Source organism: Salvia splendens, chromosome 2 (assembly GCF_004379255.2).
Source record: "Salvia splendens isolate huo1 chromosome 2, SspV2, whole genome shotgun sequence".
In the NCBI taxonomy this organism is placed as follows: domain Eukaryota; kingdom Viridiplantae; phylum Streptophyta; class Magnoliopsida; order Lamiales; family Lamiaceae; genus Salvia; species Salvia splendens.
Genome location: NC_056033.1, coordinates 38,115,567 through 38,225,255, shown reverse-complemented (window position 1 = coordinate 38,225,255; position 109,689 = coordinate 38,115,567). Strand labels below are relative to the sequence as shown.

Genomic DNA, 109,689 nt, shown 5'->3' with positions numbered 1-109,689 from the left:
GGAGTCATAAATTTTGCTAATTTATTTGTGTTGTACGTATATTTTATGTAATTATATATATTTAATTGATGTTTGATTGTTATCATGGAATGTTTGATGTTTGATTTATTTTAATAAGCAAAAAGTATGGAATCATTTAATTATGGAATATTTGAGTATATTTTAATAAGTTAATAATATTAAATCAGATAATAATATTTCACAAACTATTGTTAAAGTGATATGGGGCTAATGTGCAATTTAAATAAATATGTAGGTAAGATTAAAAAGGTATAGAAAGTATAAGAATATGGAATATTCTTTTGGGTTTGGATATGACGTAAATGGTTGGAGTAAAATTACTGTTTTATGTGACAGAACCTAGAAAATGAGGTTGAGTTTGGTGTAAATGATTGTAGATGACCTTATGATGGCAATAAAGGAATATTTAATTATATGAGAGAGATGGAGACATTTCATCCTCTTTCTGACAATAATTGTTGAGTTTTTTTTCATTTTACATAACATTTGTAAAACAATATTCTTGTTTAAATATAGTTAATATTTGCCCACTATAAGTATTCGATTAAACTTGACATAGATATGATAGTATATTTGCGCTAAATGAATGTACTCCCCAAATTTGCAAAATCTAACCAGAATTTGATAGGTCTTTGTATACACTTGAGTGTAGAGAGTAGAAATATACTATCATTGTAAAAATTCTTACATAATTTGTACTAACATGCATATTTTCATAACAATATATTTCTAAACTGACTTATTATAATATGTTAGTATTAAATTAATGGGTCGATATATTTGAAATATATTATTAATACATATCCATTTGGAATATAAATATTAAAAGATGGTGATTTATTTCATAGTATATCAACGGATGTTGTAGATTGTCGTGTCTTTATTTTTTGTGTAGAATAAAATGGATAAGAAAATGAGAAGAAAGAAAAAAAAGTAAAATAGTACTCCCTCCGTCCCAATGTAATGAAAAGTGTGTTGAAAAAATTTGTATTACGTGGATTCTACTTTTAAAGTTTTAGTTTTGTAATAAAATATAAGTAAGAATAAGCTAGTGGAATATGAGGTCCACTCCTAAAATGATAAAAAGTAAAATGTGATAAATTTTATGGAATGAACTGAAATGAAAAAATGTGACAAAATTTCAGGGACAGGGGAGTACTAGCATATTGATATCGACATGAAAAAAAATTGATTTTCGGTGATATATAGGACAAATTAGGCATTGTAGGTTAAAAGATTGGATAAAAATGTTTTTTTTAAGTGGTTGGCCATAAGGCCATCCACAATAGGAATAGCCCAACAATAGCCCAGCCATAGCCTAGCCATTGCCACATCATCAGCACTAAAAATCCTCCTGCCACATCATAAATAGCCCAGCCATAGCCTAGCCACATCATAAATAGCCCAGCCACATCAATAGCCACATCACTAATAACAATTATATAAAAATGAAATAATTAACAATCACACAATATACGGAATTTAATTTACGAGACATATACGAGAAACATTAATAATACTATCCACATCACTATTAACAAATATATACAAAATGAAATAATTAACAATCACACAATATGCGAAATTTAATTTACGAGACATATACGGGAAAATGACGAACAAAGCGCGTATATATAGTGTTTCGAAAAAAATTTTTATTTTTTCGCGCTAGGCGGTACGCTGGGCGATCCGGGCGCTGCAATAGCGCCGAACGGACCGCCCAGCGCACCGCCCAGCGCCACGCGACCGCCCAGCGCTGCGCGGTTTCTCTCTCCAATCGCCCGCTGGGCGGCTGCAATAGATCGCCCAGCGAACCGCCCAGTGCCGGCACTCGGCTGGGCGGTCGCTGGGCGCCTATTGTGGATGGCCTAATGTGGCCGCATAGCATTATTCTTTTAAAAAAGAATAATGCTATGCGGCCACATTATGGCCAGCCATAAATAAATAAAATAACAAAAAAATTGATTTTTTTTCAAATTTTTGGTTTAGTACTACTTGATTTTACTTTTATATCATCTTCATTATATGTTGCTCAATATGTTAGTGTTGCTCTTTCGTAGTTTTTGCTCAACTTATTACTACTGTCATTTCTTGATTGTTGCTCAACGTATACAGTAATTCGTGATATTAATGTGTTTTACGTAATGGAATTCAAAGATAAGTATCAACTCACAAGTCCATTCACACACATATAAGTTTATATCGATAATTCTAATTTTTTTATACATGTATATGGACTAAATTAATTCTTTATGGCCGGCCACATTATGGCCATTTAGCATCACTCTTTTTAAAATGCCGGCAAAACGAAAACTGTTGGAGTATAATCTCACAATCACCGTTGGATGCAGCAAGCTAAAATCAATGTCATTCTCAACAGCTGCAGATTTGTTAGAGGTTGAGCTCGTTCAAGATTTTATTGAGCTCGGCATTTTATTGAGCTCGGCATTTTATTGAGCTCGGCATTTTATTGAGCTCGGCATTTTATTGAGCTCGGCATCATGCAGCACTTCGGCATGTTGATGCAAACCAAGAAACGGGAAGTAGCCGTTGGAACAGTTATAACTGGTTTGTTAACTAACATCTCAAGAGAGCCGTTGGAGGATGAAGGGACTGATATAAAGCAGACGAAGGCTGCATCTGAAATCAGCTACTTCGATATTCAAGAAAAGAGTCTCCAAACTATCACTTGATTAGTTCTTGGTTTAGAATTAGATTAGAGGTGTTGAGTTCTTGGAGAGAGTTCTTGAGTAATTGTAAATCTCTGCATATTTCTCAATATACTGAATCATATTGCCTTTGGCCGTGGACGTAGATCTTACGATCGAACCACGTAAAACTCTAGTGTTCTTTCTTTCGCCGCATGGTTGTTGTTATCATCGATCTTTTGCATACTTTCATAACAAGTGGCGCCGTCTGTGGGAAACGCAATCGGAGTTGATATCGATGGCGACGACGAGGTTCGAAGCGGAGAAATTCTCGGGGAAGAATGACTTTGGTCTGTGGCAGATCAAGATGAAGGCTCTGTTGATCCAGCAAGGGCTCGATGAAGCGATCGAGCCAATTGATCCGAAGGGGAAAGAAAAAGAAGATCTCGATGAGAAGAGCGTGAGGAAGAAGGCTGAGATTGCCAAGAAAGCCCATAGCGCCATTATTCTCAATCTCACGGACAAGGTGTTGCGCGAGGTTGCGAAGGAAACCACGGCGCATGGGGTATGGACGAAGCTCGAAGCGCTGTACATGACCAAGTCGCTTGCTAATCGCCTATACATGAAGCAGCGCCTCTTTTCATACAAGATTCTTGAAGACCGACCCTTCGCAGAGCAGATTGATGATTTCAGCAAGAATCTGGATGATTTGGAGAATGTAGATGGCCCCATGAAGAATGAAGACAAGGCCATCTTGCTCTTGAATGCTCTTCCCAAAACATTCCAGCATCTTAAAGATGCAATGCTGTTTGGCCGGAATGCAGAATCTGGCATCACATATGAAGAAGTTCAGTGTGCTCTTCGATCAAAGGAGCTGGAAAAGAACTCTTCGACGACAAATGAAGGAAGTGGCAGTCAAGCCTTGAATGTAAAGGCTTTCAAAGGCAAGAAAAAGAAATTCAATCAGAATCAAAAGCCTAAGTATCAGAAGCAAAATGAGGAGAAGCGAAGCTGTCATTACTGCAAGAAACCTGGGCATCTCAAAAGGGATTGCTACTCGTGGATAAGGAAGCAAAACGAAGAGAAGGCTACCCAAAATCAGGCTGATCTTGCAGAAGACACAGATCCACCCCAGATCATGAATGTGGTGAGTGGTGGGATAGAGAGTTCTTGGATAATGGACTCCGGGTGCAGCTTCCATATTTGTTCCAACAAAGCTTGGTTTGAAAAACTTTTCTGAGGCAACCGGGTCAGTAATGTTGGGGAATGATCAGATGTGCTACATCAAAGGCATTGGAGATATCAGATTGAGAGCTCATGATGGATCAACAAAACTGCTTACTCAAGTCAGGTACATTCCTGAGATTAAGAGGAATTTGATTTCACTTGGCATGCTTGAATCTAGAGGTTTCAGGTTTTCTTCTGAGAAAGGCTATATGAATGTCTCACTTAATGGAAAAATCTTGCTGATTGCTGAGAGAAGAAACAGTTTATACTATCTAGTAGCAGAAACTGTTGTTGCTTCAGTGAATCTTGCAGAGGACTCTGATATGAGTCTGTGGCACAAGAGGCTCGGCCATCTTGGAGAAAGTGGGATGAGAGAACTGATCCAGAAAGGGGTCATTCCGGCTGGAAGTGATCAGAGGTTCAAGGAATGTGAACACTGTGCTCTGGGAAAGAGCAAGAAGCTACCATACAAGGCTGGTAAACACACCTCCAAATTACCTCTTGACTATGCGCATTGTGATTTATGGGGTCCAGCTCAGCCTGCTTCTATGGGAGGAGGCAGGTATTTCATGTCGATAATAGATGATTATAGCAGAAAAGTCTGGATATACATCCTAAAGCAGAAGTCACAAGCATTTGAAAAATTCAGAGAATGGTGCACAGAGATGAAGCTGAAGAAATCCACCACTCTCAAGTGCTTGAGGACTGATAACGGGCTGGAGTTCTTATCTGAAGATTTTGAGTCTTTCTGCAAATCAAATGGGATACAAAGGCATAGGACAGTCCCGGCTAATCCGCAACAAAACGGAGTTGCTGAAAGAATGAACCGAACACTCCTCGATAGAGTCAGATGCATGCTTTTATCATCAGGCTTGCCAAAGATGTTCTGGGGGGGAGGCAGTGTGTACTGCTGCGGTGCTAATTAACAGTTCTCCATCATCAGCTATAGGAAATGAAATCCCAGATGTCAGATGGTATGGTGGAGATAGAGAGTACAATCAGTTCAAGGTGTTCGGTTGTAGAGCATATGCCCACTGCAAGCAGGGAAAGCTTGATGCAAGGGCTCAGAAATGTGTGATGGTTGGGTACCAACATGGAGTAAAAGGGTACAGGTTGTGGTGCACTGAAGAGGGGAACAAGAAGATAATTGTGAGCCGAGATGTGGTCTTCCATGAGCATCATATGCCATTCTTGAAGACTGAGGATCAGATGGGTGAAAGAGTATCTATTGATCAAGAAGTTCAGCATGGCCAGCCACCACCTAGTGATCCAGATGATCAGAATGGAGGTGGAGCTTCAAGTTCCCATAAAGCTTCAAGTCCACAGCAACCCCAGCAACGAGATCAGATTGATGATGATCAGAGATCACATATTATAGCCAGGGACAGAAACAGAAGAGAGATCAGAAAGCCAGCCAGGTTCAGTGATTATGAGATGAGTTTTTTTGCTCTCTGTGTTGCTGAGGTATTGGAGTGCTTAGAGCCATCCACCTATGCTGAAGCTATGTCGAGTAAGGAAAAGGAGAAATGGCTTGCAGCTATGAGAGAAGAGATCCAGTCACTACTCAAAAACCATACTTGGATTTTGGTGAAGAATCCAGGGACCCAAAAGCTTATTAGCTGCAAATGGATCTTCAAGATGAAGATTGAAGTTGGTGAAGTTGAGAGTGTCAGATTTAAGGCACGGCTTGTTGCTAGAGGATTCACTCAAGAAGAGGGGATTGATTATAATGATGTGTTCTCTCCGGTTGTAAAACACAGTTCCATCAGGATATTGCTTGCTCTTGTTGCAAAGTATGATTGGGAGTTACACCAACTCGATGTCAAGACAGCCTTCTTGCATGGTGAACTTGAAGAAACAATATATATGCATCAACCCGAGGGGTTCATGGAGGCTGGGAATGAAGACAAAGTGTGTTTGCTCAAGAGAAGTTTGTATGGATTGAAGCAAAGTAGTAGGCAGTGGTATCTCAAGTTTGATGAGCATATGATGAGTATTGGTTTCAGAAAATCGCAGTATGATAGCTGTGTTTACATCAGAGAAAGGAATGGTGTACCAATTGCTTTTCTACTTTTGTATGTTGATGATATGCTTGTGGCAGGAGCAGATCTGGGAGTGATTGAGAGAATCAAGGCTGAACTGGAATCCAAGTTTGAAATGAAGGATCTTGGAAATGCAAGGAGAATCCTTGGCATGGATATACTGAGGGATAGGCCAAAGAGAGAGCTCAGGTTGTTGCAGAGGAATTACATCCAGAGAGTTTTGAAGAAATTTCAGGCTGATGACTTCAAACCTGTCTCTACACCATTGGCTGCTCACTTTAAGTTGAGCATGGATCAGAAACCAAAGAATGACTCAGAGAGGAAAGAGCTGAGCAAGATACCTTATGCAAACATCATAGGAAGCATAATGTACACAATGCTATGCACAAGACCAGATTTGGCTCAGGCTATAAGTGTTACTAGCCGATTTATGTCAGACCATGGGAGAGAGCATTGGATAGCATTGAAGTGGTTGCTCAGATACTTGAAGGGTGCTTCAGATTATGGTCTGTTGTACAAGGCAGATTGTAAGGATCAAGGTGGAGCACTGGTGGGGTTTTGCGATTCTGATTATGCATCAAATAGAGATAATAGGAGATCTCAAACTGGATATGTGTTCACCCTAAATGGCACTGCTATAAGCTGGAAATCTGGATTACAACATGTGGTTGCTTTATCTACTACGGAAGCTGAGTACATGGCAATGACAGAGGCTGTGAAAGAAGCAATATGGCTGAAGGGAATCCTAGAAGATTTTGGGGAGAAGCAAGACACAGTGGAGATAAACTGTGACAGCAGCAGCGCCTTATGCCTTGCCAAACACCAAGTGTTTCACGAAAGAAGTAAGCACATAGATGTGCGGATGCACTTCATAAGGGATGAAATACAGAGAGGTGAAGTCAAGATGGTGAAAATATCTACTGAGCATAATGCGGCTGATATGTTGACAAAGCCGTTGCCAGCCATGAAGTTTAAATACTGCTTGGGGCTGGTGGGACTTGTGGAGTGATGAGTTTGAGGTTTTGTCAGAGGATTATGATTCATTGTTGATTCTGAGATTAAGGTGGAGTTTGTTGGAGTATAATCTCACAATCACCGTTGGATGCAGCAAGCTAAAATCAATGTCATTCTCAACAGCTGCAGATTTGTTAGAGGTTGAGCTCGTTCAAGATTTTATTGAGCTCGGCATTTTATTGAGCTCGGCATTTTATTGAGCTCGGCATTTTATTGAGCTCGGCATTTTATTGAGCTCGGCATCATGCAGCACTTCGGCATGTTGATGCAAACCAAGAAACGGGAGGTAGCCGTTGGAACAGTTATAACTGGTTTGTTAACTAACATCTCAAGAGAGCCGTTGGAGGATGAAGGGACTGATATAAAGCAGACGAAGGCTGCATCTGAAAAAGTTAATCAGCTACTTCGATATTCAAGAAAAGAGTCTCCAAACTATCACTTGATTAGTTCTTGGTTTAGAATTAGATTAGAGGTGTTGAGTTCTTGGAGAGAGTTCTTGAGTAATTGTAAATCTCTGCATATTTCTCAATATACTGAATCATATTGCCTTTGGCCGTGGACGTAGATCTTACGATCGAACCACGTAAAACTCTAGTGTTCTTTCTTTCGCCGCATGGTTGTTGTTATCATCGATCTTTTGCATACTTTCATAACAAAAACCAAAGAGCAGCAGCGAATCCCGACATCAACACGGCGGCGGCCGCCCAGCTGTCCCCTCTCATCGACTGAGAAAGCGACGTCTAACGGCAAAGGTATCGCGTTACACGTGGAGCCCTACTACTGGCTGATTGTGGAGTACGGAGGATCCCAAAGAGCATGCGAATTCTATTTCCGGGTCTTTTATATTCCTTACAGTCATATATTGACTCAGACTGCCCAGTAGTTTCGTGGTTTTACCCTTTTACCCTCCTTTATTTTTCACCTCCTTTGTCTTGCTTTTTTGGTATTCGAATTTTTTATTTATAATATTATTAATTCTGAAATAGAAAGTGTGGTGGCAGAGGGGAATTTTTTTTAACCGGGTGAGTTTTATGGAAATTATCCCTCATTTATTTTTCACCAAATTTTTTATTTATAATATTATTAATTCTGAAATAGAAAGTGTGGTGGCAGAGGGGAATTTTTTTTAACCGGGTGAGTTTTATGGAAATTATCCCTCATTTATTTTTCTCGTTATACATATCAGTATCATACTTCATACCCATTTTTAAAAGATTAATAGCCATTTAAATAATAAAATTTGGTCAAATTCTAGTCCGGCCTACAAAATTTTAAATTGGCTATTAATCATTTTTGAAAGTGTAACACGACGTCAACTAATATCAATATATTAATATTGCTACATAGTATCTAATGTTGATAAAACTGTTCTGAAGACATCAGGGAAGTTATAAAATTCTCTAAAAACATTCCTTTTATGTACGTATAAATGAATATGTAGACATGCTAGTATTATACGTCCAATAGGTGTCTTTCGGTTGCTATGACTAATTATTATATGATAATTAATCTATGATTACATTATGAGATTATTTTGGTTTAAATGGGTGAGTATGACGGATTAACACCTGATTATCTCTCTATGATTGAGTTATGATATATGAGTATAATCTTGCAAACCAAACAGCCCTATATAGTACTACCTCCGTCCCCGAATAAGAGTCGCTAATTTCCTTTTTGGGTCGTCCCCCATTAAGAGTCACTCTTCATTTTACCATAAATGGTAGTAGGTCCCACATTCCACTAACTCGCTCCACTCACATTTTATTATAAAATCAATATAAAAAGTGGGTCCCATATTCCACTAACTTTTTCAACCAACTTTTCTTTACATTTCTTAAAACTCGTGCCCGGTCAAACAACGACTCCTATTAGGGGACGCAGGGAGTACTAATTTAGTATATACCCTAACAATCCAAAAACAATATGAACTTCGAATTTATTTTCATTAGCATCAACATATATTTCTTCTTAAAATTACATTTAGCTGGGTATTTCAGGATCTGAATGGAGAAACAAAAGTCTCGGGCTCTTTGTTAAAACCGTAAGATTTCGTTACAACATATCATTATTTTCATAGTACTTGAAAATGGTACAGTATATCTTTCATTTGATTAAAAAAGACTTCAATCATTCTATCGACATTAATATTTGCGTATTTCAAATTAGACCAAAATATATTTGAATTATTCTAATTTTTATCAACTACGTGGTATATGTTAAATAATAAATTTTTTATTGAAAAAATAAAGTTCTTATAAAGACAACTTTATTATTTGTCAACTGATTATAAATTTTTTTAGCAAAATGAGTTCCCCTTAAAATAATATTATTAATTCATTTTCAAGCTAAAACGATCTTTTATGTCAATCTAGGGGCCGTGTATATATATTTTTTGAAGGGATATTTTATCTATATTAGTGTAGAGTGCTATTTTGAATACAGCAATGAAATTAAACTAGTTATTGTGTTGTACTCCCCTATTTTTATTTTATTTTTATAAATGTTGTGTATTTTTGTTTTGTATTGTGTTGTACTCCCCTATTTTTATTTTATTTTTATAAATGTTGTGTGTTTTTGTTTTGTGTTTAAACTAATTATGAGGTATGCATTTTGTGTATATTTTTGGTTCGTATTTAAAATAAATATTGTGGGTTGTAGCAATTTTAATTTTATATATTATTCTTGTTTTTTAACTTTTTCCTAGTATATAAATTTTTATGATTAGATTTTTTTTAATTATTAGTTTTATTCGTTGGATTGAAGTGTCATGTCAATTTGTCTTATGGAATTAATTACTACGTATGTGCACAGGCAACATAAAATAAGAATAGAATTAAATGATTTGAAAGCGGATCACATAAAATATTAACCTTGGATTCGAGATTTACGAATAGAGTTGTGTTCAATTTTTTAAAGAGAAAGAGAGAGAGACATAATATAACCTTTCATGAGTTTAGTGGTAGTGTAATTGTATTTGTATTGTTGGTTTTTTAAAGGTTTTTGTATTGCTATGTGCAAGAACCATTTATGCAAAATCTGTTATTATTCAATTTTGCAAGTTTGTGCGCATTTATAGTTTCACAAGTATGTGCAATTTTCTATTTATTTTTTAAATAAAATCTTCACTTTTGCAATGAATTTATAAATTTATATTGATTCTCTATCGATTATTACAAGATACAGATTATATTCATATTATATAATAGGAGATTTATGGATCAACAAACACTGAATGAAATATTTGTCTTGTAGAATTGAGCACAATAAAAAAAAGTTTGAATTAATTTCTTAAGAAAAAGTTGAGATTGTTAGGATCGTCGACTGCAACATTAGTTTGATATTGTCCGCTTTGGGTCAAGCCTGCACGGATTTGTTTTTGGGTCACTCCCAAAAGGCCTCAAACTAATTAGGGTTGGACAGGAATTATATACACCTTCCAACTTCTCTCACTCATCCGATGTGGGATAGGTTTGTAACCCAACAGAGATATTATGATGCAATTCCAGCAGTAAACGCCGACAACACAAAAAACGAGCCAGAAAATGTTATGTGCCACAATGAGTTGCAATTCGCACGATGTTGAAATTCACACGGCGACTTGAAATTCGCACGTTCATTTTTCAAAGGACAATCACTGGAATCTATATCAATTATCAAATGATATTGTCACAACCAACATTACCGTACATATGGCAAGCCAAACATAAAATATCAACCTCGGCATATTCAAGCATTTAGTCTTGTACACAATTTGAATATTTAATAATATAAACATTCAAGACTAACAGTTAAATACCAAAAACATTAGGCAGAGAACCTGGGTATGGTTTTAGTTTTACAAGAAAGTAGCAGCAGAAACAATGAGATAGAAAGCTATTTAGAAGCCTTTATGCTGCTAATAGTATGATCAGCAACCGCCAATCATACTTGCTCAGATTTAGGATTTTAGGTATAAACTCAATTCTGTTAGAGCATGCGCAACGCAAGGGGCCGGGCCGCATCTCGCGAGTCCCGGCCCGTCCCGAGCGTTGCACGGAGGAGAGTCACTGCCCAAGCCGCTCCCGGGGCCGCGTTCCCGGCCTGGCTAGCGTCCCGCGTCCCGGCCCGGGACGGCGTTGCACGGTGACGGGCCGCAAGGCGAGAGTCCCGGCCCAGCGTTGCACGGTGACGGGCCGGGCCGCAAATCCATTTTTTTTAATTCGATGTCTATAAATACGAGCCTTTGTTGTGCATAAATCTTACGTGCATTCAATTTCAATCCTACGTTACATTTCAATCCTCTATTGACAGCGAGGGATACATCGAAGATGTCGGACGAGGAGCTCGAGTTGCACCGTGAGATGATCGCCTACCTTCGCGCCCAAATGAAGAAGTAGTAGTCGTGGCCCGGGTTTCTTGTATTTTAAATTTGCTTCGTCTAGTAATGTAATGTTAATTTCGAATTAACAATGCATTTTCCCGGTTTCAATTGTTCAACGAATTGCGTTTTCGAGTTAAATAGGTTGGAGTTGTGAATAGTGTCATTTATTAGTTGCGGCCCGAGTTGCGGCCTGCAGGGTTACAGCAGTTGGGGCCTGGGCCGCAACTGTAGAGGAATGATGACGTGGAGGGGACTTGGGGCCGAAAATGGGGACGGGGTTACTGATGCCCTTAGTGCACCAACTCCACTTTAACCAAATCTATATCTATACTAATATAATGAGAGAACTGCAACTAGGACTGTATTCTTATGTTAAAATATTAAGATACAATATGAAATCCTATGTGGCACAAAATGTGTTGGTAAGAACTGTTGAACCAATTCTGATACACCTTAGGTGAAGCTGAACACAGACCGTGTCTTCTCTACATCGACACTGGCGGTGGGGGAGGGAGGATTGGTTCGTGGTTCTGATGGTGGCCTTCTGCGGGCTTTTTGTGCTCCGGTAGCTGCATCATCGAGCTTTGAAGCGGAGCTTTTGGCTCTGATTCGGGGTTTGGAGATGGCTATGGAGCTTTCTACTCACATCTGGATAGAGCTACACACAGCGGCTCTGGTTAGTTTGTTGTCATCTGGACACCTTGGCTCCGCGGATTTTAGACATCATACGGCTTTGATCCGGAGCATGACAGCTCAACGGCAGGTTCGATTCTCACACATCTACAGAGAAGGAAATCGAGCTTCTGATTTTCTGGCAGGTAGGGGGTCCAGACCCCTGCCCTTATATATTTTGATCCAATCTCTGCGCCTCGGTACATGAAGGCGCTAGTTACGATGGATCAGCTGGGATATCCTAACTTCCGTTTCCGACGTAGAGATGTGGGTAGATCTAGCTGGTGGTTGGTTTTGGTCTTTTTTCGTTTCTCTCTTTAGTGTATTTAGTCATCTTTTTTCCACTCGATAGAATGGAGGATCCCGTCTTGTGGGACCTCTACTTTGCATTTTCATGTTCTTGTTTAGATCTTAGTCACTTTTGGGCTAAAATCATGTTGTTGGAACATTACATTTTGATCTTATTTACGGGTTGAGGGTCTGCCTAAACCCTCGCCCACAAAGGGTGTTAAAAAAAATTGTTGAACCAATTAGAGTTGTCTTCGCCTTTTACCAATTAAAGGGGGTGATAGATGATTCTCAATTTTGGGCTATGCCATTGACTTAGAATATGATTGTACTTAGATGTTGGGCCAGGGTGTATGTGAAGGTTGGGCCTGGACAATTGTTATACACATTATATTCCGTGCCTCAAATAGTGTACTAAATTAAATAGTGTGTTGAATACTTGAATGAAAAATGAGTACAAGGATCATCCTATTTATACAGTGTAGGAATGAATTAGTTGGATGAATCTATACAAATACATGTATCAATATTAAAGTAATACATATAAATAATACTCCCCATTTTATGAAAATTTGTCATATTTTATTTCATACACTAATTTTTTGCATTTATTCTCTCTCTTACCTTACTCTCTCTTCACTTTAACTATTTATTACTCCTTTCGTCCCTAAAAGTTTGACCCATTTTTTCATTTCCGTTCGTCCCACAAAATTTATCTCATTTCACTTTTTACCATTTTTTGTAGTGGACCCTATATTCCACTAACTCATTCCTACTCACATTTTATTATAAAATTAATATATAAAAGTATGATCCACATTTCGCTAACTTTTTCAACTCACTTTTCATTATACTCCTTCCGTCCCAAGTTACTTGAGTCTTATTCATTTTTGGGTTGTCCTAAGTTATTTGAGCCATTTCTCTTTTTTGATAAAAACAAAACATCTAATCACACCTACATTTTTCTTTCTTTTACTTAACTCTCTCTTCTTTCTCTTACTTTATTCCCTCTACTTTATTTAAGTTTCTAAGAGCATCTCCAGTAAGACTGGACGTCAAATAGCCCTCACACAGCCTTCACACTACCACATCATCAACACTACAATTCTCCTGCCACATCAGCTTGCCACATCAACTGGACATCAAATAGCCCTCACATAGCCTTCACACTACCTATCCACATCACTAATAACAATTATATAATTTAATTTACACTCGTATCAACATACGAAATTTAATTTACGAGACAACTACGGAAAATTCGAATAATAATATTAAAATTTCAAAAAGTACAATAATTTAAAAAAATTACATTTAAAAAAATTACATAAATTTACATAAAACTAACGCCTTGCAATCCTCCGCGCCCACAACTCTTCAACTAAATCCTTTTGGAGTCGAATATGAGCCTCCGTCTGACGCATGTCGGCATGTGCTTGGAGGAGGGCTTCTTCATCGTGAGGTACCCCACCTCGTACGTTGGCGGTGGCGACGCCGTGGCTTGGACCGGCCTCATTATCGTCGTTGGCCCAATCAGTCAGTTGTACACCTTCATCTTCGACAATCATGTTGTGCATAATAATATAGGCGTACATTATATCAGCAATGCAGTCGACATTCCACAAACGCGTTGGTCCCTTAACTGCATCCCATCGAGCCTGAAGCACACCAAATGCGCGCTCCACGTCCTTTCGCGCCGACTCCTGCCGCGTCGCAAAGTAGGCCTTCTTCGCATCTGATGCGCACCGGATCGTCTTCACAAAGACGGGCCACCTAGGGTATATCCCATCCGCCAAGTAGTAGCCCATATCATATTGGTTGCCGTTGGCGACAAAACTGATGGCCGGACCGACGCCCTGGCACTGCTAGTTGAAAAGGGGCGACGAGTTGAGGACGTTTAGGTCGTTGTTCGAACCGGCTATCCCAAAATACGCATGCCAAATCCACAACCGGTAATAAGCTACGGCCTCGAGGATCATCGTGGGTTTTTTCCCCTAGTAGTCGGTCGTGTACCCCTTCCAGGCAGCGGGACAGTTCTTCCACTCCCGATGCATACAATCTATGCTGCATAACATTCCCGGGAACCCATGCTGATCCCCGTGCATCCGCAGCAGATTCCGGCAATCTTCGGGGGTAGGCTTTCGGAGATACTGATCACCGAATACTTCGATCACGCCATGACAGAAATACTTCATACATTCGATGGCAGTCGTCTCACCGATGTGGAGGTATTCGTCCCACCTGTCTGCCGCGGTGCCGTAGGCCAACTGCCTGATTGCCGCAGTGCACTTTTGAATAGGGGTGTGGCCGGGTCTGCCAGCCGCATCGTGCCTGAAGCGGAAATACAGATATCGCTGCTCCAAAGCGTTAACAATACGCATAAACAAGTCCCGCCTCATCCTAAAACGACGCCTGAAATGGTTGGCGTTAAAACGCGGCTCCTATGCGAAGTAATCTGTGAACAGGCGCTGATGTGCAGCTTCATGATCACGATCAACCACTTGTCGACGGTGGACAACTGGTCGTGGGCGAGGTGCCGCCGGCTGCATAAAACTCTGCATCCATCGATCAACCTCACGGCTCGTATAGGCATCTAGCTCTTCGTTCATCATACGCTCGTACTCATCCGCATCCCCACCACTACCACTACCACCGGCATTACTCATTTCTTAAATTGATCTTGTACAGAAAGTAAGGTAGAGAGAGAGAGTACTCGTTAAAACAAGTGGTGCGAATGAAAATGACGTTCAAAGCGCGTATATATAGTGTTTTCAAAAGAAAAAAAAATAAAATAAAATCTGACGCCGGTTTGACGCCGATCCGGGACCCACAATGGCGCCGTGAGGATCGGCGTCGGAACCGGCGTCATCGCGCGAATCGGCATGGCCACGCCGATTTCGCCGACGCCGGTTCCAATGGTTCGACGTCAGAACCGGCGTCGGCGAAAAATCGGCGTCGCGATTTTGACGCCGGCATTGGAGATGCTCTAAACACAACTTTCTTAAATTCTGTGCCGAAAAGAAACGCCTCAAGTAACGTGGGATGGACTGAGTATTTCTTAAAACCCGTGCCGAGTAAGTGGGACAATATTTGGGGGACAAAGGATTTTGTCAAAACAAGTGCAGAAAATGAAATGTGACAAATTTTCAAGAAAGGAGGAAGTATTAAGAGTTGGACCAATGTTAATAGACTAAAGTCCAATTTTGGTCCCTTATATTTGCCCTAAAATTATTTTTGGTCCCATACATTAAGTTTGTAACCTTTTGGTCCCTAACATATTGCGTTGGTACCTTTTGGTCCCAAACATATTGTTTTGGTTCAAAATAACCACTTTCTGTTAAAATTAACAGTCAAAATGTTTGATCAATTTAAATACTTAATATAATCTAGAACTAAAATCCATTTTTGATCCCGTACATTTTTCAAATTTTTTTTTTTGGTCCCATACATTAACTTTATGACCTTGTTTGGGATTAAAATATACCAAAAGAATATGTTATGGATCAAAAGGGCACAAACTTAATGTATAAGACCAAATTTTTTTTTAAGACAAATGGAAGGGAATAAAATTGGATTTTAGTCAATGTTAATATGTACTCCCTTGCACGCACAGGGTGGTACACTAGATTATATAATGACCATAATTCCTTGCTTAGAATATGGAACTAATACATGAACTGACGTTATTATCTAAAGAAAATGAATAAGATACCACGCCAAAACCTAGACGACGAATTATCGATTACAAGTGATTGACATCAAACTCTAATGTAATCATCACTCTTCATCATCAATGGAAGAAGATCTGAAGAGCAATTCAATTATGCAACCATAATAGTACTTGTATTCGGCATGAAAATTAATATTCGAAGTTCCTCTTCTACGAAACTAGAAGCAGGAGCTCAACCACACAATTGCATCTCCATTTCATCAAGGCTCCAACCTTTTCCTTCTCTTACCGGATTGTCTGCTGATTGTAATGGTCCTTCTCCTTCTCACTGGCGGTCGCCGCTTCAGCGCTCCTTGCTGCAGCCGCGTTCGATTTCTTCTTCTTAGCAGAAACCACCTACTTGAGCTAATAAGTTTCAGAATATATTGAGGTAATGAGACTCGAACTTCGTAGCCCGTTTATTGGGGTTCCACTTAATTGCACTACGTTTGAAGCAAAAACCAATCGATATAATGGTTATCTCAGGGGAGCTACGCGAAAACCCTTTAGAAGAGGTCTATCATGTAAATGTAACAAAAAAGTTGATTTTGTATTCTATGGTAACAAAATTAAGCACTTTTGTGGGAGAAATGCCGAGCTACTTTGGAAGAAGTTAGAATTGCAGAGTGGTCGAGTGATCAATTCTGTGAGCGAGCCAATCGTGCGGAATGAGAGACTTGTCAAATTTGTGACTCCGGTGTGGGAAGAGGGTTTATTTCTGTTCAGGTGTTCCGTCTTCTTTTCGGTGATATCTGGGGTGTGCTTATTGGTGTGGTATGGGCAGTCGAAAGCAAAATTATATGTGGAAACCAATTTGCTGCCATCGGTTTGTACCCTATTGAGCGATCATCTCCAGAGGGAGCTTGATTTTGGTAAGGTTCGCAGCATCTCGCCTTTAGGAATTACTTTGGAGTCGTGCTCAATTGGCCCTCACAGTGAAGAGTTCTCTTGTGGTGAGGTTCCCACTGTCAAGCTGCGTATTCGTCCGTTTGCTAGCCTCAGAAGGGGGAAAATAGTTGTTGATGCTGTTTTGTCAAGTCCAAGTTTGTTGGTAGCACAAAAAAAGAACTATACTTGGTTGGGAATACCCTATTTGGAAGGTGTTCCCCAGAGGCACTTGTCCGCTGAAGAGGGAATCGATCATCGTACAAGAACAAGGAGGCTTGCTAGGGAAGAAGCCACGGTTCGTTGGGAAAGAGAAAGAGATGACGCAGCTAAAGTATCTGCTGAGAATGGCTATACCATTTCAGAGTGTGAATCTGTCCTGCCTGAGGATGATACTTATAAGGAGCACATGGCTGGACCGACAAGGACAAGACTAGGGACTCCCGATACTTTCCATTATACAGATGAGAAATTGCAGTGGAGAGACCATCACTGTATGGATGCTGGTGCCGAGTATGATTTGAAGCATGCTGATTTAGAGAGATCATTTGGTGCAAAAGTTTCAAGCCTTGAAAACAGCATCTGGTCTAGGATAATGCCTGGATCTGTGAGGCATAAGTTTAAGAGGAAGGTCAGTGGTAGGGATTTATCTATGAGTAATATCGCTTCTAAAAGGCGACTTCTTGAGTGCAGTGCATCCGCAGCACTTTCATTTTTCGAAGGATCTGTATGCTTTGATTATCGAAAAATGGATTCTTCCATGACAAGCAGCGAGGATGCTGGTGCTTTTTGTTCTGAGGGGGCCCAGTTCAAAGGAGATCAGAGAGCTGCGTATCAGGATGTAAAGGTTGACAATAGTGTTGGTGGTAGAGATGATGAACTTGCTGGAGATTTACCGACAAATAATGATGTCTTCGAGGCAGACAACAAACTGAAGAGTGATTTTGTTTCTCGAGTAATTTTAGAAATTCCATCTAGAAATCGGATGGATAAGGCTCAAGATCCGTTTCTCTTTACTTCGGTGAAACTTAGTAAAGTTAAAAATTACAGTGACAAATTTTCATCAGTAAAAACTGTTAGAGGAACAAGAAACACCAATAATAGTGACATAAACAATGAATATCTTGAAGGAGATAATGCAGTAAAAACAGATGTCAGGTTGGTCAAGGAGGTGGATAATGTTGAAGATGACATCTCGGGCACTCACGGCTCTGGTGCCTCTAGTAGTTCCAGTCGTACTGAGGTTGGGTCTTCAAGCTCATTTAGTTTTTTGGGAAAATTTCCACCATTGAGTTCACAATTGGGCCTGTCCACTGCCTATGAAAACTTCACAGAAGTGTGGTCTCATTTACTTGACAATCCTTGGGAAAGGCTGAAGTCTGAGATCAGGGAGGGATTTGAACAAATATCGACAGAAATAGTCGACGAGATTGGTGGAGAAAATACTTCAGGCATAGAGAAAATTATTCCTGTAGTTCTTGACTCGGTACATTTTCGAGGCGGCACTCTTATGCTGCTTGCATATGGTGATACAGAACCAAGGTAGTAATATGCTGCTTGAAAGATCAATTTAAATCCTTTGGTGTCTTGGCTGTTCCCTAAGGAATTCACCAAGAATACATTAGCATAATGTTTGTTGGAAACTATGATGCTTGGTTTACTTGTCTGAAACAATACTTTTTTTTGTCAAATCTTTCAAAATCCGAAATATGTTTAAGGATAGTGGTTGTGTTTAACTTCTTCAATCGAAAAGACCTTCTTGAGAAAAAAAGTGAAACACTAATTATCTGGTTGTTTATCCTTTATTTGAGTATGGATTTTACACTCTTATGCTGCTTGCATATGGTGATACAGAACCAAGGTAGTAATATGCTGCTTGAAAGATCAATTTAAATCCTTTGGTGTCTTGGCTATTTCCTAAGGAATTCACCAAGAATACATTAGCATAATGTTTGTTGGAAACTATGATGCTTGGTTTACTTGTCTGAAACAATACTTTTTTTGTCAAATCTTTCAAAATTCGAAATATGTTTGAGGATAGTGGTTGTGTTTAACTTCTTCAATCGAAAAGACCTTCTTGAGAAAAAAAGTGAAACGCTAATTATATGGTTGTTTATCCTTTATTTGAGCATGGATTTTACATTTATAGCCATATCTTGTGCCAATTTTCTTACAGATGTGGGATTCCTTACTCCAAGTATGGTTTTAATTGTTGTTCCTTTTATAGAGAAATGGAAGTTGCCAGCGGACATGTGAAGTTTCAGAATCACTACGGGCGTGTGCATGTGCAGCTTAGTGGAAATTGTAAAATGTGGAGATCAGATTTGATATCTGAAGATGGTGGATGGTTGTCCACTGATGTTTATGTCGATATCATTGAGCAGAAATGGCATGCCAACTTGAAAATTGCAAATCTCTTTGTTCCGGTGAGCTCGTTGAGAATGTGAACTCTTACCTTGACTTACTTTTGAGCCGTATATGCTTTCCTCATCTACATCAGATTTTGATCCTAATATTTATGTCTTTGTTTCGTAGCTCTTCGAGCGGATATTAGAGCTTCCAATTTCATGGTCTAAAGGAAGAGCTAGCGGCGAGGTGCTTCTCTGACTTCATATTTTAATTGTCTCTGAGAAATGGAAGTGCGCCCCCCAGAGGTGATAGAATCTGGTTAATGATATCTTAGCTTGTATATCTATTGTTAACAGGTTCACATATGCATGTCACGGGGAGAAAGCTTTCCTAATCTTCATGGACAACTTGATGTAACAGGGTTGACCTTTCACATATATGATGCTCCATCAGCATTTTCTGTATGTTGCTACTATTGATCTGAATGATCTCTATCTTTTTTTATTATTTGATGGATTATTTTTAGATTTTATATTTGTTCAACATATTAGTAAAATCATTATTGACTCATAAAACATTGTTGCATTAGCAGTCAGTTGTATGATCAGCCTTCTATCCCTCGATCTTACTATGTATACCTGTGATAAGTAGTTAGTACTATTAAACCAATTTCTTTAACTTCCAAGAGGATTTTATAGTTTAGATGAGTTGAAGCTTTTCATAGGATTGATTATTTTAAATGTTCCCATCAAGCCTTGTTTGTTTTGTTATGGTATAGACATTCCTACCATTTCCGAAAACAAAACCTCCTATGGAACCTTGCCTTTTACATCTCTGTGATTAGTGGTGAGGCCAGTTTGTTTCTGTAAATAGAAATGGAGAATAGCACAAGATCAACATGCTACTACTTAATCTTCTTTAGTTTTCAATACTTGCATTTTTCGTAGATCTCTCGTATTAAATCTCAAGTTGTAGCTTAAAAGAATAGTTACTATCTCGTCCATCTTCCTAGCATTCTGCTTCACATGAAAGATCATGTGTCAGATGAATGATTCGTGTATTGATATTGAATACTCAATAATACATCATGACAATTTCTTTAAGTACATCAATTGACCTGGTATTTCTTTAGATTGCCTATTCTATGATATGAAGAACAAGAAGATAAATTCCAGTTAATTCATTGCTTTAGTTTTAATTGTTTTCCTCTAGAAGTATCTTTTTCCTGTTTGCAGTATGGATTTTTAAAAGGTTATAGGCCACCTCTGTGTACAGGATGTTTATGCAAGTTTGTTTTTCCGAGACCAGCGAATATTTTTGCATAATGCAAGGGGATGGTTTGGTGATATTCCATTAGAAGCATCTGGGGATTTCGGCATTGATCCAGAGCAAGGAGAATATCACGTAATGTGTCAGGTATATCAATTTCTTTCATCAATCAGATACAATGTTAATAATCTGTTTGTTTCACTTTGTAACACAGTTATAGGATTTGCATGCTCTAGAATGTTTTTTATGTGCTTCCCTCCAGAAAGCAGAAATTATTGACATTCTGATCCTAGCACAGGTTCCTTCAGTAGAAGTGAATGCCTTGATGAAAACATTCAAGATGAAGCCTCTGTTGTTTCCGGTATGGGACTGGATTTTAATATTCCTCTAGATGACTAAAATATCACAGTCTTCTGAACATTAATGCTTTTCTTCTTTTTGTCTGTCTTGATATATATCTCTTTGTTTGCACAACCACTAATTACCATGAAAAGCTCGTTCTAAGTTCTGAATTTCTAGAATAGAGCAAGTGGTGATTTTTAGGATGTTCCCAACCTGTAAGTTAGCCAAAATTCCAGCCATTTATGGAGTGTAGTCATGTTTCTGTCATGTCTATATGGCTGATGAATGCAAAACATTTACTCTTTAATGCTTGTGTTTGGTTTTAGATCTTTCTGTTTCAAAATAGTACTATTTGTTATGAAGAGTGTGCAACAAATCAACACAGGCTACTTTTACAATTTTTTGGATTATCTACACGACATGTTAGGTTGTGCTTAACTCCACTTATGGTGTCATATGACTCATATATTGGAGATGTAGTTTGTGTACGTGATCTGGATCCTTGAAAGTGTTGCGTAAATTGTGAACAATCACATTTTGATACTCCTGGATTGATTTTCTGATTTTTTGCTGGGCATTGTTCTTGCTCGGTTTCCATTTCCCCGTGCCACTCTGTTGAGGGCCACTGTTTTCCAAAACCAACCTAATGAGTTTCCACTATTCACTTCAGCTAGCAGGGTCAGTAACATCTGTGTTCAACTGTCAAGGCCTGTTGGATGCTCCTGTTTTTGTTGGGAGTGCATTGGTCTCGAGGAAAATTATTCATATATCTGCTGATACACCAAAATCAGCTGCAGACGAGGCAATGTTGAATAATAAAGAGGCTGGTGCAGTGGCAGCCATCGATCATGTTCCCCTCTCCTATGTTTCTGCCAATTTTACCTTTAACACTGATAATTGTGTGAGTAATTATTAAATAGTAATCCATGGTTCACAGTTGGACAGTTTTTTTTTAAAAATCTTTTTTCTAACAACACATGCTTATTTTTCAATTTACATATTTCTGCTTACATATGTCAGGTCGCTGATCTGTATGGAATCAGAGCTACACTTGTTGATGGTGGTGAGATTCGCGGAGCCGGAAATGCATGGATCTGTCCTGAGGTGTTTATTTACATAGATGGATAATTGGTTCTATACATAAATAAGCTGCATTAGTGAATTCGGTTAATTTGGTGCATGAAGATTAGAATTATTGTTTGAGAAAGTGATATCTCGAACTTGGTTAGTTCTGCACTTCATCCAATATTCTAGTTTCTGGAGTTCTTATAATCAGTAGTTTGTCAATAAGCCCAATATCTTAATCTTGCTACACAGTTTATCTTGTGTAAATAAACTTTTCTCAAAACATCTAGGAGAAGTTATAATGCTCTAAAAAGCATTCCTATTATGCATGTAGAAATGAATCTGTAGACATGCTAGCATTTTATGCCCTATAAACATACTAATTAAGTATACCCTAAAAATCCACAAACAATATGAACTTCAAATTTATTTTCTTTGGTATCAGTTTCTTTTTCTTCCAATTACATTTAGGTATTTCAGGTTTGATCTGATGTTAAAAGTGTATTATTGTAGGGTGAGGTTGATGACACAGCAATGGACGTTAACTTTTCTGGCATCTTGTGCTTTGACAAAATTATGCATCGCTATATACCTGGTTACCTCCAAACTATGCCGTTTAAGCTAGGGGATCTGAATGGAGAAACAAAAGTCTCAGGCTCATTGTTAAAACCGTAAGATTTCATGTTGTGTCTCTATAGGTTGATGGAATCAGCTGTCTTGCCAGATGGAATGATAGTTCCCAGAGATGTTTGCTCATAGATTTTGTTAACGGGAAATGTCTTTATGGGTGTAGGAGATTTGATATCAAATGGACTGCTCTGAAAGCTGAGGGGTCACTTTCTGATGCTCGTGGAGATGTGATTATCTCACACGATTACATTTGTGTTAATTCTTCATCTGCTGCTTTTGAATTATACACAAGAGTATCAACATCATATCCTGATGAAAATTTGTTATGCTGGAGAGAGTGTAAGAAAGTAGTTAGGATGCCTTTCTCTGTGGAAGGAATTGAATTGGATCTACGGATGCGCAATTTTGAATTTTTCAACTTGGTTTCTTCCTATACCTTTGATTCTCTGAGACCCATTCATTTGAAAGCAACTGGAAAAATTAAGTTTCAAGGAAAGGTCAACAAGTATTACGGCGACCAAGTTTACCAATCTAGTACAAACTCGGAAATGATACCAAAGGAAGATGACGAAGATGAAAAAAGTATTTCTGGTGATATTTCAATCTCAGGTCTAAAACTCAATCAATTGATGTTGGCTCCTCAACTAGCTGGGGTGCTCCACATATCATCTAAGGGTATGAAGGTTTGTCTCACATCCATTTTCTTGGGGAATAGTTATTTAAGGTTAATCATGTTTTATGTCCCCAACTTTCAGGACTTCCTGAAAAATGTCATCAACTTATGTTCTCTTTAAAAACCTAAACTTTGTGAAAAGTTTGATTTGTGTTTTGCTTGAGATAATCCGGGGATGGAATGCTGAGTCAGATTCTCCAGTGAAACAACGTTGTTTAGCGGGTGAGGGGGGAAATCCACATCAATTAAAGTAGAGTCCACCTAAGAATCAGGAGAGCCGACTGCCGAGTCATCGTTTTGTTGCTGGATTATGTCTAGCTGGACATAAATCAAACCTTTTCACAAAGTTGACGGTTTTAGAAGAGAAAAAAAACCTGCGAACATTTTCAAGAAACAGCTGAAAGTTGAGGACACAAAACATGATTAAACCTACTTCTTATTAGTCGTCCTTGAAGACTTCATATTTAAGCCCTAGTTGCTCATGCCTAAAATGGGTGTATCCCAGACATTTCTCTTCTAGCTCACATAACTGGAGGATGTTTGTAGCTAATATCTGCTGGGGAGCCTTGATCTGGAATATGATTTCATCTGTTAGGAATTAGGATAGTCACTTTTACTATCTCAATCTTCAACTTTCTTAAGGAAGCTAAAGTTTCATTCATTCTTTGTGGTTTCTTGTACTACAAAGGTTGTATGATGGTGATAAAAATGCTAGAATGCTATAAGAAATGCCCCTCTACTGAGAGACAGTTAGACCCCACAATAACTTTTAACTATTTTTGGGAATACATTCCTTATTAATTGCACCAATAATGTGTTTTGTCGTTGTATACAAAATTACCGATAGATCTTCCAGTATCTCCTTTTTCTTTCTTTTTCTGGTCATGCAGTTGGATGCTACTGGCCGACCAGATGAAAGTCTTGCAGTTGAAGTTGTAGGACCTTTGCAATCTACTTCTGAAGAAAATCTTGTGGAAAAAGTGCTATCTTTTTCTTTGCAGAAAGGTCACCTGAAAGCTAATGCCTGTTATCGCCCACTACATTCAACTACCTTAGAGGTCCATTCCACTCTTTCCTAGTATTTTCCTTTGTTTTAACTTTTATTTCTTCTTGACTTTTTACTATGCACTGCTTTCTTTGATACTCGTACAATATGTGTTTTTCCTTGTGCAATCAGGTTCGCCATTTGCCATTGGATGAGCTGGAGCTAGCATCACTTCGTGGAGCAATTTCAAGAGTAAATTTCTTGTTAGAGTGCTAAACAGTACTTTTGGTGCCCCTGGTTATAGAATGCTTTTAATTATTATTATTATTATTATTATTATTATTATTATTATTATTATTATTATTATTATTATTATTATTATTATTATTATTATTATTATTATTAAATTCATTACTTTGTTTAGTTATCTTTTTATGTTTGCATGTTAGGCTTTCAGGGACTTGGTTAGGTTATTCGTTTTTTCTTTTATTTGCTTACCTGTGTTACTGAAAAATGTTTGTTAGATATGGCTAGAAAAGTAACTGTCTCAAAGCACTGAGTGGCGAGCTGCTTTATGCCCTGAATAACTTTAACTAGTTTTATATGTTTCCATTCATTTACAATGTGGCTTTTAAGTTTTAACAATAGTTGAATTTTGCTCTTGTAGCTGTTAAAGTCATACCTCCTTTATGGAGGAGAACCCAATGACTGCTGAAATAAGTTTGACGTCATTTACGAAGTATTTCTTGTATATTGTTGCAGAACCTCTTATTTTTACCTTTTATGTTCCTTTTCTCATTTTTAGGCCGAGCTGCAGTTGAATTTTCAAAAACGAAGGGGTCATGGTGCATTATCTGTTCTTCGACCAAAATTCAGTGGTGTGTTGGGTGAAGCTTTAGATTTAGCTGCCAGATGGAGTGGGGATGTGGTCAGTACTTTTGTCATATGTATTTCAGATTCTCTGGTTTTTTGTTTAAGATCTTCAATTAGGACTAGCAACAGATCTATGGTTTCACTGCAACTTTTGGTTAAGGATAATACTGTAGGCAATAGCTCCACTTAAGACATCGGGCTGTTATAGACTTGTAGTATTTTATTATATGTCAATGTTAAGATATCAGAATTTCATCTTAAACGAGGTGGAACTTTTAATAGTTTGCTATTATATACTTAATGTAGAACATAGTTACCTTTCCCATGATTATATTGATAAGACAAGGTATAGGCTTGGCTCGATTATTGTGATATTTTGAGTAAATGAAGTGATGATTGCTTCTCTAAAGTTTTTCTTATTTCTCCGAGAGGGTATAAGTCTCTCTTTGGAAATCATGAGAATAGTGCAAACCTCAGTCTGTTTTACAAGGTTAATAAAGTTTTGATTGATTGCCTAATAGTTTGCATTTTGAATATTTCCTTGAGGAAGATTTGTTTCTCAATAACTGGACCATATTAAATAAGTCATGAATTCCTCATTTGTGGCAAAACAATAAACTTGGATATAAGACACAGGTTTTGCTTTGCAAATTTTGCGTGTCCTTGGGCTAATTGATGTAGTTGAATTGTTTGGCTTTGAACTTTACATCTTACTTGTTTTATTGGTTGGTCGATAGACAAAACTTATTTGACATAGCTGAAGAAATCATTCTGCTATTGTTTTTGTCTGCACGGATAGTATAATATGGTTGATCATGTTTGTTACTGGTCTATTCATACTTTTGATAGATCACAGTTGAACAAGCAATCTTGGAGCAAAGCAATAGCAAATATGAACTGCAAGGGGAGTATGTATTGCCTGGTTCCCGGGACCGAAGCCCGGCTGGAAAGGAAAAAGGCAGCCTGTTTCAGAAAGTGATGACTGGTCATCTTGGGAGCATGATCTCTTCCATGGGTAGATGGAGAATGAGATTAGAGGTCCCTAATGCTGAGATTGCTGAGATGCTTCCTCTTGCTAGGCTTCTTTCTCGTAGTTCAGACCCCGCTGTTCAATCTAGATCAAAGGTTGTGGTTACGTTTATGATATCTCGAATGATTAATTGGTGTTTCCAGTTTCAATCTTAATTGTGAGAGCAGCCCTGTCTTCTCTGCCAGAAACTTCACTTACTTATGTTGTGACATATTCATGGTAAATGTATGTGGATAGGTGAACTTTCATATTGCTTTCACTGGTTGGTTTTGGAATTGGCTCTGGATTTAGGGGTTTCAGATAATTTATCCATCTTAGTTTTGTTTATGGTTTCTGTAGAAATTACTGCCTCATGCCCTAATCTAAAGGCTTAACAGTGCTATTAGTTTTTGTTATCTTCAAAACACCCTGTATACAAGCATTTTACTTTGTATTTGTCTTTGCACGTGAAAATCATTTGTAAATTGGTAGCAGTTATACTTTGAGACGAGGACTTTTGCTTGGCATTTGAACGATCACCTCATCTAGAATTCTCTTAAGTTGTTAGGGAGCTGCAACATTTTATATATCTTCTCTTCAACCATTTAAATGGATATTAAATGAAAAAATTCAGTCTCCTGGGATACAGTATTAAACATGACATTTTAAGCTCATTCACTGAGATGATAACTGTAAACTGAAAATACATTCTCTTGACATTGGCTCCTTTCTGTTATTTTAATCTTTTGGAAGAGTTTCTTGGTCTCATGATACTTTTGTAAGCCTTGAGTATGAAATAACAGGTCTAGTTTTTTTCATTAGTAAAATTATCCTTTTCCCCCTATTGATTCTATTTCCTATTTTGATTCCATTCCTTTTATCAGTCTAACGATACAGACTTGATGAGTTGCAAACTTTTTAATGTGTGCTTCCTTTTCTTATACAGGATCTTTTCATACAAAGTTTGCAGTCAGTTGGAATATGTGCAGAAAATCTTAAAAAACTGCTCGAGGTATGTTTAATTTCCAAAGATTTTGAATTTCTGTCAACTGGAATTTGTAAGGACCTGAAATTGGAATTACTTAAATGGTATTACCTTGCTCCTGTTCCTTTTTTTTTTTCCTGAAATTTATCTGATTTTGTGAAACCTTAAAAGGAATTTCATGGTCATTGTGCCACGTCTTATGAAGTTGTTCTGGACGACTTTGATCTTCCCGGTTTAGCTGAACTTAAAGGTCGTTGGCGTGGCTCTTTAGATGCAAGTGGGGGAGGCAATGGGGATACAATGGTAATAACTCTGATACCCACCTTGTTCTGTGGATAATTCCTATTCCAAGAGATAAAGAGATGATTATTCTGAAAACCTATTTATCTGTTTAATGCTTATATGTTTGATTATCTTCATCAATTTATTGGTGAATCTTAACTTTCATGGGTGTGATAACTGTGTCAAGTTCCTTCTTTATTTAGGCTTCCCATCCAAGTTTGTAACTAAGAGCTTGTTCTTGTCACTCTTAATCTTAGAAGCATATGTTATTCGTCGATCTCTACTCTCCTAATACTTTGCAACCCAATCTGATGATTAAGTTAACCTCATGTTCCATTATCAAAATCTTGTAACTCTGTGTCTGTGCATCCTCATCAGTCATGGGTCTCTTGCTTTTCATATAAAAAATTTCTAGTGACTGCAATAAGATTTCTTTCTCCCAGTTTGAGCGATGCCAATTTTTGACCTCTTTACTAATTTCTGCTTCCTGTCCACTTCAGGCAGATTTTGACTTCCACGGAGAGGAATGGGAGTGGGGAACGTATAAAACTCAGCGTATTCTGGCAGCTGGTATGTACAGCAACACTGATGGTTTGCGTCTTGAGAAAATCTTCATCCAGAGGGACAATGCCACAGTTCATGCAGATGGGACGCTATTGGGCCCAAAGACAAATTTGCATTTTGCTGTGCTAAATTTCCCTGTTAGCTTGGTTCCAACTTTTCTTCAGGTTATCGAGAATTCAGCTACCGAAGCTGTTCATTCTCTTAGGCAGTTATTAGCACCAATCAGAGGCATCCTTCATATGGAAGGTGATCTTAAAGGCAATCTTGCAAAACCAGAATGTGACGTCCAAGTAAGGCTCCTGGATGGGGCAGTTGGGGGAATCGAACTTGGGAGGGCTGAAGTTGTTGCATCTCTAACCCCAACCACCCGCTTCCTGTTTAATGCAAGATTCGAACCCATTGTTCAAAATGGCCACGTACATATTCAAGGAAGCATACCTCTATCTCTTGTACAGAGTAATATGCTTGAGGAAGAAAGTGCAGAAAGGGATAGAAATGAAGCCTCATGGATGCGAGATTGGGAGGAGAGAAGTAAAGCATCCGGTGACGAGCTGAATGATCGAAAGGGATCCCGAGATAAAAGTCAAGAAGTTTGGGATACACAATTGGCAGAAAGCCTCAGAGGTCTAAACTGGAACTTGCTGGATGCAGGAGAAGTTAGGGTCGATGCTGATGTCAAAGATGGTGGCATGATGTTGCTAACAGCTTTATCTCCTTATGCTAATTGGCTCCATGGCAATGCTGAAGTTATGCTTCAGGTTGATACAGTTGTTCATAAATTTTATTTATTTAACAGAATATAAGCAGTATTTAACATCTTTGTATTGTTGAAATTTCCCCTTATTTAGTTGAGAGGTACTGTAGAACAACCATTACTGGATGGCTCTGCCTATTTTCACAGGGCAACTGTGTCTTCACCTGTGCTCCGGAAACCAGTAACCAATTTTGGAGGAACAGTTCTTGTAAATTCAAATAGACTGCGAATTCACTCATTGGAGGGTAAAGTTAGCAGAAAAGGAAAATTATCATTAAAAGGGAATCTTCCTCTACGTACAAGTGAAGCATTTATCGGTGATAAACTTGACCTAAAATGTGAGGTTCTGGAAGTGCGTGCTAGAAATATTTTGAGGTACTTTTTGTTCCGAAAGACGGGACTGTTTCTTACTCCTGTTTTTTAGTAGGAAATCTCTCTCTCTGTGTGTATTGTGTTTCTCTTTCCCTTTATCTGAACTTGATAAACCTTGTATTTCAAAGTGGTCAGGTTGATTCTCAGTTGCAAATATCTGGGTCCATTATGCAACCAAACATGTCTGGAAAGATAAAGATAAGCCAAGGAGAAGTTTATCTGTCACATGACAAGGGGAGTGGAACTGCACCCTTCATTAATGATACAACAAATGAACCGAGGCCTCCAGCTGGTGCTTATGGTCGCATGGTTGCTACAAAATATGTTTCACGTTTTCTCAACCTAAAACCAGCATCAATTAATAGTCCTTTTCGGCTTTCACCTGGTAAGTTTGAGTAATTAGATTTTAGTAGCTGGGGTTTAGAAATTTTGATGCAGGGTAATTTCCAGTTTATAGTTCCTGCTAAAATAAAATTCAAAGAACCATGAATTTGGCACATATGTCTTTCTGTATCAAAGTTATTAAAGTGAATAAATTACTCTCTTCCAAGCTGTTACAGTCCTAATGATTTCACAAACTATGACTATTTGCAGGTGCACATGATGAAGCTGATAAGGAGATGGTGCAGGTAAATGGGAAGCCGAAGCTAGATATTCGCCTTTCGGACTTGAGGATCGTTCTTGGGCCTGAACTGAGGATAGTTTATCCTTTGATACTCAATTTTGCTATTAGCGGAGAGCTTGAATTAAATGGTCCTGCTCATCCCAAATCGATAAAACCAAAAGGGGTTTTAACATTTGAGAATGGTGATGTGAATCTTGTCGCAACTCAGGTAATCTTCAGATACTAGTGAAACACTGAAGTTGATGGTACAATTCGGTGACCTTTTTTGCTCCATAAATTATATTACTGAAATGTTTTTATGTGTGTTGATTATTTAATTTTTTTTCTGCCCTAAATCTAGGTGAGGCTCAAGCGAGAGCATCTTAATGTAGCAAAATTTGAACCTGACAATGGACTTGATCCTACATTGGACCTAGCCCTGGTAGGATCAGAGTGGCAATTTAGAATTCAAAGTCGAGCTAGCAAATGGCAGGAAAAACTGGTGGTGACTTCAACACGTTCAGTGGAGCGAGATCTCCTTTCAACAACTGAGGTAAATTGGATGCTGAAATATCAAGTTTTAATGAAACCTTATAACCAGCACATAATCCAAAATTGTGTTGCACTTTCGTATGAAAGGATTAGATGTTCTTTAACATGTGCATTAGATGTGAGTTGATAACTAGATACTATCTGCCGTCACTTTTTTAATTTCATTGGCGCACAGCTATACCTGCCATACACTAATACGGTATACTGTTGGTTCTAAGTGCATTTTCATACCCGTTGTGCTCGGCATCATCAGCCAATTTTTCTTGATATCATACTCTGTTGCTATACACTTTTCATCAACCATATTGATCCTTTGCTGAATTGGATAATTTAATGCTTAATTATGCCCAACTGTGACTGAGCTTGGAGACATATTTTGTTGGCATCCGAGAAACTTAAATGTTGTGTCTAATTGAACAGGCTGCAAGAGTCTTTGAGAGTCAATTAGCTGAATCAATATTGGAAGGTGATGGCCAGCTTGCATTTAAGAAGCTTGCTACTGCAACGCTCGAGACATTGATGCCAAGGATAGAGGGCAAGGGAGAATTTGGACATGCACGGTGGAGACTGGTGTATTCTCCTCAGATCCCCAGCCTGCTCTCCGTTGATCCCACAGTTGATCCTCTTAGGTCTCTAGCTAGCAACATCTCATTTGGAACGGAAGTTGAAATTCAGCTGGGAAAGCGTCTTCAGGTTGGTTTCACATTCTCAAATTAAAAATAACATCAAGGATTTACTAATCTGTTTGAATGCAGGCCTCTGTAGTTAGGCAGATGAAAGATTCGGAGATGGCCATGCAATGGACGTTGATCTACCAGCTGACGAGTCGTCTACGGGTACTCCTACAGTCAGCTCCATCCAAACGTCTTTTGTTTGAATATTCCACAACTTCACAGGACTAGGATAGTACATTACCATGAAAATCCAGTAGAATTCTGCTAGGCAGGGAACGTAGGCCCATTAGCTCCAAAGCTGAAGATTTGTGTATTTTTAGTCTTATTCTTTGACAGTATATATCAATTTCTTGTAAATATTGGTTCTTTGTTCAAATGAAATGAAACTATTTGTTTATAAGTTCCAAATATAAGCATTTTACCTTTGTCTTTGTGCTCTGATATTTTCTAATTATCTGGTGTATTACAAGATCTGGAATGGAATGATGGCAGGTTATGCGTGTAACACACACACACACACAGAGGTCAACAGCAAAACTGAGATGTAAATTTATAAAGCTGAAGTCAGATAAAAATCTGGATTGTCTTAAGCTATTTAATTTAGTTCTAAAATACTGTAATACTCAAATATAAATCCACGTACACCCAAGCCAAGGTTACGTAAGCACAAGGTAGTACTAAAATTATAGCCGCAGGAAGATAATTTTCCTCACTCATCATTCATCTAAGAAGCCCTGAGATTATCCAAGCCAACGCTAGCCTGTCGAAAGGAAGAACAAAAATAGGTTTAATATTCTTCTAATATTGAATATCATTCCACAACAATATCAAAATGAGAAAATGAACCTAATCGAACCCTAAAACACGAAAGATAGATAACCGGAGTTTATTTGAACGTTAATAGTATATACTTATCACATTCAAAGATCATACCAAGAATTTGTGGTTCTCCTCAAGAAATGGTGAGAAAGTGGTGCAGAATTTCTCAATATCACTATTAACATCACCATTTCCAGCAACAACATCTAAGAACTTTTTCCTATCAGGCGCGAGCTTCATAGCAACCTGAAATTTTGATCCAGAATAAGCATTTGTTAGGGTACAATGAGCTTAGAAGATTTAGGATGCAATAGAGCCTAACAACTGTTTCTACAGATCACAAATTCCGAATGCGAACATTGAGTAAAAAATATCTGGAACTGAAAATAACAGCTTTCAGTCCCTCTGCATTGACATTCTCAGGTTCTATGGACTTTATATGATCTTAATTTATAACAAAGTGTAGAGAACAGAACATGACCCAAAGCTTCGGATTAAAATCACATGCTTGGTGGCAGTTGATTTTCTGACTTCATGATGTGAAAAAAAAAAAATGTTCGGACGCGGTAAGTGGTAAAATAGATAAGCAAGCAAGGACATTCCACCTTGGCCATCAAATTTTAATACCCGATTTCAATATTGTTCTCTAGCAACTCAAACTCAACTGATGCTTGGAACACTCTAACTGAATAAAGTATTGAGAGTTCTTACAGAAAAGCTTGAACTAGCCAGCCAACCATGCCATTTTTTCAGAGTCTTCGCATAGGCCTCACTACAGGCTTGAGACATAGACCAGTCTTGATGATGAATTAAATTACGGAACAATTCTACCAAGAAATCCATTGCCCTACAAATTACAAAATTCTAATTTAAGTCTGTCTCCAAGCCAAATAAGTAACAATAGATTACACGTGCGTACTCTGACATGTACACTCAAGAAAATGAAGTTACAGAAGAAGCAATATAGGATGCCAATTAGGAATTAATGAGAAGAGTGAGTGATTGATTCTGTATCATTTCTACCTTGTCAACCACAGGAGACCATTGGTGCAACTAGATGAGCCTTTAGCGGTCTTAGCATCAACTTCTTCTTGTACCATAGTGTATAGATGGGTATACTTCGTTGGGCTGGACAGATATTTGTTCTCTAGCCTCTACAACACAAAGATGAAGATGTGATTTGATAAAAGAATATATCCATAGACCTCTGTAGATGACAGTTTCGTATGTAAACTAAAGAGGAAAATCATCTTACAGTTATGTTGCCTCCAATGTCAGATTTGACAAGTGCCATAGCAGCTCCAAATTTTTCTGCAGACATTCACGGCTAGTTAAATCTTATTCATCAATTCAATTCCTTCACATCACAGGAAAGCAAAAATTAACAAATGAATATCTCCTAATACATTGAAGCAGTGCAAAGCTCAAAATGCACACGAGGAATTACCGATCACAGGTAAGATAAGCTTGCATACATCCAAGAATGGCTTAGTTAGCATTACTCCATCTTCCGACTTAACATGCTGCATCCCTTCCCATGCAGGGGTGAACACCGTGCCTTCCATTTCGTCTTTTACTGTACATGGTAGACAGCATTGCCTTAAAAAAATACAGGGTGGTAAAAGAAAAACAGGCTGCGTCCTCCGCAACTCTGGATCTCTAATAAGAAACTGTTCTGCCTAATTTCAGATTCATCTTGAACTCCATATTAAATAACAAGCTCCTAGATCTCCCAACTCCAAATCACTTACGGAGAAATAACTAGATCAAACATACACAAACACGAATCCAAATTCGACGGACTTGAAATGCAATTGATGCTTATAGTTCAGAAGAACTGATCGATCATATTGAACCTAAACATGATATGGTTAGCAAGAGATCGTGATCATTCATAACAAGCAATTTAGCATATAATCACAGAAAAGAAACAAGCAAGCAATATCAGATTAACAAAGTGAAAACATAAATTGGTGAATAAATGCAGGGGACTACAGATCCGAGCGTACCTCGGAGATTGAATTACGAGCAGTGTCGTTTGCGACTAGCTTTGAAAAGCGCTCTTCCACTCCCTTTTATACTATTACTAGTATTTGATTTGATTGGATTGCGACGACAAAATATCTGCAAAATAAATCAAACTTCCGAAACAAATGGCGACGGCAAATTGAGTCAGGAGTGGTCGCAAAAAAGTTGATTTGGCAGGGGTTATAAATTTTTTATTCCGTTTTTTTGGAACTTGACATTGTAATAATTTTCATTTTAATAATATGAATTTTTTATAACGGTTCATATTAAAATTCAACGAATGTTATAGGAAAAAAATTTATTCTCTATTTCCAATGATTTTGGTGCGTATGTATCACGGCAAAAATAAGTGCGGTCAGTTGTTCATCGATAAATAATAACCCCTCGGCAATTAACGATAAATTCTTATCAATAGGCAAATTTGTCCATGCTTCACTTTTTGTAAAACCATCCACAATAGGCGCCCAGCGACCGCCCAGCCGAGCGCCGGCGCTGGGCGGTTCGCTGGGCGGTCTATTGCAGCCGCCCAGCGGCTGAGTGGAGAGAGAAACCGCGCAGCGCTGGGCGGTTATGTGGCGCTGGGCGGTCGGCTGGGCGGTCCGTTCGGCGCTATTGCAGCGCCCGGATCGCCCAGCGCACCGCCTAGCGCGAAAAAATAAATTTTTTTTTCGAAACACTATATATACGCGCTTTGTTCGTCATTTTCATTCGCACGACTTGTTTTAACGAGTACTCTCTCTATCTTAATTTCTGTTCAAGATCAACAACGCAAAATGAGTAATGCTGGTGGTAGTAGTGGTGGTAGCGGAGGGGATGCTGAGGAGTACGAACGTCGAATGGCCGAGGCGTTGGACGCCTATACGACCAACGCGATAAACCAATAGATGGAAATAGCCTTGCAGCCGGCGATACCTCGACCTCCCCCAGTGGTCCACCGCCGCAGTGTGATTGATCGGGATCACGTAGCTGCACATCAGCGCCTATACGAAGACTACTTCGCACAGGAGCCTCGGTTCAACGCCAACCTTTTCAGGCGTCGTTTTAGGATGACCAAGAACCTGTTTATGCGTATTGTCAACGCTTTGGAGTCTCGATATCTGTATTTCCGCTTCAGACACGATGCGTCTGGCAGACCCGGCCACACACCTATTCAAAAGTGCACTGCGGCAATCCGGCAGTTGGCCTACGGAGGCGCGTCTGGCAGACCCGGCCACACACCTATTCAAAGGTGGCGAACTGACCAATTGGGTCAACGACGATAATGAAGCCGGTCCAAGCCACGGCGTGGCCGCCCCCAACGTACGGAGTGGGGTACCTCACGATGAAGCCGGCCTCTTACAAGCACACGCCGACATGCGCCAAACGGCGGCTCATATTTGACTCCAAAAGGATTTAATTGAAGAGTTATGGGCACGGAGGATTGACCGCCATTAGTTTTTTTTAATTATGTAATTTTTTTTAATTAATGTACTTTTTATATTTTATTAATATTAGTGAATTTTCTCGTTTTTGTGTCGTAAATTTAATTCCGTATATTGTGTGATTTTTAATTATTTCATTTTGTATATATTTGTTAATAATGATGTGGATAGTATGTGGCTGGGCTATGGCTGGGCTATTGCTGGGCTATTTGCTTGTTTTGATGATGTGGTAGGAGGATTTTTAGTGCTGATGATGTGGCAGTGGCTGGGCTATGGCTGGGCTATTGCTGGGCTATTCCTACTGTGGATGGCCTAAAGGCAATAATGCAATGTGTCATAGTTGGAAATAGAGAATAACTTTAGCACGTCTACTAAGTCGTGGTAGTCATCTACTATGAAACGAGAAGACCATGATGAAACTTTTCAATGAGAATCCAATTATTCATAACTTTTATGAAACTATATTATCAATTTATCATAGTTGGGATTTATAGAATTTAATATTTGATGCTGCTACGGAGTATTTTTCGACAACCTCCAATACGAGCACTGTATCAGAATTTGAATACTGACAACGTTTTTGAATAGAGGGATGATAAACAACCAATTTTTATACAATCAAAATAAGGTTATATTAGAGTATCCATAATTGTGCTCTTGCCAACGAGCACGGTCGTGGGCCCGGCGCCACTATTCCTGCATGCTCTTAGGCAAGAGCACAATACCCACAGCTGTGCTCTTCCGCAAGAACGAGCACAATTCATTTTAAATAAAAACATTTATATAACATTAAAATTTATTTAAAAAAAGAAATAATATTACAAATTACAAATAAAATAAAAAAGATATAATTAAAACCCTAAAAAATAAAAATTACATAATTAAAATCCTAAAAATTAAAAATTACATAATTAAAATACTAAAAATTAAAAATGACATAATTAAAGCTAAAAATATCCCCGTGGAAGACTACTCATCCGGTGGCACTACCCCCAATTGTTTTTGGAGGCCCAATATCATGGCCTCGTGCGATCGAAGTTGCTAGGGGGTCATAGTTGACCCATCGGCCATATTGAGTTGGGCCAAAAGGGTCCACAACGAGTTGGTGGGGGTGGAGGTGGCGCATAGGGAACGGAAAAGGGAGCGGGGTCGGGAGCATCGCCGGATGGAGGCGCGGCGCGACGACGGTTGGCCGTCGCCTTCTTCCTTCCTTGCGGTCGACGTTGGGAACTGCTCGGGCAGGCGTCGGGGCTACCCAAGTTAGCTCCGGCGAGTTGGCTAACCACGTCTTCGGAGCCGGAGTCGGATAGGGTTACCGACCTTGACCGTTTGGATGAGCCGCTAGAGGAGGACGTGATGTGTAATTTTAGGTCTATCACAACAATATAAGTTTGCACTCAAGTTCAATTAATTAACCCAAAAATTACAACTTCACTGCTTGATTACAGCTTCGTGTGTAGTTATTTTAGGTGTCGATCCACAGGGAAGGTAAAGATTAATTAACTTCAACATAAAGAAAACACATAAAAGAAGGTATTTTGATTTGAAGATTTTGATTTCAAAAATTATGCTAAAACAATTATAAGGAATAAAACGAGCAAGACGAACGAAGAGAAGAAATTGTTACTCCAAACAATTGTAGACAACAAGAGGATTTATCTTATAATTCGATTCTACCTCAAGATAAACGGGACAAACAAGAGCAAACAAAGGCGAAGGCACTAAACATGCTAAACACCAATGGTTAAAGAATAGCTAAACACATATTCATAAAACCAAGTTTCACAATTCTAAAATCCTACGGAAGCGCTAGATTTATAGAACCGTTTCAATTATGCTCAACATCCATTATCAATTTGTCATCTAAACGAATTCAAATGATAATTCAATACTACTTTTATCTATCTTATTTCAAGCTAAAGAGGCGTCAAAACAAGATTGTAAAACTATCACTAAAGATGCACCTAAAGAGATAGATTAATTCATAAGGCAAGTAGCAAAGACAATTATGAAATAGAAACGAACATAGGATAAATCACGAAATGTATTTGTCTAACAACATGTTTGGAGCAACAATGAAGTTCTTAGCCTAACATGATCAAACTAGGAACAAAGCTAATGGAGATAAAATTCCTTGAAACCATGGAGCTTGAAGATGATGCAAATTTGACTTTGGAGAATTCTTATTTTTCCAACTTCTTCACCAACAAGACACGTAGCACTCCACACACAAAATTCTCACAAATATGTCTTCTGTCCAAATTCGTACACCACCCAACTATATAAACTTAATCTCCCAATTTGATGTTTTTCCTTTTCTCCCCAGATTCCTCTCGATTTCTACTCTTGATTTCTCTCTCAATTCGTCCCAACAAAACCGTCCCCCTCTCCTCTAAACCGCCGGCCCCCTTTTCTTCTTTCAAGCCCAACTGCTACAGTAACTATCAATTTGCAGTTAAATTTGAAACACCCGACCGGGTGTATTTTGAAACTGAAAAATCACCCGGCCGGGTGACAGAAATTCGACCCTTGCTGGACTTTGCAATGCCTTCTCGACCTTACCCTGCCGGGTGGAATATTAACTCAACAAATTCACCCGGCCGGGTGATATCAATTCCTCATCTTCTGGACTCCGTCTTCCTTACGAAATGCACCCGGCCGGGTGTGTTTGTTGGTGCAAAACTCACCCTGGCGGGTTTCTGTCCACGCATAATATGGAGCAGAAATCAAGTCACTCTCTTGCTGCTGCACCTGTTGTGTGCTGCCAAGCACAGAAGCAGTTGCGCCTCTTCTTCTACACTTCACACACTTCATCTCAGGAGCTGCGCAGTCTGTCATGCACGAGTACGGCCTCTTCCCGTACACTACACTTTCTCCCAAAGCCATTTCCATTTTCAATGTGTTTCGTCTCCTGCAAATGTTCAAGAGTAATGCTGAAAACATGAATCTAATTATTGATATGATCATACAGGTCAATTAGTGATGAGTAAGCATCAGGAATAAATTGAGGTAAGCCAGATGGTGTAAATTACTTAAATATATCCACAGCCGAGGAAGCAACTTAAGTAATTTACATCCTAAATAATGATGAAAACACGATTTGATGAGTCGTAATTTACATATAAATGCCTAGTCTAAGGGGACAAAATGTAGGAAATATGCTTCGCATCAGGATGTTACGCCTCTCCTATACTTCGGATGTGACCGCGTCTCCTGCCAAATGTTGAGGTACTTGAACGCCTTGTAGTTCATGGATTAGTAGGTCGACATGGCGGAACTGATGATATCGACCTCGCTCAGGCCGCTCCCCGCCGACCGCTCTTCCTGGAGGTAATACCCCTGGAAATTGTTAATTTCTTCGTTGGCTCGGTAGATGGCGTTGCGCACCATACTCTCGTTGCGCTTGATTGTTCCCTCCGGTCGGTTTTCATTGTACCGACGACAGATGCGCCACCAAAAGTGATCGCCTGATTGGTTCGTGCCAACCTCCGGATCATCGGAGATTGACAAATACGCCTTGAACAATTGCTCCATCTTCGCCGGCGAGTACGGTGTGCGGACACCGCGAGTAGGAGGAGTCGGAGTTTGGGAGGGGGTGGTCAACCTCGCTCTAGGCTCGGGTCTCCACCCGTATCGCTCTTCGGGGGCATCTTGGTCGTCGATTGGGTATGGCCGGTAGCCATCCGGAACGCCCGAACTTTGGGTTTGAGGAGGGGCCGAATATTCCGTTTCCGGATTAGGAAACAGTTGTGAACCGAACCAATCGGGGTTCCAACCGTGGGAGCCCGGAGGGTGATCGCCTTGGCCGGATATTGTTATGTTGTATGTGTGGAAGAAATGGAGATGAGAGAATGTAAATGAGAATGAAAATGAGAGAATGTGGTGTGAATTTTTTGGTGTGAAAGTGAGGGTATTTATAGATGAAAATGTGTATTTTTTTGGGGGGGAAGTGTTAGAAAACGGTAAAAACGGATATATTTTTTTGGGAAGTGGAAAAATATATTTTTTTTATTTTTAATTGATGTTTTAATTAAAAACCGATTTTAAAAAAAAATCAAAGGCAACGGCTATGCCGTTGCCCAATCGCAGCACGCCACGTCACCTGCTCGATGCATCGAGCAGCGCCGTGCCAGCGGCGCGAGCGCAGCGGCGGACAAGCTCTTCCGTGCCGCTGGCACGGACGGACGGACGCCGTCCGTCCACCGTTGCAGATGCTCTTAGTAAATTTGATGTATTAATTATATATAAAAATAATAAATGTAGTTAGTAGACAAGTTAAAAAGACTTGATTAGTTTTGGTCTCGTTTTCAATTTTTTATTTTATATTTGAATTACCTTTTTATTGAATTAAAATATGCATTAATTACATTTTATTGTTTCAAAAAAGTAAAAAAATATACACAAATTATTAATATATGACCATAATATTGTGCACATTTCATATATTATATATGTGTCCATGTATTTTAATTAAATGCATAAATACACCAGTTTTTTTTTCAAATAAATCAGTTTTGGTTTTTGGTTGCACAAAATTTGGTTGAATAGATTTATTGTTTTGAAAAATTCCTGTCCTATAAATTTGTGCAAAATTAACCTGTTGCTGAATGCTGATGCATTCTACTGTTTCATAATCTGAAAAGAAAATGAATGTAAACATAAATTATTATGATGAAATAGTTTGACATGGCTGGATTCCTCAGTTTCATCACTATCACCCTCACAAATTCGACAACAACGACATTTATACTTCAATAGACAATTAGGATCAGGTAGTTTCTTCCGAAATCAACAAGATTTTCTCTTAGAACATATGTCGAACAGTTGGCGTAAACATGAAAATGAAAATGAAAATGAAAATCAAAATCCAATATCTCCAGCAGCATCAGACGACTTAGGATAACCCTTGTACTCCAATTTCAGATTCAAGCTAGCACAGATAATCTTGAATTTGAGTCGCAGGGCATCCATGGCGTCGGAAACGGCCTCGTTTTCCGGCTCCAGTATCGCGTAATTCTGCAGCAGTTCATCCATCTGCTTGATCGCCTTCTGGATCCGGGCCGACATGAAATTCGGGTCGGCGCGAATGGCGGAGCTCCACACTCCGACACAGCCGCGGTAAAACCCCAATTCCTCGCCCGTTTCGAACCCGGTTTTCAGCCCGACTTGCTCCCCCTCTTCCTTCCCCGAGATTAACCCGTCGGCGTAGCCCTCGTCGTAGCCTTCTTTCAAGTGCGATTCCTCGAGGTTCAACGAAGATTCGAAGATATCTTCAATGGAGTCCATCTCCATCCAAAACGATTTCGCACTTCGATTCTTCTCTATGGAATCAAGTTTAGCATCACTACCACTGTTATCAATAAATAAAAGTATTTATGTTAAATTACCAGCTATGTAACTAACTGGGCCGAGCTTTGAAATTTTAGGCCCAAATTCTGAAACCCACCATATACTCTTCCTAGCCCTAATTCGCTTCACAAAACCTCGCTTCCACCCTCTGCTCTCACTCCAAACCCTGCATCTCCTCCTCCCCAGCTGATTGCTGCTCATCATGGTTAGTCTCCTTCTCTATCTCTAAAATAATGGTATTGAAATGGTTGGCGTTATGAGTGTTGATTTGATTATCTTTCCGTGTAGACGTTTAAGAGGTTCGCGGAGATCGGAAGGGTAGCCCTTGTCAATTACGGCGAGGACTACGGCAAGCTTGTCGTCATTGTCGATATCGTCGATCAGAACCGGGTATGAATTAGTTAATTTTTTTTTGCTAAGTTGATTTTTCCAGTTGAATTTCGTCATTAAGAAATAGGACAGTTTTAGCTTTCATACTATTTTTTACTAATTCACCACGTTCTATTGATTAACTGTTTTCGTTTCATCGCGATAATTTACTGGTTGCTATGTAGTACATTATATTTTAGTTTCTTCAGTAAGATTGTGTTTGTAAACTGTGATTTATCTCAGCGTGGTTTATCCGTTTGATGTTCATTCTGGGTTGGCATCTACTTTAGGATTAGGATTTTCTTATCAAATGATATGCCAAAAATACTTAAATCTTTGCATTAATGCACGTGGATTTAGTTCTGTCGAAATGTGATTCTGCTTGTCCATATCATTCGTTTTTTATATATGTTGTCCAGTCTCGTATTGCTGATAATCCTTCTGGAATGATTACACTATTCTTATAACTCGGTTCAAGAAATTTGAAGTTATACAAAAAGTTTCATTCTCGTTTCATGTACAAAAGTTTAATCATAATTTCATGTTATTATGAAAAATTTCTATCATTGTTTCATGTTTTGCGCCCTTACATAGCCAAAGATTTACCCGCCTAACAGAATGTATTAATATGTGGAATTACTTTTTGTATCATGTGTGCAAATTTCAAACTTTTTGTACTAGCATAAAACAAAGATGAAACTTTTTTATGAAGTGTAATTACCCTACCTGTTGAGTTGTTGATGCTTGACATCCTGTGCACCTTTTGAAGGATGCGCTTGAATATCAACAATTGTTGTTAGTACTTATTGTCTGCACTGTTTTATCATATCAGTGCTGTAATGGTTGTTTTTTCATCATCTGTTTGCCTAATTGACAGGCCCTTGTTGATTCCCCGGACATGGTACGTAGCCAGATTAACTTCAAGAGGCTTTCTCTTACAGACATCAAGATTGACATCAAAAGAGTTCCAAAGAAGAAAGCTCTTGTTGCTGCTATGGAAGCCGCGGGTGTGTATTTTAAGAAAACCTTACCTCACTAAGATGTGCATTGATTGGAGTTGATAATTTTCTGATGGCTCTTGCAGATGTCAAAGGAAAATGGGAAAAGAGCTCATGGGGAAGGAAGCTCATTGTTCAGAAGAGAAGAGCCTCACTTAATGACTTTGACCGCTTCAAGCTGATGCTTGCCAAGATCAAGGTTCGAATCACACTATGTCATTACTTATATGTATTGTTCAATATGAATGCCTGTTAGGGAGTGGAATGCTTTCGTTTCTTGAACATCTACTAGAAGTCTGAAATATAGTTTTTTCACTTTTGCAGAAGGCCGGTGTTGTCAGGCAGGAGCTTGCAAAACTTAAGAAAGAGACTGCATCTTAGAAAGCATAAGTTGTGTGGTTTATGAGAGCTTTGCGGTTGTAAGGATACTCCAATTTTACTTATTTATGTTTGAACATGAAGGTTTTATATTTTTGTTTGTTTAATTTGGTGTATCATCTCTCCTTAATGTCATTGGAACTTTTACCAATCTTTTCCACTTGACTAAATCCCACATACTCGTATAGTAGTACTCCGTTTATACTCAATCAACAGCAGGATGGCGTTTGAGTTATATGATTATTTTCGTTAATCTGTAAATGCATATGCTAATTATGATTAATAATTTTTCTGTGTATTTTCAATATCAAATTTGTAAATATTACACGATTATAATTGGCAAATGAAACAAAAATAAATACAATAATAGGTCATGTGGTGTAAAAAGGATATTATCTCACGTGATTTAGAATTGGACACAGCGAAATAGACTTTAAATTGGTTCTAGTTTGGTAGAGGATTTTTTTCAACTTTGGTTAGAAATTGTCTAAAATGAAACAAAATAATATAATAATATTCCATATAAATAACTATACAAATTTCATGAACCACTCTTTTTATTACTAAATAATTTTGCGGTGGAATCGTATAGTATTTCTTATTACAATTATTTCATCGTAGAAAATCTTTGTCTAGATTAAACCATGCTAGTATTCTATACAAGTTTAGAATTTGAGTGGAAAGTGGAGTAATTATTTTATTTTGCAATATTGGTCTAAAGTATACCTCTTTCATCCCAAGTTATTGCTTGAGTCATTATTTCATTTCAGATTTGTGTTACTTGATTCATTTTTATTTATATAAAAATAATACATCTTATTTTTATTATTTTCTTTTCTTTTCTACTCCATATTCGATTTCATCTTTATTTAATCACTAAACACAATATTTTTTTCAATTTTTTGTCTAAACCTTTAAATATGTGGAAATAGGAATTGAAGCAATACTGAATTTAGAAAAGTAAGAAATTCAGCATATTTTGACCATATCAAGGTGAAAAATGGTTTGCTCCCTAGGCAAAACATGGATAAAGTTGAGCCAAAAATATTTTTTTTATTGAACGTGTACATTCATTTTGACTACTTTGAGCACATTCTCATAGTCATTTTGACTCCAACTCCACCATCCCGGAGTGCAATCTCCGAGGAAAAAAGAGGAATTCTAGTTGTAAGATATCTAATGAAAATGCATTATCGGAACTGGGTTGGAACGACAAGCAGCTCTAGATTCGGGGGCTCTTGCTATAGCTGAACGATATCGATATTGATGCTAGTAACGATATTGATCGTGACTTTGATACGGAGCTGGGCCGTATACTTCTATTCGAACTCCCTGAATGGGAAAAGGATTTCCAGGAATGGAATAGAGAGATACATCTTCTTTCATTTGAAATTACAAAAAAAATGGCATTAGTATATTCTAAAATATTTAGTCTCACATTTACTTTTAATAAGATTAATATTTCGTTGGCGAGTTGTTAAGATTAAATTTCATCACCGATCTAATCTGATTAAATCAAACTAATTATAAATATAAGTTAATATAAAAATTATTCCACATGATATGATCATAATATAAATTAATTATAATCACGATTTAAATATATTTTTTATAAAAACTATCATGAAATTAAAAAAAGTTCACATAAAGTGAAGACGAGGAGAGACAGAGAGAAGCGAGATTAAAATTCGTCGCATCCTTTCTGCCGCGAGAGAGAGAAGATAACAGTTTTGATCAACATGAACATCTTCTCCAAAAAACCTACGCCCCGAGGTTTGTTTGCCCTACATCATCAATTCACTTCAATACTTCTTCAAATTAGATTCTCAATCTTATCTTTTGATAAAATTCTCTCAATTTTTGTGCTGCTCGATTGCAGAGGCGGTGTGGGAGAGTAAACGTGAAATGACCAACGCTACCTGAGGTTTTTTTTTTGTTAAATCCTGAGATTAATTGATCTTACAGTTACAGTTACTTGATTGATATCATATGCACACTTGTTTGATCTGTGATTTTGATTTAGGCATAGAGAAGGAGATCAACACATTGCAACTAGAGGTATGTTGTGCTTCTTAATGCAATATCACTAATTTTTTTAATTTTATTTAGAGCATGGGATGATTGTTGATGATACAGGAAAAGAAGCTTGTTGCTGAGATTAAAAGAACTGCAAAAACAGGGAATGATGTATGTTTTAACATGGCTTATAAGCACTACACACGCTAAAGACTCTGATAACACTTAGAAAAACCGCACAGAATAATTATATCTTTTGTTCTTCATGTATATTTAGGCTGCAACCTAAATTCTTGCACGCTAGTTAATCCGCGGCTTCGGCAACAAATAGCCAACTTACAGAGTAGTCGAGCTCAGATGAGAGGTATAGCTACTCATACTCAGGTATGCAATCTGATTATATGTTTCTTGTTAAGTTCCTCTTGTACATCCAGCTGAGAGATGTACTTAACTAATTAAGAGTATTTTTTCAATCGCAGGTGATGTCCGCACTAACATCTGTAGCTGTTGGAATGAAGGGTGCCAGTAAAGCTATGTCAGCAATGAATAAGGTAGAACATTAGTTGATGTACCATTGCTGCATATCATACCTTGCTTGAACACACCAGATAAGATCAATTTTGAAATAGGTCAAATAATCATATTCAATGTCTATGCGAAAGCTAGCCACGCCACCAGTTCGAATGGAATTACTTGGTGATGTGACTGATTGACTTAGTTTTAATTCATATTATGATGGTGCATGTGATTGCAGCAAATGGCTCCGGCAAAACAGGCAAAGGTGATTCAGGAATTCCAAAGGCAATCAGCACAAATGGATATGACTGTGAGTCCCTATATGTCTTCTGTAAGATACGATATCCTCCGGCATGGGAGTTAACATTGTTCTCTCTGTGGCCATTTTGCCATGTGTATTTGTACCTGTAGACTGAAATGATGTCAGATGCCATTGATGATGCTTTGGATAATGATGAGGCTGGGGATGAGACAGAAGAGTTGACAAACCAGGTAACTCTTTTTTTGTGTAGATTGAAAATATCAAATGAGTACTGCTTTAGTTACAGCATATTAGTTAATGGTGATATTTTCAACTTAATAACCCATATAGATTAGTCAAAATGTTGATTCATAGCTATCTTCCATTTTCGTATATAGTAGTGGACACCAATTAATTCTTCCAGTTAGGATTTTGAATCAGAAAGATCTTAACAAACTAATATGTAAGTTGAACACTGTAAAAAGTTTAACTCCCCACTAGAAAAGAAATAAGAAAGTATAATTCCATCTTATTCTTGTGTGGTGATGTGGGGCTGCAGTATTCTACCTATCACATCTTAACTAAAGGCTCCTAATCTTTCAGCTTTCCGTTGCAGTAAATGTCTATAATATGATATATTTAAGAGACATTTAAGTCCCTTTATATTGTTGATGCCTATAGCAATTTTTATGGAATAACTATTTTTTCTAGTTTCCCGCCACTCTTCACTAATTAGAGTGAGCATTCAAGTTTAATAAATTGTGATTACTCGTGAGGAGTCTGCAGATAATATAGTGAAATGCATCAGATGTTCAAAAAGCGTTGGTTTAGCTACCGCTACACATAATACATCTCTTACGTACCACATATGCTAATACTTGTCTATGATGAAATATACCAGGTGCTAGATGAAATTGGTGTTGATGTTGCTTCACAGGTTTGTTTCTTTTTCAGCACCCTATGTCTCAATCAATGTGTTTCTTTTCTTTCTTTTTTTCTGGGCATTTATCATGCAAGTTCCATTTATTTCAGTTATCATCTGCTCCCAAAGGAAAAATTGCTGGGAAGAACACTGAAGGTGCCAGCAGGTATAAAAAATTGTTGTTGCACTTGAACTCACATTCCATTTCCTAGATATCACCTCAACTGTCGTCCTTGTCTTGTAGTTCAAACGTCGATGAACTCGAGAAGAGGCTGGCTGCCCTCAGGAATCCTTGAATTGCAAATTGGATTGGGTGCTGCAATTTCCATTTAACATCACAATTGTGCACATAGTTATTTATTGACTAGCAGTTTGTCCTTCCTTTGGCGTCTATCAAATTTTTTCCTAGTGATTAACATGGAATAGTTTTAATCTAATGTTACCAAATGTTTGTGTAACAATTGTTAAGGCTTCGTAAACGCAGTAAAATTGTTTAAAATTTCCCAAAATTAGGTATGAGGAGGTATTGTGCCTCGTTTAAGTTGATGTAACATCTCTGATATTGTTTTATGATGATATTGTTTAAGTTGGCGTATATTGTTTTATGATGATAATAACAATTGTTACATTTTTGGTTATAACCTTTTTGTGAATTTTCCTCAAATTAGAAAGTCGCCGATTTGCATACAATCTATATTCCGTTGAGTTAGACATTTTTATACTCCAAAATGGATGGCACCGTTTGGTTTCAGCCATCGTCGTCTGGTTTCTGCAAGCCTGAAACAGTGAGGCTTATAGCAAGAAAAGAAAAGCCATAGTTCATTTTTGTACAACTATTATGAAAAGTTCAAAATAGTTAATACGCATAAGAATATGGAAACGTGTATGGGGGTACGCAAATGTTTATTATAGCTACAATTTTGTCTTGTAAAGATAGAAAAGTTGAACTCATCAATTCCTTGGATGAGCATACACATTGTGTAGTAACATAAAATAACTCTTCACAAAAAAACATGCTCAAACGGAAGGATGGATGAGCATCAACAATTGTCTACGACACATTTCACATTTACAAGGATTATAGATAACGTGAAGATCCCATAAATAGGTGGCCATTGTCAACTTCACATTACCTTTCAAAAGAGCCACTGGTATTACTTCCTGATAGAGAGGAACTCAAAGCTCCGTAAGGGATCATCACGAGTGCCTTTGGTTGCGCGAGTAAAGGCCGATGGTTTCTGCTCAGCACCAGATTGAGCTCTTTGTGTGGTGGATATGCGACCACCACTCGGGACCAATTTGCCCGTGCGGCCATCAATGGCTTCACTGGATGAGCTTGGTCTGGTACTTGAAACAGCTGCTCTCTTTGAAGAGCTGCCATTTCGCGATGTGCGGCCCTTCTCTGAATCTGGTTGCTGCATTTGAGAAAACATAAAATTAACTCACAAATTAAAGTCCAAAATTAACAGTTTACTCAAGTATGGCACGTAGATGTGCAGCTGCAGCGCATGTTTGACCATTAAAACATAGGCTACTCTTTCCTATTAGACCCTTTCTTTGAGTTTCAATTTTAGATACAGGGTAACTGCCGAATGGGGGCAGGGAGCGACACAAAACAGCTTCTAGGAGACACGAGTGCAGTAAATTTAACAAGCACGTTACATCATAGCTGATTTTTTTCAGAATGGGAAAGAAAAGGTACCACATTCATCGATGAAGGTACATCTTCAGATGTCCTGTGTCTAGACTGTTCACCATACCGACCAGTAATCATAGCATTTCTTCTAGAGAAAGCTTCTACTGCACCTGAGAACTTTTCTCGAAGATCTTGCCCTATGTAAAAATGAGGAAAATTCATGAGAAGCTGACAAGACTTAATCCAGCATCCATTTCAGTTGACTTAGTCTGCAAATGTTTACGGGTTAGGGTAAGGGGGTATACCTGATGTTCTACCTGGTCTTTCACCAGAGGGTCCAGTAACAGGATTACCAGGAAGATTCTGTATGCAAGCCAATAAGTTGTTCGGTTCACACCATAAAGTACACAAAGCAAGGATGTGAAAAGCCAAAAACTCACCCTAGTTCTGGAACTAGAACCAATTTGTGGATACTTCAACATAGTCCAGTCAAACACATAGTCAAACTGGTAACCTGCACAAATGTTTCAGCAAGTGCATGCTGAATTAATACTCAAGGAGAAAGTGAACAGCTAAATACCAGAAAAAACTTCTTAACAAGAAATATTTTTGGGAGCACACAAGATCGAGACACAATTAGACTATTTGCTACCTTCACGAATAAATAGGTCTCGGAATAGCCTCTTCAAATAAGAATAATCTGGCTTGTCCTCAAATCTTAATGACCGACAATAGTGAAAGTAAGATATGAATTCTGATGGATATGATTTGCACAGCACCTGTGGTAAATATGATCAAGTTAAACTTTCTGTGACTGATTAAGTGCTTGTAGCAAGATAAACCCCAAAAAAAGATAGAAATTTAGTCCTTAGAATATTTTGGATCAGACAATAATAGAAAACTCATCCACGCTCTGCTTCTCCCATGCATGATATGCACAGCCCTGGTACATTTTATGTAGTTTTCAAAAATTGAGATACTATTGTTAACTAAAACCTACTGACGCAGCCGCGCAAAAAGAAACAGGGTGGTGAAGAAAACCAAGAGCATTTGAAAACATGGGAGTAAGGTTTCACAACAGAAAGACTATTATACAGTTCAGAGCATGTTTAGGAATATCCAACATACTGACATGTTTATTAACATGATGAGGACCCATGACAAGAAGCAAGGCAGGTTGGTTGCAAACACTTGGTGAAATAAAAAATAAAGAGAAAAAGTAAATTAAGAAATATATAATATACTAGGACCTTTTTGACAGCACAATTAAATTAAAATAGTTTCATGAGAAATGGAGAAAGCATTCATTAGATAAATTAGAAACACATCCCTCCATCAATTCTCCATCGCCATTACAAAGAGAAATCATGTAGTAAAAAATAGAACAGGTGCTTAAATTTCTTTTCACGCTATCACCCAATTTAGAATACTAGCGTATGCAGCAAAACATGCATAACCAACAACAATAAAAAATGTAAATAGTGCAGTGAATATAAACCTCTATAGGAGTTAACATTTTCTTCTCACTGATCCTGTCATATTTCTGCTTTTTGGTGCCAGCTTTTAATCCCTGCCAAGGGAGACTGCCAAGAACATATACAGAATAAGGAAAAGAAGTAAAACTTGAAACACTTGTTAGATAATAATTCAAAACAAGGAAGGCAAGATGACAAAAACATTTGATAATATTAATTACAGTATCCTTTTATTTATTATAATTATTTATCATTCTTTCAAAAGTTACACGAGCTGTGTTAACACATATCACCAACCTCCCTCTCAGGAAGTACATTAGGACATAACCCAGAGATTCCAAATCGTCCCTTCGGCTTTGTTCTGAAAACATGAATAATTTACAAAATAAAATTGTGGAAATTTGATCAAATCTCGAAGAAGGAATAACCATACTAATACAATACATTACTCACCAACCCCAAGATGCGTATTGACACTGGCATAGCGAGCTGTACCAGTGAGATTCTTATTTTCCCTGGAATCAAATGTTAAAGGAGGAATAGTAAGAACATCGAGTCAAATATTAAATTGCAGAAATGATCAATTGCCAAAAAAGGAAAAACTAACTTGTGATCAAATCAAGATTCTTAGTAAGTTGCCATGGTCATTTAAGGGACAGGAAGGCATAAAACCCATAAAAAAGAGAATTTTATTAGACATCAAAGATGTTTATCATGCTTCAATGCAAGTATCTATCTGTCATCAGGAGAGGAAGAGTGAAATTTGAAATGAATAATTCATATTTCTCAACCTTTCAGGTCTTAAAATTTGCCAAACTACATAATCTTATTTATTATTACCAAGGTTGCTGGAATCCTTTGAAATCCAGTATTTCTTGGCTAAACCAACTGAGCCATGTAGGAAAAACTAATGTGCAGATGCTATATGCCAATAAAAACAAAAGAACTTCAGTACTGTTCAACTGGTCTTCTAATTCCTCTACATGCTTCCACTTTGAAAAAAAGTACTTTAGGGCTCACAAAAAGCCATTGCACGTTAGCGCAGCCATTTCTTGCAATTAAAATAAAAAATTCTGGCAAAGTAAGTGGTGCCAATTAATAAATAAGAGTGTATAGAACATATGCACGCTATAATGCTGCACAAACTGAAACCATGGAAAGATATGTTAAGGTACCTATAAGGTATGTGCTTATGAGTCTGAAGATCCCTATACTTTTTGGCAAGACCAAAGTCAATGACATAAACCTGCAAAATAAATACCAATATTGTGACAAGTAGAAACCACCAGCACCGAGATAACAATTATGCAGAAGCCACTTTGTGTGATAAATATAAGTTAGAGATTTCAGCCCACAATTGAAATGAAAATAGAAACTCTGCTTTTAATCATAGGAAAATTCCTTAGTATAAAACGACACTGTTTGCCTACAATATCACATTGTTTTGGTTGACGTCCGATAGTGCCACGTAAGGAAGTCAATCGCTTTCCAAAAGTCAAAAGTAAATGCTCGTGAAAACACTTGTATAAATAAAAGTATGATGTCTATATAATAGAAAGGCATACCTGATTTGCTTTGCGACCTAAGCCCATCAAAAAATTATCAGGCTTTATATCCCGGTGAAGGAATCCTCTTGAGTGCATGTACTCAACTCTATTAATCTACAAATTAAAAACAAATTTAGTTTTTTTTACAGTAAACTGAATTCCCCAAATATTAGAGCTGACGAATGGGCTTTGAAAGTCCCAACCACTTACAAGCTGATCTGCGAGCATTAACACTGTTTTCAAGGAAAACTTCCGGTTACAATAGTTGAAGAGATCTTCCAGACTTGGCCCTAGAAGGTCTATCACCATAATACTATATTCGCCCTCAACTCCAAACCATTTCAAGTTGGGAATGCCAGCTATACATATGAGACAAAACACTTTAGATTTATGTTCAAATTAACTTCACTGTGTTGACACACAAAAGAAGAGCAATCCAAGAACCTGATTTTTCACTTGCATACACTTAATCAGGGTGCACATGTCCCTATGAAGTAGCCTGTGTTTAAATTATGAGTGTGTTTAAGGAGTTAGGATTAGAGAACAACTTACTTCCTCCTTGGAGAATCATATAAATTTTTGATTCGTAGTGAAGCTGAGGATGCTTGGTCTTCACTGACTCCTGTCAACAGCAGCAACAATAAAACCATATTACTAACAATGAAAAAAATCAATGGTAACTGTACAAATAAGATGCAACTTCCTAGCATTAATATATAAACATATAAAAACTTAAATGCACAAGGATACAACTGCACTTCACAGTATCAGAGATAAGTAAACATAATGGTAAGACAATTCATGCATAGAAATGATATTAAAGTTTAAACTTGCCACGATTAGGTAGATTGTCAAAATTACAAGGATATATCAGTAATTTCTTCATGTAGACCTTCATAAATCTAGTATCTATTTCTGATGAGGCCCGTGTGAGATATATATACTATTAACTTCATTCTAGCACTTGACAAGCAAGCATACACTTGGTTATTTAAGTTCATGTGCTATGCATATTCTCATTAAGACAAGGGCAAAAACTTACAGTGCACCTTCTAACCTGTATTTCAAAGTCTCAGTTTTATTAAGTAAGTACTCCATTAATTAAGGTGAGAAATAAAATAGCATGAGAGCGGACTAAGTTACCCTATAAGTCAGTCCCAAGCTCGAGATTGATAATTGCAAATTTCAATAGATGACATGGTAAGCCAAAATATATTGCGCGGACAAATAAATGGAACTCACTACTTTCACCACTTAAACACAAACTTCAACAAGATGATGGAAAAATCTAAAGAAAAATACCAGCTTGATGGCTACTTCTTCTCCACTTTGTATGTTCACGCCTACATATAGAAAGATATATTAGTATATCTTTGTTTATCAGAAGAAACATTCAAGCCCGTTATAGCAATCCAACTAGATCAAACGACAGAGTGAACTAAACGAGGAATGGTGGTATACCTAAAAAGAGTTCACCAAATGAGCCGCACCCAATTTTCCTCCCAAGCTTAAATTTTCCGCCCACAACATTATCCATGACAACTGGCCGGATTAAGAACAAATTCCAAATTCCAAAATAAAATCAACAGAACTCCAACCGACTACGACTTGGTCAGAAATTTTGTAAGAAAAACGAATCGAAGCAAAAAAATAGTCCAAAAATAACGCAAAAAAATCCCAAAAGTCGGACTCCCCACAATTGAATCAATAAATAAGCAAAAAGTTATCGATCGAGGCCTTATTTCCTCGAACTACATCGTCGGCGAGACGAAACCCTAAATCACGAACTCAAAATCACTCATCATTGATCAAAACCCAGAATACAACCGATCAAAATAAACACGGAGTAAGCTTTTGATTAGGATGAGTATTTTAGCAAATCAACGAATCTAAAGAGTGGTAGTAATGATGATAACGAACAATACAAAGGGGAGACAGATGAGCGAGAATTGAGGAAAGAGGTGAGGGAAAAGGAGGGGGGGCAGGGCAAATAGTTTTGGGAGAGCAAAACAATGGATTTCGTGAGTGTGTGCGGTGTGTGTGTGTGTGTGTGTGTGTGTGAGAGAGAGAGAGAGAGAGAGAGAGAGAGAGAGAGAGAGATTGATGATTGATTATCGATGTGTGTTGGAAAATAAAGAGAGCAAATTGAAGTGATTTTATTTTCTTCATTCTTTTCATTGAAGAGAGTAATTGTGACATTTTTATATAGTAGGATCTATACGTTGGAGTATATGGAAAGAGAATAATACCAAAGATAAATTAATATAGAATAAATTAAGAAAAAGAAAACAAATATGGAAACTAAATATGCAAAATTTCCTCATATTTACAAAATTAATATCTTCAACTTATTCAATATCCATGATAATTGATAGGATAACCTAATCGTTGAATAGTTAACAGATAAAAAGGGTCAACGTTTTGATGTATACAAATCATATGAATGTTTTTATATTAGGTGGCGTGCTTGTAAGTGTAAATATTTATAATTATCTAACATATAAATTATAATAATTCAACATTCCCATAGTTATCTTGTTATCTCACTTCACTTGGTAAGGCTATCCACAACGCTGTTCCTATAACGTTTCTTAAACCACTATTTGAGGGCCCCACTGTACTTTTTTACTCCGTTCCTTAACTAAGGAACGGAACTTGCAACCCTCCGTTCATTAACCGTTCCTTAACTGTTCCTTAAATTACTATTCATTCAATTTCATTTTTTTTATTTCCAACTAAATTCAATTAAAAAACACACTTTATTAAAAAACAAACACACTTTATTAAAAAACACACAACATTAAAAAAATTACAACTTAAACTTAAAAAAATAAAAAGCACACAATTAAAATCCTAAAAAAATAAAAAGCACACAATTAAAATCCTAAAAAATAAAAGTACACAATTTTAATAATTTCATCCGCCAAAATTTGCCCAAATGTGCTCAATTAGATCCTGTTGGAGTTGGGTGTGGGCACTAGAGTCGCGTGTCCTTGCACGAATAGATAACCGTTCTTGTATAGACGGATGCGCTCCACTTCGAGGCGGACTACTTGCGGTTGAGCTTCCGGGGGATTCGTCGTCGAACCAATTTCCCGCCTCGGGTCCTTCGTCTTGGACAATCATGTTGTGCAAGATTATGCACGTATACATGATGTCGACCATGTTTTCCATGAACCACGTACGAGCCGGGGCTTTGATGATGTTGAAGCGCGCTTGGAGAACCCCGGACGCCCTCTCCATATCCTTGCGAGCAGCCTCCTGCTTCTGCGCAAAAAGAGCCTGCTTTGGGTTCGCAGACCCACTGCACGTCTTCACGAAGGTAGGCCACTTCGGGTAGATGCCATCGGCGAGATAGTACCCCATTTTATAAAGCCTGTTGTTGGCGACGAAGTTGATGGCCGGTGCTTTACCATCCAAAACTTCGGTCAAGAGGTCGGACTGGTGGAGCACGTTTACGTCGTTGTTCGACCCGGGGACCCCGAAGTACGCGTGCCAGATCCAAAGGCGGTAGTCGGCAACGACCTCAAGTATAACGGTTGGGTGGGTGCCTTTGTGGCCGCTCGTGTAGGACCCCTTCCACGCCACCGGGCAATTCTTCCATTGCCAGTGCATGCAATCGACGCTGCCGAGCATCCCGGGGAATCCGTGCACTGTTTCGTGAAGGTCGAGCAGGAACTGACAATCGGTCGTGCTTGGCCTCCGGAGAAATTCGTCGGTGAAGGCTTCCCGGACGCCTTTGCAGAATTTGAGCAAGCACATTCGCTCAGTGTTGTCTCCGATGTGGAGGTATTCGTCGAACATGTCGGCCGTTTGTCCAGTCGCAAGCTGGCGGATTGCTGCAGTACATTTCTGCAGCGTCGTGTGGCTGGGACGGCCGACCGCGTCGTACCCTTCCTGGAAGAACTCTTCCCGGGCTGCCAAAGTATTCACGATGTGGAGAAATAAAGGTTTCCCCATGCGGAAACGGCGACGGAAGTACGTATCTCCCCAAACCGGGTTATCGCAGAAGTAGTCGCGTACTAACCTTGCAGCGGCTTCCTCCCGGTTACGATGGATGTACGTACGGGAGCGTCGTTGGGGCGGCGCGGCTTCTTCGGCCTCCCGTCGTCGATCTTCTTCAAGTGATTGTTGCAATATTTGACGCATTTGTTCAAAATGATCCATTAGTTTGATTAAATTTGGGAGAAGGAAAGCAGAGTTGATTTGAGATGAAAATTGGGGTGGAAATAGAAAGGAATAGATGTGTGTTTGTTATTGAAATGAGTATGAAATAGGAGTATTTATAGAGTAAATAAATAAAAAAAATAAAAAAAAATACAAAACGGATATAAAAAAACGGTCACATTACCGTTGCAATTTTTTTTATTATTAAATTCAAATTTTTTTAAAAAAATTGAATTATTGCGTCACCGGGACAAAGCCCACTCGCGGGGCAGCGAGTGGGCTTCACGCGTCGAATGGGAGGCCGCCACGTCGCCTCGGCGCGTGGCGGAACGTTTCGTTCCGCGTTCCCCCGGAACAGAACGCGACACGGCATAGGAACGGCATGGGCACGGAATGGCGACGGAACGGAGCCTGCAACGCGTGCCGCCGCGGAACCGTTCCGCCGGAACGGCATAGGAACCGCAACGGCACAACGTTGCGGGTGCCTTAAGCGCAGCGCATACACCTAAATCTAGTAGAGTATATTTTACATAATTATGGATTTGATTACCTTATCAACTGAATGTAAATTATGTAAATGATTTTCCAACAATGAATTTTTGATATGGCGAAAAATATGTACTTGAATAATTAAAGTAATGAATGATTCTTGAAAACGTGTGATGGTATGTTGTTTCCACCCACAAACGTGCATGCCCCTACTAATCAAAAGGTGAATTACCATCTAATTATTTTTTAATCCTATATATGTGAATGTGGATTAGTTTCATGAGTTAGCAATCATAATAATTTTGTCCCCCAATGCTTTTAATTAATCATAACAAATCTTAATATTTTATTAGAGTGGGTAGGGTAGATATCAAGCTGATGCTATTCTAGTCTTGTTAGATTGAGATTTTTGGGTCTAATTGAAAACTAAGATGTATTTTTAGCCACTCATTTATAATTTTCGCGCGATGTCAACTACGGAGATATTATGTCAATTAGGGGGCATAATTGTTATTTTCGCACGATGTCAACTACAAAGACATTATGTCAACTATGATGTCAACAGCAAACATTATTTATGTCAACTATTATGTCAATAACAACATTTTACAAATACTTAATGTAAAAAATAAATATTTTCATGTCAACGACCTATATTATTTATGTCAACAACAACATTTTACGCATAATATATGTAGATATATGTAGTTGACATTATATGTATGTAGTTGACATGGATTATTTATGTAATTGACATGGATTGTACACATAGTTGACTTTTTTTTAAAAAAAAAAATTAACTTCATATATTTATATGAAGGAGGAAATTACAAATCAACTCCTATAACAAGGAGGAAAGACAAATTACGCCACCTAGGGTTCGAACTCGAGACCTCCAGGATGGACGCGGTATCCAGCACCCTTTACCGCTAGGCCAAGGGGCTTGGATTTGTACACATAGTTGACATTATATGTGTATAGTTGACATGAATTGCATGTGTAGTTGACATTATATGTGTGTAGTTGACATGAATTATATATGTAGTTGACATTATATGTGCGTAGTTGACATTAATAAAGGGAGATAGCTAAATCTTGAATCTAACTCTTAGCAACTAATTCCCAACTGGGGAATATCACCAAACACCTAGAGCGCATTATGATTAAGTCTGATTCCCTAATCCAGCTCACATCCAACACAATTGATAATCCAAACCCTAAAACTTTCAATTCCATAAACAAATCAATAATTAAGCTTGCAAAAAGTTCAAATCCTATAACAAAAGTAAATTTTGGAAAATCAATCTCTCAAATCAGTTCACATCCACCACAAATCCTATAACTTCGATCAATAGCCTCACCACCAATATTCCGGCTACCAGAAAGCGACATAGAGATGAATTCTACATCTTGCCTCAATTCCAGCGGGAGATCAACTCCTCAATTCATCAACATGTAATTATTCCAATCAAAATTCTTCGATTTTATTAAAATCAAGTAGCAATTGTTTCAATTGATGATGATTTTTTGTAGACGATGAAAATCCGATCGGAATTGAAGCAGCAGGCGAAGATGGCGGCGGCGAGGATGGGAGAATCGGTGGCGAAGACGCTGTGAGAGAAAGACGATCAAATCGAGAAAATGGCGAGATTGAATCTGATGCTCGAGGAGAAGGCGAAAGGCATCTACCTTGAGAACCAGCTGTGGCAGAAGACGGCGCGGGCGAACGAAGCGGCGGCAAATTCCCTATGGCACGCGCTAGCTCAATTCGGAGGCGCAGCCATGGCGGCGGCGGTGGAGGAGGATGTGTAGTCGTGCGGCAGCTGCTGCGATGAGACGATGGAGAGTAGTGAGAGGAGGATGTGCCGGATTGTCAACTCTTCACATGGCAATAAAGCAGCTATTAAAACATGAAATTACCATTCTGCCATTTCATAATTAATTAAACTAAAAATATTTTTCATGTGGCAAATTCTGGACCACTCATTTAATAAAAATGAGTGGCTGATAATGTATCTCAATTCTCAATTAGGCTAAAAATCTCAATTGATCACAACCCTTCTCTTTTTACTTATCCATTATTTTCGTTTTCTTGATTTCTATTCATTATTTTTAAATTAAAGCTACCCATTATCTTTGATAAAAATAATCTAACTTTATGTTTTGTACTATAAACAAGCATCTTTGGAGATGTCAATTTGGCCATGATGAATTGGGCTAATTAAGAACAATTCTAGGACAGTGAAGCTCATATAACTAATTATTTCATTAGTTGGTCTTCATATGTTATCGAGCTCCAAATCTACTGTTCGGATTGTCCATTCATATGTGCGATTGATAAATTAATCCAACCCGAGCTAAATATGAGAAATTGAGGGGGACTGATTGAGAAGCTCATTTAGAGAATTATATTTTCTCAGCGTTTGATAGAAAGAGAGACGTTTTAAAAACTACATTTGTACTTCATCACCAAGTTATGTTTTCTTAGGGTTCGTTTGATTGGTATGATAGGCAAAGATAATGCCTTTTATCTAGGTCCTATATTGTTTTTATTTGGTATGATACACAACCTCGACGACCCGGGATATAATGGACGACCCGGTAGCATTTAAGATAGCTACCTGCCAATTGGATATATGCCTAACCAGGCAAGAGTCCCTGATAGCCCACTATGTCATCGTCTCAGATTGTGAAGTTCTGACCTCAGTGACCATAACACCCATCGCCTTCCTCCTCAATTCATCGATTTTGAACTACAATTTGTCAATTACCCAGCCGCCCAGACGATTGTACGGTTCCCTTCGTCGCCGACGACCGTAGGTAACCCAATCGGACATATCACTGCCACCCACTGTCATTATTCCCGCTGCACAACAATAATTGAATTTCTATAATCTAATTCAGGTCGAACAATCTGTGTCGTTGTTGTCAGGAAAGCTCGATTCTCACACAGTTCTTCATGGCTAGGGAAGAGGACGGCCCTCTGGATCAGGTACACATATTTCACCATTCACCATCGTTCATATCTTTGTTATTGTTCTGGATGTGTAGCCATTTTGGAGAATTGAAATCGATTAGTGTGATTACAAGCGGAGATGCGATGTGGATTTAAATTGGGTATTCATAACGGGATCTGAAAATAAACATCCTGTGTTTGTCCTGAGATTGAGTTTGAATCGCATTATACGTGTTGAGCACCAAATGAATGCTGCTGTTAGGACCCCGTTCCTAAATTGAACTGAACCAATTAGTGTTACAATGGTTCCAGATCATTGATTACATTGTTGTTTACTAGCTGTGGTTGTTGTTTTTTGTTGAGTTTCGAAGAGTATAGAGTTGGGTTTGCACAGCATGTTATCAATTTTCTTCTGGTAAAATGTGTTAGTAAAAACACGTTATGATGCATCTATGCTTCAACGACGGGCAACTGTATGTGTATTGGTTCATCAGGGTGACCGTAGGCGTGATGATATAACAACCTTGTTGATTTTGCTAGAGGAAATAATACGCAATCATCAGATAAACTTGTTGCTTATATCCCTCATAATCACGCTTATTGGGCCCCAAACCCACAAGCGCAAACGATGGGACAGACTTGGCCCAACACAGATGCTCGATTCAATTCCTGCTCGTGTGAAGTAGTTGGATAGGCATGTGCGTGTCACGGATAGGTCATCTGTGGATAATTTAAGGATGGACAGAAACACATTCGGGCGTCTATGTCGTCTACTCCGTGATCCTGTAGGATTAATTAACAAAAAATTTGTGATAGTAGAAGAACAAGTTGCCATGTTCTTATGTGTTTTATCATACCATAAGAAAGCTCGTATTGTTGGGTATGATTTCATGCCATCCTCCCAAACTGTATCAAGATACATACACACTGTGCTCCGTGGTGTGCTCACGCTTCACAGTCTGTTTTGGTGAAGCCCAAACCTATAGACGATCTGTGTTCGAACCGGCGTTGGAATTGATTTAAGGTATATTCATTTGCATAACGTTTCTGTTTGAGGTATATGCAAGAGTGGTTCTGATAATGTTAAATACCAATGCAGAGCTGTCTAGGAGCCTTAGATAGAACGTATATCAATGTACGAGTGCCTATTACGGACGCCCCACGATATCGGAATCGGAAAGGTCACATCACCATAAACACATTAGCTGTTTGTGACCCACAACTTCGATTCATTTACGTCCTTCCTGGTTGGGAAGGTTCTGGGGAGATTCAAGGATTTTACGCGATGCAATAAGTAGCCCGCTCGGTCTCAAAGTGCCTAAAGGTTAGTGTGTTGTTCAGTAACATAGTAGTTACTAGTCTAATGAATCAGAAACCATGTAAATGTTCAATTGGTATATCCTTTAGTCAGGTTGCTACTACCTTTATGATAATGCATATGCAAATGCTAAAGGCTTTGTGACTCCATATAAAGGAGTTCGTTATCATCTGAAGGAATGATGCCCTGGTAGGCAAGCCCCTCAGTCACCGAAAGAGTTGTTCAACTTAAGATACACTAAGGCGCGAAATGTCATTGAACGATCGTTTGCCATTTTGAAGATGCGGTGGGGTATTCTTAGATCTGCAAGTTTATACCCGATTGATGTGCAAACCGACCTTATAATCGCCTGTTTCATGTTACACAATTTCATACGAGCTCAAATGGTGGTTGATCCGGTTGAGGCGGAATTGGATAATCAAGTAGACGATGACGATGACAGTGAGAACGAACATGAGGACGATGATCATATCAGTATTTTCGAACCTTCAGCATCATGGAACAATAAAATAGATGATCTTGCAAGAGCTATGTGGGCCGAGAGAAACAATCGATAAACGGGGACGATCATGAGGTAATTGTATGAGTTCTATTTGGTCTATGTTAAGACATATTGGTTTTTTCCTTTTTATGTTTCAAATTATGCATTATGGAGCATGTAGCAACTTAGTTATTCTTTGATTTTTTATGTTGAGTGATCTATTTGAACCTCATCTCAAAATTTGAATTATATGGTTTGTGTTGTTCAAATAAAATTTTTAAAAATAGTATCGCAGATTGAGGAGTGCACAGAAGAAATACACCAAAATGTTTACTACCTTTTTAATTGGATGTAAACAATGACATGAATATGATTTCATCTAAATAGCTATCGAAATCATACCTTAGGGAAAATGATGGAATAATTAATATAGGATACATATACATAATAGAAAATTTAGTATGAACCATCACTAAAATTCAACTTGATAATCTACATGCCTATATATACAGACAACTCAAAATCTTTTTTCAAGAAATAGGATTACAAGAAAACAAGATCCCTTTTCCACACTTTATCAACTATAACAAAGATAGGGGAAACATCAATTGAATCATGAACATCAATTGAATTCTTCAGATTTCCAATATATACAGAAACTGCTGCAATAATAATGAAGTGGAAACACCGGGATTGAGAAGTTTAATTTACTATCTAGCCATTGATTATAACAAGTTATATATTATCAAAACCGAATCAACACAAATAACTAAATCATGTCGCATAAAACAATGAAACAAGGCAAATACATAGTAAAACATGGGTCTATTATATGGCATCACACCGCAACCAATCATGGAACACAATACAATACAACCTACTACATAAACTACTGCCCTCGTCGCAAACATCTCAACGAGGCTCCATGCTAGTTAACCAAACACCTAGAAAATTTGGTGAGCGCCATACACCCAAACACACAAACAACAAGCTACATAACAACAAAGAAAATTAGAACTAGATCGGTACTACACGATGTCGGCTACCAACAGCTATGCTTGCGGATGATTGAACCAAACATAAAACTGGACGTCATTAGCGTCTATGAGCTTGAAATGGCAGTGAGTACCGACGACCAAATTGTTGCCACATTTGAACCGACGCCTGCCACGTTTCACCCAAATTTTGGTGTCGCTATGACCCATCGTCACTAACCAAGAGTCTCCGTCCACATTGAAGAACACTGGATCCTGAAGGGCTGTCATTCGAATGTACCATTGCCAAAAAAGGAAACGGGATCTCAAGCGTGCGTTTGATGTTAGCCGGCGTCAGTGTCACGATGAAAGTCGGGCAACCGTCTTCATCTAGTGCGCCTGCGTCGGAAACATAGCCATCGTAATCCGATGTATCAATCTCAGCGTCGGATGGCTCGTAGTCGTCCGAGGTATCAACATTCAGAGAGTAGCTTTGATCTGAGTCTTCATCCTCCACCGCTTGATATTGTTCAAGATAGATACGAAGTGTTAGTTTGATGTACCATTGCCAAAAAGGAAACGAGATCTCAAGCGTGCGTTTGATGTTAGCTGGCGTCAGTGTCACGACGAAAGTCGGGCAACCGTCTTCATCTAGTGCGCCAGCGTCGGAAACATAGCCATCGTCATCCGATGTATCAATCTCTGTGTCGGATGGCTCGTAGTCGTCCGAGGTATCAACATCCAGAGAGTAGCTTGGATCTGAGTCTTCATCCTCCACCACTTGATATTGTTCAAGATAGATACGAAGCGTTAGTTAGTCTCCAAAAAATAAATGACAAGTGCACACAACATCATTGCGTTTGATGATATACTTACCTTGTAAATCACTCAGAGGGGGGAAACCACTGTTCGGCTTGTACCTCTTCACATGGAACACACCCACGTCTACCAAAGTGAAGGTGAGAACGTCGCTGTGGACAATGCGGTTATAGAGACGAAACTCCGCCCATCCATTGTGGAAGTGACACCTACTTGCGATCCGAAGGAGGCGTACTCTCTATTGCCTGCACTGGTCGTCACCAGTCTGGAGTCGAAAGGGAGATTTGCTCCATGAGTCTCAACAAATTTGGGAGGAATGCGCTGCAAAAGTGGGAACGACGAGAAGTGAATTCTGAGAATCGGTTATGGTTGAAAGGGTATTCACATGAAACGAAATATGAAAAAACTTACCAACTCGTCCATGCTATGGTCCTCAGAGAATTTTTTGAAGAATGAAGGAAGCCTAAAGTAGTCCAAACCACCATTGTCGGCCATGCTAGAATTTCCTCTTTGGATTAGTTGGAAGTGTGCGAGTATTGCAATCAACTTGAATTGGGTATTTAAAAGTGAATACAAAAAGCTTTAACTGTGTCTAAGAAAGGATGTGATGTTTCCTAGACACTGCATCGACATCCAGATCTGAGAGGGGATGATCTTTGACTTATAAATGCATCCATCGATATTCAACCCCATACGCAACCCTTCTGATGAGTCTCTTCCGGATCAGTTGCGAATTAAAAGCTGAAATTAGGATTGAGATGAGGAGAATGATATTTGGCATTTACTAAACCAATCAATGAAAAAGATATTTTCCAATTAGATGCGGTTTTTTTCCAGTTTTCTCCCTTGAATATAAGCTGATTTCCCAACATTTTAATCATCCACTAAGCATAAAATTTACAATTAGCGACATGGTTTAATATCCTCACTAACCGTTATATTAGGGTTTAGTGTTTAACTCTTCTGTAAATAAGCCAAAAATACAACGTCACTACTTATTTTTTAGGAAAAGTTTATAAAACGTTGATGCACTGTCGAGCATTTTATTTATATAAAGCAAAATGAACAAACTCTCTTTTTGTTCATTCGTAATTTGTCGTAGCAATTGAACGATAATGAAGGTGATGACTGAAAAATATTACTCCTAATCATACATCTAATAAAAATGTGTAGTGGCCCACTTCTTATTATTTTCCACATTTTTTTCGTAATGTTGGATGAGTATGGAGTACATGCAAACAAGCATAGCTAATGAAACTACACGTGTCAGTCATTAATATTGGTAAGCCTAAACAAAACCATTAAATGATTTATTAGAATATACTGCGATTGTTTATATATACACAGGTATTTATATACCGTACAAATGCTGAGTACTCGTGAAATGTATTATGACTAAGCACTATTGTTGCGACTGCATTATACAGTTGTCAAAAAATTACCTCTTATCCACCATAATGCTATTTCACAGTACGAGTTGAGGTCGACTGCTCTCAAACTATAGACTAGACATATATCTACCAGGTGTAATTGCTCAACCAAAATCCATTGAGGTACTGGTGTGGCTCTTGTATATAAGGTGGTTGAACCCTAGCAAAAAATATTGTCTACGTCCACACACTTCTCTGCAAAATGAACCTCTAAGTTCCCCAGCAATCAACCTTCTTCTACCGAGGCAAATGGAGTCGAGAGATGGATACCCTTCTTCTTTCGACATTGATCAATTTGAGGAACGGGCGGGAATGGGAGGATGCACATGTACCAGAAAAAGGGCTTTGCAATGTTTGTGGAGTTATAAACCATCCATTTGGAGCTGATCTTTCTTCCGAAGAAATATCAGTGCGAGTCAAAGTGTTGAAGGCGCGATACATCATGTTTAAGAAAGTTGTCGCCACCAACGGAGTACCATGGAATATGGAAGATAAGGTGGTGGTTGCCGATGACACAACTTGGAAGGCTATTTTCCAGGTATGTACGCGTATAAAGTTCAATGTCTCACAAATTTTTTGTTAAAGTGGTAATTTATGTCCGCACTGAAGTAAGTTTGCAATTTTATTTGTTAGAGGGATGCCTCCGTCGGCACATATTACTATCGTGACGAGCCAGAGTTCACTCTTCTTGCCATCTTATTTGGCTTATCTGACGTCAAACTAGAGTTCCCGAATGAGGTCATTACCTTATCGGACACCACCGAGGTCATCTTGCTCAGTGATTCACTGGTACTCGATGCACCCATAAGGGGAAAGCCATATGATTCGCCCGCCGATTCTGATGAAGTAACCTCACCGATGCCGGCCCCATCCGCGCGTGTTCGTCGCAAGCTATTTGATGTTGGTGTTCCATGCTTCGACGAAATGTCTTCTAACAAGTCTCCTACCCGCTTTAAACCCATGAAGGAGGGTATTTTCTCGTCCCCTAAAGGGTCATTGTGTGCATCATGGAGTCCGTGCCGATTTCCCGTAAAACATCCCCGTAGATGGACGGTGTATAGGCATGCCGACAGTCGTTGTGTTATGGGTTCGGGCATGTCGATGTTTTTTGTGTTGTCGAGGCTTTAGGTACATTGTGGAATGACGATGTTGTATGCATTATTCTCGTATGTATGATGTTTGGATGCATCTTCTCGTTTATTTGGGATGTAGGGTTAATTACAAATATTAGTATGTGTAATGTGTAAGATCTGACTTTAATATTGAATAGATAAACTCTTGCACAATTATCCAACCTGTTCAAGATTTGATCTTTCTAATGCAACGTGAAATAGCTAAGTAGTTAGCGCATGTACAAAATTATTTCATAGTTTGTGAAATGTATGATCATGAGAGACATTAATATGGTGGAATGTCAAACCTTTTATTAATGCCTACAAAAATTATTGTGATCTAAAGTCATATAATGTAGTAAATGGCACTACACAAACAAACAACAAACAAACATCTTAGGGAGCATATCAACAATTAGTACACAAACCCATATTATATAAACCTCATATGGTTCGGCAAATATGATAAATACCTACAAAAGATTGCAGTTGTGGCTACACATTTACTATCACCAGATGTAAATGCATTCACAACTCATTAAGTCCTACCACAACATCTTACTTCCCTCACTTGATATAGAATGAGGAATAACATACCAAAAACAAACAAATCAGTTTAGTGAGACTAAAATCTCTCCCAAAGAAACATAAGTCTAATGCAACTTTGGCTTAAAGCATTCCATCAATTTCCAAAAGGTCTATCACAAAGGCGACACGAGCACCTTCGGACAATCCCTGAAAGAGGTCCATAATCTCGGGCTCCTTCACTAGCTTCTTCGAAATGTAGAACTGTTGTTTCAGAGTTAGTCCCGGAATACCTTTTAATTGATCAAACACCTCGGACCTTTTGGTACTCAGATCGAACTCGTACCCAATCCTAGCAGAAATCTCTTTCAATCGCTCGTTTGTGTGTATTTGTCCCATGAGAGTAAGGACTCCGTCCATCTTATCCTCTATTTTCCTTTTCTTGAGAACTTTCTTCGACATCTTCACCCTAGCACCAGACCCAGAACCGGACGCAGCCCCTGCCACAGCCCCTGCTCCAGCCCCAACCACACCGCCCTTTGTAACATATTGGCTCTTCATCTGGGAAGACCTCGTCTGGGAATAGCTCTTCAAATGTCATTGGGTGGGATGTATCAGCTTCGTCGATCGAGGCATCTTTATTACCGTAGATTCGTCCAACTGCATCCCCTATGTCTACTCTCCGTGCTACATCAGTATGGTCCTTTCCGAATACCTCTTTCCAATCTTCAATTTGAGGCCAAGACTTTTCCTCATATACTTTGCATTGCTGTCTTTCTAGCCAAATTCAAACACAACAACAAATGTAGAATTAGTAAATGCAATGACATAAATAAGTGGGTTTCCAATAATTTGTAGAAAATAAGTTCATTAATTTGGGCCACTCATAATGCCAGATTACAAATTCAAATTAGGTAGTCAATCGAAAAACAGCTGGGCCTATAAAAAGATTAGGTGTTCTATTTTTGACCCATTTTATTCATCACTTTTATTTTTTTTGTTGTATTTTTTTATTTTTTCTTTAATTTAAAATTTATATGTTTAACTTGCAGTTACTGTCAAGGATTTAATACACCAAATTAAGATATTAAATAAAAATGAGTATTAAGGTATAATAATAGGTATCTGTAGATACTCAACAAGATTTTTTCAGTAAGGAGGTTCATGTGTAAGCCTTATATATATAGCATAAATCTCTAAGCCAATATTCAAAGCCCCAATGTTGGAGCTAGTATCACGGTCGCTAATAAAAAATGTCGTGACCAAGACGCAGCAACTTGAAAGGCCGAATTTAATTTCATCATCTAACCATTGAACAACTGACATAACCATCCAAATTTCAATTTTTGAATGTTTGAGGATTAAGTTTTGATGTTTTCTTGCAATACTTTTCAGAAAAAACCCCACAATTTTGATCTTACAGTTGACAGACAATGTAGAGTGTAAAGATCCAATGTTAAAATTAGAATAACCAAAGGGTACATGAAAAATACACATTTATATTTGAAGATGGTCGTATAATAACTCAACAAATATTTAGGATCTCTCTCCCCACATTTTTCCATATTTTCTCATTTTGTTACAAAAAGCTCCAACCTTTAAGATCTTCAAAATGCTGCCCAGCCGGCTGCAGAGGTTTGAGGAGTCCCTGATCCGCCACTCGACGGAAGGCTCTTCTGCAAATTCAAACAATTCACATGTGAAATCAAATGCAGTGCACCTCACAATCTTGACAATAAATCAAGGAAAATGGAGAACGATAAACTTCATGCTTCCATGCACAGCAGAATTGTTTCATTTCACAACGGTGAGAGCTCGACCAATCCAAGGTTCGATCAACATAGTGGCGAGCCTATGTGATACTTTCAAAACAACCAAAGAGAATCTACGGGCAAGGAATCACTCGCTGAGAGGATATTTAAAAGAACAGAAATGTATCATTTGCCACTCTAAGTCGTAGACCTCTCTAACAGAAACTCATCTGTTACCATCTAAATCCTAAATCATGCTGCTGAATTACGATAAGCACAAAATCAACTAGCTATAGATTCCCAATGCTGAGCTTTCTTTTACTGATTACGAATTCTACCTTCAGTTTTCAGAGGATTCTCAAGCATTTATCTTAGTCTACTAAGGAAATGATATCAGTATAGCTTGCTATATAACCTATCAAGAATGTGTAGTAGTATAAAAGAAATACTAATAGAAAATGTAGAAATAATGCTATAAGTTGTCTTGGAAACGAAATCAAGCCAGCAAACAAGTGAAGGATGGGAATTGATTACTTGAACCATGAAATCACATATAGAGAGAAAAAAAAAACTATGAAGCTCATACTAGCTTAGACCAGTTGCAAAAGACAGTGCATACCTCAAGTTGAGAAAGATCGGAAAGAGCATCACTAGAGCGCCTTGAATTATCTTGGGATACATTCAGAGCACTACCATGACCGCCACCCAACCTAGCAGCAACGGGATCATTTGGTGGAGGAGGCAGAGGAGACCTAATTTTGACTGCTCCAGCAGGCGGGGGAGCAAGACCTAGAGCTTTAGGTTTTGCAACTGCAGTCGAAAGCATGCCTGCTCCGCTTGCAGGCTTATTTTTCACATTTATACGAATCGTCTCTCCTTCCTATCCCAGTAAGATGTGAATAAGACGAATTACTTAAGAATTGCAGAACAAGAAGAAAAGACAGTGTTTACTATAAAAATAGTACATCAATTGAAGACATAAGCAAATACTAGTAGTTTTTTCACTAGAAACCAAATATAGGACTGCAATTTGAAGTCCAAACGTCCAAAAACAAATCGAAGCAAAAATAAATTCTTTGATTTGTTAATAGCCAAAAGAAGCATAGCAAAAAGTCAAGTAACTCCAGAAACAAGTTAAAGAACTCATTAAGTTCCTAAATATCAGGGGAAACCAATCCAAAAACTATCAAAAAGTTCGATTCTTTGTGCGAAAGCAATATGCATTAATCAATAATCATCACGAGGAATGACCTTAAATGGCAACAATCAATAATTTGAGAAATTACACAGCGGATTTCCCAGATCAATCCAAACCACATTGTTAAGATTAAACCCCAAAACCTAAAGAATCAACTTCAAAATAAAAAATTTGGAAGCAGAAAGCTAAGGAAACAACCTTAAGCCTATGATTGACAGCAGGATGGATATCAATTTGCCCCTCATCCCCAACCTCATCGCCGCCGGCGCTGGTCCCGGCCTCCTTGTCTCCATCCCTCTTGACGTACTTCTCGTGATCCGACAGCGCCACATTGAAATCAAACGCCTCATTCCTCTCACTGAACCCGAGCCCTATGAAGGCGTGCTTCCCGCGCCCATCCTCGATCCTTAGCACGAAGTAGCGCGAGGAGTCGAGGACGGGCTCGACGGCGGCGTCGCGCTGGCCGGGATTGACGAAGCAGGCGGCGAAGAGGTCGCCGGAATTGGGGTCCTCGAGGCGGATCTCGCAGCGGGCGTGACAGGAGACGACGCGGAGGCGGCCGGACCAGATCTTGTCGGACTGGAGCCACTCGCCGCACTTGTAGCCGCCGCTGGTGGGGCGGGGAGGGATCTTGTAGACGGCGACTTCGCGGACAACGAGGAGGGTGTGCTCGAAGGTCTCCTGGTCGTCGTCGTACAACATCGTTTCGGAGGTCGCTCAGAATTTGGGTTGGATCGTCGGTTTCAGATGCAGGATTGATTCGTGTTTCGTTGAAGATGAAGGTGGGTTTAAAGCCAAGCCACTGGAATTTTCAACTGTAATTAATTGAATAAGGTCTAGGCTTTTTCGGGCCGGCCGGGCCGGGCTAAGAAGAGGGGGTAGATATGGAATTTCAGCATGCGTCACCGTTGGTAGACTAAAGTCTAGACCTCACCAAACCAAAGCTCTGTTTCGTACAGTCACTGAAGCGAAGACTCTCAACCGCGGTGAGCAATCTCCTCCGCATTTCATCCTCAGCCTCTCAATTTTTACGATTCTCCATTGTTCTGGTTCACTGATCGTGGCCTCGTCGGCCGATATTTTCATCAGGAAATGGCGCGATATTTAGGATTACTGCTATTAGCGGTTTTGGTGCTCGCCGCGAGCTGTGAATCGGCCGTCTTCAGCCCGGTTTCGGAATCTCATCGATCTGCGGCATTGGAGCTCTTTTCTCCTGCTGATGGATCTTATGGAAGGTCGGTCCTAAACCCTCTCTAAACCCACGCCCTTAGCGATGTCTTTGACTCGCATATTCTAGGTTCTGAGATTTTTTTGTCTGGTTGAATTTTCTCTTGTGATTTCATGCTCATTGATGAATTGGAAGATCTGTTATTATAATAGAAGATTAGTTTAGCAATCAGTCTTGTCTAGTAAGTTTGAGCTTCCAATTTTGAGTTTTTAGCAGAATTAGCAGAATTCGTGATTTGCCTTGATCGCCTTTCTTAAGACACAGTTTCCTTCTCGATTGGGTCTCTATTCACAATTTGCAAGTTTGTTTATTGTTTGCGGTGGGGGGCTCTTCTGACTCTAATATGCAAGCTGCATATCCATTTCAATTGCCCACTGTCCTCCATAGTATCTTTCAGTCTTCCTTTCTTTCTTGTGTGTTCTTTCCCATCTTTTTTTAAAAATAATATAGGAAAAAAAGTTGGTTATTAGTAATATTTGTGTTTGAATTGGGATTTGCATAAACTTTGACTCACTGTTTCGCTCCAAATGACTGCTTTTGTGCAATATTCTATTGCTTGTCTCCTCTGTACATTCCTGATGCTGATCATTACTCTACCTTGCTTGCTAACACTATACCACTTAACATATGCGGTTTAACATTGTTGGCCATCTCACTCTGTTGCACTATTTCCAGTTTGGAGGAGACATATGAGGCTTTAAAGACGTTTAAGGTTCTTGGGATTGAAAAGAAGCATGATATAACAACTTCATCTTGTGCTTCTGTGGCGCACACCTTAAAGTCTACTTCTTTAGCCTCAAAGGATTATTTCCAAGCATTAAGAGTTAACAGCATACTGAAGTGTGACCTCAATAGTGAGGCTTTTCGGGTATTAAAGATTTTTCTTCCTTCAGCTACAATTGTTTGATGTGAAGATTATTGTTCTCACCCATATGTTCTTGGTCCACAGGGAACTGAGTCTAAACTTAAGGGCTCTCTAAATGGTGCCAATTCGCTTATTGATTTTTACTATTCCATTGGAGGATTAATGCTTTTGAAGGTAAAAGAGTTCATCTTTCTGTTAAGATTTCTTTCATTCGATTCATACTTGGCTACAAAAGTATACCCATGTTGATAATAAAACTATAGATGATTTAATATAAACTCCTTATACCGCTCATTTGCTGCCATGTGTAAATTTTTGTAAGATTTCCGCTGTTCCACACTTCCACTAGCTTCTGGACAAGCAATTAGCTTTTCATTTCTTATTCTCCTTTTCTGTTGCATTGAATTCTTTTCACATGTTCTATTCATTTGGTATCAGGAACAGATGCCTGAAGTGGATGTTCATCTCGGAGATGCTGATAGAATTTTTCGCTCAATAAAGGTAGAATCGGGACATGATATATTGATCTGCAAGCGTCCTAAGAGATAGCACTTGACATGCTCCCCATTTACTTGAAATTCCTTAAAAGCCTAAATTTATGTCCTTTCCTATCAGGCTCTTGGTCAGAGTGATGGAAGGTGGCGTCTTAATTCCAACAATCCAGAGTCTAGTAACAATGCTGCTGGTATTTAACTCGTCCTCTTGATATAAAGTACATATGCTAGCTAAACGCCAACCCTTTTGATTCAATCGATAGATGATGTTTATGTACTGGAGTATGTTTCTGTTGCCATTGTTGCTTAGCTACTATGATGTACTACTCTTACTCTCTTAGTACTCTATCAGAATTGTTTATCTACGTAGTTTTTATTCCACAGGGATAGCACTTGAAGCCCTGGCTGGCGTTATTTCTTTAGCAACTCCTCAGATTGACAATTCCCTGGTTAGTGTTGATATTTTGAGTTTCTTACTAACCAATTCTATGAAGGTAGACCATTACTATAAAAGGCTGTAAAATAACGTGTCATAGCGTTTGAGTACCTTGACAGTAAATTAGAGTTCGACGATTACATATACAAAATGTATTAAGAATATGTTTGTGGAATTTAGGCCACACTAGCTCTACGAAAATAGTTATTCAATTTCCATGCCCAATAATCTTATCTAAGTCTCCTTTCAATGCCAGATTACAACTCTGAAAAATGACGTCCTGAAGCTCTTTGACGGTATTGAAAGATACGGTAGGGGCCTTTCCTTTTTCCTACTCATTTTAATAGTATTTGTTTTTCTTTTATCCATGCTCAATAGCTTATACCAAGCACAATCGTTATTGGTACAAGGTCACTATAATGTTAGTCTATTTTAATGAATTAGGATTTAGGGCATTCTTCTATTGTTTCAAGATGTTGCTCAAATATGTGACAAGGATTGAGGATACAGTGTAAACAAATTATAGTAGATGCTTGTTAATTGGCTAACAAATTCTTACCTTTCTCTGATTAAATAAAGTTTATTCTGTTTCTCACCTGATTATGTCACATGCGCATACCACTTATGGTTTATATATAGGAAAATGTGCTATAGAAATAGTGCCCCATTTACCCACCCTAAAAGAGGCTGAACATGATAAATTAGTGGATGTAACTGAAAGTGTTAACCGTTGTGAAGAAGGTCTCTTAACATGTTATCCACTACATGATTATATATGCTTGCCTTGAAGCCTCTGTCTTCCATCTTATGGGAAAGGTCTTTTCCTTCCCTCACCAACTTCTCTTGAAATTATACTGTCCTAAAAAAGGCTGATCATGTAGATGCCCTGATGCTTGCTGCTGGGGTGATGGAAACTGAACTTGTATTCTGATGCTGCCACAGGGCCCTACTAAGGCGACTTTTCTCTTTATGTTAAACCTTCTATTATCTATGCTGAAACCAGTGATACTAGCAAATAGTTTTAAGTCAAACATTACAGTTTGCTATTCTTTACTAATTTTTCTGTTTGACGTACTTCTCTCAGATGACGGGGCTTATTACTTTGATGAGAAACATGTTGGTGCACTGGGACATCAGAGTCCTCTTTCAGCCTCTGCATCAGTAGTCCGTGGAATCACAGCTGTTGCAGCAGCCACATCTGAAAATTTGAATGTGTGTTTGATTATCTCTACTTTCCACACACTTGGAATTCCTTGTGTAACTTGGTTTTCTTTTAAAATTGTATCCTCTTTTAGACATAAACTTAGATTTCAACTTGCAGCTTCCTGGAGATAAAATTTTGGGCTTGGCAAAATTCTTCCTTGGCGTTGGAATTCCGGGAAGTGCCCAAGATTTGTTTCACCAAATTGATGCTTTGAGTTGCTTGGAAAACATTAGGCAAGTGGTTTGGAAATTAACCCTCTTTATTCCATCGTTCATACAACAAAGCACATCCTGAATTGAAAATTTATAACTCAGATATTTATTTTCTACTTTCTCTTGTTTGACTTTGTACTTACCTCCTAGTATCTCTAATATATCTTCTCATTTTTTCTCCAGGGGATCCACTCCTCTGATTTTATCTCTGCCAGCTACTGTCATTTCAGTCACCAAGAAAGATCAACTTAAGGTCTACAATCCTATAGTTTTTTATTCTAATTTTAACTTTTTTATTGCATAGCAGTCAGTTGCCTTCTTTCAGTTTTCTTTTACTATGCAATTGTGGAACTGGAAATCAGGAACTTTTCCTAGAGTTCTTTCTCAAATTTGCAGATTTGGGGGCATGTACTTATTCTCAATGTTTTCTTAGGTTCGGGTCAGCACTGTACTGGGTTCTCCAGCTCCTACTCTGTCAGTCAGGCTCATGCAGATTTTTGTCTCTGGTTCAAAAGATGCTTCTGTCACTGACCAGGTACTTCTATTTAGCAGTGGAATTTATATGAAGCTGGAAATTTCTTAATAATTAACTTACAAAAGAGTCACTTTCATAGTTTCATGTTTCAGACACCTTTAACTAAGGGCTTTTTTACTTTCCATGATACAGAAGCTTAAATTCGATGCAGTCAGTGGAATACATGTCTTGGAAACTATGCCAAAAAATATTGATGTCGGTAGCTATGTTTTTTCTTTTGAGGTATAACATTTCTTCTGTTCATCTCCTATATTGCATCATCTCTCACTCTTTCAATTAGCGAACACAATCTTCCTCTTCTCTCCATGTTTTACTTTTTCAAGCTGCATTTGTTATTTGTAGATTATATTTGACAACCCAGAACATAAGAAAACCTATGTGACTGGTGGACGAACTAGAGTGCTTGTTCATATAACTGGAGTTATCAAGATTGACAATGCAGATATTGTAATACTTGACGGTGACCATGGAAGTATAGAGACTCAGAAAAAGTAAACCCTTAAATTCTCTTGTTATGACTGTGATCTTTTCATAGCCTTGTGTTCGTTGATTTGTTTACTAATAATTACTATGCTGGGATATATTTATTTCCATGCTTTTGACCCTTTTTACGTTTATGCTCGGAACTCTTTCTGCACCAATCATGCACTTTGTGGACTCTCATATGTTGGCTCCATTTTTATGTCTCAAGTTATGCAAAGATTACTTAAATTGTGAACTCACGACCTCTGTTTGATACTTTTTTCTTTTGTTTCATTGTTCCCCATCAGCATTTTTAGCGTGATTAGGATGTAGCTGACTTGGGTTTGTTTATCTTATTGTATCACTGGTCATCTTCTTACTGCTTTGCTCTGCTCCCCATTTAGTAACACTATAAGGTCCTTAAAGTTGCACATGGTTTTAAAACATCAACTGTAGTATTTCTTGGGAATCTTATGGTGCCTATAATGGAAGGACATAAATATAAGCTGCTCTTATACTCTGTCGTGTAATTCAGGCTAAAACTACCAGGCGGCAATGATGTTGCTTTATCAGCTAATCATCTCCAGAAGTTGAGGCTATCCTTTGACCTGACCACTCCGTCTGGAAATGCTTTTAAGCCCCACCAGGTTGCCATTCTGGTCTTTATAAATCGGACAGTATTATTTATTTCTTATTGGAGTTTGTCTGAGTCCGTGTTCTGTTCAGGCATTCCTCAAGTTGCGTCATGAAAGTGGAGTTGATCACATCTTCTTGGTGGGAAATTCAGGGAAGAAGCTTGAGATAATACTAGTTAAGTGCTTTATTACCACTTGAACGCAAATAAACTGAGTTAACTTTTTGCTATTTACTCAATACGATAGGTCACAATTTTTATGTTTTAGAATTATAACTGCTCCCACTTTATGTGTTTCCATTTTGAGATTACTGTAAGTTTACGCAATAGGTCATTGATGTACCTGTATCATTTTGCGTTATTGTGTCTTACCCTCATTTATCTTGTAGGATTTCCTGGGGCTAGTTGAAAAGTTTTTCTACCTATCTGGTAGATACGATATCCAACTTACAGTTGGAGACTCTGACATGGTAAATTTCTCCAACTGAAAAAGCATTTCATTTGATATTTTGTGTTTAGCTCCCAATTAACTTTTATAGGATCGACTGCTTAAACACTATCATAAATACCTTGGTTTGATCTATTTCAGGAGAATTCTTTCTTGCAACTACTGGGCTCTGTAGAATTAGATCTCCCTGATGCACCTGAAAAGGCCGCTCGTCCTCCCCCACAACCTGTTGACCCATACTCCAGATATGGGCCTAAGCCGGAGATTGCTCACATATTCAGAGCTCCAGAAAAACGTCCCGCTAAGGAGCTTTCTCTTGTTTTCCTGGTCCTTGTACTCATACCATTTTTCGGTTTCTTGGCTGGGGTACTCGTTGCTTAACTTTTTTCCCTTGCACACGTGAATATATAATATTTTTTCCAATGTCCCCATCTTCTTTTCATATAGCCACTGCTAAAACTATCTACTTTTTCTTGTGGTCATGCAGCTCGTTCAGCTTCGTGCCAACCTCAAGAATTTCCCCAAAGCAACTGCCCCTTCAACTTTTGCCATTCTCTTCCACCTGGGAATTGCAGCAGTTCTGGCACTGTATGCATTGTTTTGGTTAAAGGTCTGTCTCTTAATATTCCTCTGATTGTAGTTTAGCATTTTCTGTTTGCATACCATTGAGCTGATGTATTATATTAAAAATGAATTTCATTTGAAATGATTCTTCTTGTGCTGATGGGTTTGCATTTGTAAAATGCATTCAATGGGGTCTTCTTTTGTACGGAGCTCAAGATCTTGTTGTATTTCTGGTCTTGTGATTTGTGCAGGATCAATCTCAGCTCTGTCTTACTCATTTTCCATGCACTTGCATATTGCTGCTGACGTTTTTATGTCCAATATTCTGATCACTGAACATGCAATATCACTGACCTTTTTATGTGGAACTTTATGCATGAAGAAAAATTTATGAATCTTGAAAATTCCATATTCTACTTTGTAGTTACCTGCTCATAAATCATGTTCTGGTTCCATTTTCTGCCATTCAATTGCGAACGTGAAAAAGAGTAACTCATAATATTGCTGTTATATCCTCTTGCAGTTGGACCTATTTACCACACTGAAGGCACTCGGCTTATTGGGAATGTTCTTGATGTTTGTTGGGCACAAGACACTGTCTCATCTTGCATCCACTTCGTCCAAGTTAAAATCTACGTGAAAGGGCCAATTCTTATTCCAGGAAGCTGATTGCTCAGTTTGCGTTGCGATCTGGTTCTATCGTGTTCGAGTCTGATTACTATATCACGCACCTGTATTCCCTGATACAATTTTGATATTTGCATGGGATTAGCTAGTTGCATTACCTGTTGAGAGAGCCTTAGGCATAAATGAAGGAAGATGTAGCTGGAGGGAGTTGGTTTTTCTTGACTGGTAATTGAGTGGTTAATATGACTATTATATAGCAGATGATTGCTTACTAATGTATTGGAAGCAGATTTTTTAGATATTACATGAATTGAAGCATGTCAGAGATTAGAATCACCATTAGTTGTAGTATTAATTAATGTGGACTTCTTTGCCCCAACTCTGAAGGTTGTTGCACTCAGCTCAAAGTTTGCCATTTTTTGCATTGGTTTCATTTTTGCATTGGTTTTAACAAATGCAGAAGACTTCTTCTTGTCACAAGAGAAAAGTTTAAGTGAAAGCATAACCGAATGAACAAATTTCGTTGATTTTGAGAATGTCAAAATAAAATTTAATTATAGTTTGTAGTATGCTGTGGAAAAAATACTAATTTATAGCTTAATTTTGATTTTTTATAAGTACTACTACTAATATATTTTATTGTCTGAAGTTCGAGAAGAATTTCAAATGTAGTCTGAACTTTATATAATCTTTTTATTGCCGGAAGTTTAATTATGTTTGAATTTTGAGAAAATGTTTGATTATAGCATGCAACAATTACAAAATATTGTTCAAGTGCAGGTAATAATGCATTTTGTATTTTGTTAGCTCTGAAATACAGTAAATTTTAATTACTAGTATATAAAATACGGTAAAATACGGGAGAGGATCCCCTGCTATGTTAAAAAACCGTAAACACTCCCAAATGAAACGCAACATGGGTTTAAAGAGATAAATGGGCCAATGAAATAATATAAAACACATACGTCTATTTCTTTTGTACATTCTTTTCCCCATTTCTTTATTTGATTAAATATCCGGTCGGCCATTGTAACTTTTTTCATAGGGTATCTATTAAAAATATTATCAAAGACATTTTATTTTGTTTTATAATCACGATATATATTTGTTATTACCTATTAAAAAATATCACTATAACACACTCAAAAACTAATTAATATTCATATAAAAATATATTATAAAATTCAATTAAATTTATTAATTAAAACACTTATAAATTTTGATCATGCTATATACTTAAATGTACTAGTTTATATTTTAAGGGAAAAGGGGGGAATTATATCTAAACTTTTTATTGCGTGTTTATATATTCAAATCTCATCATGTATATTTTAGAAAATATACAAATAATTTATTATGTATATCTGGTAAATAGCTAGATCCTACAAGTAATGAATTAAGCTGTCGTTACATCAATTAATTAATATTAGTAATTGAACTAAATTAACCTCTGTGTTTGTGTGTTTATTGTTGATACATCAAGAACAAAAACTGCAAACTTGTGTTTCTGTGTTGGATCCTTAAAAAATACTCATGGAGTAATTTATCGTAAACATAATTAAAAAGTCTTCCATAATATTTTTAATAGATACGATAGCCTATGGAAAAAGTTACCATGGGCGACCGGACATTTAATGATTTAATCAAATAAAGAAATGGGGAAAAGAATGTACTCCCTCCGTCCCATGTTACTTGCACTGTTACTTTTTAATTCGTCACAAACTCCTTGCACTATTTATAATTTAAGTTAGAATTAATTCATTTAATTAATATGTTAGTTTAAGTTAATATCTCATTTATTAAGTGATGTCTCATTACACTTAAAATTTTAATTTAATTACATTAAAAAATCAATCTCAAATTTACGGCCTAAAATGAAAAGTGCGAGCAACATGGACGGAGGGAGTACAAAGAAATAGAAGCATGTGTTTTATAGTATTATTTCATTCGCCCATTTCTCTCTCTAAACCCATGTTGCGTTTCATTTGGGAGTGTTTGCGTTTAGCCACACAGCAGGGGATCCTCTCCCATAAAATACTCCACTTATAAGGGCTTGTTTGGTAGAAAAAAATATAAGTCCACTTTTGAATAGGAAAAAATACAGTACGAAGAGAAGAAACAAAATCAAAAAGAAACGAGTTGGTTAGGAAGATTCCGTGGAGAAATATGAGCAACAAAATCCCGGAATCGGAGCCATCACCAAGCAGGAAGCGTGCGCGGAATGAAGAACCAGAGCCCCAATCCGAAAACGATGTTGTAAATTCACATTCTCTTTCGTTAGGTAGAGGAAAACCCCTTTTTATTCCACCCTTTGCTGTTGTGGCTTGATTTTTCGTTAATGGGGCCTGTAATTCTCACGTTGTCTGGTTGTGATTGTTTTTGGGGCGGTGTAAAGAGGAGAATTTCGCATTCAGTGATACACTGATGGCGCTTCGGATGATGCGAGCTCAGTTTCCTCACATTCAGAAGGTAAAGTTTTCAACTTTATTTTGTTAGTTACATGTTTTATTCAACTAATTTGATTGACCATAACACATTATTTACTTCATGTAATGGTAGATGATTCAAGAAATTTTGTGAAGATTGTGTGTGATGCTGAATTTTTAGTTGACTATTTACTTATTTTGGGTTTATAACTTTATATTCAACTTGTTGTAAAACTCATTATGTTAGTATGAGTACCAATTAAAATTTATCAGTCGCGATCTCAACTAAACAAGACATACAATTAGTACTAGAATACTGTATCTGTGCATTTTTCTAGCTTAATTTGGTTCAGTACTCTTGCTACTGAAACATGCTAATATGCTGCTGTTGGTCGAATTAAGTTCAGTGCTGACTCCTACCAAATATTACTTCCACTGCATTCAGCCAATAACTTATGTTTGGAGAACTGTGTGTCTTCTTCAGGTTTCAGTTCCGCCTTTTGTCTTGCAGTCGCAGTTGTACAGCAGCATAAAAAATAGGACTGAAGTGGATAGGGAAATAGAGGTGAGGTGTATTATTAACGGTTTCTTTAGTTTTTTCTTTACTAAAACTGGAAGGAACTTCTTTTAACATGCATTATAGTCGATGCACAAATCCTTCAGTGGTGTATTATTAATTGCTTTTGCTCCTTGCCCCTGTTTGGAAGTAGTTCTTATTGAATTTATATAAATACTAAGAAATCATAATTTATGATATGATCCTCCCTTCCGTCTCCCTACCTCTGAATATCAATGTATACACGAAAAATGTTTATCTGTTGATTTGCATTATTGTCTTTCATGCTCACCATAGTTTTCCTGTTAATGATGTGAAAAAATGATGTCTGTGATCAAACTCTACCACTCTCCTGTCTTTCACTCTTTATACTTTATAGGACTTGGGGTTTTTTCTATTCTTCTGCTTCATTGGAATCGTAGAAGTGCTAGATTTTACAATGGTCACTCATTCTCCCTCTTTCCCAGTTGAACTAATTGTTTTATCTCTCATATTGTGCAGTCTCTTAAGAGGGAAAAAGTGGTGCGGATATTTAAGTTAAACACTGGACAGGATGATCATGCCATAATGTTTACAGACGACTACATCAGTCAGGTTGGTTCCATATATATAAGGAAGCCATCCGAGTCATGATTTTGTTCAGCTGTCCTTTATTCATCAGTCCTTCATATGCAACTAATCATACTTGTCTTAGTCTTTTGTATTCATTCTCTGTTCTTCCTAAAGTTAGTTTCTTGAGTTGCATATTAGTGGCATGGATTAGCGTTATGTAGTTCCTAAAAAATCATGAAGCTGAGTTAGTTTTGCATTGGCTTTCCAAACCCGGGGTTACGGTTGATAGGAGCTCTCAGAACTTAATATTGAGATGCTAAAATGCTTAGCCACGTCACTTGTCTTTAGTATCTTGTTTATAAATGTTAGAAAAGTGATGGGAGAGTATAAAGTAGCTGAAGTAGCTTAAAACATTTGGACTCCTCTCAGTTTTCTAGTTCTTGCATTAGTTGCTTGTTCTGAAAGGTCCCATTGTTGGGCGTTTAAATCTGGTTTATCCTAATAATTAGTGTTTTATTTGTTGGAAAATAATGTATTATATTTCGTCATAGCAGGCGGACATTGACATGAGGACACTTTTTGCTTTTATTTTTTGTTGAAGTCCTTGCTCCTCTATGTGCATCAGCTGCATCCTAGTTCCCCTATCACCCTTATCCTTGAAATGAATATGCCACTATCTGTCCTCATCCTCAGAGATGATTAATTTAGGGTGTTCTTTGACAATGCACAGATTGAACGTGTTGTGAAAAGGATGGAAGAAAACAGCAAAAATGACCTTGAAGTTTTTGAGTGGTTCAAGACTCATGTCGTACAGTCCAAGCTTGACCCCAGCATTGGTCATCAAGAGCTGGTCTGTAACCTATTCCTCGGTCTGTGTGTATAACTTCTTGACCAATCAGTTTATGCTAGTTACTTGTGAGTTTTCCTTGGATAATATGAGGACCTTGACTATGTTTTATTGAGTTCAATTCAGTTCCAGATGAATGATAACCGTGAGAATGCGACTTTACATGTAAATCACTATTAATTGCACTCTTTCGAGTGGACCAATTTTATCTTGGCCTGTTTGATAATCAATGCACAGTCTCTATCTATTGTAGCTGATCCGGCATTAGTTTGGGTCAGTACACACTATATCTTGAACTGATAAATAGTTTTAGTTTTTGACTCGTTGTGCTAACACTCTAGGACTGCTGATTATTGGCTCCCAGGTTGCCCTTTTCGTCCCAACTCCTCAGTAGTTCACCAACACCAGAACTCCAACCCTTCTTTCAAACTTATGTGATTCAAAAGAAATTGACTATCCGTGCTTAGAATCTTTTCCATATTTGTTCAACAATAATAAGTTATCTACTAAAACAAAAGTTATCAACTAAGGTGATATGGCTGACACGGATGTTGGTTGCTTTGCAGTGGTCTATTCTGTCGTTAGGTGGAAGGGTGAAAGAGGAACATATCTCTCAATTAATTAGTGCTGGGCTTCTTGTAAGTATAACTCTATTTATTTTAATCTAACACTTGAATTTTACTTAATTGATTTCAAATCATTAAACCAAGGTATTTATGACATTTTGCTCTTGGTTTCCGATTTGTTTTGTTGCTTTTTAACCATTGCAGTTTCCTTCTAGATTCGCCAACTTATTGATCAGAACATGTATTGGTTTTCAATTCCAAACATTGGCTCAGTGCTCAAAGGTCTATCACAGGTAACAATGAGATGTTTCAATCTGTAAACAATTGATTCTCCATTTTTTTCTTTTTTCGGGAAAGCTTCATTGATTAAGACAATACTGCAAGTGAGATTTTACAGCTCATACTCCAAGACATGCTTTGCAAAAAAAATTTCTTGGAAAGCATTGACTTGTTGAATGAGGAAAGCAGCTCCTAGTGTTGATAATTCTATCCTGAATGTCTAATAAAAGTCGTTGCTCTAATTGTTAGACATTGGTGTTTGATATTGCATTGTTGTAAATTTGATTTTAGTGTAATCACAACCTCATTCTTAGTACTGCATCCGCTTCACCGATATCAATTGGCTCTCAATTTATTTTGTGAATATTGAAGAAGTAATACAATACACATAAGTATGAAACAAAATATGGGTCTCATGTTTTTACTTTATTCAACACTTTTTCAGGGAAGGAAGGAGCTTATGTCTCTTCTAAGCCGAAGAAAATACAAGGAGATGATGATGGCTGCTTTGGAGATTAAACGCCTGAGATTTTCTCCTCTGGATATGAGATTTCACCTACGAGATCTAATAGGTTCGGGTCAGCTCAAAACCATTCAGACACCAAGCGGCCTGATTGTACGAGTTGCTAAAGATTGAACTATTGTAAGTAAAGAGCTGTTAGCTGCACTTCGTGTAATGTTTAGTCAAACGATGTGCACGTTTCCCATTTCAGGTGAGATGATACTCATTAATCCTTAGCAGGTCACCGCAATTTTCTTGACGCCAAAGTTTGTTTCCTTGGCAGGTCACTGCGATTTTCGTAGCAGGTCACTGCAAGGTTGAAGCCTCTGGAAGATTGCTTCTTCTTCTGAATCGCTGGCAGATTTTATTAATTGGAAAACATGACCTTTCTTGATTTCTTGAAATACTTCTTTCAGTTGTAGGTATGAAATTTAGCTTGTGTTGTAAGACTACATGCTTAATACATCTATCCAATAAAAATATTTTATTATTGCCTCAATTTTCGCACGGATGTAAACACAGTTTTTACAAATAATTTACATAAATCATCATGCTCTAATTGCTTCCACTGTCGCAACTTAAAATCTAGAAAAATAAACTTTTTCTGCAAAATGATGAGTCAACTCACAAAAGTAGCCAACAAATGCAGGCTAGTATGCTAGGAGTAGAAACAAGAGAAAAGAGTAAAGAGAGAAGAAATCAAGAGATGAATTGTTATTTTTAAGACACTAATTTAGTGGGCACACCATCTTTCATCCTCGTACACCATAACATCAAACAACCCATCAATGTCAGGTTTCATCTCAGCCATTAGAACATCCATCTTCTCATATATCTCATCAAGCCGCGGATGAGCTTTATCCCCCACTACAAACATATGCACCTCGGCTTCGATCTCGATCCAGCTACACCCCGGCTCCTTCTTCAGCCCACTATGTCTCATGATCCTCCTCATCTTCGCAACCTCGCTCCACATCCCTGCATCAGCATAGATATTTGATAGAAGAACATAAGCAGATGAGTCCTGAGGGTCAATCTCCAGAAGGGCGTTCGCTGCTATCTCTGCCACCTCGACATTCCCTTGCATCTTACAGTTACTAAGAAGAGCCCTCCAAATCACATCATCCGCCTCCAGGGGCATATCTTCGACAAGCTTTAAAGCATCAATGATCCGTCCAGACCTTCCAAGCGCATCAACCATAGACGAGTAATGTTCCAACTGCGGTTCCAGTCCATACTCATTTTTCATAGCGTGGAAGTAGTGAAGCGCTTCGTCTACAAGACCAATATGCCCACAAGCACGAAGAACTGCCACGAATGTTGCATGGTTTGGCATCACTCTCTCGAGCAGCATTTCTTCAAACACCTGCAGAGCCTCGTTCCCATATCCGTGGTGAGCATAAGCACAAACCATCGCGTTCCAAGTCACAAAATCGCGGCTGGGTGCTTTCCGGAACATCAAAACAGAGTCCACCATGTTCCCACATTTTGAATACATATCAACTAATGTGCTAACAATGTACACATCCGACTGCAGCTCCTGCTTGATCACTTGAGCATGGATCTGCTTCCCAAGCCCGACATTCGCCACATTCGAACAAGTGTCAAGAACCGTAGCATAGGTGAAGTTATCAGGTTTAATTCCCATCTCCAACATCCTAGAGAAGTACTTCTGTGCCCCTTCGCTCTGCTCACTCGACGAATACCCAGAAATGATAGCATTCCAAGAAACAAGCGTTCGTTCTTCCATCCTGTCATGGAGCTTCTCTGCCTCCTCCACCTCCCCACACTTGCAATACATATCAACAATCACACTGCTCACAAACGAGTCCAACCCCAAGCCGCACATAATGACTCTACCATGGATCTCCCTCCCCTGCTGCAGAGCCTGCCCACCCGCACACGCTTTCAGAACACTTCCATATGTAAATTCATCTGGTTCCATTCTTGAACGAAGCATACCAACGAATAGTGGCAACGTGTCCCCATTGTTGTTCTGCTCACAAGCAGCAATGACTGCATTCCACGACACAGCATCTCTACTCTCCATTTCATCAAACACACGACAAGCTTCACGTAGTGCTCCACATTTACCATACATATCTAAAACGGCATTGGCCACACATATATCATAACAGAAGGGAGTCTTAAGTGCTAAACCATGTATTTGAGTTCCTAACAAAAGACCTTTCCCTACTGCACAAGCACTAAACGCAGCAGATAGGCTTATTTCATCAAAACCAAGATTAGACCTCAATAGCAGCAGAAACAGCTGCATACCTTCCAATCCACAATCGCCTCTAGCATATCCAACAATCAAAGCATTGTAAGATTGCAAGTTATGGTTTGGAAACAAGTCGAAAACCTTCGTAGCATTAAGCAAGTTGCCACATTTCGCATACATATCCAACATTGCAGTACCAACTATGGTATCAGCTCCAAAATCGCTCTTCAGCGCGTGGCCATGCAACTGAGAACCCAACCTTGAATCAGATAAACCAGCACAAGACCTGAAAACACTAGCATAAACAGATTGGCTAACCCCAACTCCCTCTCTCTGCATTTCTTTAAACAGCTCCACCCCATCCACAAGCTCGCCATTTTGAACGCTGCCACCAATGATTGCGCTCCATGATACCCAATTTTTCACCGGCATCCTGCCAAAAAACCGCATTGATTCATCCAACTTCTTGCACTTTGCATACATATCCAACATAGCACTTCCAGTCACCACGTCACATTCAAATCCCGACTTCACCACAACTCCATGCACTTGTAGCCCTAACAGATAGTCTTCCAAACTCGCGCATGACTTCAACACAACAGCAAACGTGGTCTCATCGTATCCCACATCATCACTCCCCATCATCACGAACACCTCAACCGACTTCAAACAATTCCCATTCTGCAAATATCCTGACACCAAAGAATTCCAAGAGATCACATCTCGCTCAGGCATCAAGTCAAAGAGCGATTGCGCCAACCCCATCTTCCCATTGATCGAATACCCGAAGATTATAGCGTTCCAAGAGACGCGGTCCCGTTCAGGCATTCTGTCGAACACTTTACCCGCACACTGCATACGGGAGCATTTTATATACATTTGGATCAAACAATTGGAAACATAAACTGTGGGTTTGAAGCCAGATAAGATCATCCGTGCGTGGGCTTGCATCCCGCGATCGCGCGCTCTCGCCTTGGAGCATTCTTGAAATATATAGGAAAATGTCTTTCGGTAAAATGGGGCCATCGAATTTTGAATTCATGCTTGGCGGAATTTTTTGCTGTTAGAAGAAAGTGACAAATTAACACTCATCTTTCTACATTCAGTCCTTCTTTCATTGAATTCAAATTATTACACAAAGATAAATATTTTGTTTTCTGCTCAAGAATTTGGAATTCATCATGTTTAATTGGTTTTGGGCTTTTAATTATTGGGCCACTTATAAATTGATTTGGTTCATATTTAGGAGTGATAATCAGACTATATCAAAAATTTTGATTTCATATTTTCAGAAATGTATCTAATTCAATTATCAAAAAATGTTTGACATTAAAATGTTTTCTTTAGGTGGAAGTCAATTCTTTGGTTAAACATACTGGTATTATATTAACGATTATTCTTAATCTGGAATAGTTCTTTTTTAAAAAGCAATAGTTTAAGTTGTTGGAAACATTGCCTTTTATTTTCTTTGGGGTTAAAAATTCTAAAAAAGGTTTTTTGCAAATACTCAAATAGCTAGGATTTTTTACTTCACTTAACAATTTATTGTTTTTAAGAAATGCTAAATATAACTACCAAGGAGTAACTTATAATGCTCTTTTTATAATTAAAAATAATACTGACTAAATTTAAAACAAATTAAATATACTACTCGACGAACATAATGAATATATATATCATAAATGCAACAAGTGGATGTAATGTTTCACGTAGAATAAATATATATGCTTGCAAAAGAGTTGTTTATAATTATATTTATGTGTGGCAAAAGAATTCGGTTACAATAATTTGCATATATTTCTTAGAAGCTATGGAGTGTTAAAAAAAGCTGCACTATATTAAAAAGGAATGCGTGTGCAAATTATTTGAACAAGAACAAAGATGATGAGAACGTGAATTCCAAGTTAGAGAGACTGCTTCTTATGTTGTCGATTCTTGCGTACATTAATTATTGTAAAGATGTTCATTAATTAATTCGAATACTTTATTAGATCGCTCGAATCTTTATAAAATTGACATTGGTTTAACATTATAGTAAAATATTTGAGAGATGATTGAATCTGATAATCAGCTGCAAGTAATGATATTTATCAATTATCATCACTAGATTTCTTTAATTTATAATATTTGTCCATAGTTTAGGGGTGTCCCATATGACCTATTTAGAATTAACGGAATGAATTAATAAATATGTATTCATTTTGGCCATATTTAGACAAACGTTAAAAGAGAACATATATACTGCATACAAAATCTTGATATTTAAAAGTTGCACGTTATTTAAGGTGTGTGAGGAGTGGGGGCATGCATGTTCGTGCATGGGTTTTTTGTCACGTCAATTTTATTAATCATTTTCGTATTTATAAATGTTGAACAAAAATATTTTTGATGAGTGTTGTGAGCAAGTCACTCTAAATGCAAGTGATTGTCAAATAATAAAAGTTAAAGTACTTTAACTTTATATTTGATTAAAATTGACGCAAGAGATCTATATGATTTAGTGACGTGCATATCTATATTCAAATAAAAACCTACTTATTATAGGATTTATTTGCATATTATGTTTAGTAGCTAGTATATTGTCCTCTTAGTTTACAAGATACACCTAAGTCCTGAGTAGTTTTAAAAAGAAGAAGAGAAAAAGCTTATACTATCTCACTATTTTCCCATGTGCAATAATAGAATCTAATTCATAACCAACATGAATTCAGAAAAGAAGCACCTCAACATGAGCTGTACATGCACATATTGTACACTAGATAGTACAACGAATAATATATTGATAATACAACGAATAATATAAATATATACATATATACTCTAGGATTTGATTCTATGTAAATTTATTTTTCGTGAGTGTAATTATACAATATATTCAACAATTATGTAAGAGAACTAACGAACTAACAATAAGATATTATAATCCTTTCGTATATATATTTTTTGTTATTAATTAGACCAAGGGTCGCACTAGCTAATTTGTAGGCACCTCGATGGCCAATATAGTTGGCCCAAGGATTTAAGCTTGGTTCGTAGTTCATTCCCGAAGGTAGCAATCAAGCCTGACTATTTAGTTAAGGATGGATGAGTCTCATGTCATTCGATCACACACCTTGGATCAATCATCTCCTATATATATATATATATATATTGTATTATAGATAGGGGTTTGTATTTGATCACACCTCTATATATATATATATATATGGGTTTTGTGTTATGATTCCAAATCCAAAAAAAAATGAAATTGGGGATGGATTGAAGATCACGGTTCTTATTCGGTATCAGGTGTCCGTAGTGTCCCCATGACAACAACTTCACATCTCTCTCAACTTAAACACACCACACACATTTTGTGTCACGAGATCATGATACCAACATGCAATATGTATAGTTTTTTTTATATAGTAACACAAAATAGATTTTTTTTATTTAAAGATATTTAATAGTAATAGTGAATAATAATTCATCACTGGAGTTTATGGAGTCATGTCCCTAGAACATGAATTTAGATTTGGACTTGGATCTTGACAATTGATTTTTAAGGCTACGAAACATGTACACGTGCATTTCGGTGTTCAAGTATGAATTGATACCGCTAGTAGCATTGATGATCCGCTAGTCTTGTCTTGTCTGATTTGATTGTAATTTCTACAAATGCAAGATGAGTTGTCTATTGTTCTGGTAATAGCCTAAGACGAACATTGATTTCAACTAAACTCACACATATTGTGGGATGTGCTTATAAATAGGATTATTTTATTGCATCATACGCTCTTGAGAACGAGCGTTTTTATGCTTGAAAACAATCTTGCAAACTTTAGAAAGACAAAGATCTTGCACTCAATTCGAAGCTCAAACTTGCCATAACTTTCTACATTCATATGTTGTTGAAACTTTATCCTCACCTTGCCCACTTCGTCGGAGCTCACTTGGCTTGCAGGGTTGCTAGCTTTGAGATGAAAGCGGTTTATTTTTTGGGACGACACGCCTAAACTAAGAGCACTGCCAAGTGATATGTCGATCGTCTTTAGGGATGTCAATCGGGTCGGCCCATTGGGTTTCGGGCCAACCCTACTCGGGTTGTGGGTCAATCTGGTGCGGGCTAATCGGGTTTGTGATTTCTTTCGGGTTATAAAAGTTCAAACCTGACCCTAAAAGCTCGGGTTTCGGGCTAGCCCAACGGGTTAATCGGGTTGCTACCGATAAGATTAAGGTGCGATCAATCCAATAAATCATGATGAAAATTAGTTATGTTTATAAAATATAAAATAGTTAATTATGATAAATTTGAGATATATGTTTGTGTTAAAATGACAACACCATTTAAGATGACACTGTACCACTAAGGACAACCGTTAGACTTAGGAGCAGATTCAACCTTAGCCTGTCACATGGCAGACTTGCTTGCCTATGTATCATAGATTGCTTGATTATCTTTGATTTCATATCGCAGATTGCTTGAAACCATATGACGAGTTGCTTACCTATATATCTTAGAATGTTTGCCTATGTATCATAGATTACTTGCCCAAATTGTCATTTTAACTATGGTGTCACCATAGTGCTTTAGTTTCGTATTTCATATTGCTTGGAATCATATACCGAATTGCTTGCATATGTATCACATATTGCTTGCATATGTATTGTAGATTGCTTGTTACTTGTTGTCACGTTGTCACTTTAAGAGTGGTGTCATCCTAACGCACTCCTTTGAGATATATGCTTAAACTCAATCATAAACATGATCAAATACTAATATTTGAGATATTTCGTGAAATTTTAATGCATGTTTTAGAAATTTAAATATTCTTTTAGTGAGTTTAATTTATTTATCAATTATTATATTAATAAAAACTCAATATATAATTTGTATATTTAATATAAAATTGAAAGTTATTTTTTTAGTTATCTATATCATAAAATTAGTCAGTGAAGTGTCGAATTATGAGTAAAAAAAATAGAATAATAGAAATTTTATCGGGTTTTTGGGACAGTCCATCGGGCTTCTGGATCTGGCCCTAACGGATTGCGGGTTAATCGAGTACGGATTTATCGGGTTTTAATTTTATCAGGCTATAAATTTCCTGCCCTAAACCTATAAATTTGGCCGGCTATTCGAGCCAACTCACGAGTTGCAGGCTATACTAACATCCCTAATCGTCTTGCATAATACAGCTACTAGTCAAACAATTTTATCCTTGTAATGCCTTGTTTAATTAGTACTTTATTATATTCAACTTTAGTTATACATTATATTTGTTTCTGCATGTTAAATATTCCACACCATATATTTTTCCCATTTTATCGAACTTATATGTCGGTGTCCCCACATTTTCAACTCTAATAGTGAGGACCATTTCGATTAAAATCTTGCACTCGAATAGTCTATAAATAATCATACATGCACGACGAATAAAATTATTGTTAATATATTTCATCTCTTAATTTATTTTATACTACAAAAATAATTATAATATTCCCACGATTGCGATTGCGCTGGAGCTGGGCCTAATCACTTTGGACACACGCTTTACAAATGTGACGATAAATTTAAATTTAGAAGCAAATTATTGAAAACTTGTCATTGCAGGAAGCTTTCCACAACATGTCGACGTGTGATATACCCCAGAAAATGCGAAAATCAATTTTATTCAATCAAAACTTTTGCGTCATAAATTGAAGCACGCCAAATAATGGTATTTAAATAGTTAGATAGGATCTAAGTTCATATTAATTTACAATCTATTACAATGACCTTTTTGTTTATATCTACATGCTTGTTATTTTCACGTGCCCATTGGATGTAATATATGCCACAATTATTTGAAAAACAGCTAGCAGCTAATCATTAGTAGGAGTAGTATTTTTGTTATTTCTATTATTTCCAACAACTAGATAATTCAGCTTGGTGAGCTTCAGACAGCTACTAATTATGATGAAAAAACGTATGACTAGAGAAATCCTAATTTCTTGAAAATGTAAATAATTTTAATAATACAAAAATTACATTTAGGAAAAAAGATACAAGTAATTTATAAGCGGTTAGAAAATTAAATCTTGTCAATCCAAAAAAATAAAAATGAAAACTAAGAAATTAAAAATAAGGACGACAAAACAATAAATTATGTTTTCGCTCTATGTACAATGCTGAATGACTGAAATCCATCGTAAGTACAATATATCATATTGATGACTTTGATTCTCTAGCTCGATTCGCAAGTCGCAACATGTGAATTTCAAGTTATACTGGCACAGAAAACATTTTCGGTGTCGACTGCTGAAACTGCATCAAAATAGATATACCCAATGAGCCTCATAAAACACAAAAGGCAAACTATAGAAGAAAAGCGACATGAATTTCTCGTTTAATTTCAATAAAAGAATCTTGAATTATTATCACACACTTTTCTTTTTTGCATAAAGATGTATGTTTGTAATACATACATGAAAATAATGGTCTCATTTGTCAAAAAGTGTGCAGTACCATAAGATTTTATCTCTAAACTTAAGCTTTTCTGAATCTTGTGATACATGTTTTGTATACTACTATGATTATTATCCCTAAAGTAAGATGAGAGCATTAATTATCTTGAAAACATGGATAACAAAGATTAGTTATTCTGTTGTAAAGGAAGTGGATTAAGAATATTCAATAAATAAAATAAAATAAAAATTGAAAGTGACAGTGAAAGGAAGCTTGCTTGTCAACCTAGGACAGTAATGAAGTATTACAAAATTAATTAAATTATAATTAACTGCTAACTATAAACTTTGCTTATGGGACCGTTACGTAGGGCCCTGTAAATTCTTTTTGCTGACAAATGAACATTTTTATATTCTTCTATATATATATTATTTTAGTGACTCCCTTTTGCTCTAAGAAGAGAAAAGTAACATATATAACAATTGAGCATGAAGTTCATAACAATAGTATTTTTTATTCATATATAGTAAATCGAAACCGAACCTAAGCTATTTGGTAGTCGCCTCGGCCAATTTAATTTTCAAGGAGCATATAATGTGACAAGGAAAAAAAGTGTAAATTGTAATATACGGAAAATTGATTTGAGATAGGTTATAGAAAGAATATATGTTTCTTCTTTAAGGTAAATTTATTAGACATTTGATTTAGATAAATTATGCAGAAAGGGAAGAGGTTGATGATGACTTTCTATAAAATTGGCGACCATAGATTTGCAATTAAGACATTTGTTGATTAAAGTAGAAGTGGTTGGATATATGCTTGAAATATAATTAAGGAACATCAAATGCTATATTTGGAAGAATTTGGCCTGGCTAGTTTTGTTAATTTAAGCTTTCTATTTCTTAATCAGAACAGAATTAATATAATAAAATCAAAATTAGTTGTTGACAAATAAATAGCTTGCCTAGACCGTTTGCTTTTGTTTTTCATTCTATGGAATTTTTACATTCTAGATTATTGAAGTTGAATCGAGCATACCACAAATAGTATTACAAATTGATTATACGCATTAAATTCATTGTATATAATCATTAATTAATTGGTTGGGCATGGCCTTTAAATTAATATCATTAATGAACAGGTCATTAGTTCGATTTTTATCGAAGTGTGGGACATAGTTAAATTTTGTGTGAATATAAATTTGGTCCTACTATGTTTTTACTAGTTTAATTAGGATATTTGATTAAGTGAACTATTTGAATTATAATCTTTGTGCTATATTAATTTAAAGTTATATAGATAAGTTAAATAGAAAGTTTTCAAAAGATAGCAGTTGAATGCTTTATACATACTTAAGGAAACTTAGTTAATAGTATATTAATTAATTATTTAGTTAAGAAAAAATTACTAAGTTATTTGATCAGATTAGTACTTATAAGTATTTGTGCTAAACACCCATGAGACAATTGATTAATTCGAATAATAACATATTTAGTCTTGCTAAACGAAAGAAATAATTACCTATATGTCTTAATCCTGCGCAAGTCACTTATATAGGGGGAAATCTATAACGTTTGGTTAGGATGGACCAGCTGGGATATCCTAACTTCCGTTTCCGACGTAGAGATGTGGGTTGATCCAGCTTCTTTGGTGGCTGGTTTTGATAATTTTTCGTTTCTCCCTCGTATATATATAGTCAGTTTTTTTCCACTTGATAGTACGAAGGATCTTGACCTGTGGGACCTCTATTTGGCTTATTCATGTTCTTGTTTAGACCCTAGTCACTTTTTGGCTAAGATCATGTTGTTAGAACATTTTATTTTGATATTATTTACGGGTTGGAGGTCTGCCTAAACCTCCCGCCCACCAAGGGCGTTTTTTATTAAAAAAAGTATATACGTTATTAATTGTTTTAATTTGGTAATAGCATGTATATATTCCCGAATTTCTACGACTTTGAACTTTCATCTTTTTGGATCATCAATTTTTGTTTGGTCCGATAGAATTCTTGAAGTTCAAATTTTTTATATTTATGGGATTCAATTACAAAAGCGTTTGTAATTTTCCGAAATATTTATAACCCAATAAAACTCATCCCAAATTCGGAGAAACTTGGAGAACTTAATTATAGTATAAAATAATTAAAACTTGAAAAAAATAGTCAAATAATTGTCTAAGAACAAAGATTTATGTATTATAGAATTAGAGAAACACGTGTGATGGTCATTATTTACCTAGCTAATTGAGTTACAAGCTTTGATCAAAAGTAGTACTACTACTACTACTACTTCCAAACTTTTATTATAGACGTATTGCATGGTGAAAATAGAGTATCAATTATTTCTCTAGTATATAAAAGTAGTATTGATATAAAACTACCTCACTAAATTAAATTTGCTAACATAATTAATTTGCAAAATATCAGAATAATTCTAGTAATTGGGATAACGAGTAAAGGTAGCTAGGTATTAAGAAGGATATTAGGTATAGGTGGAAAGAAATAATGATTTCAAGGAGAGAATGACATGTAAAGGGACCCATTCTTTCCCATCTTACGTCCCTATTTAGAGGCCATGACTTATGGAAGTGAATAATCTGAATTGACGCTTTGAAAATGAGAACAAAATTATTACGAACCAATAACAAGTTATATGCATACATAGAGGTGAGTTTATAATAATTATACTTATTTTTACTACAAATTAAAAATCATATTCTTTATATACGAGTTAGTGCCTTTTTCTATAAATACAACACTATTTTTGTATGTAGACGAATCCTTAAATATGGAGTACATAATAAATAACGTTTGTATAGAATTGTCCCTAATAATGTATCGTGGGCGACTGGGCGGAGTCAGGATTTTGCAAATGGAAGGGCGAAATTATATTTTTACACATAAAAAAAGGATGGATGAAATTATATTTTTACACATAAATATAGAAAAGATTATTATATATAACGACAAAAGAAAACAAATTTGGCGGGCAATTTCGCGAGTCATGCCGGGCCGCCAACACTTCAAGAAATTATATGTGTAGAGAAGGGGAGGGGAAAAGTTACAATATTACATAATTTTATCACTTTAAGGAATATTAATGATAGTTTTCACATATATGTGTAGAGAATTCGGGATGGGGAAAAATCCTGATATACTGATATACCGACTAACGAAAAAATATAAAAAATAATGATAGTTTTATACATAGGTATACGCCGAAAATATGGTATATACAACATACTCGATATATACCAAAAAAAACCTACTCGATATATACTAAATTTATATTGCTAACTCAATACTTAATTGCTAACTATAATTAAATAATAGCCATTAGATATTCAAATCAAGAGCCTAAATCATTAGCCCCAGAATGTCAATACGATCAACAAAAAACGTCAATAAGGGTATTAAGGTCAATTTACAACAAATTAGTTGTAACTAACTTTTGAAAAATATCACAGAACTTTAAAACACATATAACTTTTTTTGATTTAAATTATTTTTTCTCACAACATATATCAAATTAAAGATAACGAGATCTCACTTGCATATGTTCTGATGTCAAAGTTTGAAAAAAAATTAAAAAATTTTCATAAATTTCGTTATCAGCTTTATATCCATACACGACACATAATATGTCAATACAATGCTTGTACAATGTCAATATGAAATTGTATTGACATTGTCATGTCTTTGTGTTGATGTATTTCATACACTGTATTGATATTGTGTTTCTAAACCCTAAATTTGATAGTTGCTATTATCTTTTTAATATTAAAAAATGAAAAACGAAATTACACATGGCAAATTGTAGACCACAAGATTTCTAAAATCCTATGATCTAAAATTAGTTGTAGTTAGCAATTAAATGATAAGTTAGCAATTGATCACTTCCCTTGTTGTATATACCGTAAAATATAAATATAATTATATAGTGATATTTTTTAAAATTTTAAAATCTAAATTATATTCTGAAAACTCAGATATTCTATTTTCATTGATGTTGTAAGTCTGATATACCGCAAAAGTGCGGTATACTGAATTTATGTATAACATAGCGAAAATGAGGTACGATACCAATATTGAACTTCATCATACCAAAAACTAGGTATACCGAAGTACAGTATACCGAAAATTATCATAAGATAAATGTATAGTTTTTTCTCATACCGAATTTTCGATAAGGTATACGGTAAGGTGGTTTTAGTAAAATTATCGTACCTACCCACCCCTGAGAGAATGTGAAGCCGTCGCTCTTTCACGCCCCTAATATCCAAGATATTACTAAAACCCTAACCCTAACAACTCAAAATCACGATATTTTTAGATAGCACAAGAAAAAATTCACATGACAGATCTATGCAGATAAAAAATAAACACAAAAATATGTGGATATCACTCGTGAGACTATATATATGGGGACATCGGGTTTCCTTTTGTGAAAATGACTGTCAAGAAAGATATGAAACTCATCGTCGGAGTATGATTTTATTTAAATAATTCATGTCATTGTATATATTTATGATGATCATCAACACACGTGGCGTGAGCTGATACGGAAATTGAAAAACTCAATTTGAAGTGGGGCGATTAAAAATTTGAAATATAATCCAGAGGGCAGAGTAGACAAATTAGGAAATTCTATTGATTCCAGAGAACAATATTAATTGATATTTTAGTACTATATCATTGCTTGTATGGAGAATTTTTAATCTTTAATAATTGTTCGAATATACCACGACAAAAGGGATGATGCTCTTGTGAACTCACTTCATTAATTATTTTATGGCATGTCAAATTAGTTTGAAGTTTAATATTTGTAAATAATTAATCATCAACTGTAAATTACCAGATTCAATTTTTTTTGAATGTATAGTAATATACTTAGTATAGAATAATAATAAAGTTTAAAAAATTAGAAATATATATGCATGTTAATAAACCAAATAATGTTTATATTAGGAGAAAAGAAATACTACAATATGTTAAGCTCACTACGTCATTAATGAAACGTGGCCGTAATAAGGTTTAATACAACCTACAAATTATAGTACTTAATTAATCTGATTTTAGTCAGTTTCAGTTTTGATGCCTTCTGCTTACGATAAAATGATGTACTCCTATATGTTAGTCGAAAACGTAATTATACTCTTTATATTGTCTTTATTAAATAATTTTCAAGGTTTTTCTTCATAGGACCAAGTATATATGATCCTTATCTTTCCAACCAATTAAGATTAGTTCATCATCAAATTATTTTTGATGGGAAAATTGCGTATTGGTAGATCAATTTTATTTTGTTTTGAATAATTGATTAAAGTTTGGTTTCTTGGATTTGAGGGCTCTTTAAAATGTGAACTATGGCCTAATAGTTCCCAAAAACTAACATAAGCAAAATTTAACCCTCTCAAAAAATTCGAAAATAAATAACAAAAAAAAGCTGGTCCCACTTTTTTTTGTCATGATATAAACCATATGCTCCACACCTAATTATTGTTAATTAAATGATACATAGTATGACACCTATAATTTTGTCTGGGATATTCTCATTTTCAATACAGTCTTCTCAAAGTTAATTATTATAGGATCTATCTAAACCGATGCACTCTCATAATTTTTATATATACGAATTTAATAATGTATCCTCATATAGTGTACATATCACTAATTAATAATTCTTGAAATGAAAAAAATATGTTTATTTTTTACTAGGATTTTCACTCATTTCGTCACCGCAAAGAAAGAAATAATATTGGGCCCACAGGTTTTCTTGTGGATTTAAATTATTCTGGTTTCAGATCAAGAAAGGACAGGAAGGATTTTCCTATTGCATGATTAGCATTCTACATCAGTAAGCTTGTCTTTATTTGCTCATCGATCACCCTCAATTTTTAAATCCCTAGTTAGATCTAGCTATATCTACTATGTTTGTCTCCCCTTTTATTTCAATTTCACCCTAGTTATCACTTTCATCAATTTAATCAAATTGATTAATCGGAGCTCGAGTTGCAACATCATTAATCATAGAGAGTATATATCATATGGAAAGTTATTTTGTTGATGTTTCTCACCAGGTTTTTGTAATTAAAAATAAAGAGAAATAATTCCCCTACTAAATTACGCGTTTAATTACCCGAATCAGTTCACACATAGAGTAGATAACTAGCTATTATATGACTGTTGATTTGCCATTCGATATTGACAAAAATAAGCAATATTTCATTCACAAGTTATGTTCACCTAGCTACAAATATATATCCAAATAAACAAGACCCTATTTTAATTAATGCCAATATTTCGACATAATGTTGCTTTTATTACTAAATAATTTTAAAATTCATCCTTAATTTGCTGCGAGAAGCTGACGACAATCGGCAGTAAAAGACCAAGTACATTGAATTAGAAGATTTTATTTGAGCAATGTATCTATATTTGTCACGTAGCATTTGTATTTACTCGCAACAACCCCTCAAAAAGGTCACAAAAAATGAACATAGCTAATTAAAAGTAGTATTTTGGAGGTTCTTTCTTGTTTCTGGGGTTTGGATTTTACTCTTTTATTTCAGCCTAATTCCCTCCTTAACCTTTCTTCTCACATTGGTTTTTCTTCCTATTTCCCACAGTTTCACACACATTTATACGTGCATATATATATATATATATATAGGATTGTGATCAAGATAGAACCATTCTTAAACGTAGAACCATTCTTAAACGTAGAACAAATGCCAAACGGAGGTCGTTAGATCTTTTAATCCAATGGTGTTGATTTGTACAACAACTTCCCATTACAACCAAAACTATTATTAATGGGTGAATGCAGATAAGTGAAAAAATAAAGCATGCATGGACTCTTCTTCGTTTCATTCATTCTTCCATCAACATGTGAGTTTTTTCACATATTGAGTCCGGAATGTCGTGAAAACATAGTCTAATATGTATGATTTTTAATCTTGACCGTCATTTTTTCCTCATCCAATGAATAAAATATGTAGAGTTCTAGGTTCTACACTTAAGAATGGTTCTACCTTTAACGCAACCCTATATATATATATATATATATATATATATATATATATATATATATAATATAACCATAACTAAGCGCACAAGCATGAATAAGCTGAAAGAATAATGTTACTATAAGAAAGTGCCTAAGCTATATCGTCTCTCTCATCTCTCTCTCTCTCTCTCTCTCATATACATATACACACACACACACAAACACGCATCCAAACCATTCAGAAAAGAGAGAATAGAAATTTATCCCAGCATCCTTGAAAAGAAAAATCGAATTATTTTTACAGATCATCAATATTCGACCAAAGTATTCCATCATCTTTATAGAAATGGGGTTACGAGACATCGGAGAGACGCTGCCACCGGGTTTCAGGTTTTACCCGAGCGACGAAGAGCTCGTTTGCCATTATCTCTACAAAAAGATCACCAATGAAGAAGTTCTCCGAGGCACTTTGGTTGAGATCGATCTCCATGTTTGCGAGCCATGGCAGCTTCCCGGTAGGTTTTTCTCCTCTCGTCGAGTTTTTTTTTAATCATCAGTGCACGGCACGTGTATGTTTATCATCGGTATAATACCATAAAGGAAACAATATTTCTCAACCACCACCCTCCCTCCCTCCCTCCGCCGGTTGGGGGGTTGGATGTTGCTCTCTCTCCTTCACTATTTTCAATGTAAACAGAATTTATGAGTGACAAATGGCATGTGAATGTTTGTCCAAAATTAAATAATTAATTTTATGAAAAACAATATTCCTGAATTAAATGTTCAGATGGTTTTTGAGGGCCATTATGGGCATGAGTAGTCTGTATCTTAATCAAGACCAGACAGTTTTTCTCAGTGAAAGAATTTTAAAGAAATGAGTTTAATTCAAACATTATTTTAGATGCATGCATCTGTGTGTTTATTTTGTGTTGGAGTTAAAAAAAAATAAAACAGTTAATTATCCTCATTAAAAAATCAGTCACGTGTGTTCTTTTTTTACATTAAAAAACCTTAAAGCAAAAAAAGTTATCTCAAGAAAAGTTTGTTGTCTTGTTTCATCTAAGAGGTAGAACTGAATTTTAGAATGACTAACTTACTTTGTTGCATGTGTCTTTAATTCACCCATGCATATTTTTATCATCAATTAAATTCTTTTCATCTTAAAGTGACGATTTTCAGAAAGGGTTTTATCTTTTTCAAGAAAAAAATAGTTTGGGGCGTTTTTCTTGCCTTTCTGTTACATTGTTCAATGAATCTTGCAATTACTTTATATTATTATGATGAAATTGGATAAGATTTAAGAAGTACTACAAAACTCATGACCTTAAAAAGGAGATTTCTCAGGTTCATTCTTTTAGGAAAAGGGAATTGAAAAAAAAGTTAGATAATTATCTTTTCAATAATGCATACATTGTTAAAAAAATTGAAGATGAAGACAAATGCGTGACATATACTTCTCACCACAGAAGTAACTCTCTCATCTATGTAGAAAAGGGTGACACACATTTTCCCATTGCTACCTATTAATTTTTCTACATCCATTTTGAATGAACAAAACAAACATGCCTTGCGAATCTTTGGTGACTTGTAACCAACTTTTCTGTCACTTTAGTAGAATTTGTCACATAAGCAACATAATGTAACATGATGGGATCCTAATAATTCATTTCAATTTAAGTACAATCCCATTAATTTCATTTCTTAACACATACGGCGTCTATTCATTTTTTCCTTTTCATTTCGTGGCATATGTCAAGAACGTTAAGAAATTAAGACGTGTAATATTATTTGTGCAGAGGTGGCTAAATTGAACTCGAACGAGTGGTACTTCTTTAGCTTCCGGGATAGGAAGTACACAACCGGGTTTAGGACCAACCGGGCCACCACATCCGGCTACTGGAAGGCCACGGGGAAGGATCGGACGGTGCTTGATCCTCAGACGAAGGCCGTCGTTGGGATGAGGAAGACTTTGGTTTTTTACAAGAATAGGGCTCCTAATGGGACCAAAACCGGTTGGATCATGCACGAATTTCGCCTTGAAAACCCACATGTCCCACCTAAGGTTGGTTAATTCCTTAATTTGTGTTTACATGTGTTGATTGAGTAACTGAAAGAGAATAAAAGATTATGTGTGACTTAGGTAGCAATCATGTTGTAAGAAACTTGAACGAAACTCCTTTGAAATTATTACATGAAAGATTCTCTCCACATTTTCACCTCTCACTTACATGAATAATTCTTTTATCCTAATCTTCTTTCTCTCTCTCACACACACAAACACAAACACACACTCTTTATCAAAAAATGATGTATCTTTGATACTGGATTTTTCTAAAGTAGCATTATTTATTGGGTGTAGCATCTAGCTACAAGATGTTAAAACCTAATTTCAACATGGACATACATGCACTTAGAAAAAATAGGTGGTGTGATGATTGAAATTTGAAGCATATATGGTGTTAATTATCTAATTAATTCATCTATGATCACCTTTTACAGGAGGATTGGGTACTATGCAGAGTGTTCCACAAATCAAGAAGTGAAAATAGCAACAATTTCATGAGCCTACATAATTTCGACGATCCCATAATTTCCTCAACAAATAATGAACGTGTCAACATTACACCTTGTGGCCATCAAAATATCACTTCGTTGTTCAACCACAACCAATCCCACCAACACCATGTAGGCGGCCCGAACCCTAACCCTAACCCTAGCACCTCTCTCGGGCTTGATTTCAACCTATCTCGTGACCATCACATGAATCACCAGCCATATTGCTCGAGCTCTCATGGCTATGTCCACAACAAATTGGGTGAGGCTACAAAGTGTGAGGATGACTATGGATTCTTGTTCGATTTCGATGGCTCCAACGTTGCTCCATCGAGCCTTGAAGATATGCGGTTTGTTGATGATAGTAGCTCGGTTTTCATCTAAATTTGTGGGGTTTGATGATCGCTTTGTTATTGGTATATACTTATATATAAATTTATATGCTTGTGTGATGTAGCATGTTTAGGAGGGAGATTAGTGAGTATGAGTTTGTAGTTAGTGATGTGTGATGAAGATTGTATTTGATTTGTATATTTCAAAAAGGAATTTATGTGGTAGTTTTATATTCAAGGATTTAATTACTTGTCTGGCCATTTATCAATTACTACTTTTTAAAAAAAAATTAACCCATTTTAAGCAAAGTAAAGGACTGTTAAGGGTTTTTGTAATGTGAAAACATAAAACCACAAAAACGTGACACTTGATCTGTCAAATTTACCAAAAATATTCTTGGTTCTTTAATTACAATTAAATTAATTTAGTTCCGCAGTTCCTATGTTTAAAAATGTGATCTACTTTGGCCTAGTAGTAATGTAACTTTCCCATTCACAAAAAATAATTTGATTTAAAAATAATACAAGTTTTAATGCGTAATTGAAAAAATAAGAGAGACGAAAAGTGGTGAAAATAGTGTTGATAGATTATTGAGTCCATATTATTAGCTGTTTAAAATTTCCTTATTTATAATTAATCTAATTTCAATGAAATAACTCATAATGATAAAAGCAGCCTAATTTTGATGGCCAGATCAAATCTAATATCTTTTCTTCTAAAACACTCTCTTATTCTACGGCCCAATCCATGGCAAGTCTTTCTGGCCCAATTTCCAAAATATTTTAATCCACGGCCCACGCCACGTATCACTGATTTCTATTTATGGAAAAACAATAAATTGTTAACAAAATTCAATTCAAGAATCTTCTTGCTCCCAATTTTTGAATCCGGGTTTATCAGTATAAGCTGGAAAACTGAAGAGCGAAAATATTCCAAATCACCTCCTCTTTCCGCTGCTTCCTTTTCTTTAATGGCGTTCCTGTAGTGCTAATTTATTCGGTCGGTATGTATTTCATTCTAATTTTATTCTGTTCTCGGCCTTCTATGTTTTTTTTTGTTTAAAATTGGTGACATGAATTACAATTAAGTGCAGTAGTTGTTATTGCTTCTGTATCTGTAGCAATGTGGTTATTTACTCGATAATTCTGCTTAAAAGATTTTTTCTTGGTTAATTGAGTTTATTTGAAGTTGTTCTCGTATTTCCTAATGTGATACCCAGAGTTGTGCGTATTGCTTTCGAATTTCACAGTTTCGAATTTTACATGAATCTTGTGAATTAAAAAGTTTGTGAATTTCACAGCAGGGCTTCCATGATTGTAGTATGTTTTGTTCCAGTCTTGTTTAGGAGAGATATGTAAAGCACTAAAAAGTGTTTTTTTTAATTCAGCAGAGACATGTGAAGCACAAAGAGATGAATTACATTTCAGTGTTTATCTTGTCTAGTTGTGCGTCACTGATGAAATTGAGATCATAGTTTAACAACAACAGGGTTTTGCTTCTTCATTGTTAGAGACTGATGGTCGGGGCGAAGAGATCTATAAAGAATGTCACAGACAACGAAGAAGAGAATCTATCAGTTCCACCCGGATTTGTGTCGTTGACATCTCTGACATTGAAGAAGATAGTAACTGATCCAAATTCTGCTACAGAAAGGGATCGTGGACCTGGGTTAGTTGGGGTTCCTCTTAGAAATTCTGACCTTGAATCGTTTAAGATGTCACTTTTACAGAGACCATGGATATCTCATGGCCAGTTTGAGCGTGTTCGGCATCAAGACGACTCTGCACAGATTGGAAATAATTTGGTAATTCTCTATTCTCTCCTATGCAATTATAGATGAACATATTACCAAATACCTAAATATGCAGTTAATCATATTTTGAAATTCCTCTTATTCTTGGATTTGTAGATGTAAGTTCATAATATACCTTGTTTTTATGCAGTGGGTCCATAAATAGAACATATGAATTAGATCATGGTAGCAATATTTGTACTATTATAAGCTAATCTTTGAGATCCCTGTCAGCTGGTGTTACGTTTAAGGTGGTTTACTCTTAAATCAACAAATGTGCACTTTGTGTTGCGTGGTTTGTGAATTTTGATGCATTCCTAAGTGCTGACGTACTCGTTAAGGTATTTGTATAGCCACCGGATATAAATTTGAGACAATTTTAAAACGAGGCTTGCATGTTAGCGCTTGATCAGAACATGAGTATGGCGCTTTGAAACTTCTTTTATCTATTGCATATTGAAATTCTGAATTGTGACCAGAAATTAAGAGATAATGCGAATGATAAATCCATCATACCTGCTTCCTAAATGAAGATTTTAACTGAAATATTATCTTAAGTATATGCAATACACTGTTCGATGTGCTTCATGGTTTGGCATTTTTGCATATATTTTTCACTTGTTATTCTTAGACTAGAATTTTATAGTTAGCATAGCATACAGTTTTATAGTCAGGTCAAGACCTGACAGTGTGTCTTTATTTTTCTCTTGATGAATTGCTCTCTGTTAGATTGCCCCTAATGACTGATAATCAAGTTATCTTCCCCAGAAAGTTCCTGTTGGTGCTCCCCTCCCCAAAGGAGTGATACGGGGATGTGAAAACTGCCATGATTGTGTGAAGGTTCTTTATTTATTCCTTTTATTATAGCTGTATTACCTTGAAACTTATTCTGTATAGCAGTAAAACCATTATAACCATCTAAGGAATATCTTGTAGGTTACTGCTAGATGGCATCCCGAAGATTCATATTTGCCTCCGCTTGATGATGCTCCGGTGTTCAGACCAACTGAAGAGGTATATTGTTGCATCCGGTTTCTCCCCCCCATTTTAACTCTACCGTTGTGGCTCAATGGAAAAGAATTTGGTTCTGTAGATGGTAATCTAAATAAACTTGAATCTTGCCGCAGGAATTCAGGGACACTCTGAAATACATAGCCAATATACGACCAAGAGCAGAGAATTATGGAATTTGCCGCATTGTCCCCCCTCCTTCCTGGAGACCACCCTGCCTTCTGAAAAATAAAGAGATATGGGAAGCTTCAAAATTTAGCTCGCATGTACAAAAGATTGATGAGCTCCAGAAATTGTTTTCAAAGAGAAAAGGATCTAGGTTGCATGAAAAGATCGAAACTGAAATGCCAAAAGCTGCAAAAATCGGGAAGCTTGATTCTTCCAATGAATGCGTTGGAGATTCTGAGGAAGATAGTGGACCTGAATTCACTCTGAAAAGCTTTAAAAAGTATGCTGATGATTTCAAGGTACAATATTTTCGTGAGAATGACACAGTAGCTGCAACAGGCCCAAAACGCAGTGAACCACTAATTGCGAGAGTTGAGAGCGAATATTGGCGAATTGTTGAGAAACCAAGTGAAGAAATAGAGGTAAAAGAGAAAAGATCAAATTGTAATAATTTGCTGCTATCTTTTTACCTCATGGAATGAATTTCTCTTGTTAGGTGCTTTTTGGTACTGAGGTGGCTAATCAGACCATAGCAAGCGGATTTCCTGTTGCTGCCACTCCAGCAAAAGGTACAGGGAAATATAGTGAATATGTGAAATCCGGATGGAACTTGAATAATACCGCAGAGCTCTATGGTTCCCTTCTTCCATTTGGATGCTACAGTTCATCCACTGTTTCGGTTCCTCAGATTTTCATTGGGATGTGCTTTGCATCACAGTGCTGGGTAATATTTTGAATATCTTAAATTTTTTGCTTTATTTGGTTCTCAACATCTGCTTGATAGTTTCCTTCAGGAATGCATTTATCTCATTGTACATAAATTTTTCCATTACAGATCTTCACATTTATTGCTTCCCCTTAGTGAAGTTCTCACTACATTGTTTTCCTGTTTGATTTGTTGGAGAAACAGAGAAATGAAGATCACCATTTGTATTCATTATCTTACATGCACGTGGGTAGCCCTAAAGTGTGGTATTCTATCCCAGGGAAGTGTTTCTTCAAGTTTGCGAAAGTTGTAAAGAAATGGTTTCCTAAGCTGTCAAAACATCCCGAGTTGCTCCATAAGCATGTGAGTAACTTTCTTCTTTTGAACATGGTTTGTAAAAGTTGTTAGTGGGTAACTTGTTGTGTTATATTTAATCATTACTTGGTTGAAAGGAATCAATACTCTTGATATGGATCTCATTGAAGCTTTGAATATTTTCAACTTCATGTGCTCAGTCACCTAGAGTTCTATAATATCCGTTGATTTTGAACTCCAGCATACCAGATAGTGACTCCTTTTTCTAATTAGTTTGTGCTTTGTGAAGAATGTGGTTACTACTAGTTCTAAATAAATGTTGATACAACATGGATTGTTAAATCTGTGTTCAATTTTATACATGCTTCTCTGTATCTCAGGTTGCTCAACTCTCACCCTCAGTGCTAATCGCTGAGGGGATTCCAGTATTCCGTTGTCTGCAAAATCCCTTTGAATATGTTGTCACATTCCCTGGAGCTTACCATTCGGAATTTAGTTGTGGGTTCAATTGTTCGGAAGCAGTGTGTTTTGCTCCTATAGACTGGTTGCCTCATGGACAGAACATTATAGAACATTATGCTGGATATGGTTTCAAGACGTTGCTCTCTCATGATAAGCTGTTGTTAGGAGCAGCAAAGGAAGCTGTGACTTATCTGTGGGATTCTCTTACAAACAAAAGCTCCAACTCCAAAATTAATTTTTGGAGAAGCGCCTGTGGGGCGGCTGGAACCTTTACAAGATTACTGAAGGTATGCCTCGATGTAAGTGATTGTTAATGATAGAATTGTAAAAAGTGTTGTATAGCGGATTTGATCTTATCTCATCTATGTTTCTCTTTCCCTTTAGATGCGTGTTGAAAATGAGAGCATAAGGAGGAAGCACCTATGCAACATGCCAATGTCTAGACCACTGGGTGAAGTTGATGATGCCACTAAACGAGAGTGCTGTATATGCTTGTACGATGTATACCTTTCTGCCGTGGTCTGTTCATGTTCCCCTAACAGATATTCTTGCCTGCGCCATGTAAAGCACCTTTGTTCTTGTGGTTGGACAGCCAAAGAGTTTCTCTTCAGATACGAAATTGATGAGTTGCAGCTCCTGGTTGAGGCTTTGAAAGGGAACATGAAAGCTATATATAGCTGGGCTAAGAATATACAGAAACTCGCTACAAGTGATAAGGACCATACAAGAAAGAATCCCAATTCCACTTCTTTATGTGAGTCGAATGGCTTAGCCGCTTAGCTACCGGAAAAGTTCGATGCCTGCTCTTGATGTGGACATCACAGTGAGAGGGCTCGGGTCGTGCCAGCCTCCATGAAAGAAGAGCATAGGGATACAACAAGAGCGTCTCCGGATCAGAAAGCTGTGATTCTCTTGAGCGACAATGAGGAGTGAATCCACCTACATTCTGCCACGTTTTGTTGATTTAGTCATATGTCGTATTGCCTATATATTTTGTACGTAAATAGGAATGTACTCATAATGATCTGTGATGTTGAGCTCCTTTGCTCTTAGTAGTATATTTTAATGCATTTAGATTAACTACCTGATTTGGGTATGTGTATCTCCTTGTCAACAAGAGACTATTTGATCAATTTGGAAGTGGTGTTTATCTTTAGTGTTGGCATATACTTTCCGGTTTCATAAAAATATAAACTTTGGAGACGCTATGAATTTTAATGCGAAATTGATAAAATAGGAGATAAAAAAAGAGTTGAATTAGTGTTTGTGGACGATGGATCCACGTCATTAGTTAGGTAATGTGTGATAAATTTTCACAAAAATTGACAAGAATCAATTTTGGGGGACAGATTCAAATGATAGAAAACAATTAGTACTACCTCCATCTACAAAAAATAAACAAATTTTATCATTTTGGGTCGTCCAACAAAATTAGACTAATTCTAAAAATGAAAAGTTTTAAACCAATACTAAAACTACATATAATTCTAAATGTGGACCTCAAAATCCACTATCACTTACTTCCACCACATTTTCCCTTCATCTTCTTACTTTACCAATTATGCATTAAAACTCGTGTCATTTACAACTTTGTCTTTTTTTGGATAGTGGTAGTATTTTTTTGGACGGAGAGAATATGCAAAAGATGTGATTCAAATAAAAATCTTTTTAGTGGGAAAATTATGACACCTTTGTATTGAACAATATGTGCCATTATATATGCTGTACATGAAAAATAGTCATGTTTTTTCATTATATGTCTTTCACTATAATTAATTTTTACTCTCTCCATCCACAAAAGATAGTCTCATTTGTGGACGACACGGGTTTTAATGTGAAATTGGTAAAGTAAGAGAGAGGATGAGAAAAAATGGGAAAAATAAGAGAGATATGGAGAAAAGGTGTATAAAGTATGAGAGATGGGAGAAAGGATGGGTAAAATATAATAGATGAATTTTCTGTTTTTAGATATAAAACTATTTTTTATGGACATCTCAAAATGACAAAATGAGACTATTTTTCAGACAGAGGAAATTTTTAAGTATTTATGATAAGTTTTTCTGTTTATTGAGGTGACTCCCATTTTTCACTAACAATAATTAATTTTTTTCAAATTTGATCTTTTATTTTAACAATTTTACATTAAAACTTGTCGTTTATTAATTTTTGATCAACCGATATAGGTACCATAAGTTATTGCATTGAGTTCCTGATTTTCTGAATTTAGAATTGATCTTTTGCTGAATGTAGAATTTAGTATAGGGTTGGGTTATTGTAAAAATTTCAATTTTCATGATATCGACATTAATTCGGGAAGATGTAGATATTTGATTTAGGCGATTTTCATGTGTTATTATGAATATAATACAATTTTATATACAAGTTATGAGAGTAGACATTATAGCCTCTAAAACAATTGTACTATTTCTACATAAACTTATGAAATAAACGCCATAATTAATTTTCCACTGGCTACCCCAAGACTAGTTTTCTGAGTAAGTGATAGTTTAATACTACTAGTATTTATTTGTCCAGCCCAATTGTTGGGGATCATCTATCTATAACACATGCAATTAGAATACATAAATATGTAGTTTTATACAACTATAAAGTTTAGTTATAGATAATAGAGGGAAACAAAAGCGGGTAACACAGTAATCCGACATAGGTGACAGAGTCGCACGTGGGAATGGGGAAGTAGGACCCACTCACCCACACGTCTAATCGGTTTGACCAAAGAAAGCGGGATTCTCGTACGGTCTATCAATCCAATCTCTTTTCCTCTGCCTTGTCTAATTCTTACCCTTTTCTCTCACTCTCACACTTTTTTACTACTAGTAATTTGAAATTTTCAAAAAGAATTTAAGGAAATATTTTATTTTTATTTAAGTTGTAAAACTTTAATGTTGAATGGCCAAAGTAAACGCGCATTAAGTGGGAATTTTCTACCCGTAAATACTATAGTACTATTAACATTTCTTAAACCAACTCCATGTGAAATGTATAACACGTTTGGTTCACCATGTAATCAACATCTCGTAGTCTGGCAACTATATCCATAAGATTGTAGATTATGAAGCTTGACAAGATTAAAATTAGACTGATGATAAGTTAGAGAACTTGAAACTTTTTTATCGATTCTTGAAAAACGATGGGCGAGAGGATTGATCGAGAAAGATCTCTAGTTCTATCCATACAAGGGATCTGGTTATGACTCGGTTTTTTTTTTTCATTTTTCGATAGTTTTTGGTTTTATATATTTCTGGTGATTGAAAAGTAAGTAATTCTTTTGATTGATGCTTTGACGAATGTCCTAATGCTTAGAGTGTCCACTATAGGGGCGGCGCGCCAGCCGCCCCCTTCCCGCCGCCGCCCCGCCTTGCTATAGTGTGGAGGATGTTCGCCTCGAGGTGGACGAAATTTCCGGGGCGGAAGGTCCTCAGGCATTTTTTGTGCGAGGACGCGCCGGCCTATAATGCGCAGGCGATCGGCGCGCCGGCCGCCCCTTCCATTTTTTTAAAAATTATACCTATAAATACCACTCCTCCACCCCCCATTTTACACCCTTTTCACACACTCTCCATTCATTCACTATCTACACTTTCACTCTCTAAAAATGCACGGTGGACACGACGACTCACCCAGCTCGGACGAATCGAGATATGGCGGCAATCCTTCCCAACCGTCGGGATATGGCGGATATCCTTCTCAGCCGTCGTCGGGATATGGCGGATATCCTTCTCAGCCGTCGGGATATGGCGGCTCTCCGTCCCAGCTGTGGAGTTGGAGTCAATCTCTCCCTCCGTGGGGATCAAGTCCAACTCCTCCTCCATCTCAGCCGTGGAGGTCTTCTCCGACGCCCCAACCTTTTCAGCGGAATTTGAGTCGCTCGGCGTTTGGAGATTACAGACCCAACCTCGACACGCTTAACCATCCCCGTCTGAAGACCCCTTTCCAATCCAGCCAATCTCCTTTCACCGATGCAGATCAAGACGCCCTGGATACGATGATGGGTCTGCTCAGTTCCGGCGTACCAGATACGCCCGTTCCGACGAGACTCGGTGGGACCGAAGGGGCGGGTGGAAGCAGTGGAGGCGGCGGCGGCCGCAGTGGCGGCTCGGGCAGCGGCGCCGGAAGCGGCGGTGGCGGCTCGGGCAGCGGCTTCGGCAGAGGCAGTGGCAGCGAGGCAGCGGGCCAGCGGCCCCGGAAGCCGGACACAAACGGGGCACGCACTACACCAAAGCGGAGTCCATTGTTGTGGCGAGGGCGGGATGCCTTCACATCGGACCCCATACTGGGCATTGATCAGACCAAGGGGAGCTTTCGGAAGCGCGTCCTGTTGGCATACAACGAGTTCAAACCTCAAGACGCCAGACTGCGTGACGAAGAACAGCTCCGCAAAAAGTGGTCTAGGATTCTGTCGGCCACCAAGCGGTTAGCGGGCATATACCAGAACAACCTGCTCAATGCTGAGAGTGGCCGGAGCAAAGCCGACGTGAAGGCACTATCTATGGGCCAATACAACACGGAGGGCTGACCGAAGTTCACAATGTGGGAGGAGTATCAAGTTCTCGAGCACTGTCCGAAATTCAAGGCCATCTGTGTGCAAGAGCAGGCTGGAGCTCCAGGGCCGAAGCATACTAGACACAACATAGCCGGGGACTACAGCAGCGGCAGCGACTCGCAATCATTTGACCTGAACGACGAGCAAGCGGAAGAGCCCTCCGCTACACACTCTAGGCGCGCACGCCCTCCGAGACAACATGCCTCTATCCGACGCGCTAGAGAGGCTGGAATTTCCTCCTGCTGATCGTCGGCCGCGTCTCGATCGTGCACCTAGCAGCCCGCCCCTATACCGCCGCCCAGGGTCCCTGATTCCCGCGAGGTCTTGAGGGAGAACCTAGATGTGCAGTTGATGCAACAACTGCAGGACGTCTGCCACCGCTACAAGACCGCAACTGACCCCGTTCATCAAGGATATATACTTGAAACTCATATGTCGGATCCAGCTCCGTCTAGGCTTGGCTGATGAGGCTCCTGGGGTAGTGGCGGCCGGTGGCAGTGAGGGAGACGGAGAAGAAGAGGAGGAATCCGACTCTGCCACCGATTAGACGGTGGCGACGTTTTTATTTGTATTTTATTTTAAATGTTCGCTGTATAATTTTACCGTTTCCAATACAACGAATATTCGGTCTCAATTACCTCGTTTTCTAATTATTTAAATTCCGATGATTTTAACTATAATTGATTGAAACTAAAGGAAAAAATTAAAATAAAAATTGGTTATAAAATTTCGGGGCTATTGGAAGTGTCCGCCTATAATGGCGGAAATCTTTTTTTTAGGCGCGGACAAAAAAAACTGGGGCTGTGAACGAAAAAGGGGGCTAGGCTATTGGGGAAGTCCGCCTTGGACACTCTTAGTTCATTTTACCTTTCAGCCGAGAGTTCAAATTTTTGAAAACCTAAAT

At 37.4% G+C, this 109,689-nt stretch overlaps 13 protein-coding genes and 1 pseudogene across 40 annotated transcripts; 8 read left to right on the top strand and 6 right to left on the bottom strand.

Annotated features, from left to right (window-relative positions):
• The first annotated feature begins 15,968 nt into the window (after positions 1 to 15,968).
• Positions 15,969 to 31,259, top strand: LOC121792651 (protein TIC236, chloroplastic-like). 3 transcript variants are annotated; one of them, XM_042190674.1, is made up of 23 exons: positions 15,970 to 18,411; positions 19,097 to 19,295; positions 19,405 to 19,464; positions 19,575 to 19,679; positions 20,494 to 20,634; positions 20,786 to 20,848; positions 21,500 to 21,730; positions 21,850 to 21,933; positions 22,408 to 22,565; positions 22,688 to 23,207; positions 24,088 to 24,255; positions 24,375 to 24,434; positions 24,988 to 25,110; positions 25,905 to 26,180; positions 27,011 to 27,076; positions 27,221 to 27,352; positions 27,832 to 28,653; positions 28,744 to 29,024; positions 29,150 to 29,406; positions 29,616 to 29,854; positions 29,987 to 30,178; positions 30,598 to 30,870; positions 30,933 to 31,259. In XM_042190674.1, exons 1-23 carry the CDS (start codon positions 16,379 to 16,381, stop codon positions 31,077 to 31,079), a joined length of 6,630 nt encoding a protein of 2,209 aa, XP_042046608.1. In that variant the 5' UTR covers positions 15,970 to 16,378; the 3' UTR covers positions 31,080 to 31,259. The 3 variants fall into 3 exon arrangements, with proteins under 3 accessions (XP_042046610.1, XP_042046611.1, XP_042046608.1); XM_042190676.1 differs by lacking the exons at positions 29,616 to 29,854; positions 29,987 to 30,178; positions 30,598 to 30,870; positions 30,933 to 31,259 and having other exon boundaries at positions 15,969 to 18,411; positions 29,157 to 29,367; XM_042190677.1 differs by lacking the exons at positions 29,150 to 29,406; positions 29,616 to 29,854; positions 29,987 to 30,178; positions 30,598 to 30,870; positions 30,933 to 31,259 and having other exon boundaries at positions 15,969 to 18,411; positions 28,797 to 28,924.
• Positions 31,260 to 31,376: 117 nt separating this feature from the next.
• LOC121792652 (glycolipid transfer protein 1-like) lies at positions 31,377 to 33,887 on the bottom strand. The gene is made up of 7 exons (XM_042190678.1): positions 33,680 to 33,887; positions 33,118 to 33,246; positions 32,926 to 32,981; positions 32,694 to 32,824; positions 32,382 to 32,517; positions 31,785 to 31,916; positions 31,377 to 31,611 (listed from the first exon to the last, which is right to left on the bottom strand). The coding sequence occupies exons 2-7, from the start codon at positions 33,233 to 33,235 to the stop codon at positions 31,576 to 31,578; spliced, it is 609 nt and encodes a 202-aa protein (XP_042046612.1). The 5' UTR covers positions 33,236 to 33,246; positions 33,680 to 33,887; the 3' UTR covers positions 31,377 to 31,575.
• A 5,868-nt stretch (positions 33,888 to 39,755) lies between these two features.
• LOC121792649 (protein LTO1 homolog) lies at positions 39,756 to 40,411 on the bottom strand. The gene has a single exon (XM_042190672.1). It carries the CDS (start codon positions 40,409 to 40,411, stop codon positions 39,980 to 39,982), a length of 432 nt encoding a protein of 143 aa, XP_042046606.1. The 3' UTR covers positions 39,756 to 39,979.
• A 122-nt stretch (positions 40,412 to 40,533) lies between these two features.
• Positions 40,534 to 42,364, top strand: LOC121792650 (60S ribosomal protein L14-2-like). Its single transcript, XM_042190673.1, has 5 exons — positions 40,534 to 40,673; positions 40,757 to 40,858; positions 41,715 to 41,844; positions 41,922 to 42,034; positions 42,160 to 42,364. The coding sequence occupies exons 1-5, from the start codon at positions 40,671 to 40,673 to the stop codon at positions 42,214 to 42,216; spliced, it is 405 nt and encodes a 134-aa protein (XP_042046607.1). The 5' UTR covers positions 40,534 to 40,670; the 3' UTR covers positions 42,217 to 42,364.
• Positions 42,365 to 43,845: 1,481 nt separating this feature from the next.
• LOC121765873 lies at positions 43,846 to 46,503 on the top strand (annotated as a pseudogene).
• A 277-nt stretch (positions 46,504 to 46,780) lies between these two features.
• Positions 46,781 to 52,713, bottom strand: LOC121792647 (casein kinase 1-like protein 9). The gene is made up of 14 exons (XM_042190671.1): positions 52,028 to 52,713; positions 51,869 to 51,909; positions 51,119 to 51,188; positions 50,777 to 50,925; positions 50,585 to 50,680; positions 50,195 to 50,265; positions 49,473 to 49,534; positions 49,317 to 49,380; positions 49,043 to 49,127; positions 48,197 to 48,323; positions 47,985 to 48,058; positions 47,850 to 47,907; positions 47,611 to 47,741; positions 46,781 to 47,323 (listed from the first exon to the last, which is right to left on the bottom strand). Exons 1-14 carry the CDS (start codon positions 52,101 to 52,103, stop codon positions 47,063 to 47,065), a joined length of 1,365 nt encoding a protein of 454 aa, XP_042046605.1. The 5' UTR covers positions 52,104 to 52,713; the 3' UTR covers positions 46,781 to 47,062.
• Positions 52,714 to 57,664: 4,951 nt separating this feature from the next.
• Positions 57,665 to 64,486, top strand: LOC121792646. 17 transcript variants are annotated; one of them, XM_042190670.1, is made up of 4 exons: positions 57,665 to 58,038; positions 58,127 to 58,214; positions 63,242 to 63,738; positions 63,834 to 64,486. In XM_042190670.1, exons 3-4 carry the CDS (start codon positions 63,463 to 63,465, stop codon positions 64,326 to 64,328), a joined length of 771 nt encoding a protein of 256 aa, XP_042046604.1. In that variant the 5' UTR covers positions 57,665 to 58,038; positions 58,127 to 58,214; positions 63,242 to 63,462; the 3' UTR covers positions 64,329 to 64,486. The 17 variants fall into 17 exon arrangements, 4 of the variants coding, with proteins under 4 accessions (XP_042046604.1, XP_042046603.1, XP_042046602.1 ...); XM_042190669.1 differs by having other exon boundaries at positions 57,666 to 58,038; positions 58,155 to 58,214; XM_042190668.1 differs by having other exon boundaries at positions 57,675 to 58,042.
• Positions 60,494 to 62,265, bottom strand: LOC121792445. Its single transcript, XM_042190395.1, has 3 exons — positions 62,182 to 62,265; positions 61,828 to 62,008; positions 60,494 to 61,731 (listed from the first exon to the last, which is right to left on the bottom strand). The coding sequence occupies exons 1-3, from the start codon at positions 62,263 to 62,265 to the stop codon at positions 61,172 to 61,174; spliced, it is 825 nt and encodes a 274-aa protein (XP_042046329.1). The 3' UTR covers positions 60,494 to 61,171.
• Positions 64,487 to 66,273: 1,787 nt separating the features above from the next.
• On the bottom strand, positions 66,274 to 68,609 carry LOC121792645 (uncharacterized protein At1g03900-like). Its single transcript, XM_042190666.1, has 3 exons — positions 67,985 to 68,609; positions 67,208 to 67,468; positions 66,274 to 66,513 (listed from the first exon to the last, which is right to left on the bottom strand). Exons 1-3 carry the CDS (start codon positions 68,486 to 68,488, stop codon positions 66,445 to 66,447), a joined length of 834 nt encoding a protein of 277 aa, XP_042046600.1. The 5' UTR covers positions 68,489 to 68,609; the 3' UTR covers positions 66,274 to 66,444.
• A 69-nt stretch (positions 68,610 to 68,678) lies between these two features.
• LOC121792644 (dolichyl-diphosphooligosaccharide--protein glycosyltransferase subunit 2-like) lies at positions 68,679 to 75,874 on the top strand. Its single transcript, XM_042190665.1, has 20 exons — positions 68,679 to 68,772; positions 68,876 to 69,021; positions 69,690 to 69,882; positions 69,964 to 70,053; positions 70,318 to 70,380; positions 70,495 to 70,564; positions 70,758 to 70,822; positions 71,066 to 71,120; positions 71,894 to 72,021; positions 72,131 to 72,246; positions 72,409 to 72,478; positions 72,659 to 72,760; positions 72,893 to 72,982; positions 73,103 to 73,251; positions 73,758 to 73,869; positions 73,949 to 74,032; positions 74,246 to 74,326; positions 74,446 to 74,670; positions 74,792 to 74,914; positions 75,392 to 75,874. Exons 2-20 carry the CDS (start codon positions 68,879 to 68,881, stop codon positions 75,506 to 75,508), a joined length of 2,076 nt encoding a protein of 691 aa, XP_042046599.1. The 5' UTR covers positions 68,679 to 68,772; positions 68,876 to 68,878; the 3' UTR covers positions 75,509 to 75,874.
• A 1,663-nt stretch (positions 75,875 to 77,537) lies between these two features.
• On the top strand, positions 77,538 to 81,722 carry LOC121792642 (serine/threonine-protein kinase 19 homolog). 4 transcript variants are annotated; one of them, XM_042190663.1, is made up of 9 exons: positions 77,539 to 77,776; positions 77,891 to 77,964; positions 78,406 to 78,486; positions 78,979 to 79,071; positions 79,760 to 79,879; positions 80,443 to 80,514; positions 80,658 to 80,735; positions 81,167 to 81,364; positions 81,491 to 81,722. In XM_042190663.1, exons 1-8 carry the CDS (start codon positions 77,662 to 77,664, stop codon positions 81,356 to 81,358), a joined length of 825 nt encoding a protein of 274 aa, XP_042046597.1. In that variant the 5' UTR covers positions 77,539 to 77,661; the 3' UTR covers positions 81,359 to 81,364; positions 81,491 to 81,722. The 4 variants fall into 4 exon arrangements, 3 of the variants coding, with proteins under 3 accessions (XP_042046598.1, XP_042046597.1, XP_042046596.1); XM_042190662.1 differs by having other exon boundaries at positions 77,540 to 77,776; positions 81,507 to 81,722; XR_006048915.1 differs by having other exon boundaries at positions 77,541 to 77,776; positions 81,167 to 81,434; positions 81,507 to 81,722.
• A 70-nt stretch (positions 81,723 to 81,792) lies between these two features.
• On the bottom strand, positions 81,793 to 84,587 carry LOC121792641 (pentatricopeptide repeat-containing protein At3g02330, mitochondrial-like). The gene has a single exon (XM_042190661.1). The coding sequence runs from the start codon at positions 84,471 to 84,473 to the stop codon at positions 81,957 to 81,959; it is 2,517 nt and encodes an 838-aa protein (XP_042046595.1). The 5' UTR covers positions 84,474 to 84,587; the 3' UTR covers positions 81,793 to 81,956.
• Positions 84,588 to 97,006: 12,419 nt separating this feature from the next.
• LOC121768694 (protein CUP-SHAPED COTYLEDON 3-like) lies at positions 97,007 to 100,015 on the top strand. Its single transcript, XM_042165236.1, has 3 exons — positions 97,007 to 97,396; positions 98,678 to 98,943; positions 99,381 to 100,015. Exons 1-3 carry the CDS (start codon positions 97,228 to 97,230, stop codon positions 99,816 to 99,818), a joined length of 873 nt encoding a protein of 290 aa, XP_042021170.1. The 5' UTR covers positions 97,007 to 97,227; the 3' UTR covers positions 99,819 to 100,015.
• A 616-nt stretch (positions 100,016 to 100,631) lies between these two features.
• On the top strand, positions 100,632 to 105,377 carry LOC121792640 (putative lysine-specific demethylase JMJ16). 7 transcript variants are annotated; one of them, XM_042190655.1, is made up of 9 exons: positions 100,632 to 100,770; positions 101,278 to 101,571; positions 102,328 to 102,399; positions 102,496 to 102,573; positions 102,687 to 103,160; positions 103,235 to 103,462; positions 103,649 to 103,807; positions 104,140 to 104,520; positions 104,606 to 105,377. In XM_042190655.1, exons 2-9 carry the CDS (start codon positions 101,284 to 101,286, stop codon positions 104,999 to 105,001), a joined length of 2,076 nt encoding a protein of 691 aa, XP_042046589.1. In that variant the 5' UTR covers positions 100,632 to 100,770; positions 101,278 to 101,283; the 3' UTR covers positions 105,002 to 105,377. The 7 variants fall into 7 exon arrangements, with proteins under 7 accessions (XP_042046589.1, XP_042046593.1, XP_042046594.1 ...); XM_042190659.1 differs by having other exon boundaries at positions 100,638 to 100,766; XM_042190660.1 differs by having other exon boundaries at positions 100,638 to 100,770; positions 101,256 to 101,571; positions 104,140 to 104,508.
• Positions 105,378 to 109,689: the final 4,312 nt, after the last annotated feature.

Excerpts from the sequence above, each read along its gene's own strand:
- LOC121792644 (XM_042190665.1), top strand. The coding sequence starts at position 68,879 with ATGGCGCGATATTTAGGATTACTGCTATTAGCGGTTTTGGTGCTCGCC. Across the intron at positions 72,479-72,658 it reads CCAAGAAAGATCAACTTAAG|GTTCGGGTCAGCACTGTACT; the intron begins GTCTACAATCCT and ends ATGTTTTCTTAG. Across the intron at positions 73,252-73,757 it reads AGTATAGAGACTCAGAAAAA|GCTAAAACTACCAGGCGGCA; the intron begins GTAAACCCTTAA and ends CGTGTAATTCAG.
- LOC121792641 (XM_042190661.1), bottom strand. The coding sequence starts at position 84,473 with ATGGCCCCATTTTACCGAAAGACATTTTCCTATATATTTCAAGAATGC.
- LOC121792642 (XM_042190663.1), top strand. The coding sequence starts at position 77,662 with ATGAGCAACAAAATCCCGGAATCGGAGCCATCACCAAGCAGGAAGCGT. Across the intron at positions 77,777-77,890 it reads TTCACATTCTCTTTCGTTAG|AGGAGAATTTCGCATTCAGT; the intron begins GTAGAGGAAAAC and ends GGCGGTGTAAAG. Across the intron at positions 80,515-80,657 it reads TAATTAGTGCTGGGCTTCTT|ATTCGCCAACTTATTGATCA; the intron begins GTAAGTATAACT and ends GTTTCCTTCTAG.
- LOC121792645 (XM_042190666.1), bottom strand. The coding sequence starts at position 68,488 with ATGTTGTACGACGACGACCAGGAGACCTTCGAGCACACCCTCCTCGTT. Across the intron at positions 67,469-67,984 it reads CTGTCAATCATAGGCTTAAG|GAAGGAGAGACGATTCGTAT; the intron begins GTTGTTTCCTTA and ends TTACTGGGATAG. Across the intron at positions 66,514-67,207 it reads CCGATCTTTCTCAACTTGAG|AAGAGCCTTCCGTCGAGTGG; the intron begins GTATGCACTGTC and ends TTGAATTTGCAG.
- LOC121792646 (XM_042190670.1), top strand. The coding sequence starts at position 63,463 with ATGGATACCCTTCTTCTTTCGACATTGATCAATTTGAGGAACGGGCGG. Across the intron at positions 63,739-63,833 it reads CTTGGAAGGCTATTTTCCAG|AGGGATGCCTCCGTCGGCAC; the intron begins GTATGTACGCGT and ends TTTATTTGTTAG.
- LOC121792647 (XM_042190671.1), bottom strand. The coding sequence starts at position 52,103 with ATGGATAATGTTGTGGGCGGAAAATTTAAGCTTGGGAGGAAAATTGGG. Across the intron at positions 47,908-47,984 it reads GTTCTAGTTCCAGAACTAGG|AATCTTCCTGGTAATCCTGT; the intron begins GTGAGTTTTTGG and ends GCTTGCATACAG. Across the intron at positions 47,742-47,849 it reads AAGACCAGGTAGAACATCAG|GGCAAGATCTTCGAGAAAAG; the intron begins GTATACCCCCTT and ends ATTTTTACATAG.
- LOC121792652 (XM_042190678.1), bottom strand. The coding sequence starts at position 33,235 with ATGGAAGGCACGGTGTTCACCCCTGCATGGGAAGGGATGCAGCATGTT. Across the intron at positions 32,518-32,693 it reads GGTCTCCTGTGGTTGACAAG|GGCAATGGATTTCTTGGTAG; the intron begins GTAGAAATGATA and ends TGTAATTTGTAG. Across the intron at positions 31,917-32,381 it reads TGGCTAGTTCAAGCTTTTCT|GTTGCTATGAAGCTCGCGCC; the intron begins GTAAGAACTCTC and ends TCAAAATTTCAG.
- LOC121792640 (XM_042190655.1), top strand. The coding sequence starts at position 101,284 with ATGGTCGGGGCGAAGAGATCTATAAAGAATGTCACAGACAACGAAGAA. Across the intron at positions 102,574-102,686 it reads TGTTCAGACCAACTGAAGAG|GAATTCAGGGACACTCTGAA; the intron begins GTATATTGTTGC and ends ATCTTGCCGCAG. Across the intron at positions 103,161-103,234 it reads AACCAAGTGAAGAAATAGAG|GTGCTTTTTGGTACTGAGGT; the intron begins GTAAAAGAGAAA and ends TTCTCTTGTTAG.
- LOC121768694 (XM_042165236.1), top strand. The coding sequence starts at position 97,228 with ATGGGGTTACGAGACATCGGAGAGACGCTGCCACCGGGTTTCAGGTTT. Across the intron at positions 97,397-98,677 it reads CGAGCCATGGCAGCTTCCCG|AGGTGGCTAAATTGAACTCG; the intron begins GTAGGTTTTTCT and ends TTATTTGTGCAG. Across the intron at positions 98,944-99,380 it reads ACCCACATGTCCCACCTAAG|GAGGATTGGGTACTATGCAG; the intron begins GTTGGTTAATTC and ends CACCTTTTACAG.
- LOC121792650 (XM_042190673.1), top strand. Across the intron at positions 41,845-41,921 it reads TGCTGCTATGGAAGCCGCGG|ATGTCAAAGGAAAATGGGAA; the intron begins GTGTGTATTTTA and ends TGGCTCTTGCAG. Across the intron at positions 42,035-42,159 it reads TGATGCTTGCCAAGATCAAG|AAGGCCGGTGTTGTCAGGCA; the intron begins GTTCGAATCACA and ends TCACTTTTGCAG.
- LOC121792445 (XM_042190395.1), bottom strand. The coding sequence starts at position 62,265 with ATGGCCGACAATGGTGGTTTGGACTACTTTAGGCTTCCTTCATTCTTC. Across the intron at positions 62,009-62,181 it reads ACCATAGCATGGACGAGTTG|AGAGTACGCCTCCTTCGGAT; the intron begins GTAAGTTTTTTC and ends TGCAGGCAATAG. Across the intron at positions 61,732-61,827 it reads CCCTCTGAGTGATTTACAAG|TGGTGGAGGATGAAGACTCA; the intron begins GTAAGTATATCA and ends AACAATATCAAG.
- LOC121792651 (XM_042190674.1), top strand. The coding sequence starts at position 16,379 with ATGAGACTCGAACTTCGTAGCCCGTTTATTGGGGTTCCACTTAATTGC. Across the intron at positions 24,256-24,374 it reads TACATTCAACTACCTTAGAG|GTTCGCCATTTGCCATTGGA; the intron begins GTCCATTCCACT and ends TTGTGCAATCAG. Across the intron at positions 29,407-29,615 it reads TCCTTTTCGGCTTTCACCTG|GTGCACATGATGAAGCTGAT; the intron begins GTAAGTTTGAGT and ends GACTATTTGCAG.
- LOC121792649 (XM_042190672.1), bottom strand. The coding sequence starts at position 40,411 with ATGGAGATGGACTCCATTGAAGATATCTTCGAATCTTCGTTGAACCTC.